This window comes from Archocentrus centrarchus, chromosome 10, assembly GCF_007364275.1.
Source record: "Archocentrus centrarchus isolate MPI-CPG fArcCen1 chromosome 10, fArcCen1, whole genome shotgun sequence".
In the NCBI taxonomy this organism is placed as follows: Eukaryota; Metazoa; Chordata; class Actinopteri; order Cichliformes; family Cichlidae; genus Archocentrus; species Archocentrus centrarchus.
The window spans coordinates 10,082,628-10,226,806 of NC_044355.1; the positions used below are offsets into that span (position 1 = coordinate 10,082,628).

The 144,179-nt window shown below is 40.2% G+C and overlaps 1 protein-coding gene across 1 annotated transcript; it reads right to left on the reverse strand.

Moving 5' to 3' along the window:
• Window positions 1-24,551: 24,551 nt before the first annotated feature.
• Window positions 24,552-76,699, reverse strand: pcdh19 (protocadherin 19). Its single transcript, XM_030739460.1, is given in 7 exon segments — window positions 24,552-27,262; window positions 46,553-46,610; window positions 46,612-46,713; window positions 46,715-46,727; window positions 48,513-48,571; window positions 70,543-70,873; window positions 73,436-76,699. Coding segments are annotated over 7 exon segments (3,270 nt in total). The 5' UTR covers window positions 75,583-76,699; the 3' UTR covers window positions 24,552-26,702.
• Between the last annotated feature and the right edge of the window lie 67,480 nt (window positions 76,700-144,179).

Sequence of the window (144,179 nt, forward strand, 5' to 3'; positions counted from 1 at the left end):
CCCTATTGGTATCTGTCTGCATCCGTTCTAGAAATGGGCCAGTCTTTTGTCTGCACACACTTCTTGGCTGCCAGATTGTGGTAGATTCAGTCCTTTTTTATTTCCATAATATAAGACTAGGCTAGGGTTTTTTTTACAGTGTTCAAATTTATTGTAGGTTAGAACTTTTATCAATTGCACGATGAATTTCAGCCTTAAATTTTAACAGGTAATCTGGATCACCAAAATATACTGAAAAGGTAAACACCAAATACTGTGCAGTATTCTGATAAATCTCAAATGTTTCTATATGGAGCAAACACCAGATAAATATTTGTCTATATCTGTTTCATAAAAAACAGAAAGCAATAAGCTTCAAATGATTAGAACATTGTAATGAAATGCTGGAAAAGTTGCACAATGGTGAAATAAACATCTAGTGGAAATAATCATCGCTAATTAGGATAATCAGCAACAGGTCAGTAATATGACTGGGTATAAAAGGAGCATCCCAGAGCTTTCATGAGGTCGGAATTAATAACTGTGTGGGAAAGTAGATCAACAAACTCACAATGTAAAATTGAAAACATAGTTATAACAATGTGTAAGGAACAAAGATCATTGGAGTGTTCCATCCATCAACTATCCATCCATCCATCCATCCATCCATCCATCAGTCATCCATGGATGGATGGATTATGGAGACAGCAATCTAAGCAGAAAGGGCCTCATCCCTGTAGGACATACTTGAATACCTCACCCAGGACATGGCCAGGAGACATCCTAGTCAGATGGCCAAATCACATGAACTGGCTCCTGGTGATGTGGAGGAGTAGCAAGCTCATTTCCATCATGTGTGTCTGTGATCTCATTCTTTCTATCACTACCCACTTGTGGCCAGAATACAGTAGGAATGTAGATCAACTGCTTTCACACTCAGATCTCTCTTCACAACAACAGATCCATACAGCATCTGCACTGCTGCCAACGTCACACTTGTCAGTGTCCCACCCTACTGTCTCCTCACCTGTGGAACAAAGACCCTGAGATACTTAAATTTGAGGCAGCAACTTGTCCCCAACCCAGAGTGGCCAAGCCACTCTTTTCTGGCTGTGAACTGTGGCCTTAGAGGTAGTAGTTCTCATTCTCACTGCTTCGCATCTTACTGCAAACCACCCCAGTGTGAACTGGATGTCACCATCTGATGAAGCCAAAAGAACCACATCATCTGCAAAAAGCAAAGAGGTGATCCTGAGGTCACCAAAGAGGAGACCCTTCACCACATGGTTAGAAATAGAAGTCCTCCATAAAAGTTAGGAACAGAATTGCAATCACATTACTGCCCTTCTTCCTTTGGGCTTCGCTCTCTAAATTGTCAAAAGTTAGACTGATTTGAGTGATTAAAATTCAGTTTCGAGAGCATAGTTGCCTGTGAGAATGTGAATCCGCTGCAGCACTTGCTAAACAGACACTCTCATGTGTGTGATGGCTTCTTTGTGCGCTTGGCTGCTAAATTCTATGCTGAATTCTATTCTGGGACGCTTTACCGCAAATGTTAGCAGACACTCTGGTGAAGACAGGAGGCTTGGGCAAAACCCTAAATAGTGGAGTGATGAATGAGAACTGCAGGTGTGCAGGGCCTCCATGAGTCAGCCTCCAGCTCTGCCCTACAGAGGAGGAGAAACCAGCCTGCCAGCCCCCTGAAGCAAAGCAGAGAAACAGAAAACACAACTACAACACACCGATCTATGGCACAGATCTATTAAGGCACCAATATTCCTGTGTAATATTTACAGGTTTTGGAACAATATATATGGTGCCATCAACACAGTGCCCTCATTTCCAAATTTTTGAGTGTTAAAACAATAGGTAATGCAACATACTGTTAAACATGCCCCAGTTCCAACTTTTGTAAAACAAGTTGCTGGCATTAAAATGGACCAACATTTTGAAAAACAATTAATTAGCTCTGTTGTCTTGTCCATCCATTTTCTTAACCATTTGTGCAATTCAGGGTTGAGGGCTAGAGACTGTCACTGAGCAGAAGGCAGGATACACCCTGGACAGGTTGCCAGTCCATCAGAGAGCCAACACATAAAGACAGACACCGATCATTGTGGGTGGCTGTGGCTCAGGAAGTAGAGCAGGCTATCTACTAATCGGAAAGTTGGTTTTATCTCTGGCTGCTTCAGTCTGCATGCCAAAGTATCCTTGGGCAAGGTACTGAACCCCAAGTTGCTCTCGATGCATCCATTGGTGAATGTTAGATAGAAAGAAAAGCACCATATAAGAACCAATTCATTTACCATCCATGCTCACATCCACATATACAGCCAGTTTAGAATCACCATTTAACCTCCACACAGAAAGGTCCCAGCCAGCTGGTAGGTTTTAACTCAGGGGCTCCTGGATGTGAGGCAGCAGTGCTAAACAGTCCACAGCTATGCTTTACATGTAGTCTTTGTATTTTTCTATTTTGGTTTTCAGTGTTATTTTTACACACACACACACACACATATTATATATATATATATATATATATATATATATATATATATATATATATATATATATATATATATATATATATATATATATATATATATATATATATATATGTGTGTGTGTGTGTGTGTGTGTGTGTGTGTGTGTGTATGTATATGTGTACATGTCCCACAGTCTGGAAACAGTGTTGTATTTGTTCCACATCATATCACATGAGAATTTGTCTTGCAAAAGTGGTCTTGATTTTAAAGCAACTCTACATTAAGTCAGTTTACAGGCAAACATGCAGTACATTTCCTTTGGTCGTTAAGCCTTTTTCTGAGGATCTTGAGCAGTAATCATCGTTCTGAATTTCAACTCAACGTTTAGTAGGCAAACAGCAGCTGCTGTTTACTGCCATTGTGCTGAATATAGCTATACCACTGAGCGTGCTTGTTCAAAGGGCTATGTAGTGGTGCTATCCAGTATAAAGGATTCCAAGCAGGTGTCCTTATTCCCAGTGCCTCTGCATTGTAATGCACAATTAATGAGCCAAATCACAAATCACATATCAGACAAGGCATTTTAAATTCTGAGGCACATTTAAGAGTACATTTATGTAGTAGCTCAAAGTCTGCAGGTTGCAAGTTACTCAAATTAGAGATTGTAAAAATATACGTGTGCTGTATATTCTGACCGTGTAATGTACTGATAACCTCTTCAACCCCCACCACACTGCCTCATTCCCAGTGTGTGCCGGAATAGGCTCCATTCATCCATGATCCAGAAGTTTTTCAAAAAACAGAAGGATTCATAACTGACAAGTGCAAAAAAAAAAATGCACATTTTAAACAAGTGACATCAAGCGTCCCATCGGTTAACAGGACATTTTATAATTTATTTCTATTTATTGGTTTGCATTTGTTTCTTTATTTGGAACTTATGCCTGACCTTTTTATTATATTGTTGGTGGTTCTTTTGTCTGCAAAAATGTTGTGTATTTCCTGAATGGATTTTTGTCAGAGAGAAATGATATATGTATGTTCATGTAAAGGAATGGTGACTGGGGGGGGTGAGGGTTGAGTCTACAGTGGGAGGTTGTCTTAGACCAAAGGCATCTGTCTGGGAGTGGCTGTAATTGGCTGCAGTGTGGCATTGTCTCATTAATATGGAGCCCAGGGGAAGGAGACAGCCAACTTCCTCCCTCTGTGTTTGGTTGTTTGACTGTATTTCCATTGATGCTAAACGCAGTCTTCCCGAGGCACCCCATGCTTGTTGCCTGCTTCGTTAAAACCAAGAAAATGAATATTAATGTTATACAGACTGGAAGCTTCAGTAGTAGAAAGGGGTCGTCAGTCTAAAAGGCAGATACTACTGATTTCTAGGTGTACTTAATGGGGTCTATTCAAGAGGGTACGATCCTGCAGGACGGCATGCTCGATCAACAGCAGAGTGCTGCCAGCTCCTTATTTCCTTGTCTAAAGGGAATCGCCTAATAAATGCGCAGGACACTTATGGTTTGAATGGCAAACAATTAATAAATTGAAAACATATGATATGAACATGCCATGTATATTTTTAAGTTCTTATTCTCAGTGGCCTCCTATTATCTAAAAGTATTTTGTAAACTTGTATTCATGTATTCACTGGTGCAAAGTAAAGTAAATAGAACAAACTCCTAAACTGACAAAACATGGGCAGCAGGAGAAGCAAAACCTTGAACTGAGAAGGCTGTAAATAGTGTCTGCAACCACCACCCTAACATTTATGACAGCTACCACTGCCTGTTCTCAATTTACTTGACACCAGTAACACCAGCAAGCAAACGTGTCAATTAATCCACAGATATTAGTAAACAGCCACAGACAGCAGTATTATACACACTTTTTACAGCTGACAAACTTGCGAGCACACATTTCTGATCAAAAATCATAGAATCGCTCATAAAAATCTTTCTAAATTACGTGCACATTGAGGAATAGATCATAGAATAACCACTTTGGGAAGACTCCTGTTATTCCTTAACAAGCTTGGTTCTGTATTGTATATGCAGCGCTGTGCAAAAGTCTTAAGCTCTCCCTCATTCATTTATAGCTGGCTTTCAAAGAGCCAGAGACTTTCTTGTAATTTTCTTTTGTTGTTTAGCCACTTAACACTGACCTATGAATCATTCAAGAATAAAGGCACCTAACTCAGAAATGAACCAGTGTTGTGTGTACATATAACAGACAACTTTAAATTATATCTTCAGGCTCTCTTTTTACTAGCAGCCAACACATAATTTGTTCCCATTTCTTTAGCTGAATCTATGAAAAATGCCTAAAGAAAACACAGTTTGACAGTCATAAAATATATATTTTTTTACACCAACAAGGTGATTTCTAAAGCACTATTAACCAAAAACTCAGCATGCAGTGTGTCCTTGACAAAATTGAGAAAACTGGACAAGTGCAGGACAAAAGAAGTAGCAGGACTAAAAAAACGTTTATCTGAAGGTCATATCTTTATGCCTGATGCAGGATCCCCAACAAACTGCCAATGCAGTAGAAGTATACTTGGATTGAAAAATACACAATGGAATACTATCAGTCATAGATTGGCCTCTCCAGAGTCTAGACCTCAACATTACTGAAGCAGTGTGGGATCATTTGTAAAGAATGAAAGATAAGGCAGCGAATATCCGAAGAAGAGCTTTGAATGTCCTTCAAGAAATCTGAAGAACTATTCCTGAAGAGTACTTAAAAAAAATCCAAGATAGCTCAGGAAGAGTTTAGGCTGTGTTGAAGAATAAAAGGTGGTCAGCTATTACCTAACTACCTAATATCTAGTGACATTTAAACTAATTAGAATTGCATAAACTGTGGCTCAAGACTTTTGCACAGCCAATCGCAAGACTGATCAGATTTACAATAATTAATATTAATACTTTTTCTTTCTTTCTTTCTCTCTTTCTTTCTTTCTTTCTTTTTAGGACATTATGTGTTTCTGGCCTTGCACTCAGTAATTTTTTCCTTGTTTTCTTAGTAAAAGCTTACCTTTGGGTCCTAGATATAGTTTTGAATCTAACAGAGAGATAAAAGACAGAACAAGGCTTTTCCCAAATACGTCAACTCCTTTAAAATTAAGCTGTGCAACACTACTTCTCCCCTAAAGTTCCAAACTACAGAGTGCCCAGATCAGAAATCCTTTGGTTTGGGGTAAAAGTTACCTTTAACTAACCTATTAAATCTCAAAATTACCAATTTATTCTTCAAATCTACTGATGAACTAATGTATATGGAAAGCATTTGAATAATATTGTTAAAAAGTTACATGTACTCTGAAGTTGTGAATCATTCTGACAGTGATATGACAGAAAAAATTCTGAACATACATAGTATTGTTATATAATCAACTATGAACACCTCATTAAGACTGAGTGAAGAGACTGCCCCAACCTACTAATGTGTCCTCCAGCAGACTGCTATCTGTTAGCAATGATCTAATGAATTATTAATTATAGAATACATAGAATTCTCACTAGGGAGCTACTAAGTATCCTCAGAGCAGACAACCACAGAGGGACAGTCAAGGTCAAATAAAATAGGTTTCTTTGCCAAATGTGTAAGGATAAAGACATTGGAAAATACCTGTAATTGGTTTAAAACACTGCAATGTGGATGGTTCCCTGCCAGCCCTGCGGTCATATTGTTTTTTTTTTTTTTCTCAGTTGAATTTCAGAAGCATTAATAAAACTTCAATTAACCATCAGGGGTCCGTCTTCCAGCTCACCTTCCTAATCTGGTTTGATGGAAGCAGTTAAAGCATCAATAGAGCCTATTTATGCCTCTCCCACCTTAGCAGTGAGTAATAGATACTTGTAGTTATAACAGTGCCACTCTCTAGTGTGGAAAGCTGCATCACGTAGCGTCAAACTTTCATAACCTTCATTCTCTTTAGCTTTTCTTAATAATTTGGACCTCTATAAACACAACAACAATATAGAACTGGTGTCAAATTGGTAAATAGGATCTCACCCCTGATGGTTAAATTATTTAGGTGCTTTGAAGAGAGGAACTCAGCAACCCTCCCTAACTGATACCACATACATCCACTGAAACTGCTGTGAAAGGGTGCGCAGGTCGCCAGCACTGCACATGCCTTTTGGGCCCATTTTCATTCATCTTTCAGCAAATAGGAGGTTTTTAATGAGCATTCACCCTGTTTCTCTAACACTGTCTGCAGAACAGCTACCCACAGCTGGACTTTAGATTCTGGAAAACCTTCCATTATGCTTCCTTGGTAAATGAGATGAACTGCAGTAATAGGTTTTCTTTCTGTGCCAGATCAGTTCTCAATTATAGTTTCCTTGTAAGTTCTTTTCACACACCATTTGCATCAGTAACAGCACTTTGCTACTCTGCAGTAATGTTTTGTGAAATTATCTCGAAATAAAGTTAATTATATTTGCTAAAGAGCCTATTATTGATTGCAGTACTATTTTTTACTATTATTTCTAGAATTTCTGAGCTGATACAACATTCAATGATGTAACACCAGCTTGGCCGTACCTCTAAAAGTAATCAACATCATACTGAGCACTTCTGAAAACATTTTATTGCTTATTTTTTGGCCTGAGAAACAATTACACTGCAAGTAGTCTCCTTTTCCAAATATATACTCCTCTGCAGAAACCCAAATGTGCTGAGCGAAGACTTTAGTAAGTGTACTTACTAAACAGTAAGTACACTGTTTAGATTTTGTAACTGCTTTCATTATTATTCTGATTTTAGCAAAATAAGAGTCATGCAGTTTTCTTAAAGGTAATTTTAATGGACCGGGGACTGGTGTACACAATAGCAGTTGCTGAACTGCCGTGCTCTACATATTAGCTACCTGTATACGGACAATCTAACCATTTCTGCAGTCCAGAAAATTCAAAAGGAATATCTGTTTTACCTGGTAATTATCTTTTTTTTTTTCCCTACAAAAAGCATAGCCATATTTTACTGGTAATCCCAATTAGCTTTCCAGACACACCTAAGAGTTAGTTTCTTTATCATTTTAATACTCACTTTTAAACAGAGAGAAGCAAATTGCTACTTCAGAATTCCAATTACACAATGTCACAGATTAAACTTAGTTTTTAAACTTATATCAGTACTCACAACACAACTGAATACATATACTGTGGTTAAAATTAAACCAATTTATGATCACAAGAAAACAATTATATGGCAGTTTCTGTGGTTTTATTTCTGTGGTTTGTATAATGGTAAAAGCTATATACATTTGCTAATCCTAAGTCAGTCCAGCATTTCACAGCAATAAAAGCTGCTGGTCAACACAGAACTCAGAATCCTGAGACTCACTAAAAGAAGCTGGTAATTGCTTGCTATCATTGATAATTGTCATGTTTTTATGTTAGACAATTAATTAATTTTTTTTAATGGAAACACTCCCTGTCAGTATGTGCATGGAAATGGGAAGTCGGTCTTGCAGACGCCAGTTTGTCAAGTGAGGTAGGGCTGATTTAATGCTCCTTCCATATGCTTAATCATGTAAAACACACAAACACGGTGGTGATTTGTTGGCTGCCAGTCTTCCCCACGTTTAGGGTGAGCCAGTGGATAGATCTAGCCAGCTGGATGTTCCAGCTCTGCTTTCTCTTTAAAGCTATTAATCCAGGGCAGTCTTCATGCCTTTGCTTTACAGTTGTTTGATGGTAGTAATAATAAAATAACCCGTTTTAAAAAATCAGTGTCAAAACGCTACATTTTTGGGACATTTCTACTTAGATAAAATCAAGGTACACTAAGTAATGTGTATGAATCATATTTTTGAATTTACAAATTTAGATCCCTACCAAGTGTAAATATGTTTGAGTTATGCACTCAAACTCCATTCTTGTTCACTTTTATATAGTGCTGTGAAGAGCTGGGTTCAAGAGCCAGGTATATTCAAAACCTATTTAGAGACAGAGTCCGATGGATGAGCCTTTCTTTTTCTTCTTCTTCTATCTATCCTAGTTTTTTATATATATATATATATATATATATATATATATATATATATATATATATATATATATATATATATATATATATATATATATATATAAAGAGAGACAGCGAGAGAGAGAGAGAGAGAGAGAGAGAGAGAGAGAGAGAGTATTTAAGGCCATTTATTCCAATATTTGAAAAGGTTAAACTTATCTGGGGTGTGGGTCTAACAAATATCAAACACAGGAAATGTCAAAGTTGGTACCCCTGATCAAATCAAATGTCAGAGACAACACCTTACCTGAAGCCCTTACTCACCTGCTTCATCATTTCTACAACATCATATTTTTATTCAGGTATAAGAGGACCATCCAAATAGGCTTTATTTCATTGAGCGGCCTTATTAACAACCTATTATTTGAACTGCTGAATGAAAAGGTCTAGGTTCCTTTAGCCCACAGCATGAAAGTTAAGGTCATAAAGTAAAATTCTCTTGTACTCTTCTCTGTCCTTTGGCTCCTGGCTCAGCTTTCTCCTGTTTCCTCTGCCTGGCACAGAGCCTCGATTCATCCCAGTGTGGACATTCTCCCATGCAGCAACTCTGACTATCAAAACAACAGTCATTAGGCAAATTTGCTTTGGTGCAGGATTACGTTAATTATCATGGAATTATCACTTCATTAAAGCAGGCAGAGATAAATTATCTCTGATGAAACGAATGCAAAATGAGGAAATAATGATCAGGCCCACCAAAAAAAGAGAAAAAATTAAGAGACTACTTGTCGAAAGAAATCAAGTCATTGTGTTGCAGAGCGCTGATCCCTAAGAGGCATTGCAGCACAGCACAGCATCACAGAGCAAGTGGGGTTTCACAGAGAGGAGTAAGGACCACCCATCCCTTTACCCACTGCAGTTGCATTTCTCTGTTCAGACCTCAACAGAGTCTGCACTTTTTCCTGCAAACCCTACAAAGTATCATTAATCATGCCAAATAGCAATTTTAATGAATGCCTGCATAAACTTAGTAACATTCTTCTTTCTTTCTGAGAAAAGCCTTTGTTGCTGGAGCAGGACCAAAATGTGATTTTTTTTTTTCCTTCTTCTTTTTTTTTTTTTAAATAAATTGTAATGATTTTTTTTTTCCACTCAATAGCATTTTCAACTTTTGCTTCATTCACCTCATTGCATTCATGGTAAAATGATTCATATCCAGATGACACTGGCCAACCATGTTTACATCATTTATTTCCTCACAAAGAAAATTATTAAATTGAAAACATGTCTGTAATCTTAATACACTTGTTAAAGCATTGGTAAAAATGCATCTGGCCATTTTTATACTAATATGTATTTTTTAGCCAGTGTCCCAAATATTTTTTTTAAAGCAATCACTAAGCACCCTGTTTTCCACTTTGCAAGACCAGACTGGTGAATAAATAAATAAAGTAATAAATTGTATTGTATTCAATTGCATTTGTAATATAATCAATTACTGGTTGTTACTGACTGGTTTTAATTAATTATTATTTCCACCATGATCTTTGTATATGCATGACGATATAGATGGAGGCAGAGAAACAGAAGCCCCCATTTAATTTTTACTCTACAAAACGGGCACATACGATTGGTACAACTATCATATCAGTCTATTTAGCCAATTTTCTGAATTTCGCAAATACTCAGAAGGTGCGTTTTGGGTTTGATACACACGTCCGCCAGCAGGGGGCGCTCGGTGCTTAACGCAAGAAGGCTAGTCACTAGTAATGACAGACTCTACACACCGAGTGTGCACCGACAATAAAATTATTTCTTTATTTCCACAGGTAAGATGTTTGAAAACAACACTTAAATAATAGACAACAGTAGCAGTAGACAAAAAAAATGCCCTAGGGTGTCAAGCATATTGAGCTAATGTGGAAATTGATAGGTTTGTGTTTAGGGATATGTGCAACTAGTCGACTAATCATTGCTATTGTCACTAGTCGGTACCAGACTTACTAGTGGTTAGCCTAATTATTGTTTTAATTGATACCCAGTGCCGGTAAATGTTTGTCCCAGATGTTACACAGCATCTGCTACCAGATGGAACTGCAGCCCTGAAATCGTTATAGAAAAATGCCATGACTCTGTATTTAATTAGGTCTAACAATATCGTTGGTTATTCTAAAGTTTTACAGCATAACCTGAAGCACACCTCTGGAGAAACACCCTTCCGGCTATTTCCCCCAAGTTTGTACAAAGAAACGAAAAAAATAGAGGGAGAAATACAGCAAAAAGTAGGACCCAGGAGCGGGAAAAGTCCCAGCATTTTATGTTTCTGTCGGCCGCCACTGCATGTAAAACACCGGGACACAACCGAAAGGCAATTAACACGCGCAATGCACCTGCACAAGCATAAACACCGGCAACAACTTTGGCCACTTACGTAGGTTCTGTCGTAGCTCTAGGAAGACCCAGTGCTCAAGTCTGGCTCAGGGGGTAAGCTGGAGACGGAGGTCTGGGCTCCACTGCTCAAGATGCCGCCCCCGCGATCCAGCCCCGGATAAGCGGAAGAAAATGGATGGTTGTTTGTATTGTTTTGATGCGTGTCATGAGTGGTAGGGCAACGAGTATCGTTCAAAATGTGCGGCGCAATTTTTCCACATATTAAGTCTCAATTTATTCGTTTTTCAGATGTTATTTTCTCATATTCAATGATGCGTGAAACTCGTTTGCAGTAACGAGTTGTCATATATTTAACATCAATTGATTTTAAGTTTTCTTCGTTCTCTGGAGTTTAACTATTCATAATGTGCGGTGCCGCACAAATACGCAGCATTTAAGTGCGATTAATAGTTTCAAATGCCTTTGTTTAGACCAGGGGTCTCAAACTCGCGGTCTGCGGGCCGCATCCGGCCCCGCCCCCTACTTCCGGTCCGCGATTTGATGTCAAAAATATAAGACAATTTGACCCTTTAAGTTACTTTTTTGACATTTCGCTTTCCCCTCCAATTAAGAGGAGTTGGCGAAATAAATAAATTAGTCATCAGGAACATCCCTGTATTGTCTGTATTGTGTGTTTGTAAGAGCCAATCGCCATATCATGCTCTTAAAATGGCAGACACGAGCACTAGCGGAACAAATCAGAGCCGGGCCGGGGGCGGGGCAAATGACCGGGCCCTTTATACCCAAATAATAAACATCATTTTACAACATACACATGCCCAGAACAGTGGGAATGTGTATGTTATGAAATACCACTCATCTTAGCTTAGTCCGTAAAAATGCTCCACTTAAGGCCTTTAAGGCCGTTTCACACCGGGTGCGTTGCGTAAAAATGACATGAAATTCCGAATCTTTCGGATGTGAACTTGTCGTGTAACCTACATACACACCGGACGCGCTGTTTTTGCGAATAAATCGCCCTCATAAAACGCACTGTGAAAGAAAGGAAGTCGACATCAAGCGATGATGTAATGAGGCCCTGATGTTTCTAAACAAGAGAAGGAAGAAAGAGAGTTTATGTGTTCATCCAGCTCATAAGAAAGCAGCAGCAGGGAGAGTTTCATGGCTTGATCCAGGAGTTGAAGCTGCATCACGGATGCTTTCGCGCATATTTCAGGATGTCAGTGGGACAGTTTGAGCTCTTGTTGGAAGAGTTGGGATCACATGTGAGGAGGCAGAGGATAATATCAGAGAGCCGACTGACCCGGAGCAGCATGTAGCTGTGTGTCTGAGGTAAAATATTATGATTTTATTGTTCCCACATCACTGGATATTCAGTACATTGGTGCGCGTTTTGAGCTATGACCTCACATGCTGCTAAATGCAGCGCTCTGATTGGTCAGACCTGTTTGTTCAGAAAAATCGAACTTGAACCGAAAAATAAATGCTGCAAATTCGTCCTGTGAAATGACGAGGTTGGTGTGAACGGCTGCATCAAGAACAGGCGAGTCCGAAAAATGTTTTTAACGCACGAAACATTCGCACGGAATTTATGCGTCCGGTCCTTTACACACCAGACGCACAAACAGATCTGACCAATCAGAGCGCTGCATTTAGCAACATGCGAGTTCATGGCTCAAAACGCGCACCAATGTACTGAATATACAGCTGGGAACAGTAAACTCATACTATTTTACCTCAGACACACAGCTACACGCTGTTCTGAGTCAGTCGGCTTTCTGAAATTATTCTCTGCCACCTCACATATGATCCCAACTCTGCCAATAACAACTGCCTGCTGACATCCTGAAGTATGCGCCAAAGCGGCCGCGATGCAGCTTCAACTCCTGGATCAAACCATGAAACTCTCCCTGCTGCTGCTTTCTTATGAGTTGGATGAACCCAGAATCTGTTTCTTCCTTCTCTTGTTTAGAAACATCACAACCTCATTACATCATCGTTTGACGTCGACTTCCTTTCTTTCACAGTGCGTTTTATGAGGGCGATTCGCATTCGTGTGAAACGGCATTTAGAGTGAAAATAAAGCCAGTCATGCAGTCCAACATCTTATTCAATATTTTACACCTACTACATCACTAAAGTCAGTCGGTCTTGTAAAGTTTTGAGCAACCATGACTCAGTCCTGACTGTGGCAACCTTTAAAACCCCCGTGTAAAACATGAATGATGGGTGATGTATAGTGGGTTGTATACTGTGCACTTTGAGCCATGCATATTGCGATATGCATGGCTCCTTCTCCACCTCACCTCGGACGTGACAGAGGCCTGGCTACCTGAAATCTTATTCTCCTCTCCTCTCTCCCATCCGGGTCCCCTCTAGCCCCGGGCCGGGGGCGTGCCGCCCTCCCAGCCCCTCCAGAAGCTCCGCCCCTGGACACGAGTCTGTGGCAACTAAAATAATAAAAGTAAACTGCTGAAAGAAGCATATGACCAGCGCAAAAGCATGAGTAGTTGGAAAAAAGTATCTTTGACATAGTGTGAGGGTAATATCGAAAATATCGAATATAATATCGATATCGAAGTGTAAGGCTAAGCTAAAGCGCCAAAGGGTGGCAGTGTACTAGTACAGATCGAGTTATTGAGTCATGATGAGAGTCCGTGTACTTATATATGGTATTTGAGTTAAAGCAGAACTCTCTGTTTTGGTTTTGTTCTGCTAAAGTGTAACATGCCTGAAGTTTATTTTCAAGAAGGGTAAATACAATAAAAAAAAAAATCATTGCTTTGAGTTCGTAAAAGTGTAAAATGATTTTGTGAATTCATAAAGTTATGTGTGTAAAACTATACGGGGTACCGATAACAATGTGCTTATTAGAGAAATGGTTTGTGTTTCACAGCATTAGTGTTTAATGCTCTGGTTAAAGTAGCTGACACCCAGAAGAAGAAGGCTAATCAGTAATAATGACAGACTTTACACCAAATTTGCTCCAACAATAAAATGATTTCTTTATTTCCACAGCTTCGGCAATATGACTTGGCCCATCATTTTCATCTGTGCATAGACATGGGTAAGCACTTTTTAAAAAATTTAAAAAAAAAATTTTATCTTTATCCCAACATTGATGTAAATTACTGCAACACAAGGATACTGGTCTCTGATTTATAATCATGACAACAATCATATTTCAATGGCAAGATTATGCAAAAGCAGGGGCCCTATCATTCCATTGCTTAGCAATATTTACTGATGTGCACTGTGTAAGAAATAAAGTGTTCCTGTTAAAGCTGGTTGAGAGAAATAATGTAGGAGAATAATAAAGGAAAATAATTGCCTCAAATTATGTTTGACCTTTTATCTCTTGTTTAATTTATTTCTTCAATCAGTCATATTTATGCAGGTAAAACAGTGTTTTCCATTTATGATGCAGCAAATTTGATGATTAATTTGTTTCTGATTCTTGAGGCTTAAGATTGCATCTGTTATCTGCATTGTGGTAGACAGACTCTTGCTATACAAATGTGGAAAAAAGCTTTTGTCTGTAATAAGGGTTTACATTTTAGTGACATGAGACAGCAAGCACAAGACTTTCTTATAACCCTACCTCAGTTACTGTCTCTGAGTGCACTCAAGTAATTTAATAGCACATTCATTTCAAAATGTTTGTGGTAATGAATGTAGACCCTTGTTTAAATACAATGACCTGTGGTTGTGTTACAATAAACATTGGGTGCATCCTAATTGCTTTTACCAATATTATTCTTGCTTCCACTACAGTGCTCTCTTTGCTGATCAAAGGTCTTGATGAACTGCTCCACTTAAGCTGCGATACAGACTTCCCTTAATCCCTTAAGGAGTTCTCAGAGTAGAAGTTCTTATAATGGTGGCACATTGTTCCATGAAAATGTTAGTTTGCGCTGGAAATTTGGGTCCAGGTTTATTAGAAGCCATTCTGCTGAATTTGAGAACAAGTTCCCAAGTGATTCATGGAGAGAGGCCAAAGGAACCAGGTATAAAGTAGTGGAATTTCTAATACTCATATTTTCTCAAAGTGAATCCTTGGATGCCTTTACCCTCACCCCACCCCCCCTCACCCATTGTTGAAGTATTTCACGGTAAAAACTCACACCGGGCTACTTATTCTTCATGAGGTCACATCCAACAAAGACACATACTCCCTTGGGTTCTCTGTGACTTCTAAAAGCATTGCATTGAGCTGCATTGGTGAGATGAGGCCAAATTGTATTTTCCAAAATGGATAGTGTGTAATGAACACTGAACAGTGAAAACTGAAGCTCAGACACTTAAATGAAGCTGTGAGCAACATTAAGCATGGTGTTTGACAACAAATATATGATCAGTACAATACTGGACAGGAACGTGTCTTACAAGCATGCTAACTCCAAAGAGGGGTCACAAGTGTTGGTAAATCTCCAGCTATTGTATGCTGCAGCAGAGAATTGTTCCAATACAATACAATCACAGCATAAGATATATACACTGCTGTGCTGACTATCTTGGTGTCGAGTAGCAAATTACATAAACCACCCACAAGAAATCTGTGAAGATGTATTTGTGATGATACAGCCACAATGGCCGGAGCACATTTTTTCAAATCTAATGTTTTATTCCAGCCTCTATTTAATGTTCTTCTTTGATGTTGAGAATTCTGCTTCAGAAAAATTTTACAACTTAGGTTAGACACACACACACACACAAAAAATGTCCAGTTTCTACCAGCAGCTGCTCTAGATGCTACACATGCCTGTTGTTGAAGCTGCAGGTGATCCATTCACTTTTGTTGAGAGATTTAAATAACACAGAGAACAATAAGTAGCATGCACTCGCCACATCGTTCCAATTTCAGCTCTGAGTAATCTCTCATTCTTCTATCCAGAATGGTGAGATCCATTCAACCATTTTTATCACTACCTAAAGACATTTATTTGCAGATGCAAATAAATGTAGATTAAAGGAACATGTAGATTAAATAATAATCTACATGTTCCTTTTTTGTTGATAAATCGTTGAAGGGTCATTATTTTCAACCTATCTAAGTGACTTACTTTCTTATGATTCTTTCAATATGAATATAATTATGTGACATGTAATGTATTGGCACTTGAGATGCTGTAATGGGATAGTATAATATAATTTGCCACTGGTTCATTTAATTTTTCAATTGTAGTGTAAAAGATCATTATCAGTCTTGCAGTGCAATATTTTCTATTTGCAGTAAAAATAATGAGTAATTCTTGCGCTTTTAAAATGTATTTAAAATCAGATTTTACTTATTTTGGTCCTTTACTGGAATTCAGAAAACAATATGTCTGCAAAAATCTTGAGCCACCTCCCATTTCTTTATATTTTACTTCCAAAAAGCCAGACTTTCTTGTAACTGCTCATATTGGTCTTCAGATAATAGTTCTCAGGGCCTTGCAAAGTCTTTCTTTGGACATTGGCTGCTTTTTCACTCATTTTCTGGCCAGTCCTTGTACCTGACTATTTTCAGACTCACTTAACACAATCTTCTAAATCAGTTAAGCAATAAAAAGACACCTAACTCAAGGGATGAACAGACAACTTAAAGAACCAATTTTAAATTGCATCTTTAGGCACACAACAGCCTGTCACATGCTCAATCATGTGGGTTGGGAAATCCCAGAAAGTGGATTCTGTTCATCTAGAACTATTAGCTGAAAATGCGACATATCTTGTCATGGTGTGCTGTGCATCCTTAAAAAAACGTGAGGAAGCAGAACAAGTGGAGGAAAAAAGAAGTAGCAGGCCAAATATATATATATATATATATATATATATATATATATATATATATATATATATATATATATATATATATATATATGTATATATATATATATATATATATGTATATATATATATGTATATATATGTATATATATGTATATATATGTATATATATATATATCTCAAATCAACAGTATTTGAAAGTTATGTGCTTAAGAAATAGATCCTGTGTCAGGATTTTTTTTTTCCTGAGAGATGGCCCTTCAGAAGATCCATCGACTCTTCACTGAAGCCTCATCAGAAATGATCTCAGTGGAAGGGTGGCTGTAAGGAAGTCATTCTTAAGGAAGGGAAACAGGGGAAAAAAAGGCTGGACTGAAAATCAATTCAATTCGGTTCAGTTCAATTTTATATATATTTCAACAAATCGCAACAACAGTTGTCTCAAGGCACTTTATATTATAAAGACCCTAGAATAATACAGAAAAAAAAACAATAAAAAAAAACAATAATCAGCAAGCACTTGGTGACAGTGAGAAGGAAAAATTTCCTTTTAACAGGAAGAAACCTCCAGCAGACCCAGCCTCAGGGAGGAGCAGCCATCTGCTGTGACCAGTTGGGAGGGAGGGGAGGGAGACAGGACAAAAGACACACTATAGAAGAGAGCCAGATTAATAATAACTAATGATTAAATGCAGAGTGGTGTATAAAAACACAGGTGAGTGAAGAAGAAACATGCAGTGTAGCAACTATGAGCTTTATCAAAATGGAAAGTTGTGAGCCTAATCTTAAAAATAGAGAGGGTGTTTGTCTCCCGAATCCCACATTGGAAGCTGATTTCAGGGGCCTGAAAGCTGAAGGCTCTGCCTTCTATTCTACTGTGTTGGGGTGATACAGTACTATGAGGTCTTTAAGATAAAATGGGGCCTGATTATTCAAGACCTCATTTGTGAGGAGAATGATTTTAAATTCAGTTCTAGATTTAACGGAACCAATGAAGAGAAGTGAAGCCAATCAGTAGCAACAGGTCTTATCAGGTGATGAATCCAAATTAGAAATTTTTGGTTCAAATTGTTGTCAGTATATCCGGAGCAGATCAGGAGAGAGAGACACAACAGTGTATGTCTTCAGCCATCTGTAAAACACAGTAGATGTTCTGTCATGGTTTGGGTTGGATTTCAGCTAGTGCTGTTGGAGCTTGAAAACATTTTTGCTTTGCTTCAGAGAAATTTCAGTTCTACCCAGCCATTCTAAAATTGTAATTCTCAGTAGCATCATTGGTACAAAAAGTAGCTAAACGTCCTTAACAGGTAAACCAGGTCACAGTAGAGAAAACTTCAACAAAAATGAATAATTGTTCTGTATTATGTTATATAATTTAACTTTATCCCTGAAAGACATCTTTATATTCTCCATTATGCAGCTGCAAAATGTCTTGAGAAAAAAACAAGAGTGCATGCCATGCTGTGTGATTTTTGTGGTACAGCTGACAGGAACCATAGATGAAATGCATGCTCTGTTCATGTCTAAACTTTCCAAAGCAAAGCTTTTTTGACAGAAGTTTTTAAACTTAGGACATTGACATATTTGACAGCTGACCTCAAAGACCTACTGCAGACAAAGGCAGATTTCCCACCACGTGCACATGTTTCACTCATGGCTGAGAAAAAAACTTAAACATCTCCCTAATGAGTAAATAACAATTAAAAACTCAGTGTCAAAGAAAAGAAATGAATGAACCACTCAGCTGCAAAATACAGTTTGTTCCATCATTTTCATGTTCTGTTCAAGACATAACTGTCCACTAAATGGTCAGAAAAGTCCCAGTTGGCTGGTTTTCTGAAAGTTTTTCTTTGCTTGTACAGAAACAAAAGAGAAGGCAGAAGGACGAACAGAGAAATTACAGTGAATAAATGTTCGAGTCATCTCTTTCTCATCAGCTGACTGTGTGGTCTAGTATGTTGTAACTGGCCCAAAGCTGTGTGATGTGGGCCAACTAGAACGGCTGGATATGCTAAAAAACCTAATGTGTGACGGCGTTAATGTTCTCAGTCATTCACCTTTAGCTCAGTGGCTGATAAAGAGTTTTTCAGGCCTGCCTGTCACAAAGATTATTTTTAATGTTCCATTCTACTTTTGCCTGCACGCAATGGCTGCATCAATTCCCCTCGTAGCCCATATAAAATGGTGCACCAAAAAAACAAGCAACAAAACCATGTAAATTGTATAGTTTGTCTAAAATGTTACATAGTCGCTGAGAAACAAAAAGTTTAAAATCAATATGCCATCAACTGTTTAGTGAATTATCAATAAAGCAGTTTGAATAGCATTACACTATGAGTCGCAACAATATAAAAAGAAAAAGGTGTTGAAGTGTTTGAAAACAGTTTATATTTTGTGTCATTTATTGTCCAAAGATCACAAGAAACAGAACAACAGCTAGTAGCACTCAAAATAACAAAGACCTCTCACTCGTGCAAAGATTTTGAAGATGTTGCACATTCTCATTCTAGAAAACTAATCTCTCGTCTTCAAGCAACCAGACAAGAGAGTAGTTTTAACCAGGAGAGCTGACATTTGAAGTGACATGCTCCTTTGGTTTTAGCTTTTCACAGCACATTTTGGTCTCACGCTGGACTGCAATCCATCTTTCTGAATTATAGCACCGGAACAATTGATCCAATCTTTTTAGTCCCCCAGTATATTCCTGTAAAAAGCATCATTCCACAGAGACAGAAAACAGATTGAGATAGTCTAAAGAAATGGATTCCTCAATTCTTCTTTAAAAATGCTTAAAGTGTTTTTACCGCTTATGATCCAGCATTCAAAAAGTGTGGTGTTTTCTGTCACTCCAAGAGGACAGAGAGGTCAGAGAATGTACCTGTGCCAGGGTAAAATAAATCATTGCCAAGCAGAGAGTTTAGGTCAAACAATAACCCCTCTGATAATGCATGTCCATGGAGAGGCTGGTGAGATTCATTGCTGCGCTCCCTCTGACAATAATAGAGGCTTTCAAAGGCCACAGTCTTTAATTTCTAGTCCCTGCTATCAGGGATTTTATCATCTAGAGAGGGGAAGGTCAACTGCCCCTGTTCCACAGCCCTAGAGCCAGCATCCTGGGCATTAAGGCCTGAGAGAGGTGACTAAGGTCAGGCTGCTATTGCTGCTGGAGATGGCATGCTGTCGGGTCCAGGGGCTCATTGGACCCTTTTTGGACAAAGAAGCTTTACAGAGCGGCTCCCAGGTCAGTTTTATCAGGGCATCACTAATGGTTATGATATGATCTGTCTAGCATCACTTCTAATTAAAGCTTGCTGGGGGAATGTGGCAGATGCTGCTTCCCATGTCAGTCAGGGCTCTGTGTTCACTGACTGTAGAGTATTGTTTGAGCCACTAATTTCAGTGGTGATCAGAGTTTTGTTGTGGCTACTACAAAAGGAAGTGGCCACTGGCTAACCCTGTTAGATGTGGTTGTGGTGGGGAGATGGAGAGGGTAATCAGTCTTCTTATTGATAGCGTGACCAGCCGACTCCTCATTGCGACAAAGACTAACTTCTCCTACACAATGTGAAGCTATAGCAAAAGGTTATTCTTTTTGTGGCGATAGCTGTACCTTTTGACCAGAAAAATACATCTCTGAGACTTCTTATAATTTCTAAAAACTTTCTCTGGCCTCACACTATATCCCCTGAGCTGATATCCCATTCTTGGAGCTTGCTACTTTCAAATGACTGTGACTGCAGCAATCCTTAACAGTGGCAAAGTCTGAACTTGAGGTCCACAGTGCAGTGCAAGCCAGAATCCATCAAGGACCTCAAATCTCCATCCAGGCCTAGGTTGGCAGTTTTGCAGATATGGTGTGATGACACATGAGGCTAGGTGAACTCAGCTTTGCGTGGATATGATTTCTCTCCAGCGGTGATTACCATCATCTTGTTCAGGTGTGTCTGAGAAACAAACCATTATCTGTTTGGCAAGTGGCCTAGAGAGGATATAAAAGTACCCAATTGAGAAAATGTCTAAATACTAATAAATTTTTAAAAAGTAGCACTTTTCTTTTAAGATAATTAATAGTTTTACATTAACAACTTTGAGAGCAGCTGTCAAAGAAAAAGCTTTTTCCTATATTAGACTGGATTTCTCTACCTTGTGACTATAAAGTCACCTGCTTTTTGGTGGTAGAAAGATGTTAACCATGTGATGTGAATTTTAGTTGCATGCCTGAATTAAAATAATCTAACACACTGCACGGGATCAAAAAGAGCAGAAATCCTAATGTGTCGATACAACATTTGTAGGTGAAGTTACTGAAATAAACATAAACAAAAATAAGGTTTTTTCACACAAATGTAGCTATTATTTACATTTTAAGACATTAACCATCAAATGACTAATGTGTCATTATATTTTTTCATCAAGCTTCTCTTATTGAAAAATTGCAACAGGTTACAATATGAGATTTGGTATGTTGTCTGAGTGTGTCAGACATGTTGTTGGCTGTCACCTACCTCAATGGTGAACCTCCACTAGAGGTTAGTGAATAGAATAGATGGTCGTAATGAGGGAAGAGCAGCTGCAAGCCCTTTTGATAGAATGAGGTCACTAGAGCGTGAGCTATCAGTGAGCCTGAATGGGGGCTGGTCAAGGGTGGGTCTCACTTAAAAGAACAGGCAACAAACTATTTTGTATTGAAGGAATGTGAGGCTGCAGGCCCTCCTCCTGCTCTTTTTCAATGTGTGTCTGTGTTGAAAATAAATCATTTTAATTGATCTCAGATTCCCCCCTCTCACCATTTTGCTAAATGATAATTGAAACATTAATAGGATGTTAATAGAAAGTGTGTCCTCATAACCTTTTATATAAATCTTGCCATAATAGGGGAATATTTTCCATGACCACCATGAATCAAGAGTAATTAAATATGCATGGAAAAACACTAGCTTGGGAATTTCCTGCACTGCAAATAAGGTTCGAATGAGGAGGATAATAGATTGATGTGGAAGACAAACTTGTTACAAATATTTTTTTCATTAAAAAAAAAAAATTACTGCTGCATTGTGGTACTAAGTCAGTTTTTCAGGTTAATGCTAATGAGACTGGTTTCTCTAATATGGAATTTAAAATGCATACTTTGCCCTTCAGTTGGAGGCAGGACTGTACCTTTGGTTCAGGCAAGTTTGTTATGGGGACCCAAGGGTCTAAACACTGCTGAAAGGGCATGAGTAATTCATATGAGTGAGGCAGAGCTAGAATAGTGGTTTTGCCCATGAGGAGAGACTTTAGCTGGAAGAAACAAGATCCTCCTTATAGACTAATGGATGTGTTAGCAAGTGTGCTTTCAGACCAGCTTTCATGTTGGCTCCACCAGGGGGTATAGAGGGAATGGCAAATTAATTATAGAAATGAAGCCAACCTCTTTTTCTTATCATAGAGGGCAGCTGTGTGGCATTTGTGTGTTTCCTCTTGCCTGTTTGCTTTGTTCAGTTGCTACACTGAAGGAAAGTGAAGAAAGTCTCCTGTTCTGTATCTAATCTCTGCTTCTCTTTATCAATCTATAACGCCTTAGTCATGAGAAAGACTGCTGTCTGAAAGGGAGGTGAAAAGTGGACCCTTTATTGAGCGAAAATTTCATAAAAAATGTTTCAGACTTGCTGAGAAAGAATCAAGCTTTGTCTTGCTTTTCAACTTATTTCATAGCTTTTACAACCTTCCACTCAAAGTCAACTAATAAATCAATATTTCAAGTGTGATCTAGTGTTTCAATGACATCATACTGTTGGCTGTGAAAGCATATTACCCACCAGTGGAATCCGAGTTTCAATGACAGGTTACATGGTCCTGATCAGTGTCTACATTGAATTTTTTTTTGAGAGGCATTTGGTGGTACTAAATCTCCTAAAAATGTCATGTATGACCCACTGTTGCAAATGAAAGTGAGCTATCTGAAACAGACACTAGCGCACACACTCACCTCACTTGCTGAAAGATTCCCAAAGGTCTGCTTTGGAAATAATGGGAAAGAACAACAGTGAATGCATGGAATATTAATGAAGGGTTGGAGCCAGCCTCAGCCAAAACTGTTAACATCAAATTTATCAAATAGATATCAAATATCAGGCAGAAGTGACATTTGGTCACATGTTATCGTGCTGTTTTCAAGAACAGTTTGCAGAAATTCACATCATAATAGAGAATGGAAATGGAAAATGGAAAGACTGAATTGTCTTGTAATAAAGAACTTGTTACATACTGCATTCACCAGCCAATGAAGGCTTACAAATTATGGTATTATTCAGAGATTACTACATATTAAACATCAGTGTTAACGAACTGAAATGACAAAAATCCCTGGCTAAGAAATCAGTTCATATGTCTCAGTTTTTTTGTTCCAATTTGAATGTACAGTACTGTGCAAAAGTCTTGCCCCCCCCTCCCAAGGGGGGAAAAAAAAAGTAAAATTGTCTTGAGTAATAGTTCTCTAGGCGCGGCTGTACTTCTTCAATAAGTGGACTGAAAATGAGTGAACATGAGTCTCCTTGTACCTGACATTTGACCAATGAATCATTTAAGCATAAAAAAGGCGCCTAACTCAAGGGACGAGCCACTGTTGTGTCTGCACGTACCAGAGAAATTAGCAAGGAGCCATTTTTAAATTGTATATTTAGACACTTTGTTTCTAGTAAAAACTGTTGCAAAATGTTGGATCTATGAAAAATGCCAAGTTTGACAGGCATAAAATAGTAGTTTTGCACAAACAATGTAATTCCCAAAGAGCTATTCACTGAAAACTTGGCACATCTAGGGATAGTGTCCTGTGTGACCTTAAAATAAACTGAGAAAACTAGACAAGTGGAGGACAAAAGAAGAAATGACAGGTTTAAAAATCATCTACAATGGATCAACAGTATCTGAAAGTCTTGTCCTGAAGAAATAGAAAAAAAAATCCAACAAAGACCTGATGCAGGACCTCGGAGATACATCTGTCTTTTAAGTCAATCTGTCTGTTCACTGCAGCCTCGTCAGAAATGGTCTCAGTGGAGAGGGCGGCTGTCATGGAGCCATTCTTAAGGAAGGGAAACAAGGAGAAAAGGCTGAGCTACTGTATATGGACAGTGCAAGCTCTGGCATAGTTTGGGGCTACATTTCAGCCAGTGGTGTTTGGGAGCTTGTCAAAATTGTTAGAAATCTGAACATAGAAAAATACTGTTGAATTTTAATCCACCATGCAATACCATCTGGAAAGCACCAGATTGAAACTAGCTTCATTTTTCAGCATGACAATGATCTCAAACACACTGCCAATGCAGTAAAAGCATACCTGGATAGAAAAACACAACACACAATGGAGCACTATCAGTCATGGACTGTCCTCCGCAGAACCTGGACCTCAGCGTGGGATCATCTTGACAAAGAATGAAAGAAAAGGCAACAAATATCCAAAGAACTTTGAATGTCCTTCAAGAAACCTGGAGAATGATTCCTGAAGACTGCTTAAAGAAATGACAAAAGCTTGCCGATGAGAGTTCAGACTGTGTTAAAGAACAAAAATGCTTGTACCATACATCGAATACTGACCTTCAAGCATGTTAGAATTGTACAGACTCTGATTTTGCCTTATGCTCTGTATTTCCATTCATGTTTGCACATTTCAATAAGTTGCTGCACCAATTTCCCATTTTCCTTGCAAAATATAAAGAAATGAGGGGTGGTTTGAGACTTTTGCACAGTACTGTGCGTATTTGGTCAGCACTGTGTTTAATACATTTACGCTGTGTTACTGCCCCTACACTAATGTTAATCCTACTGGTGATCTGAGAACTCCTTAGGGTACTCCAAGACACAATGGTTGTTAAGAAGCAGAGGATTCAAATTTCAATTCAACCTCAAACTTCACTGGTGTCAAGTAAAAACAAGGAAACAAAGCAAAGAACATTTAATAGTTTAATTATAAGCTGCTGTATACATTCAGTGATTATTCCGATTTTCATGTTGCCAGAAGCCATGGGTGAGACCAGCAAAACATTCAGCTACAAGATCTAGTTGTATGCAATTTGTCCATTTTCATTCATGTTTTTCCACATTGTACATTGTTTACTGCAAAGCAACATAAAACCACATTGCTGATGTGCAACACGGTTCTTCCCAGACCTTAGTTCTTTCTCGCATGATTCCACCCAGTCTGTTGTGTGGAGCTCATAGTAAGGGAGAGCCCTGTTTTTACCACTGTGGTCTCAACCTTAGCTTTGAGACCAGGAGAACACAGATAGTACGGGGTGACAGCAGTGCTGAGTAAAGCTAATCTGCACATCACAATGCCTTCATCTGAGGCTGAAAAAGTTTTGTTTTTTTTTTTTTCCCACATGATTGGGCCCTATAGGAAAGCCAACCTATTGCACAGATAAAATAGGTGGAACCTCATTACAGCCTGGAGAACACTGGAAGCTGTTCTTTCTCCTTAGATACTAAGATGAAGCAACATCCTGCAATCATTAAGGTTTTGTTTGCATCTTTTTTGGTTTCTTTTGCTATCTCACTCTAAGCTCATTGAACTGACACACTAATGTTGGTGCTGAAATCGCTTTTTTTTTTTGTTGTTGTTGTTGTTTTATTAAATTTTTTTTGTCTTTTTTACATTTTCTGGTAGCCCACACAGAAACTGGATGGCACAAGAACTGACCAATAAGAAACTCTTTACAACAAGGTAGACTGCAAGTCAACAGTTGCCAGGGATCACACAGTAAACAAAAAAAATAATCCAAGTTTTGAACATAAAAAAAACAAAAAAAAAAACTAATCCGGTTCAATATAAAAGCAAAAGACAAATGAACAAAAGCAAGTTAATTTCAAGTATAACTTACTCATAAAATAACTACACAGCATTAAATATTCTCATTATACATTTTAAATTATTTATAAAATATATTTTGGCATATATGTTTTTTTTTATTTTTGTGTTTGTGTAACAAACGCTACTGTAGCTTCAGTTGAACACCAATGTTTATTCATTTTTTTCTCTTGAAACAAAACATTAAAGGGATTGTCACATAACAACAGGTTATTAAAAATGATAATAGTAAACCCTATACAGAGTTTCACATAGCAAGACATGAGTGACGATCCCTTCTATCCTAGCCCCATAGTCAAAAGTCAAAAAAAGTACAAGACCAAAGCACAAAGTCCTAATTTGTGCTCCACTGGCTACAATCAAGGTTGGGCACAGGAGATTTCAAAAGCAGTAATTCTTTTTTTTTTTTTTTTTTTTTTCTTTTTTTCATACAACGCAATTTGATCACAAGAATCTGTCTGTCCCACTTCCTGTATTCAGAGCGGCTTGGCAGACGAGAGTTTAATCAGCTCCATCCGTGATAAAATATAAATACTGTAAGGACCTCACAGTCTGATGACACAAGGATGTCCTCAGGGATATGCAGAGAAAGTTTCTCTTATTAGTCAGGGAGAAGGAGAGATGAGACCGAGAGGCTTCACCTTCCTTCTCCTGAATGCACTGAAAACTTCTGAAGGAGTAAATTGATGATATTTTTGGATGAATCCTGTGTGTATCTGTTGTTTATTACAGTGACGGAACTCTATACAAAGGAACAAAGAGCGATTTTGGCAGCTAAAACAGACTGCAAAACCAAAGAAGGCAAATATCAGTTTGTGATACAAAAGTAGTTCAAAAGGCATAACTGTACGTATGAACTGGCACCTCAGGTGTCCAAACATGTAGCGTCCTGCTTTGGGTCAAGGGCTGGAGAGCTCCACTGGCCGTGTCCATGCAGTCAACAGTAACCTGCCTGTCCACTCACTGCAGGCTGAAAGGAAAAAAAAAAAAAAACTGAACAAAAAGCAAACAAGGAAAAAGTACTGCGACTACAACGAAGCCACATCCACTACTGGGCCTGAGCACACAACTAGCTGAAGCATACTTCAGTTCATCATCAGCCCAAGCTGGGTTTTCAATTTTGTATACTGCAAATGGGTGTGTCTCTCTCTACTGCCACAGCCAGATTTTCTTCTGTGTATACACAGCTATTGCGGGGTATATATATGTGAGTTTACACTGGATGTGTGTATACATGTTGGTGTGTGTCATAGAGTAGCTTGCTAAAGCACAATGTCCTTCAGGCGCTTGCTGCTGGGGGATTCCTTGTCTCGGCCATCGTGGAGAAGTGTGTTGATCTCCCTTACAGCCGGCTCACTGTCCTTCCCCTCCGGCTGCCGCAGCAGGCTGTGGTTGGCAATTCGCTCTGCGTCACGGCATTTAAGTGTGTTGTAGGCAGATGATGGCTTGGACACTGGGCTCTTCAGGTGCACAGGGGAAGTGATGGGACTGGCTGCTTCACGCCCATTGCCAGCTTCACGAATAGCCCCTCCATTCGCCTTGGGGCTACACACCTGAGACTCCTGAGTCCGCTTTCCCTTTATTTCTCCTCGTTCCACATCTTCAGGCCCATCCTTGCCAAAGGTGGCAAAAGTCCTCTTTGTTGTGCCATCCTCATAGTGTGGCACATCCACTGTGGTTGCCTCAATAGACAAGGCAATGACGTTACGAGCGTGCTCAGGTGACTTGGCACGTGCCGGGACTGAAACACGAGGCATCCAACAGCGGTCAGAGTGGCCTAGGATGCGACACTCGTCTTGGCAGTGAAAGCCTTCACTGGGATCTGTGAGGGAACAAAGAGAAACCCAGATTGTTATATTTGTTCTTAAAAACAGTTAATTTCCATCTTTATATTGCATCTCATCCAGATGAAAATTATGATGCATTTTATCTTAACTTATACATAATGAGTTAAGGATTTCAAAATGTTTTTGCAGTGATGCATCCTATCTACATCAGCTCAAGACTCCAGTCCCTTTAACACTACTCCGTGATAACTATGGCTGGATGTTTGGGGCATGTCTAATATACCAATTAAAAGATGTATTGTTAAATCAAAAGTCCATTTGCATCTGTTGTATAATTGTGTTTCCTGTATCAACATTAGATGAAAGGCAGGTTTGAACATTGCAATCAGATATCTCGCAAAGAAAGACACCAGACGAGTTGCGGTGTTGCTGCACGGTTCATATCTCTCTCCCTCTTTGTCTCTGTCATCTGGCGCCGGGTTATAAATATGTAATGATGTTTAACGCTGAAGTGAAAAAAAGATTTGTCTGAGTCTGTATAACTGCGTCTTCTGCATTTTGTTGTTCTGAGGGAAGAACGTTTAAGAACATTTCTGCATCATTATAACAACAAAAGAAGCTGAAGTCTCTTACTCAAACTCAAATACTGTAATTCTTGTTTGTTCTTTAACAGTCAAAAGATCAGTACTCCAAAATCTCATGTAAACACAAGTTTGTTTGTCCTCTGTAGATTTCATTTAGAAAATGGTGGTGGTGTCAGATTTCTAGCATTAGCAGCATATCTTTGAAAAAAAAGAAAATAGAACTTATTTCACAAAATCTCTATACAAAACCGTACTCTTTTCCGTACTCTTTTCCCTGTGTTTTCCCTGTGCTCTGATCTCAAGAAGAAACCTGTAACACACATGCACAATGACATATTTCTTTGCTCCCCTACTGCTTGTTTTACTCCAAGCGAGAGCCATCCTCCTTTCCGGAGGCCCAAGGTGACAAGAAGGGATTGTGAGAGGGATTGCGATCGACCCAAATGCATACACTTACATCTGGCAATCGCAGCTTGACAGATCACCTAATTAAAATCACTAATGATCTGTTTTTCTCCCTCCTTTTCTGCACTCATGAGAGGCACCTCCGCTAAGGCCCTGGGGATCGATATTTAAAGACTGGAGACAGGATTTTTAGGGGCAGATATGCGAGAGTTGTCTCTCATAAAGTATAATCTCATGAGACTGACAGATATGACCAGTTACCACAATATGGTAACTGAATAACTGAATGAGTAAGTTAAGGATATCATGAGCTGTCTGCCAGTAAAGGGAATAAAATTCTGAAGGAGTCATCGCCTGTGGGCAAAAAACATGAATGCCAGCACCAAGATCGCAAGCCGTGAGTAACCAATGTCCATGTGACAGACGAAAATTCCTTTCATTAAATCTGTCTAATTGCGCACAGGCTGGCTCACACAGACATGGTATTCTCTCAAAGGGGGTAAGGATATCCTGTTGCTTACAAGGGTGGCTTTGTAAGAACCATCTTAAATGTAGTTCAAGTACACGTAATTTAATAATATGTATTATTTTTTGAAATATTATTACACAGTATTATCCGCATTATACATAACACAGAAAAATGAGGCTGCTTTATTTAACTATTATACATCTAAACTCGTTTGATGAGGCCGAGAAGAAATAATATGTGAAAAACGAACATTTCCCACTAGTTACAGTCTTGTGATGTATATATGGAAATTTCAATGAATGCTGATTGGTCCAAGGAACTGCAATGGCCGCAATCAAGGAGACAAAAGGCATTGAGTTGGGGGTTTTGTTTAAACATAGCCAATCAAAATGTAATAATGCAATCACAACAGAAAGTTTTTTTTTTTCCAGGTACCAAGAACATAATAGAGGATGATGAATAGAAAATAAATAAAAATTTTAAAAAGCATGATTAGCTTGTCTTTTGCCACGGTACTTTTAAATCCATTTCAAAGCCTTTTTAACCCCGAATAACTGCTTTGTCTGGAACGGCACTTTAAAACGCATGATTTTTTTTTTTTATGTCTTTATTTTGATCGATAGCAATGAAGTGAACATTAAAGATGCATTAAGCATTTTTTTTTTTTTTTTTAGTCACAGAAGCAAAAACATATTTACAAAGATTATGGATTAGTATGAGTATTTACTACTCTTACGGAAAACCTTTGTTTCATATCTATTCAAAAGTTGAGCTCTATATTTAGTAATCTGAAATTTCTCCCAAATTCTTGTTTGACATATTTGACAAAGTAGATCTTTTTCTCCACTGTTTAAAAAATTTGCAAGTATCTTGGTAATGAATGCAATTTCCTCTAAACACTTTGGCTTATTTCTATAGCCTAAAGCACTTTCTAAGGCATGAAAAGACTTGAGGCACAAAGAAACATACACAAGTTGTATGCTCTCTACTGAGCTGTGCGTGCAAATGTGGTGAATGCCATTTCTCTCCTTTCCTTTAGGGGTCTATGAGCGAGCAACTGGGTTATAAATGACATTGTTATGAAAGCCAAGTGCTATTAACACTCACACATCCTGCCTCTCCTCACAGCTTCATAAAACGCAGATGTTGCTCTAAAAGGCCCCCAAAAACTGGAGGAGACTGAATTTAAATGAAAAAAGTGACAGGCCATCGACCTTTAACAAAATGTAATCTCCTCCCATTAAAAGAAAAAAAAAAAACAAGCTTAGTGTAATGGTAAGAGATGAATTAAAGGCTTTTACAGCACTACTTAGATTTGGAAGTCAACAAGTACAGAATAGAAGACAGTGAAGGCCCTCCTGCTGTGAATGTGCATTCAAAGTTATCAGGAAAATAAGCTTGCCAATCAGCTTCAGGAACAGATTTAGAGTAAAGTACAGAGCAGGATGTCACTGGGAACATTTCCGATCCATGATTTAATTCCTATTAATTAAGGAGGTAGCTCCACCAGGAGTTACAAGCAGCATATATATATATATATATATATATATATATATATATATATATATATATATATATATATATATATATATATATATATATATATATATATAATATTGCATATTTCATATGGAAAAGCCAGAGTCTCCTGATAGTGGTGTCCATGTTTTTCTTGTTTGTAGTTACCTGGAATAGCATCACTTTGCATCAACACAGAGAGAAAACCCATGCCATTTCATCTTGCATCTGTTACCTGCTGGCAGCCGATTCAATCCTGTCTATTTGCCTCAATCAGATGAAGGCGTCTGAACTTCGACTTACAGCAGACAGATCTTTAGTTTCAGCGTGGGAATCCCACATCCTGACAAGCTCATTGCTCAGTTTACCCTTGTGCACTGCATATAATGATCCCTTCATGTTATACAGCTGCAGGTGCTATTTGTTTGCTGCTAATGTAGCAAAAAAAAAAAGATTCAGCAAAAGACTAAAATCCACTGACACAAAAGGGAAGGGATGCGTTCAGTGAAGGGCTGCCTCCCTGTATAATTCCCTGAGCTTTCGCCACCTATTCTGCGTCCTGTTTGGCTAAAGCACGGAGTCTGACTTGGAAAACGGAAACGCTTATCCCCCCCAAAAGTAGCGCATACAGCCTCAAGGTAGAAAATGATGATGTAATCCTTTAAAATCAGCATAAGCAGCAGCAAGAAAGAGAATGGCAGTATGAAGGGCCAGAGACAGGGCTGAGTGGATATGAACCAGATTCAGCTGACAAAATCGTCATTCTGTATTTCTTAGTTTAACTACCACAAGGCAACAGGGAATTGCAGTATGACACAATTCAGTCAGTCTGGTTTTACATGATGATGAACCCTAAAAAGAATCATGCACAGCAGCGCAGGAACAGCAGTATGGTATGATAAATCGTTTTACAAAGAATGCCACTTTTGTCTTAAACTACTTTTTTTGTACTTCCTCTATATGCTGACATTTTTGATGTAGCAGAAACAATGGATTTCAACTGATTTATAAAAACAGATGCTACTAAACAGACAGCCAGACAGTATCACAGCTTCCTGTGATGTAGCTGTTATGAAAGGAAATAATGTGGACTAATTTAAACCTCGCTATGCTTTACTTATAGCCTCCACAGACTTTACCAATTCCCTTTGATTTTTTTTTTTTTTTTGCTTGTTTTTCTGTTGTTACCTCATTGTCTTTGATATTAATAACCATTAAATATTCAGTAGCAACACTATCAAATAGTCGAAAAAGGCAATTATTATTCTGCTGTGTTGACTCAAACAGCAACACTGTCATTAAGCTATGTTCCCCTTTTCATTTCACTGTGAGAGTGCAGGTGTAAAATCCAAAAATCTGCACATAATTTATAAATGTGACCGAAGTCCCGAGGACACTTTCTGAGGACAGCCAACAGTTCTTCTGTGTGGCGTACAGAGGGTTTTCATTTGCTGCTAAAATGTTCACTTTTCTGAGCTCATCTTGGTATTCCACAGTATCTTTAACAATGAGAGGGCTGTTTTCTAATTCCTCTCCATATTAATTTTCCATCCTGGCAGTCACATGGCAAAGCATGATTAAATCTAAATTGTTACTACAGAGTCTTGATGGAGCCTGTAATGCAAAAGCTGATGAAAGCGTCACAAGGGAGGGAAAAAAAAATATTGCACCAACCGAACAGAGGGTGACTGACTGTGGTTGGTTAGTGCTCAGAGATCAAAGTATGCTCAAGACCTAACAGGTTTGGTCTTATCCGATCCTAACACGACAAATAAAGCTTAACATCTAGTCAGTCCTAACTACAGCAAAGGACAGTTCTACGGCCAGCTGAGGCTGAGGCTTGGCCAAGCAGCCTCCTACACTACTCACAAGGGAGAGTCCAAGCACTGCTGTCATCCCAGCCAGCCAATTCAGTCTGTGGGCCATAAATCAGCCTTGAGGCTTGGCTCCTGCGGGAGCAGCAAGATGGAGTGTGATGGTCTTGTTTTTACAAACAGTAGAGGGGCACCCTTACTGCGCCACGTAAGCCATCATTCTCTGCACAGCATCGAGTCCTCTCCTTCTCCCTACAGCATCTGGTTCAGTCACATCAAGCTATCCCCCCTGAAACCCTCTAATTCATCCCTCACAGTTCCCTGCACAGGGCCATCCTTTATGCGTCCTCTCCTTTTGTCTTCCTCTTTCATCTAATCAGTTCTACTGTCTCACATACATTGATGTAATTAAATGAATCCTTCACCCAAAAACCTTTCTCTAATTTCTGCCTATCTGTTCAGAATTCCTTCAGTTCTCCCGGTCAATTATTAATTGTCAAGAAAATTAGACACACTGTGTGGCCTTGTTAGTACTGTCTTTTACTGACTGCTGAAGCCTGGGGTTCATAGGGCCTTGGTTATATTTCTGAGCATTAGTAGCAGTCAATTTATCAAGAACAAATTCACTGTCTAATATGTCCAGCACTGCAGAGTGGCTGACAGCTTGTCACTTCTACCAGGCCTGATCTAAGATGGCAAGTTAACTTCATTTTGAGCCACTCTTACAGTTTATTTTCTTTCTAAATGCTTGTCAATAATTGTTCTAAGTGCTAGCAACAGTTCTTGCCAAATTCTGCAAATTTTTACTTCCACTGCATGTTCCTTCCCTTGCTGCTGGCCTATCCAGCAAAGCTAGAGCTTTCTATAATGGGCCTGGGTATAAAGAATGAATTTCCAAAGTGGTGTTGACAAACAATGCACTAGCCTCTAAATTGGTACAAACGGCATCTGTTTAACAGCTGTGTAACAGCAGCGGGATGAAAAAAGTGATCGCTATGCTGTTTTATAAATCACTATGTCATTGCAGAGCACTGTTTTGTTCAAAAGCAGGACCACTAGCCAATGGACTGCTTGATGTAGTGGAAACGATGTGAACTGGCTGTCATTATGACATACGTGGGTGGGCTGGTTTCCATGCCCTGGCAACAAATACTATTTTGCTGAGAGAATTCTCTCACCTTATTGTGCCCTACTCCTACCATAACTGGCTCCTAGAGGTTGCAGTGTCTCAGTAACAGTTTTAAAGGCTCTGAAAGTATTACCCTTGGCTCTGGTCATGAAATAAAGAACACTTGAAGGGGCATGATTTACAGTGGTCAGGTCTTGTTTGAGCAGATATCAGAATTTATGCCCTGGTTTTCATATATTACACGAGCCAGTGACCATTTAACTCTCTCAGCAGGCACTCTGGACTGGATTTAACCCAGACAGAAGGGCATAAAGAACTAAGCCTGGCTGTACACAGCTGTCCTGTGTTAAAGAGGCAGCAGAAAGGTTCTTAACATAGGCTCCATCACCAGAACAATAGACTTACATGTCCACAAAACACCAGAAAACCTCTGGGAAGACTAGTATCACGTCTGCCAGAAAATTAGCCAAATCATACAATATACAGAGATGTGGTAGAGAAAATTACACTCTCACAGTGTACATCCCTCAGTTGACACTAAAATACTTATTATTATCCCACATCCCAATGAGATTTTATTCATGATTCGCTGTTTCAGTCAAACCACTGTCCTTAGGGCTAATTGTCATTGTTAGGCAACTAAGCAAAAATAAAACACTTGGACTTAAATATTTCACATACATATCAGATACTGAAAGGTTATTAAAAGTAGTTTGATTGGAGTTTTATTATATATTTCCTTAATTCTGTAAAGCTAATAACTACAGACGATAAAATAATTTGTACTATGCATGTCGTTTCTTCCGCTGCAAGATAATGATGCCAACCATAACACTTTCATAGGAACAAAGAAATCACTTTACTGTAGTAAATTAGATAATTTTGTGCCATATATAACTTTCCAAGAAAAAAAAACTAATCAAGGATGTAATGCAGTGATGAATTTCATCAGATAAATTTCATTTTTGGATTAGAAGTGTTTTAATATATTAAAAAGGCAATTAAAGTCCAAATCATCTTGTTCACGTAATTTGATGTATTTCCAATTGAAACTGCATTTTATGGCGGGGTGGGGAAAGCTCATGCATGAAGGAATCTTTCAAAGGTTCCAGGGACAAAACTGCAATTTTCTTTGATTGGAAAGCATTGTAAAGCATATAAAAAGCTTTGCTTTATTTCCATATTTTTGTATTACCAACAGAAATTGTAAGAATGGTTATAATGTAGTTAGTGCTACGCTTGGTTCTCTCGGTTCCTGAGAAAACAGATGGTATAATTCACAGTTACAATCTTTGCGATTTTAGTTTAGAAGCAACACGATACCAGTGAAAGATTAAAAGAGTCTTTTTCTAAACTGACTGCATCTGCCGCTGTATGCTTTCAAGTAGTGTGTTTCATGTACATTGTGCTACAATGGCATGGCAAATTTGCCCTTGTAAATTCTAAGCAGCCAAATTGCCCTTCTAATGATGATCTTCAAATTAACCTGTACCCAGGCACTGAAGGCCCCCAGCAACAATACAATACAACCCCTCAAACTCAGCACAGCAGGCTGCCGGCGTCCCTGTTGCAAAACTGGCCCCGCTCCACAATGCCAGCCTTCCAGACCGCCTGCCTGCCTGCCTCTGTCTGCTTGGCTCGTTTCTCCTACATTGCATCTGCAGAGGACATCTTTAAATACACTGGAACAAATGCAGCATTTCTGTGTTTAAGCTTGACCGAGCTAGCGAGCTAATTTGCTCCTAAACCTTGAGTCTGAGAGAAGCAAAGGGGCACACTCTTAAATTACATCAATGAATGGGGTTTGGCGGATAGATGAAAGCTACTGTACATAGTGAGTGGGGATGGAAAGGAGAAGGAGAGTTGGCTTAAAGATAGAAGCACTAAGGACTATTATTATACTGTGTGAAAAACTTTGAGGTAAAAACAGGCGTAAATGTGATCTAAGACTGACAATTAATATTCTTTAATGAAACTGGAAACTCTAATAAAGTATAAAGATTCCAGGAGAGAAAACAGAAAGTGCTAATGTCAAGGCAAGAGCACAGTGGAAGATAGAAAACACTGCTTTGTGTGGTATAGGGCTTTTACTGAACAGGAAGTCCATTTCATTTTTTTTCACAACTACCAAAATTCGAATTGTATTTTTTTTATTATTATTATTACTATTTTTTTTTTTTTGGTGCAAACATTTCTCATAGTGAAAAATGATTACTTTTTCATCTCTTGAGTGTTATTTCTTTTAGCCATCTGAAATGCACACCGGGCAGAAAACCAATATCTCGGATTTCTTCTCCCTCTGTGAACTTCTGCTTTGCCTCAAAAGAGTGGCCTTACATAATTAATACAAAGTGAACATGACTGAATGTGAAGCCACATTACGCTAGCCAGGACTGTTTTATATTCCATTTTATCTTGTCATAGGAGCACCAGCATGGTTCCTACTCTCTTATGTCCTTATGTTTTCCATTTTTTCTTTCCTTTTTGAAAAAAAAAAAAACAAATTTCTCAAAGTACGACACTAAGATTGCGATTGTGATAGTATGCGGTATGATGGGCAAGTTATCAATACAGGAAGAGGAGGTGGGCCACCTTGGAAAAGCAGGTCGTGGCTTGAAAAAGCAAACAAAAAAACAATTCCACTATTTTCTACTGAACCAGAGAGACAGCATCACTTAGCAGCAGATAAAAGAAATAAGAAAAAACACAGCAAGGTCTCCATTGCGTAGAGATGCATTAGATTTCCACCTACTGGGTAGAGGAAAAGCAAGAAGGAGGCCTTCTAACACTTTCTAATGCACTTCCATTTCTCTGTCACAAGGCCAATCTGTTTGGCATCTGGGAGGCATTCTGATTCTCCCCAGGTTCTCCATTATCCACCACAGTGAGCTTTGCACCATGATACCACTTAATATAAGACAGTCACAACCAATGTGTGTAGCATTAGCCGCCCACCTGCCAGCGCTACACTATATAGAGGAGTGTCACTGGTGAGGCAGTCCATGAGAGAGCTACAGCAGTATCTAAGACACAGATTGAAATGGAGGTGGAAGACTGGCCTGAAGAAAAGAGAAAGAACTAATAAGCACATCTTTTCTGATTTAAGGAACATGACTATAGCATACATAAGGATGATAGCAGGGGTCTGACACAGTGGTAGGAATTGGATTTCTCAGCCCTGTGCCACTCATGATAACATGCTGAGCTGTGACATGAAAAGTCCTTATGTGTGGCAAGAGAGCAAGGTGCAGCAGAGTGGAAGTGACAGGTGTCAAAGATCCAATTCCCCTGCTCCTCTCGATCCTTGAGTTCCTTTTCTCTAGAGACAGCTGAGGAACAACTTGCCTGTGGTAAAGCCAAACACCAAGCCTTGACATTCAGTTGCAAAATCCAAGCTAGTTAACCTATGTAAGTGCAACAGAGGAGAAGGAGGGGGAGGAAGGGTGGTATTAGTGGGGGGTCTCTAAGTACTGTGGGTATAAGAGGTCATGGCCTGATTGCTTGCTTTATTTATTTTCTGATGCTGATGTGATCTGAATACAGACGAGCACTGAACTTCTAAGATGAGCTGGAGAATACACAAAGGAGCCTGAGACCCCCTCGCTGCAGATCTTGAGGGGTGGGGGTGGGGTGGGGGTGAGGGGGGGTATGCAGTATATGGCCATGGTCCCTCACCTGTCCTCTCATGCATTCTGATCTCATCCCCCTTAACGAGGACTGCACGAGAAGAGGCACATCATTAAAAGAGCCATTCTGGGACATTTCGGTCTGCTATTAAACGTACAACAACGACCTCTCTCATTACCTTTTATCCTCCCCTTTAAAGAGGGGGGTACAGAGTGGTATAAAAAAAGTCAGATTTGGCTGGCAAGACATGCTTCCACTTGGAAGTGGATTCTCTCTCCCATTCAATTATACATAAAATGAATAACATTAAAACCTCCTGGAATTTATCAAAAGCATTTTTATATATATATTATCAACCCTATCTCTGCAACTAAGCAGATTAATGTAACAGTTACTGCAGTATTTACAAATGTTTCACACTAACCTGATTTTACATAATATACTAATGTGATATGATAATTAGGTTAATGCCCAGAAAGATATGTGGCAGCCTTAAGGAAATATCTTATTAGCAGCACATGCAGAAATAGAGGGCCTTTGTGAATGTTTTTTAATGCTGATAAATTTACTTAATTTGATTATCCACCACCGCCAGCTACACCACAGTGTAGAAATATCACTCTGAGTCAGTTCAGTTCTTGACCTTTTGCACCAGTGAACTAAGTCCAAACAGACTGAATACACTCTGTGTATGCCAGAGTAGTTCAGATTGAACTTGATGTGGTGTGCAGGTTATTTGCATTATAATTTAATCTTAATCAACATAGAAGACCCCCTTTAAGAGAGCAGTATGCGCTCCTTTAATCTGAATCACTAGGGTGCATGTTAATTCACTGAGTCATAAATAAACAGAGCACAGAGGATTATGAAGACACGTCGAAAGACAAAATGCCTGCAAGGACTAGTGGAACCTGATGGCCAAGAAAAGGCTGGGGGGGATGCTATCTGCATCCACGCACAACTCAGCAGCTTCCCCCTCTCCGTTACTGTGATCTCCCTCTTTCATCAATAGTTTATAATCTGGGTTACTAGCAACCACACGGTGCCTACCACTGTTGAGGCTGACTCAAAATGCTCAATTACAACACACTGAGCTCATCTCTGCAAGGTCATCTAGGGGTCAAAGAGGGGAACACTGACGCTAATTGGTAAATGGAAGATAGTAATGATAGTGGTGGTTTTCCATGACTTCCCTTTAACCTCTGTTTAACTTCTGTTAAGTCCAAATCCAATGAACACAATCTTCCATGCTGTTTTATAGCATATGCAAAGTTTCAAGAAGAGATATCTGCATTTCAAAAGTACAATGCTACAGAAAAAAAAAATCACTCTCACTGAATATACATGAGGAGAGGAAAATATGGAAATATTATAGCACTCTGCCTGAGGTAGTAACCTTTTGTTGCCACAACTGAGAAGGACGACATAACTTTACATATTACTGTTACATATTCCATCTGAGCTATAATATTGTCACGAGAAAGAAGGTGATGAGAACTAAGATAAAAATCAGGATGGAGAAGACAAAGGCAACTGGGGGTAGGAAGTAAAATTAAAGAAAAATAAAACAGATGAAATCGCAAATGGATTGAGGAGGATGGAGGTGTAGTGTTTTTCCCACAGAAAGGAAGTAATAGGGGTTAAAAAAAAAAGGAGAAATGCACATTGCTGCAGCGCAGGAGACCCCCCTCCTCCCCTTCCTCCCTTACCCCAGCTGCAGTGATAAATGTCTCTTTGTATTCTGGACAGAAAACTGTGGGCTACAATGTACTTGTCAAAAGACAGCTGATTTTCCCCTTAAACAGAGCAGAATATATTCTTAATCTTTCCTTTCACAGAGGGTGAAGATAAAAGAAAGGCCTTGTGCCAAGACACTTAAAGCCCAGAAAATCTCTCTCCATTCATTCACTACACGTTAGTGTGGCATGCAGTTATGAATGTGTTCCTGTGTGTACATATATAAATATATGTGTGTGTCTGTGTGTGTTTGCAGCAGGTGTAGATATAGCATGTGCAACTGCATGCTTTGTACTTTTCCTAAATTCTCAGTATCCTTAATCCCCGCAGTGAAGCCATAGTTCCACTATGAGGGCTCCTAAATGGAAGTCGGTGCTACAGGTAATGGAGCTGATTATAGCTATCTGGGCTATGGGCCAGCTGCCAGACTCTGCCCTGCCTGGAGGGAGCACAGGCCGCCTGGTGTCTGATATCCTGGGATCCCTGTAATACAAGCCTTGCTTTGGCAGTCACTCTGTGACTATCCTGCCCACTTCCAGCCACACACCAAGGGTCCTTTGAGTTTGTCTATGTGTATAGTATGTCCTCATCAGGCTGTTTACTCAACAAAGTATCAGTCTAGATTTGTACAATTTCAGCAACAAAGCTGTGGTAAGTCATGCTTTTAAAGGAGTTTTGTGGGGTCATGATAGGACCTCATCAGGATCTGCTTCAGAGTTATACTATCTACTGTTTTCTAAACAAGGCGTGGAATGTTTTGGGTGGCCAACTTACTCAAACAAATACATTCCTGACACCAACAGACAACAATGGCTATTTAGCTGGGAATGCAACCCCCCCTTTCAGCTGACCAGCAGCCAGCAGAGTTAATATAGTAAAGTCTCACAATTAGGATATTTAGAATAGTGCTTCCAAGGCAACACAGAAAAAGTCTTAAAGTCCATAGAATAAAGCATAGTCTATCATGCTATGAGTGGCTCAAATGCCAGTTCACTTGTATTTTATGGCATGACCGTGCTGTGATTAAGACTTGGTTAATCAAAAATGTGACTTGGGGAGGTTTACTCACCGAGTCACTTGGGGGAACTTTGTCATCATATCATTATGTCTACCATAAAAATCACTTGCAAAAAGTTAAAAAATAAAATAAAATAAAGACCTCTCAGTTAAATATTTGATGGTTCTACCCTCCTCAAATTTTGTTGCTCTAAAATAAAATCACATAAATTCCTCTTTCTTTCCTGCCAGTTTCTACGACTTCTCGAGAACTTTGTCAGGGGTAACTGCTGAAATGTCACTGCTGCCCTTGTGAGGAAGCGTCTATAACTTTCCCTTCACAGAAAACATTTGATGAAACATGGGAATGGGAAATTGAGTACATTTAAAAAGTACATTTAACGGAGATGTAAATGAATACATTTAAAGATAAATTACATCGCTTAATGTGTGTTTACTCCAGTTTTTGCAATTGCTGCATCATACTGTGGAGAGTGGCTGTGAGTGAAAACTTAAATGACAAACCCCATTGCAAAGAGGGTTCTTTGGTAACCCCAAAGTGGGTGTTATTATTATTATTATTGTTATATTATTACATATTTTTTATAAAATGAAGTAATGAGTAGAGTGTTGATGTCACTGTCCCAGAAAGATGTGTAAAATGCTTTTATTCTAGTTATGTAATTATATAATTATTGTGAATAGATTTTTTTTTTTCCATTACGTTTGATTTCAGTACTAATGAGGCCGCAGTCCTCGAGTCACACAGCCCTCTGTTTTAATGCAAAGTGTTTAGAAATGCTTGCTTTGTATTTCAGTGGAGAAGGGGTCATGACATGTGGTGATCTCAGAGAATTAAAAAGACAATACCGCTGTTATGAAAATGGCTGCTACCTCTACAAGGACTCGAATCAATCAGAGCCACAAAAAGCAGGTAGACTGCAGACACACACTAGCTCTGCTCCTTGCAATTCACTCGATTTCCCCCAACTCCTAGTATTTCACTCTTGTGCCATCTCTTTATCGTCCCCCCCCCCCCCCCCTCTCTCTTTCCCATTCTTTCCCTGATTAACCTTTAAAGACACACACACTTGCAGCCTCACACACACACTCAATACACTGTGTACACACTCTCAAACAGGTTTAAAATTCAGGTACGCTCTCCTCTCTCTTTATTACACACTCGGCCCCCATCAACTTCTGCACATTCCTGTTCTTATCTCCTGTTCTCTAATCTCCTCCCTCTGTCGGATCATCCTGATCCCCCTGTTTTCCCATCTGCTGTCGATTGGGGCCCAGCTTTGCTAGGTGTTCAACAAACAACGGTGATTCACTTGGTTTCTGCGAGATTATTAACACACCTAGCATGCCACAGCATCATGAATAAGCAATGGAGATCCGGAGCCCTATTTTCTCTCTGCCTCTGTGTTTCCTCCCTCTCTCTCCCCCCTCTCTCTCTCTCTCACTCTCTCTCTCTGCCCTGCCGCGTTGTGAACTGAATGCCAGGATTGTCTAGAAAATGAGCTGTCAGTGGAGGGCCTGCAATGAGATACATCAGGCTCATTGTGAGCCCTAGAAAATAATGAACTATTCCATTTCTCTCTCTGATATGTTCAATACGCTATCCATGACAAGTGCAAAGAGATAAGCAGTCCCCTCTTGAGCTGATTAAATACACTGGGTATATTCAGGAGAGCTTTGGCAGAGTGTAGGTTCGGGGGATGCCATTATAGTATCATCACATTTACTATATGTTTGCAGTTGATGGTGGAAATTAAGATTTGTTGCTTGCACATTTTGTTTGTATCTGTGGTAGCTGAGAAGGAGCAGCTAGAGGTACTCCCTGTAAAAGTTAGCAAAAAGCATCCCATTTTGCTCTGCTCTTCTTTGGGTGTCTTAATATTTTTGATATAAATTATTGGTTGTCTTCTTCACAGTGTGATACGTAAAGAAAAAAATCACATCCTTAATTTGAACTTCTTTACCACGTGCAAAGATCAACATTAGTCAGCTCTGTTTCATATTACTAGATATAATTACAATATGACAGAGCCAAGACTTCACAGTCACACACAATTTTATGCAGCGATGTAAACAAGATAAAAAAAAAAAGAAAAGAATAAAGATGAGCACAGATGGACACAGCATGAATGACATTTTATTTCCATCTTTTTCCTTAAGTCTCCACACCTCAGAGGCAAATCTGCATCCAGGTTGTTCATTACAGAGTTCACTACACCTGCTCGCGAGCGTTCTCTGGTGTGCTTGAGCATGCGAGGTGTTTGCACTCTATCTTCCTTATGCTTGTAATGCACTGAGCTCTTTGTCACTGTCAGCCATTTTACCTCCACTGGTTCCACATTAGATTAGACAAATCCAAATCAAATGGATGGTCCAGTATAGAGTTTATATGTTAATCTAATCATGAAGTATCATAGCGCAACACGTGTCGTTGCCAGTCTAATCACACAAGAATTTTGATGCGTAATTCAATCAAATGTTGTTTGAGAATCAGTCAAATCCTCTAGCACATACACAGTTACCTTGGAGTGAGAGAAAGGGAGAAAAAAATCCTTCCCACCGTCAGAGAGATTGTTTCTTTTGCCTCCTTTTATTTTCTCTCACTAAGACTGCTTACTAGACTCTCAGCTCATCTCTCAATCTCTGTCTCCCTCACACACACAGACTCTCTCTCTCCCCTCTCCCCTTCTCGTGTTGTCAGCACAGCCCTGTTCCCGTTGCCTTCCTGATTCTGACACCTGTCAGCATTTCGTTAGTAGATCAGAGAACTGCAAACTAGAAATGTTCCCGGCGTGTGAATTTAGGGCAAGTTTGCAGCAGGACATGTGAGATGCCTTTACTCTTTCTTTAATTCAACAGGGAAAGGGAACTGCTTGACTGGCACAAAGTTGGAAGATGTGGTTGGAGATGTTTGCAGTCAGTAGATGGAAAGAGAAAAAAAAAAAAAGGATGGAGAGACATATGGAGGAGAGAGAAAAAGTGAGGGGGGGGAGCTGAAATCAATTAGGAACAGTGAAACCCTGTGGATCTGGTGATGGAAGAAGGGAATATGGAGAATTTTGCAGCCCACAGGAGGGGCTTCCATTCCTGGGTTCCAGCTTCAGGCACACACCATAGGGAGCTAACAGATAGATGAGAGATATTCTCTGGAGGTGGAGGCCAAGGAATATGTCAAAATAAAAGAGGCGCTTTCCCTGCTCTGGCTAATTGAGCAGTCTTGGATCCTTTGTGTCTAATAAGCCAAGAGGAAGGGATTTATCTGAAGAACACTTGCACACTGACCTGGATACAACTCCAAATCTGAACCTCACAAAATCTAAACCCACAAAACTGGACACTGTAAAATGACATCACCCATCACCCGCACCCCCCACACATCACCCACCCCCCCCCCCCCCCCCCCCCCTCCTCCCCCATTCCCTCCTGCAGAGATATTTTCAGCAATTTAACAATACATGAATCTTAATCCTTGAAATCCATGGCTCATCCATATCCATATGAATTAAAGTCTGAGCTATGACAATCAAAGGATGTCAAGAAAAAAATAGATTAAGCTCCCTTTGTCACAGCCCCTTTAGAGTCCGCTCTCTCGCTTCTCCCTTGATACTAATAGTTATACAGAGCCAAAGCTAGCATGTCGCACTTTTCAACCAAATCCCCCTAACTTCACAGACATGCCTCTAAAGATAAAGAAGAATTCATTTTATATAGCTGTTCTTCTCAATTTATAGTTGCAGTGATATCATTCATTTTTATTCTATTGGCAGATATGAGGGGAGCCATTACACGTTAAAGATATCTTTTCCTTTATAGATTTTAAGAGATTTAATGCAATTTGTACTTCAGATACTTCCTTAATCTAATCCGCTGGGTGAGGATAGTTAAGGTCAGGTTTTCAAAAAAGAGTACACACACCTCTTTAGATTCTTGGCAGGGATTCAACAAATTCACTCAGATTTAAGTGTAAAATCTCTTCACAAGCACTTCGTTGAAAGTTACCTTGGTGTTGGGTGGTGCAGGAATAATGAAGAACGTTGCTGAAAAGTCATTACTGACAAAAAAAAAAAAAATACAACAGATGGACGAAAGCCAAATATCAAACTTGTTGCTTTAGAAGGGAAAAATGCCCACACTGATATAGTGCTGGTTTAGTTAGCAGCTGAATTTTGTCACATGAATGGATTCCCACATGAAAGTCAACAAGATGACATGGATGCAGGGTCACTGTGTGAAGGTAACAGATTGTCTCCTGGGCAAACTACATCTTTACATGACACTGGGAATAGTAAACATTTGCACTGTAAAAGCCCGAGTTTAACCCTACCTCCCTTCCCTTTTCAGCTTCCTTTTGTTCTCAGTGCTTATCAACACAAGAAAACAGAACAATAAAAAACACACAAAAAACAAGCCTCTTCTATCCTCAGCTTGTGCGTGTTGTTGTCCTTTGGCAATTGTAGTCTCTCAACTTGTTTTCTGCTTTCGCTGGCAGGAGAGGTGCACTATACAACACAGTTACTCCCAGAAGACATCTAAACAGCAGGGTGTTTAGTGAACATGCCTATTTGTTTTCTGAAAATTCCCTCCACTCACTCAATAGAACTGGCAGATAGTGTCCATTTTTGTCAATTAAAACAGATGAGCTCAAAATAAAATCTTATCTCTGCTAGACTGCAACCGCTTCACTTCTCGTATTATATAAACCTGAACTGCTCTATTTCTGCCTTTGTACTCAAAACGGTTTGAACAGAGGAAAAAGAAGCATGGAAATGACAAAGCTGGTGTTCTCCCGAGAAACGACAAAAGAAAAATGATATTGTCAAATCCTAATACAACAGGAGAGACACAACTGTTGAACTACGCATCATGCCGAACCATCTGAACTACCGAACTACCCATCATGTCATCCTACCATGCCCCTTACTCGTGTAATTAGACCGTTGAGATTGCAATAGAAATATGATTTCATTTGGAATGTCATTACATTTCCACATGTGCTCTTTGCCCAATTTATTTAATAGCTATAACCAGCCTCTCATTACTTTGTGGTGTGACCACTGCTGTAGAATGACTACCAAAAGCAATGGGGAAAATAGATGCCACTAAGGTATTTTTTTGAGTTGTTACTAAAGAAAATTTGAGGCCAAACGTGAGTCTGCAGTTAAAAGTTATAATAAATAAATAACAACCCATCAAACTGTAATTCCAAACAGATACCTCATTATTATCTATTTGTTCTGGTCAAAGGAAAGGACAGACACTGTGAAATAGCCTGTTGTTCCGTTTACCGGCAATGTGGTGCTACATTACAAATTCAGGAGGCATGCATCCATTTTGCTGAAACAGATGCAATCATTGGTGGTGTTAATGAAAAAAGATCTGCCTCAGAGAGTTCTCCCCACTTGTAATATTCTTTATGTACATTACTTCTAATTGTCTCCAATAATGAAATCCCACTACTAGAAGACCCGTCAGCAGGCTTTTTTTTTTTTTTTTTTTTTTTAAAGACGCAAGAATTTTTTGCAGGTTTTGAAGTAATTATAGCCGAGAACCAGCAGTCAGCAAATTCACTTTTCACTGTTCATTACTGTGTGGTGCCACCTGGGTAACACCCAGCACAAGTTGATTCTAATGGTCTCATACTCTCTGACCCTATAACGTTTCTCAGCTAAGTCATTACAAGGTGTGAAATACCAGCCAAGAAGGCATATCAATGTTTATGACTCAGTGGCGTGAACAATATAAAATGTAGGCTGAATAATGTTATTATTACGCAGTCAAGCAATATCCACAGTGAGACTTCTCCAAGTAAAGAATGTGGTTAGTTAGATATGCCAGGGAACCAGAGAAGAAAGAGCCTACAGATATCCATTACCGCTGTTTCAAACCACACCCACACACTTCACAGTCCACTGACAAAAATAGACAGAATAGATAAATAATAAAAATTTTAAAAATCACATAATCTTCATTTCTTTATGCTTTTTTATAAAGTTGCATTCCTTTTCGTTATCTCTTGCTCATTAAAATTTTTTCACTGTATGAGCTCCGGAAGAAGAAAGTAGAGTAGTGAGAAAGTAAGACAGCCATACTAGGACAGTGTTAGAAAAAAGGAACCAAAATTATGTCAACGTTAAATGAGGAAGGAAAACCTAAATTTGGCACCAGTTTCCAAATTGGGGCAACGGCGCAAATGTAAAGTCCCGATACAAGGGGATATCTGTAGGACTGTCCTCAAATGTCCATTGTTTCCCCACCGCTATGCTAATGGGGGTTATCCTAAAAATATCTGCAGTGTTTCACACACTGACTCTTGCGCTCCTCCTGAGCCATTGCACCTGTGTCTGTAGTGCTTCCTTTGAGCACAGTAATACCCCTCAGGTGCATATAGTAACATCCTGGCCTGCTCTAGACAGCTTTATCCTGCTTTTTTCGCCTCTCTCCCTCTAACTGACCCACCCTCCTACCTCAGTCTGACTGCAGTAGTTAAGAATGAACATGACCCTTACACTGACTTCTGCCAACCAAGTGGATGTCTTTTTAAATGGTGAGTCAGAATGAAACATCAACATTAATTCCCTGCTAAATGATCCAATTGAATAATGGATGAGGGCACATGGAGATATGTAGATTTCCACCTTCTACCTTTATGAGCCTAATTGCTTGCCATTCAAGCACATCTGAAGTCCGCTCATCCTCAACAGAAGACATGGCTGCTATCAGTCAATAATGTTGGCTAAGCCTATATCAAAGGTAGCCTTTGCCGTCAGAGATCCCTCACATTAACTGCACCAACATCAAAGACAAAAGACCTGTGGTGTTATTCATATACTTGCACATCTGAGACCTCCAGTGGGTAAATGCATCTTAAGAGATGCTCTGGTAGCATGAAAACAGTCTCAGTGGCGCAAAAAAAGACACACTGGTCTTATCTTGAAACTTGAAACATATCCCAAACGATGCAGCAATTCTCTAAACACGCACAGTACACAAACACACATAAACACAACTGACACAGATTTTCTTACCTTGGTCTGGCAGCTGGCAAACATTAGGCGGAACAGTCATGTTCAGCACGTCATTGATCAGCCGTGTCAACATAGTGTCCCCTCTGGACATCGTGTTCGCTGTCGGTCTGGTCGCTCTCCTCGTGGCCACTGTCCTTCAGACTGTTCCCCTCCAGGTCCTTTGAATGTCGATGTGCTACATGGGGGCCATGAGGGAGAAAAGGGAAATGTTGATTAACTGTCATCTCACCTTATTACATGCTCTTCTTCATCCTGGTGTCTCTAATGGTTGGCGATGACATGTCTATCTTTCACTTCATGTCTCTTTTTATGTTTCATTGGACTTCTTTATTTTCTTATAACACCGGTGCATTCCCATGAATTTGAAACAGATGGATACTAATATACTTTGGCTGCAAGTCTAAGTTAGCACCACACCTTCGCAAGAACAAAACCTCTTTCCAGCTTCTGTTTGCATTTCCATGTAATATGAAGGGAGTTTAAATCTGCTGAGAGCCTTCTTGGATTAAGTGGACATTTTTCAACTTCATAGATAGTAACCAGCCACAGGATGTTTCAGCCAGAGACATTTTGGATGGATGCACTGACTTCAAGGACATCACACTGAACAAACAGGAGGCACTCACTCACTACAATCAAACAAATACTGCAGTAATCAGGAATTCCTGAAGGAAGATGGATGTAGAAAATGCTGGAAGCATACAAACTGAGCATCTGTCTTGTTTGGGGCTCACAGTCAATAAAGAGGGTGGGGTGTGGGGCACAATCAACAGCTGCACAGTAACAGCGTGATTTCCCTTCATTTGATTTCCATCCCACTGGAACAATTCTGCTTTACAAACAACACTAAATAGGGGTGAATATATGAACATGTGTTCATGCAAGACAGAAAAAAAAACATGAATGTGTTTCTGTAAGGACAGACAAGAGGTTAGAGAGGAGAAAGAAAACAGACTGAGAAGAAAATGAAGGTAAACAAAAGTGCACAATAAATATAGCGGAAGCAAAGGACAGTACAAAGTAGCTGCATTCCATGGTGCAAGCCTCACATTCTCCGGTCTGGGAGAGAGGACTGCAGTGGAGGTAATGCTGGCTCTCTGATGTTATCACTGTAATTGCACCTGTCCCAGACCAGAGGCTCCCTGGCTCCTGAGGGGATTTCTTTGTAGTATGCTGCAGAGGCCCACACTTGAATGCTCTTTGTTTACATTAATGCAGGGATTCTTTTGGGGAGAAATTGCCATAATGGGTTTTCAAAAGGCTGGGATGGCCTCAAACAAAAGGAAGCCTGGAATGTTCTATAGCTGCGGGCAAAAAGGGAGAACTATAGTTTACAAAGTGAGACTGGTTACAAAAACCTCTTTGGCTTGAGGGAATTATTAAATGAAACCCATCCCAGTCTCCAGTTCTGAATTCCTGCAACCCTATCCAAGATCTGGGTTTAGGTGGGCTGAATAACGATACACAGTGAAAACATTTATCTGACTTTTCCTCACAAAGGAAAAAAATTGATGCAATTATTGTCTATTAATGACTGTTTTCTTACATATCACAGAAAAAAAAAATGTTTTAAGCATAATATAATGATTGGGTAGTTGATTTTCTTTTCTTTTACTGGATGAAATTCCAAGTTTATGTGTCATTAATGAACCAAAGTACATGAGTGTATTACACTTCTCTGCAAATACGAAAATCATTACTTGCAGATTCTGCTGCCCTGCGTAATTTAATAATCTGAAAGTATGACTTTGTGGCTCACTTCAACAAGTGTCTACTAAACGCATTTTAGAGTAATACTATTTATCCTAAAATCTTATCCTCCCCTTGCAATTATGCCAAATGAAGAGCATGCAGGAAGACATGAAAACTACTGCAACAGTAGCTGTGCACTCATTAGATAAAACAATTACAGATAACAATGGTAATGAGGTGCTGGTAACAATTCCTAATCAAGACATACCTTTTAATGAGGTGGGCTCTGCTGTTCACGTAACTGGAGTCAATGGAATAATTCTCCGTCTGTAAGAGAGTGATGGCGAAGCAGGTGGGGTGGGGGTTGTGGTGGAGGGATGATGGGGGCAACAGAGAGAGGTACTTTTAATAATGGAAGCAACCAAAATAATGTTACCAGTAATTGGCTTTCAGTAGAGATGTTATTTTACACAAAGGCCCTGGTGAGCAGCCTCGGCTTTCAAAGGGCTGAATCCTATTCTCTTTCAAAGCACACACACAGAGAGGCTGACTGGGAGTTGAGAGCTGAGGAGAGTGCTGCAGTGAGCACAGCCTCTTTTCTCCTGTTCACCCGCCCCGCTCTCGATCCCATGCTCCCTCCCTCCGCTGCCGGTCAGCCCACTGTCTTTAAAATTGAGTCATTAGGGAGGACAGACTATCATGCAGACAGAGGGAGAAGAAAAGTTTCCCTTTTTTCTTCTCTGAACTTTTACCATGTTTGAGAAGACATTAATGTGGAAATATTAAATAAATAACTGCAAGAGAAGTAGATGAAATTAAGAATGTACCAGGGGAATCTTAACTTTGCAATTGCAGATGAAAAGGCTTTCAGAATATGCATGCGATAGATCTCTGACCCACATTAGAGAACGCAGTTCAAAGAGATCTTACATTAATTTTTTTTCCAACATTTATTTAGCAAGGATAATGTCTGACGAGAAGAGCACATGGGCAGAGAAAGTAGTGTAAACTAAGCAGGTAGCCCCTCCCTACATCTGCCAAGCATCTACTTAGACTAGGTAAGATGTCAGAAGGCCATAGGATATCAAACCCTCTTAAAGGACTTGCCCAGTCATGCAAAAAACTTTTGACAAAGTTTGATAAGATGCAGGTATTGTCTCCTAAAAGAAAGCAAGGGCCTTCACTTAAAATTCCACAGCACAGATACTGTATCCTGATAACAGTTGAGTCAATGGCTGACTTCCGATGAAAGCCTACAGTGAACTGACATCAAAGCCCTGCTGAAAAAAAGTCACGTCGATGGTAAGAGAGGTTAATGCTGGTACCGGAGCGCAGTTGCTTATTATCAAGTGAGCTGCACATTTGACAGAGGCCTGCTGTTGAGGTAGCAGTGGCCCTGCAGCTGTCATACATGGTGACCAGACAGATTTGGATTAAAACTCAGTGTGCAACTGTGCGAACACTCTCCTTATTAGATGTTAATGGGGTTGAACATTCTGAACTTTTTCAGCGTCTGAGTAGAAGTGAAACCACAATGCAGATGAGTCAGAGCCGTGGGGATGGGGGGGCAGAGGATATATATATATATATATATATATATATATATATATATATATATATATATATATATATATATATATATATATATATATATATATATATATATATATATATATATATATATATCTCAACGGGTGACTGATAGGTATATATATATATAATATGAGAGAGAGAGCTCACAGAGGATTACAGCATTAAATGTGCAGTGTTTACCTCTAGCAAGTACCTTCCATGACCTATGTGCAGACTACGAAAAATGTAGGAGAATGTTAATGCTAACAAATGCATGTCCTTGTTTGTTCAGATTTTTGATTGATGGCATTTTCACCTCTGTGGCATTGTTATTTGACAGATTCTGATACAGGTCTTGTCCCTACAGTTGCTGTAAACTTTAAGGATTATTTTTTTTTTTTTGCATAGCAGAAGCGTGTTTATCTTCCAATATTCTGACACACACATAAATCTATCTTAAATAAGCAAATGAGCTCTTACTTGCCTTCTCACCTCCTTTATACCTCATTATTTTTTGCAGGAAAAATGTATGATAATAAGCAACATGGGCTTCTGATTGGGGTTTGTTAAATTATGATGCAATATATTTATGCACTGAAGGTTAACATCATTCCTTTTCCCTTTTACCATTTACCCCTAATTAAACTTTAACTCATTACAATACAGAAGATAATTCGTTAAAAAAGAAATTTAATTAACATTTTATTATTATCCCATAATTTGGAGCACACAGTGTTTGTTCTTTTGTATTACCCCTCACTCCTTTTGTTCCCATTCAGCCTGAGTCTTTTATAGATCAAAGGTAACAACAGTGGCAACATACTGGAAACCAGATAAATCATTAATTAAATATTTAAACTTTTATCTCTAAAGTATGACATATTTCAGGAAAATATATATATAGTGTTCTATCATACTGTTTCCCTTAGCAGCTGTGTTGCTATTCCAATTTAAATGCCAATAATAGATCTATTACCATATATTAATTTATATATACTGGTTTCATTATTACCTCCAGTTTGAACACAGTGTACACAAATTAAACTGCTGCATCTGCTACAGTGGCTGTGCATCCAGAAAAATGAAAACGCAAGGCGTGAGTAACAAGGAGAAAACTTAATTTAAATGACAAGATAGAAAATTTCTTGTAAATGTCACTCTAGCTGCGGTCTGTAATTGGTGTGGTTAACATGTTCTGTGTGAGCATGCCTTGGAGAGGAAAGCAGTATACCCCTGCTCTCAAGCTGTCCCTGTACTGAAATGGAACTATATTTTTCATAATGCATTTCCTTCACAGGGATTTTACATTGAACCCTCTTGAGTGTGTGTATACCCTAAAAAGAATCCTCACACTATTCCGGTCGATAATCACCATCTCTTCCACACCGGCTTTTCATCCACTCCATGGCTCCCCATTAATCAAGAATTTGGTTTATTTTCTCCATTACCAAATTGTTTGTAGAATTATGCAAACACCTATCATGTGAAGGCATATCCTTCAACATTGATGAGTCAGTCAGTAGCGCCTATTTTGAGGAATAATAGCTTGAACTTCCTGTAAAGAAATGTAATGTCTTCCCCCACATTTCGAATCGACCTCAAATTGGAGGACATGTCAGTATAGCTTGCTGGGAGGTCAGGTTTCAGGCAAGAGGATGAGGACTGCTTAACTACAGCGAGGATGCCACAAATGGCTACTTAATCAGGTTGGACAATGTGTTGTTGTGATTTGAGCAGCCCCAGTTTGGCGGCCAGAGCCACTTTATCCCCATAATTATTGTTCCGTTTCATCTGGAGGGCTGGAGGCAGGAATGTAGTCCCTGGTGTCAACGGGTGACTGATAGGTAGTGTCAGCATGAGTGGGGAGCGGAGTGAAAAAAGAGTGGAGAGTGAGAGACGGTGAAGATGGGAGGAAATGGGTGAGACTTGACCTCTGGGAGACTTGCTGTCCAGTTGCTGCAGCCCAATAGCTTTCCCCTTTTCACCCCTTGCTTCTTTCTCTCCGGCAAAACCCGAAGCACGGGGACGATGGACTTGCTTCTCTGCAGCTGAGAGGAAAAGCAATCTCCTCGCCTAGTTGCTGCCGTAAGATTTGATTTGCCTTCCTCCCAGCGTGACAATTGGTTCTGCAGTCTGGATGCAAGTGTATTCATTGTGTAGGGGCATGGGAAGCACCAGAGAGAAGAGGAGGGGTGGGGGAGTGAAGACACCAGTTGTTACACCAGTAAACACCCGACAAGTTCAGCAGATGTCACACAGATAGGAGAGAAAAAGAGAGAAAAAAAATGTCACACAGCTGCCCTACTGTATGTATTATTGTAGCTGATATGGCACAGAGTAACATTTAAACAAGGAAAAAGGATCATGCACTAATGACATGCTATTTAAAAAATATGCTGCTGATAGCAATTTGCTTTATACTCAAGAATTAAATTTCTTTTTTATTACAATAAAAAAGACAAGTTAAATCAAACATGAATACCAGCACTAAACAACAAAATTATAAAGAGTGTCATTTAAGAAACACAGAAGACTAAGTTTCCCTTTAATACCTATGCAACCAATCAACCCTTTCTGAAATACGAGTACGACACTCGTCCTTGGAGGCGGCTGGCTAAAGCTGAGCATCTAAAAGTAAAACAGTTACAGATATGAGTGTTTCACATCTGTCATGGATGCAACTCTAAAATGTCATCAATTTAGCTGACAAAAAACATCCCGGCGTACTCCATGTGGACACAAAATGCTCTTAGTGCCACACTGAAAAGCACAGTTTAAAAATAAAGAAAACCAGACTAGAAAGAATCTATTACAACTGTCAGATTAAATTTTGCATTTGCGCAGACCTCCATTTTGTGTTTGAGCAGTCTGTGGTCGTGCCTTAGTCTTTGTTTATTAAGGACTCCCTTTGGCCCCACAAGAAAATGTGAAACATAATGTCCCCTGTTATTGATATTCCATTGTTAAAGGAAGGGATGAGAGGGAAGCAATCCGGGCAGGTTAAAGGAAAAACCAGCTGCAATTAGGGAATAAAGAATGACTTCATTATCCTTCGAAGTTTGGTTGTGGTACGACTAAAGAGTCAATATTGATAAAAAAACAAAAAGCAAAAAAATAAGTAAAAATGTGAGGGAATTAGAATGACTGAACAGTCTGTGAAAGTGCCTGTTTATAGATAAATAAGTCTTAAAAGGTTTACATATAAAAGCTATACATTTAATGTTGGCACTGACAATTTGCTATTTCTGTTTGGGTTTTTTTTTTTTCTTAATTTCATTTTTAAATGAACACTATGAATATGAGCTTTTAGCCTCTTTCACGTACACATCCTCGCACACACCCTCTATTTGCACTTCCTTACAAAAGCACTGCTCCAGCAATCCCTGCCTTGCAGGTCTGTGCTGGCGCCTGATGTCCTCGTCTTCAGGTCTGCACCCAGGAACGTCTCTAAGCAGCTCAGATTCAGTCTGCTTCTTATATTGTTCACCATGTAATGAAAAAAAAAGAAAGTTTTTCAGCCTCTGAGATGCAGTAACCCTCTATAGCTACCAAACCTTTGCCCTCTAACCCAGTGACCACCATCACCACCTTCTTCCTGATTATAAAATTTCCCATAGACCCTCTGCCATCTGCTAGATTATAGATTTCCCTCTTCCTTTAGAGAGGCCCCAGCCCCTGAGGGAGGATCAGCGGTAAAAAGGGTGAAAGAGTGCCTGAGGCACAGCCATGGTTGTGGATGAGATTACATTTTCTATTTCTGACTGCTAAAAGGGGGCAGCTGTGATGAATACAGAGAGTTGTTACTATTTAATATCAACTGACTCCCCTGTAAACTCAAATTATACACAATCAATTGTGATAGAAGGGTGCATGTGTGACAAATAACCTGCCACATTGTCTGCATCATTTCACTTCATCAGCCATCAATTCACCCCAAACCCAGAAGCCCATTTGAAAATCAATCATGTCATGAAAGTGAGTGATTCTGTGGGGGAAAGGTTTTTAAGACTTCCTTGCCCTGCTGGAGTTTATGCATTTTGGCACTCTCTGTAACTGAAAAAAATGGGGTGAATTAAGTGCTATTATGAGGTCACTCGTGTCCATCACCACATTGGTTAAGTGTTCATTATTGTCTCAGCAAACTAAATAACAGCTTTTCTGAAAAACAATGAAACAGACACATAAATACAACAGTCCTTCCTGTCTGTATTTCCTCCTCTTGCCTTCCCGTGTGAAATTGCGCAAATATTTGCTGATTCAAAGCAAAACAATCCTCCCTCACCCTGTTCTCGGAAAGAACAAGGAAAACAGCCAACGTCCAGTTCTGTTGCTTGCTCCACCTGTGTGTAACATCTAAAGAAAACTGCAGACCATGCGGCTGTCTTTTATTCTGAAACAGAGACAATAGCCCAGACCAGTCTCCATGTCACTCAGGACTACAGGCTCCACAGAAGTCCAGTTAGTAGAGATGTGATTAATTATACATACATTGATAGAAACAGCATTCATTATTCATGAGCTGCTCAACGTCAAAGATATTTCCCTCCCTTTGAGCATGATGAAAAGATTTTAAATAATAGCCCCCATTTGCAGATGTCTGCATTCCAGTGGAGTCGGCTGACGCTAAAGAGGCTTAAGTCGGAGCTGTTGTCTTACAGGGAATCACTGCTTGGGCCCAACATGTTTCAAACTGTTGGTGGCTGTTTGGTTTCCTGGGTTGGTGTTTTTGTTTTGCTTTTGTCTGCTGCTTTTAAGGCTTTCCCATGGAATTATAGCTCCCAATTAGAGCAAATAGGTGTCTCCTGCCTCAACCAAGCACATGAAAGTGGATAAGGTTTCATTCAACACCTGTTGGGTGTACAGGGCTGCATGTGTTTGCAGGTCACAAAGCAAACCTGTGGTTCTCCGTGACATTGGGATTCATGGTTTTACATAGTAAATAAGGGGGAGGGAAGAAAAAGGCTTGACTATCAACGCTGTTTCCTCAAAGAAATCGGCTTACTTTTCTTAAAGCCTGTGGAGCCCAATCAAACTCAAATGGCAGGAACTTCCCCTTTAGGCAAGTCTCGAGGGATTTTCTTTAATTTGGATGTCAGACTGAAAAGTTTTCTCACTCCTCTCATCCCAAAATCCGTTAATGTGTGTATGGCGCCGCATGAGAAAGGTAGGTGGTGATTTTATTTTTGAATAGGCTCCAGAAACATCAATGGGATCATCTAATCCAGGTAGACTTTGTGGTTTCCGGCCCTCTAGGAATAAGCATTACAAACACATGTTTTAAGCAGCCATTTAATTTTTCTGAGAGAATTACTAGATAGCAATTTCTCTGCTCAGTTGTGGCCTACATTAGCCAGTGCTGAGGTGAGGGGGGGTTGAATTAGAGCACACGATATTCCCAAAGGTTTCCCCCCATCTCCCGTGGGCTGGGCCTTAAAAATAAACATTCAGAAACACCGCAGTTTATGTAAACACATTCTGCTTAAATGCTTACACGAGAGCAGTGACTGAATAAACAGCATAACTTTCAGTCATTTTTGAAATTGGTAAACTTAGAATTAATTTTTGATTAACTCGGTGCACATGAGGAGAGCAGAAATTAGAAATGTATGACTGTGCGAACAAAGTGGATCTTGCACTCTGCAACACGGTGGAGCATTCCTTAGTACAATTTCTCTTAGCGGCATAAAGGTGGCTGCCAGTCACATCGGTACGGCTGTAGTCTCTCACCCGTGCTCTCTTCTTTTTTCCTTTTTTTTTCCCTCTTGCTCACTGTGACAAGGCATCTTTCCAGACATTTTAGTTGGATGGAGATTTGCAGCAGCTCATTACAGACTGGGAGGCTCTGTGAGCGGATGCAGTCACTCGGAGATGGATTGAGTGGGTCTGTTTATTGACATGCCTTAATCTGACACTGGGTAAAGGGAATGAGTCACTGCCTCCAGACACACTACCACATCACAGCCACTCCAGCAAATAGGGAGGCAGCACCTAGGATACAAGTGGAACTTCATCAGCGCTCATTAATCCAACAACCCCAGGCCACTCGCTCAAACAAACCATGTTTACACTGCATGTTGGCTGGATGGAGGGGTGATGGAGCTTTTCAAAGGGCATGTGTGCAGGTGCTGAGATCTGCACACACAAATGCACATATTGTTGCTACACATACACACAAACAAACACGCACCAACACACACTTACAAACATGTAGTCCACGCTCCAGCTCATGAAAAACCCACCCGCCTTCATAACCCAGAACCCCCTAAACACAGTATCTGTGCAGACCAGCTGCTAAAACTCAGCTGATGCACTTTGTCTCACAAATCAGAGCTGGCGCTTAGATCAGGGGTTACTGATTGGGCTTGATGCCAAAGTATGTAGAGCAGAAAGGGGCTTTTATTTAACAGATCTTTTTAGCTTTTGTCAGAGATGGGCCACTCCTATCAGTGATCCGGCCACGGAGGCCTAGTTAGTATTTTGATCCTATTTGCTGGTGCTCCAATGTGACTCACATCTGGTGATAATATTTGGGATGAATCCTTCTAGACAGCAATCGGTGCCGGGATTGACAGGAGAGCATTAGCCGCTTGCACATCTCCACTGCATCTGTAAATCCAGCTTGTTAACAGGACTGTGACAGACTGCTACCAGGACATAGAACAAAAACATCTAATGCTTTGTGACGACACTACTGCTTGTTTTCCATTTTGGTACTACTGTTCAGTACAATGTCTGTGATGCATAAACGTGAATTCTTTGTATTTTATATTTGAATATAAATTCATGAAAAAAAAATTTAAAACAATAAAAAAAAAAGTGTGTGTGTGAAATTCATAAGCCAGTCACAAAAATAAACCTTTTTTGAAAAAACACACCGGCACACAGGCGAAGCAGGCAAAGGGGAATAAACACTATGTGAGTCAGAAGGAGAATTACGCAACACACACAACATTGATTTACATTAAAACACTTTTTTTTCTTCATGCAGAAACACACACACACACACACACACACGCATGTAGTCGCAGTGGGGCAGAAAGTCTGAGCAGGGCCTGATGCCTCCTCCGTTGGGGACTGGGAGCCTGGCAGCTTGAGACCAGGGCCAGTGGATAGGGGTCCAGATGTAGTAGCCTTGACCTACTCATTTGTAAGGGAGGGGTGGAGTTAGGGCGGGGGGGGTATTTCAGCAGCTGAAACACACAGGGATTAGCCACACTGACTTCATTTAATTTAATTTGTATTAGGGCCGTCTTTGGGGGCAAACATCGTTTTTAACTGCGAGGGGACATACGGGGTCATGGAAAACAGCAGCAGACGGTGGATCTCTGCCTCCTACCCCCGCAGTGCATCCATGGGGGAATGCGAGGCACTGTATTCTCAGATGTACACACACACACACGCACACACACTTCTACACATAGGCACAAACAAACAAATACACCTGAGCAAATGGCTTGTTTCCCCTAAATTATAACTATATTATCAAGTCAAATCTCTCAAATTGGCATGCATCTTAAACCCTGCACCAACCTATCCATAGCTTGATTTCTTGAAATGAAGGCCTTTAATCCTTTTGTTCTGCCACCATGAACAACATGTAGTAATTTTCGGTGCTTATTAAAGCTCCGCTCTGTGCAGTTCCATGCCTGTGTTTGTGTGCGTTGCAAACGCTAAGCTGTTATCTACCAAGAACATATCTTAGGGGTGGATGTTTATCTGTGCTGATGCAGATTGGAGGAGTTCTCTTTGTCTCAGTGCAGTGGTACATAATATTATTTGTCTTTTGTTTTTCCATCATTTATTTCTCCTAGGCTGATATAGTTTGATGTCCTATAGTGGAGAAATCCTTTTAGTTACCCCCCGGGTATCTAATGTGCTTTTACTTGTAATCTGGGAAAGGCTGAGGGGAAAAAAAAAACTGTACACAATCAAATAATTTAACTCCCTTTTGTATTCAGTGCAACATGACTTACAATGCTAAGTAGAAGAGGAAAACAAATGCAGCGAGTGAGTGAGTACCCAACATTCCTCCTTACAATTTACAATAGCTCTGTGGAAAAATATGGCACCGATCAGCCGTCAAGTCTGCTGTAGCCAAAGCCTGCGGTCATACAAAAGCTTCCCCTCAGTCTTGCGCAGGTGATGTAGTCTGAGAAAAAGCTAATGTACCATGCACTGGGAGAGGAAGTTTTATTACAAACACATCCAAAAAAATAAAGAAAGTATTGCCTTGTCTCTGTGAGACAGAAAGGACTGTACTGCTGGAGCCTGTTCAAGACTATCAGGCACTCGTTCTTCCTCTCTCCCCCAGCCCCTATCAAAAGATGTTACTGTGTAAAATGTCAAAGAAAAAAGAAGCAAGAGAAGTAATCTCCTTCTCCTTTTTGATCGCAAGTGGAATAATTGGAACCCTCTTAGGCTCATTACAAGAGTTGCCCGCCAGCCAAAAGACGGCTCCAACTGCCCCTCTTCATTCATGTTAGAGCTTTGAAAAATATTGCTTCCTCTAGTAACAACTCTTTATGAGATGCAATGACTAGAGGTCCTGGTACCTACATTAACGAATAATCCCACAATGCCTTTGAAAATATATCTTTCAACTTCTACTGTCAAACATCAATTCTGAGCAATGGGAGGGGAAACAGCAACAATCTGGTTCTCTAATAATGTCATAATGCATATTGCGCAGCACTTCTTACCCTCACCCTTTTCCTTTTTTTTTTTGGCAGCGCTGTTCTTCTCAATTATAATTACAATTCTCAATTAAGGCATTGCATATGTATAGCGCATACGTTTGGATCCATATAACTGATAGGCTGCTCTTCATTGTTATTACAACTATGCTTGTAATTAGCGTGACTCTAATTACTATTACTGTATTACCCAAATTAACCTTATTCTGGGTTTAGATCACCCGCACTGACGGTAGCCAAGACATGCCTATGAAGAATGGCACCAATGTCCCTTCAGATAAATCCAGTATAATTAGCTGTGTGCCTTACAGGGCCTGTGTGATGGTAATAATTAGAGCTACTGTAGCAAAGGTCATGCAAAACAATTTAGAGAGGATGCTGGCTGCATGGGTAATGGGAGGAGAGGAAGGCAGAGCTCAGATGAACATGGCGACTCCTCTCCTATACAAAAACGTATAGCTGTTACTTTACCTCTGCATTTGCTTCGTTTTGAACCAATGCTCTCAAAATAATAAAAATTGAAAACCCATTTTAATGGCAAGTAGACTTCCAGCTAACACAGTTTAAATGGATCCATGATTAGATTCGAGGAAAGTGCTACAGGGTGTATCTGTTAACTGGTATCAGCGGAAATCGATTCGCTGCCTTAGAGGTGTGATAGCTGCCCCATCGCACTGTTGTTGCATCTGTTCATTAGCTTGAGTTTAATGTGTTTATGCTTACCCTTAGTTATCGCTATTAATTGTGGAAGAGAGGGAGACAGCAAAAGATGTTCTGATCTACCCAAGTGCACAGGTTAATGAGCTGAGTCAAAAATGTTGACACAGAGGTAAACAAGTACTCACACCGAGGTTCTTCTATTTCTGTGCTCCCCCCATGTGGCTTGGCTCTCTCTGCAATTCCCAGATTGCTCCTAAGCTGAGAGCTCAGGGTTCAGTCTTGATCCATCAGGAATTCACTCTACTCCCTCACCTTGCCACCATCACACCCCGATGAGATAAGTAACAGCCTCATACTCAAAAATAGCATCTCAAACAACACATATGCTTATGTGTGCTAGATTGGTCTCCATTCCCTGCTGCAAAACAGACACCCACCCCACACACATACACACAAAACTCTCAACAACACTTCTTTAGCAAAGAGTGATGCAAACAGCCCTGAAGTGGTAGTATAAGACTTTTTTTACAGCTTCTGTCTGTCATCTGAACTATCACTGATTTGCATGTTTTAGTTGATTTATTACAGCAAAGTGCTTCACATTACTGTCAACAAAACCGTGATGTTTTTAAATTTTGGCATGCTGTACCTGGCTTTTAAAGAGCTCATGATTTGCATTCATGTTCACACAGCACTTAGCTAATAGTTCAGAATTTTGAAAATTACCCTAATTTGCTTTCTTGATAAATTAGATGGTTTGAAAACTACACTCACTTGATAAGCATGAAGCTCAACCTGAAGACAGTTAGCTAAGCTTACCATTAAGACTGCAAACAATGGGCTCTATCTAAAGGGAATCCAGGCACATGTACTAATCAGCATCTTATATCTCAGTTATGCAATGCTGGCAAAGTGGTTGATTTTATAGGAAGTTATGAGCTCAGCTTTTTTTTCTTGGCTTATTAGGGTCTCTGAGCATGGCAACCTCATGTAATGTCAAAACTCCAAAACTGCTCCATTAAATTATTAATGAATGGGGAAAAATATGCAAATCCATCACAGAATATTATTACAGTAGCAAATAGGTTGCACCAGTACCAGAAACCGGGTCGGAGAATAAAAGCTTTCTGCAATCAAATACTATTTTAATTTAATAGTGAACGTGGATATTACAGGCAAATTTAAACAGACCTTTTATTTGCAGCTTTGATCAGTTCATCCTGATGTATGCTCAGATGATTTTTGACATCCCAGCAGCCTTGAATCCCCATTTTTAATCAATAACAGCTGAAGCTACTGTGTCATATAGTTTTGTTTTTAAGTTAGTCAACATACTGATGAAATTCATGCAGTGGAAGAAACAGAGGCATACACTAAGATCCATATGTCTTTGGGACAGTGGGGGATTTACAAACTGTAAATTGTGATTATCATTGATCTCGTTCGTCAGATGCCTAATCTCTGTGCCTCACATCCACACTGGCCCCACTGGGTGACGATGAACTGTCCACCCCCACATCTGAAGTCCCCCCGAAAAAAGTGTTGAGGAAAGCAGCGATAAGCGGGGCCTTATCCTTTTAAAGACACTCCCGTAATCCATCAGCAGTGGGAGGAGGGGGGGAGGCTTCAGCTTTAAGGGACTTAGTCTGGATTATAGCTAGTCCTCCAAATTAAACCAAAAGTCAGCTTTCTGCAGTTGCTCATGCAAGCTGGCAACTGGCTTGTTACCAGCTCTACAAACATGGCAAATGATGAAGGTCTATAATTAGAACATTTTCGCACTTAGTCACCAGATAAACTAACAAAAGTAGCACAGCAACAAAGCCTGACCCATCCCCCTCTAAAGTGACTATTCTACCTTTCTGTCCTGACCTCCTCTGATTCAACTCAGAGTGTCTTCTATTTCACGTACCTGACTCTGGTTGCCAACCAGCTTAGCTACAGACAAGCTTCTCAACCAGGGTAGGGCTGTTCTGTCCCCACTGATGCTGCTTCCCACAGCAAAACAAGGCCAAATCTGGGGCTTAGAGGCTAAAATAATCATTACTGGGTTGCAAACAAATGAAAAGTCAGAACACTACTCCCTTGTCTGTCTTTCTCCAACACTCTTGGAATATCACCTATAAACAAAAGGGGAGACACACATTAATATTTAAGATGCAACAATGTTTTGGCTTGATATGATAACTGAGGGAAAAAAAAATGCTTGGGATTATTTTTTCTCAGATACACAAATTTATGCCGCAATAATTTATAGGAATATTTTAACATTTTGGAAAATCTGTTCATTTACTTTTTGCAAGAAGTTAGAGATTATTGATACCATTCTCGTGTCAAAGCTTTCCAGATGAAGCTACGCAATTGGTTATCTCAGTTTTGTACAATGACTGAACACTAGTGGGAAAATGTAGCCTGGTTCTGTCCAAAGATAGCAAAATATGTATGTCAGCGATGACAAACCTAACAAAGCAATATGTTATATCTTTCAGCTTAATTCACCATCATCTAAAAAAAAAAAAAATGTAGCTGTAGAAAACTGACCAACAAGAAACCTTAACAGTAAGGAAGTATATGTTAGAGTGCTAATTCTTTACATTTAAAGACACAGTAGGCAAATATTGAGTATATATCAAATATATACTTAATATTTGCCTATTTTGTGAACTGATTCTTTTAAGGAGACTATTTAACCATTTTGGGAGGCCAAAGGCAGCCTCCTGTTTGCAATGTTGTGTTCATCTGTGTACGTGCATCTACTGTGTTAATGCATTAGAGTCTGCTTTGATGCAATAGTCCCCAAAGTAGATAAGAGCACTTGAGTTTACCTCCACAGTGACCTTCCGGCTGTATTCCCCCTAAGAGGAGTCAGTCTGTTATTAAAGCACAGAAATTAGAAGCAATATTTAATTTAACGAGTATATACATGCTGCCTTCCCCATTCACTAGCTCCCCATAAAACTGAACTAGGAACCGCTAATCTTGAACTAAGGAGGTTACTGGGGAACGTACTGCTCTCAGAGCAGTCTGACAGAGGCCAAGTGCTTTTCATTCATCTACTTGGCTGCCTGTGCTGTGGTATGTCAAATCATGGACGTGAGGGGAAAGTCAAAACTGTTGTCCTATTGTACTCCGCAGCCAGACGACTGAACCCTGAACATTGTTTTATAAGAGAGAGCGACCCAAGATGTGGGTAAAGTTGTTACCAATTCCCATGCAAGACAACGATAAATATCATTAGTACAGTCTTCATCTTCCACACTCAGTCTGGGGTTAGATATCTAATTTATTCCCAAGCATTTTTGTCTTTCCAACTTGACCTGATATCACTCAAGCAAAGAAATGGTGTGCCGCCTTCCTAGAAACTGGGTATGGGTGTAAATAATATGCCTGGACATTTTCTGAAAGGCCTTAATCCCAAGAAAACAAACCTGATTGAAACAGGCCTACCTGATTTGCTTTCAGGAAAACTAGATAATCAAAATGCAAAACAGCCTTTGATAGAAAAATTAGCCAAGTTCTAACATCAAATCCCCTACAAACAACATCAGCAAATTCGCCTCCTGAACTTTTATTTGTATTCAGTGTTTGGGTTTTTAATGTAATCACGCTGCATTCGGGGCTCTATCAATGAGCTATTCTGATTTATGTCAGGCTGAATCAGACTAACTGCTTAGAGGTCTGCAGGCATCATGAATGAGAAAAGGACCCACACACTGAACGCATTAGGGGTCCCACCATCGCCTTAGACAAGGGGACAATGGGTAAGGGAGCAGAGATAAAGGACGGGGATAACAGGGGTGAATGAATTGCTGACGTTGATCAGGCAGAGAAGAAGGGGAGAGTGGGAGAAAAGAAAAGAGGAGGCCCGAGACACAGGCCACACAGGGCATGAGGGAATGGGGGGCTTTGAGAGGCCTACACTCGGTCATAGCCCATTAGCCTGGTTAGGTGAAAATGCTACAGCTCATTACATGCTCTGCCTCTGTTGTGTGGATGAACAATGCACAATTACGCTACCCTGCTGCTTCTCTAGCCATACTGCTGCATGCCTCTGAGGCGGCTGATATTGCTGCTATAGTGGCTTGCTTGCCAACAGCCTCTGTGCTCATCAAACATCCCATACATGGAGTCCCTAATGCAAATCCAGGTTTATGTGTGGAAACAAAAGTGTTGTATGAATTTTCTGAAGAAAAAAAAAAGGGGGGGGGGGGGCAGGAAGGGCTACTCACCACCACTGTGCACAAAACAATGGTGTAACGCAGCATTTGTGTGAGTAATATAATGACTAATCCACCTTCCTTAAATTCTATTAAATGCTAGACGTGGCTAATGGATAATTCTTTTGTCTTCTTTTGCTGAATTAAGTTTTATTAAATGTAAGAATTATTGTAAATCCAGGTGCAGCCCAAAAATATAGATCCAAGTGTGAGAAAACCAGAGTCACTGAAACTGCTGTGACAATATCTGCAATGCAGTGAATGAGTAAGCCAAAGATTCATCTATCCACCAGCAAATTGGTTCACTTCAAATCTTGCTCCTTTCCACTCTACAATTATGCATGCAGAAGTTGACATTTAATCTGATGGGGGAAATGCTAACTAACATCCTCCTGCTCCCTCTTTGTTTTAGGCAAAAAACAGGACACTTGGAAAGGTCATTCTTCCCTGGTGTCAGAGCTGGCTGCTTGGAAAAGTTTCTGTTCACAGCAAGTATTGTTGTCGCGCAGAATCCCTCCCCCATTTCCCAGTCATTCAAAAGGCACAACATCATCACTCACGAGAAAGCCCTGGGAACACTCTTAACAATGTGGTAACAAGTCTGACAACCTACCGCTCAACTAAAACAGGACAGTGGGAAAATTAGAAGCCCGATATACATGAATTTTAATTAATACCTTTTCTCTGCACATTTGGATAAAATTAGTTTTTGGCACACGTAACGGTCATTACAGGAGAATCGTAATTACTTTTTTCTCACTTCGTTTACTTTCAGAAAAACACTGAGGTTTTGTTGTTCAATAACAAATCAGAAAAGAAAACAATTATTTTTCTGAATATGGATTGCAAGTCCTTTGCTATTCTTATCTGCAAGAGGAAACAAATATATTGAAGCAGTGTCTGTGTTTTCTTACAGTGCATGCCAGTAGACATTGTAAATATACTTCTGTTTTAATATTTCTAAGCCAGAGGGATGGAGCTAGGCACATTCCTCTCGACACACACTGAATGCAACAAAGAAAATAATATTGTGAGCAAATAGATTTCGCTTCTGGTCATAACAAGTCTTAGGGTTTGTGTTTTTAAATGTGGGAGCTGACCTTTTCTCTCCTACATTAATGTAAATACAGACATTTCCACCATAGGCAGCAAAATCTGAATTAATGAGAGATGGGGCATTTTTTCAAAAAATAATATTTTTATAATTATTGTCTTCCTGGGGTAGTGCCAAAAGTTTCATCAGACTTGCGTTATGGGTTTATTTTCCTGAAAACTTCACCATAGTTTTGCTTCACACTCAAGGACAGCAGTTTGACACATAAACTTTGATTTTTTTTTTTTTTTTTTTAAAGTGTGATACGCTGGAATGACCACTTTAAACATCTTAATAAATCAGTGTTGATGGAACATTTGCACGCCTCTATTTGTCCTCCACGTCTGGACTCGAGTGTTACGGGATTTCCATTTGTGAAAACAAAATGTGGCATATTTGTGTCACAGAGCTTAATTTGAAAAATACCAAAAAAAAAAAAAAACCAACGCTGCGGGAAACTCATTTAAATGGGTAATTATGTCCACGCAGTATTGCTTGCAGGACTTAACAAGGTGCGTAATGAGGGTCCCCTTCCCCGTGATAAACATCATCGCTATGTCCATTTTCTTCATTTTATTTTGGCATTTCTCATTTAAGGGCGGCCCAATCAACCTACAGAGCAAATGCTATCATACCTCTTTTGGCTGTACTGTAAACATTTTGAAAATGATATATGACTACAGCCATTACATAACTATTTATGTTTCACAAATAATCCCCTTGCTTTGACGTTTCAAGGACTTAAAAAAAAAAAGAAAAAGAAATCTACATTAAAGTGTATGTTCTTCAAATTAAATAAAATTATCTCAAAAGACTGAGGAATGATTAAGTTGACATGATCTTACTTTTTTTTTTTTAGCTGAGAGTAACTGTGTGCATGCAGTCTTCTGACATATACTGATGTCTGTTACAGTATACACTCACTCAAGAAGATGTACTCAAGATTTTTAACTATTCAGTCAATTTAACTGAGACTGTTGAGCTTTAAAGGAAAGAAAGCAGCGCAAAACTCAAAGCATATGCTCAAAACACTATCCTCAATTGGTACCACCTATTACTTTTGCAAGTGCACAAAATTAATCATAATATTTATGTTTTCTAGGGAGAAGAGCATCTTGTACATGCAATAAAGAAGTGACATGATTGCTGCCTGTATCGGGTTAATGCAATTTGTGCAATAAAATCACTTCCTCGCCCAAATGATGTATTTTACACAGACAAATAGCATGTTTCAGGCTGCAGCAGCACAGGTTGAAGAAAATCATTGACATTCTATAAATAGATCTCACCCCCATTTTCCCTCCCACTCTGTCTCGCCTCAATTTTTCAGGCCTTGCCATTTTTCTGCAGTATAACTCCATCTGTATAATCTGTACAAGTCACATGTGGTTAAGGATACATGCAGTGACATGTGTACATCAGATGCTGTCACTCGCGTGTTTTGACTCTTAAATTCTTTTGGCTGGATGCTCTGATCGCGACGATAGGGTGGCAACCCGGCAGGGCTGGATGCTTCTGACTGGCTGCCTGGGGTTGTTATGTCATTTCATTGTAGCTTTGCAACATCAAAAATGACATGAAGTGATGGGGGTGTTGAGGGTTAGGGTCAAGGCTATAAAAACCTAACCAAGCATAAAACTAGCACTGGTTGTACATGAAGTGAAAACCATCTTGCTGAGTAATATTGCTCAATCACCCACAGCTTCACCAGTCTGGTGTATTAATCACGATCAGATATAAGAGGGCACTAAACACATCACGTCATACTTTTAATTTTTTTTGACAGACGCTGCTTTATTTCACCTTATAAACACTGACACTTGAAAAGCGGAACATTTCTGAAGTCTCTACCTTACAAATAACCTCTCTAAATAATTAACAGGTTCAACTCCCACTCAATCAGTGAGCATCTGAGGCTTTTGTAGATGAAACGATTCTTTTTCAAATGGTTTGAAAATAGGAGACGTTAAAGAATGTAACATACACCCTCCAGCCTTCGAGCACATCAAAAATGAAAAAAAAAAAAAGCAAGATCAAGCAGTTGTGTATCCCTCCCCTTATTGCACAACAATTGTATAACTGTCATTGTCTCTTTCTTACCATGATTAGTCTTTGACAAACTGTTCAGAGTTGCAGAGGTATATCTGTGACCAGAACTGGATGCCAGTAAATTTGTTCCACCAGAACTGTCCTGTGAGATCTAACGCTTAAATGACAGAAATATGTAAGAACATTTTAGCAATCTTACTAACTGAAACTGTGCACTGACAGCACACAACACTAAGAGAGTACTTTAAATGAAGGATTCACAATATTGTTTGATTATTGGCGATGTTAGAATATTCTTCTCACTCCTTCTCTGAGATTTCAGAGTCAGTCATAATGATGTAAATGATAATGTCACAGCCCATATTTCAAATAAATGTGACAGTCCATAAGAAATATTGTGTGTGCTTGTGTATTCATGAGTACATGTGTGGGGGGAGATTGGCAGTTTTAACAGATGTGTAGTATGCAATGACAGCATGACATCTATTTTGCATGCTCAATATGACACGTCTGAATGCTCCCATGCATATTGTCCTGATGTAAAGTGATAGCAAGGGATGCGCAGCCTCGCTGGAACCACTCCCTGTTGTCTTTCCTACATCAATATCAAACTGTCTCCCTTACTAACGGGGAAAACAGCAAGACTGGTAGTGAGATCTCTTTCTGTTTCATTTTTTATTTGCTCATTTAGCATACTTTGATTGTGAGAGCAAACACGAAATGTGTGTGTATATGTATATATATATATATATATATATATATATATATATAATTTTTTTTTCTTGTTATATAACTAAAACCTGGACAGTATGTGATGGGCATATGGATTGCTGAATTGCTGGATGATTGCTTCAGTTATCATTTAACTTATCTTGCCAAACATGCTTTTTGACTGAATATGTTTTACACTGTGTAATAAAATGTCCAACCACATTTTTTTTCTAATTTTAACACATCATCTTCTTCTGATAAATCCAACAACCCCCCCCCCCCCCCCCCCCCCCCCCCCCCCCATCATTCTCTTACCTGAATAAGGCTAATCGATGAAGTAAGATAACTCATTTCAGTGCTATGCTCGTTATCTGGAATCACAGGTGTGAGAAGCCTCAGTATGCATTACAAATTCAAAAACACATTCTAGCCAAAGGCTATTTCTTTACTGTATAATTGTCTCCCCCACCAAGTGATTCACTATAATTAAGCCATGGAAGACAGCTCTATTCTCCTGTGAGCATTCATATTAGTGCTACTACAGGCAGGTCTAACAAACATCTCACAGCTGATGCTTTTCAAAACAATAGACAGTAATGTTTAGGGATGTATATAGTGATATACTGGTACACATTCTCACAAGGGAGAATACAATATACACAATGCAACTACAGGTATGAGTCCTTTGGGGAGACCTGTCACTGTTATCTTGGCAAGGTCTGCTGTGTGCGTGTGTGTGTGTGTGTTTGTGTATGTGTGTGGTGTGCGTGTGTGTGCCAGCATGCTTTGTCTAAAGCAGGAAAAGCTCGACTCCAGCTGCTCTGACATAAGCAGGATGCCCGCTGCCCCACACGAACTAACAATAGAAGCGAACTTTGTATTGATCAAAAGCATAAATTACAAATAGATACAAAACCATATCCCGTTTCCCTCCATTAACAAACCAAATCTGACGATGTTCTGATGGCTACGAAAATTTTAAACTACACGTTTGGAAAATAAACAAATGCAGCGACATCACTGTGCCGTGGTGTAAAAACAAAAAGCTCTTCTGCCAAGGATAAATGAATCATGGATAATTATGAGGTTGCCCTCAGGATGAAAACAATTTTTGGGGACAAAGCAGCCTTAGTAATCACAACAGTGCAGCCACTCGTGTGTCCTACCCAGTCAATGGGATATGGGTTGAGGACTTGTGGAGTCAAGTGGTTTCAAGCCCAAGCTTGCTCATTGTAACAAAGCAATTAACAGTCATTCCACTGCTGTTTGTTTGCGCTATAAATGGCATTGTAATTACACCAAAGCATTTTTTTATTTAAGCGCAACATTTGTACGTACTGTATAGCTTCTGTCTCTTGAAATTGTCACCACGAGGAGCAAACAAAACAATGACAACTGTGCAGGGTTATCTGTTGAGAGACAAGGCATGCTCTTGATGCTGTTTCTCCTTACTTATTGAATCTCACACACACACACACACACACACACACACACACACACACACACACACACACACACACACTCTTTTCTCAGTCCAGAAAATGTGCAAATGCCGGGTCAAAGAGATGTTTGTCAACATCTAGTGGAAGAAGGAGAGAGAGGGAAGCTGCATGCTACACAGCCCCAGCCTCTATTAGGCCAATCAACTGCCTCTAAGAAAATGAGAAAACGTGGTCGGGGCTCAGACACCTGGCACTAAGACTCAATATTCACCCTGGCTCACTCCTTATCTCTCTATCTGCCCTCGCAGAGCTCTATCAAGACAACTCCAAGCTTTGCATATGGAATAATCAAAATCAATCTTTCTCCCTACTTGCTTCCTCTCCTCTCCTTTTTCATTAGGTGAAACAAATAAAGGGCGTCCTGATCCTGCAGCAAATGTGCTTTTATTAGATGCTTCAGCCAAAGCGACGGAATGATGCTCAACGTTAGCAGAAAAAAAGAAAATCTTTCTTTTTTTTTTCCTTTTTTGAACTGAGAAAGGGTTGTGGTGACCTGCATAGCGCTACCTACCAGCTAACACAATCACAGCATACTGGTCACTTCATGTACCTGCTGAATCCCACATTTGCCTCCACTGACACAACCACATTTTTCATTCTTTCCACCTGTGTTATTCGCACACATTGTCACTCAGACAGGCCCAGTAAATCAGCATGCCTGTAAGTAGGTCTCATTGACCTCTCAGAATCCATTGGTGCCGGGATTTTTCAGTATCATCCAGTCAATATATCAATATCCACCTTGTGTTCCGTGTTTTAACGCCCAATCGCACTTTCTCCTGGCTGAATATCAAATGGAGATTGGACTCATTATTTACAAGTGCATGTGCATGCATGTGGAACTTGCCACTAATATGAGCGGGCATGGTAAATATTCTCGTACAAATACGTAGCAGTGCACTTTATCTCTTTCTCACACACAAATATAAGTGTCCCTCTCTCCCGTGGGGCCAAGGAGAAGTGGGTCTTGAAAAGAAACAAAGAGGTTGACAAAAGAATCCAATAGACGAGTTCATACATACAAAAAAATCTATAAAAACTAAGGATCAGCTGGTCGGCATACACCTGTCAGCTTGAATAGCCTTTCAAGTCAGACCTTCACTGCTCTGCTGGAGCCATGCATGGTGTGTCAGGGTAATTCAATGGCTGGCTGTGCAGAGCAGCCATGCGGTAATGCTGCAGCCAAATGGACGACATATAGATTTAAGCAATGATTATTCTTTCTGTTAGAACCTGAAATGATGTGAGGTAGAGGTGATTAGCCAGGTCAATACATTTGGCAGGTGGACAAACTCCTGTTCTTTTTTGCAATTGCTCAGCACATAGAAAAAAAAAAAAAAAGAAAACAAGTGGCGTACGAGATGCCAAATAATCCACTTTGTTAGGCCTCCAACTTCTGCTTGGCAAAGCACTCTTATCAAAGGACAGCTTCAGTGCCTCAGCACCTTAAAATGCCTTGAAGGATTCCACTCAGATCGACTGACATATTGCCATTTCAGTGGCTCAGCTTTTCCATCAATAATAGACCAACATTTCACTGGCACTGTATTCTTTGGTACAATGGAATGCTAAATATCCCTAGACCTTTTTTTTTTTTAGATATGTTTGATCATGTAGACCTGTTAATTATGATTAGCCAAATGAAATAGAAAATCTACAAAGGTGACCATTTCATCGCTTCTACTAGACCACTACATTTAATCATAGGAATCAGTTTCAAATTGAAAATATATTCTAGCCCCTGATAACCAGAGAAGCCCAGCCAAGGATCAAGGACAGAGCACAGTGGATTGTATCTCACCTCTGGCAGTGGCATGCCGTTGATGATGAGGTCTGGCTGCTGCTGGTGACCCTGCCCTGTGAACGGGTGCTGATAGCCATGGTTGGGAGCTGCATTGCGCGAGTTCTGGTTCTCCACGTTGAGGAAGGTGCTCTCAGAGCGCCTGCAGCCCAGTGGGAGGGTCTGCTGGTGGTAGTCGAAGTAGTTGAGCGAGGAGGTGAGAGATGAGCAACTCACCACATTCATCTTGTCTGTCTCTTCAACGTCTCGCGGCACCAGGCGGATGTCGTTCTTGCTCAGCTTCTTCTTTTTGCTGGACTTCTTCTGGTTGCCATATGAGTACTCCGCCACCCTGCGCAAGTAGAAGAAACTGAACAGACTCAATAAAGCAGTGTTCTGCCTTCCCCTCCCCTGTCCACATGGTCAAAAAGCTCCCCCACCATGCCAGCTAAGGCGCTGTTCAACCATGGGATAAATTGCCCCTTTCCACAGGTAGACCAGCGCACGCAAGTGACCTTCCACTCCAAGCTTGCAATGGAGCTGTCATCCCTTGTTTGTTTGCATTTGCATGCTCAACAATTGACATGTCACAAACAGGCAGACAATATGCAAACATGCCAAAACCACAGAAGCACAACGAAAAGAGCACACTGATACTGAACAGAATCACCAGTATATGCAATCATATTCAAAGCACACATCCCACACTAATTCCATTTTTTTTTTCTTTCATTATCAAGGGAACCCACTAGCAACACAGAGTGCAGGAGAACTGCAGATTCAAATTCATTTAGCCGGTCTCAGTGGCTGCTGCAAACTTGAACTGAGTATTTTGACTTTAACGAGAGCAAATGAGCAACACAGCCATGTTTTATCAAAGGATCCTCAGACTGGGGGAAATATCCATTCTTCACACAGCCTTGCAGTTTTCCACAGGAGAACAGATGCTAAGTACTCTGCAGTGATCAGTGCAACCCTCACTAGACATATTCAATAAAATACGATGCATTTTACCACCTCCATTACCTCAAAGTCTGGAAAGGATCATTTTTAACCTTATGGCATGGAAGATATGGTTTGTTTCCCACATTAACCTGACAACAAAGCTATAGGTGCCAATCAAATTACATTATCTCAATGTATCTGATCCTTTCTGCTGTCAAACATGTCTCTGCTTTACTAGGCCTCACTGACCTCTGTTCTTCTCTAAAAGGCAGCACTAATCCCCTATCACTCCTAAAATCACATTGGCTAAGAAGGTGCACCACTGTAGTTTGTCTTTTTCATTTTTCTTTCAGATTGCATCTTGAAACAATCCCTATTCTACTCCTCCTTGATTCACAGGAAAGAAAATGGGCAGCTGCAAGGGTAGAAAATGCTTCATCATTATTTCATTTATCATTTTAACATGTTTTCTTTCTACTTTGTGCCCACATTGAAATCTGGGAGGGAAAATCTTCAGAGTCAGAAAGACTGACAGAGGACAAGCAATAAATTGGAGACAACTGCTCCTCATATTCGAGGTGGCGACTGAGAAGCAGAGCACATCAGTGCTGATTAAAGCACTCAGCAGGGAGAATGTTGCACGCTCGGAGAGTAAAGTACTGGGAACAGTTTTGAATTTTGAATTTGTTGTTGTGAATCAGGTTTTTTTTTTTTTTCCTAAGAAGAAAATGTATAACTGACATTAAACATATGAGAAACTGTTCTGTCAAGATTTTTCCCAATATTTCCAATTAGGAAAATGTGCCAGGAGATATAAGCGTCTCTTGTTAACGATATAAAAGGTAGGGTCATCCTTGATAGTGAAACAGTCAGGGCTTGTGATGAGATTTTCCTCTTAACTACCAGAAAAAGAGACAGAATTTCCCAGTCCAATCACTGCAGTTAACAATGTTGAAACACACCTGTGATTGTTTCAATCAATACACCAAGGGAACAAAAAACAAAACATCATTTGCAATTAATAGTGACAAAAAAAAAACCAAAAAAAAAAACCAATTAATATTAAGTCAGTTTTTATGACCACTACTGCTTAAAATGAAGTAATGTTAAATCAATAAAATAATGTTTGGAGCAAAATATGATTATAGCTTCAGGTTAAATTCTCAAATCCAATCTATATGTAAATTTAGTGGTAATGTGGCACAGGGAAATCAAAGCCAGAACTGATGTTCAGACTGATGAACACAACAGAATATCCCCTATGCAAGTTTTGGAACATAATAACCTGCTCTTTTCCATGAAACAGTCTTCATAGTTAACGTCGGGATATGGCTTACATACTTCCATAGAATCTAAACTATGAGTTTGTTCCTTTTTTTCCTATTGTTATTTTATTTTATTATACTCTGTGTAGAGGAAGGCTGAGGGGAATCTGAATGATCCTTGAGGGCTATCCATAATCACACTAGATTAAAGCTGATAACAGCCAATCAGCCACGGTGGAGGTTAAATAATAAATGCTTGGGTTTGCTATTGAGCCAGTGGGGCGTTAATTGTCCGGCAACACATCCGCAAATTGAACATGACAGCTGAACCGTCATATTTATGAGTCAATTGGTTACAATGGAAGGATTAAATCCATCAATCATGTTCCACTAACACGGAACAGTGGGCCTTAGCGAATGTTTCTGATTTAAAGCAGTAGAGATTATTTAGATATAACTCAGTTTCAGCTGTGGAAAGAAATCTGCTGCCCTCAGATCATAAGTCTTTTCGTGCTGCATAACAAAAGCAATGCACTGACATCTTGCAGGTACAAGCGCAATTGCGGACACACGAAATCGCTCTCCCTCTGTGTGTCTCTCTCTCTCTCTCTCGCTCTCACACACACACACACACACACACACACACAAATTTACACAAATCTATACATTTAACCGTACGTACATGCACGGGATTTAGTCAGTACCTGCAGTTGTACGTCCGGATCTCCTTGTTATCCCTCTTGCACTTGACCGCCACAAAAATCATGGTGATAAACAGGATGGCTGCGATAGAGCCCAAGGCGATGATGAAGATGAGAGATAAGTTGACAGGTCCTATAGACTCCTGCGCGTTGAGGTCTGGAGATAGGTATACCACTATGTAGGCCGAGGAGGAGAGGGAGGGCTTCCCGTGATCCCTCGCCACAACTGTGATCTCGTAGGTAGATTTGGCGTTTTCTCCAAACATTCTGGTGGAGCGTATCTCTCCGTTTACCTGGTCGATTTCAAAGAAAGCCCTGTCTCCCTCTGAGATAGTGTAGGTCAGACGCCCGTTCTCCCCCTCATCATAGTCGTCAGCTTTAACTTGGGTCACCATGTAACCCACCCCAGCGTTTCTTGGGATAGAAACTTCCGCCGTGCCATTAACCAGCGGAGGGTTTGTCATAACAGGTGTGTTGTCGTTGACATCCAACACGACAATACGCACTGTTGCATTACTTGATAAAGACGGATTGCCGTTGTCTCTGGCCAGTACTTTGAAATCAAAAGTCCTAGTGTATTCGTGATCAAATGATCTCATTGAATAAATGCGGCCTGAGGGGTTTATGCTGACATATGTGTTTACATCCATGTGCTTGATCTCACCAGGGACTATGGAGTATGAAACTGTGCCATTCATCCCCAGGTCAGGATCTTCTGCTGATACTGTTAGCAGGCATGAACCAGGGAGGTTGTTTTCCATCACCATCTCTTGATAGTGTGGCTTAAGAAAGTGGGGAGGGTTGTCGTTTTCATCTGTGACTTTTACTACCAACGATTTTGTGGCGCGTAAAGGGGGGATGCCACTGTCCTCTGCTTGGATAGTCAGGTTGTATGTGTCCTTTTGCTCTCTGTCCAGCCTGCCATCAACAAGTATAGTGGAAAAGCTCTCATATTCTTGTAATCTGAACGGAACATTGCCCTGCAGCCTGCACTGCACTTTGCCGTTTGCCCCAGAATCCTTATCTGACACCCTTACCAGCGCAATGACATATCCACGCTGTGCGTTTTCACTAACTTCCACCATCTCTGTGTTCAGTGAGAGTAAACTGATGACAGGTGGGTTATCGTTCGTATCCATCACGTTCACGGTGACTTTGCAGTGCGCTGGGATAGAGTTTGGACCTAAATCTTTGGCTTGGACGTCGATTTCGTATATTTGCGCTGTTTCATAATCCAAATCACCAGTGACGGTGATGATCCCGGTTCTGGGGTCAATTTTGAAAGCGTCCCTTGTTTTCTCGGTGACGTAACTGTTGAACGAGTACACGACCTCTCCATTAGTGCCTTCGTCGGGATCCGTTGCATTCAAGTCTATAACTAATGAATTAAGCGGAGAATTCTCCATCACATTAACTGTATACACTGGCTCGTCAAAAACTGGGTTGTTATCATTAGAATCGATTACTTTGATATTTAACTGGACCGCACCTATCTTTGGTGGGTCTCCTCCATCCTCTGCGCTGATTTCATATGTATAATGGGACTGAGTCTCCCTGTCTAACGATTTTTGCACAACAAGCTCAGCAATTTTGGAGCCATCTCCTCTGGTCTTTATTTCTAGTCCGAAAAGCTCATTTGGGGTGATGGAATATGATTGCACTCCAAAGATCCCCGAGTCCGGATCGCTTGCCCCCTCTAGGGGAAACCTGGTACCAGGGGAAGCATTCTCTGAAATTTCTATGTCAATGTGGCTCGTAGGGAATCTGGGTGCGTTATCGTTCAAATCCTCAATTTCAACTTTGATGACACAGATCTCCATAGAGTTTGACATCACTTCTAGGGATATAATGCACTTTGGGTTTTGTCGACAAAATACATCCCGATCTATTTTCTGTTGGGCGGTAAGGATTCCTGCTGGACTGAGTTCCACATATCCAGGATGTGAATTGGATATGACCCTCAAGTACGGGGGCTGCGGTGCAATCTGAAATCCTTGCTTTAGTGCGTCGTTTGTCACGTTTCCTATCACTGACCCGGCCCTCATCTCCTCGTTTATTCCATACTTTAAATTGATAACAGCTTCAGTCCCGACCCAAAAAAGGAGGAACACAGCAGTTAATTGTATTAATTCCATTTCCTTGGTTTGCATTGTACCTGTTGACTTTTTCTGTGCCTAACAAAGACCTCGATAATTACGCACAGAGACACACGTCAGAGAAAATTGGAAAAATTATGCAAATGAATCATCTCATTAAAATGTCCAAAAAGTGTCTGAGTGATGAAAATATCTTGTGTATGCAAATGATATATAGGAGTGAAAGCTAAAATTCTAACAAGTGCCTTAGCCTATTTCACTCTCCTCAGGCACGGCACATCCTCTGGTCTACTGCAGGGGACGAAACACTGGGGACGACAGATCTGTGAAAACATGCTGAAGCTTCTCACAGTACTAATTTAGTCGAATAAATCCGTGCTGCTCTTATCAAGCGGCAAAGTGGTCTTACACAGGACTCATGCGATGAACCGTCCATTTTCAAGTGAGCTGGAAGGGGAAAAATGTTCGGACTGCATAGACAGAGAATTCCTTTGAGCAAGTCCACAAAAATTTTTAATCTTCTGTGTAGACAAAGTAAAGGAGCTCAAAAGTCCGTGTTAAATTTTCCGCCTTTATCCCAGTCAATATTTAAGTCGCATTTTGGATAAACATCTTGTTCTGAGCAATATATTACAGGCAGTGATCAAATTTCCTCTTCGGTTGACAGCTATAGGTTTTAAACTGCACATTTGATGAAAAAATAAATAAATTAAGGGATCAGCAGTCACAAAATTATTGAGCAGCCTAAGTCCGGATATCTTTGCTTAAAGAAAAAGAGGGTGCAATTGCAGGAATGCCTCATCACATCACTCATGTCCCGATTACCTTTTTATTTCCAGCAGATTTAGTCTTTCATCCCCTCCGCAACTCTTGAAGCTTTTACTTACTAATTAATTTCCTTGTGTCTCAGCTGGAAAAGGCTTCACATATCCCGATTATTAGTCCATGCAACACAAAAAAAAAAAAAAAATCCGTTGAAAATATAGCCAAAAGCCTGTGGGAGGAAACCTTGCCAGAACCTACTGTATGTTCAAAACGCATTTCATGTTTAGCTGCAGCAAACTGAAGCACAGTAGCCTATATCCAGCCCGGCTGAGGGAGAGAAAAAAAAAAGAAATCACTACTCGTTGCCAGAAGGTTGTCTAGTTGACTCCAACAAGCGCTCCTCTCGCTTCACTGGTGCACACTGGCGAACTCTCAGCTCCGAGGCGAGCGCTCGGTCTGAGGACCCGCAATCCCCTCAGCCAATCAGGGGTTACACAGGAGGGCTGGAGCTGCTGGTGGGTGGGGCAAAGTACAGCAATGAAACGCGGCCAACTACCTGTTCTCCTGCAGATGGACGACTCAACGGGCAATTACATCGTACACGCCGAAACACGAAGCTGAGTATTAGATGATCGTTAGAATGCGGTTCCAAATGTAGGGTCTGGGGACCCATGGGGGTCTTTAAAAGGCTCCCATGAGTGCCACAGACAAGAGTAACAGAGTAATTTCCTCCAGCATAAGCAGAGAAGAGAAGCTAAGGATAACTTTTCACAGATTTGTCCTTGCGTTCCCCTCTGCTGTCGCAGTCAATTAAATGTAACAAGTCGTATTTTACTACGCAGATATTCAACAAGAGAATCCTCGCTATTATTTGTGAGATTTGTTGGAGACAGGTGGTGGCATGTCAAGGTGTGGCCACCTCCGCGCCAGAGCAGACACCGTCACTACAAGACAGCATTTACTGCTGGCTTACACGGCATATTTTAAAGTCAACCGCGAGCCCGCTGATCTATAGCCCACAACCATTGCAAGTACACGCATCATATTGCATCATTTAGACCCTAACGTGGCTGTCTTGCATTTAACGTTCTGAACTTCAGCAACACCAGGCACCGTGGTGAGGCAATTTCCAATAATGAATAAATATTATAGGCCTATGGCTTCCATGTAACAACGTGCTGGGAGGAAATTTTGCTAAGGGCCAAATCAATAGTAACTCATATATATATATATATATATATATATATATATATATATATATATATATATAATATATATATATATATATATATATATATATATATATATATATATATATATAACAAGCTTTTACAGGTAGATTTTATAGATATGGGGCCCCACTACTCCTCCCAGCTACTGGTCAAAACCAGTAGTCTGTTTCATACTTCCTTGATGCTCACATTACTTTTTAAAAATACTTTGGAATGAGTGTATTTCATTATAGAGATAATGACTGTCATATGTGGAAACAACCATTTCATGGCTGTAAATATGAAAACCTTGCTAATACGGTCAGTAATGAGTTGGTTTCACGATTACCTTCATCCTGCAGCTAATCATCATAATAAAAGTAACAACACATCGATTATTCAAAGCCCCTTAACTTATCTCCATGACGGCTGATTGACGTGGCTCCTTCTAAAAGTGACCAGTTTACCACCATTAACTGCCAGCCTACAGAACTAGGAAAAACACTCTGTCAAGAAAAAAGGATTGAATAAGAAGTTCCTTTAGGAGATCTGCCCATATTGCTGACTGTCATCACCCTCCTTGAAATCTCACTCTTCTCATTCAGATAGGAGCGACACTCGCTTACAGCCGGCCCACACACACACACACACATACACACACATACGCATCCTCCTCCCATGCAGCCAGACTGCTTGCCTGACTCTAACTGGCGCGCTCTGCCGCCATCACATCCTGTCTAGGGCTGGCAGATTTCAAAGTCACAAGGGTGACACCTAGCGTCCGCAGCCTCCGCTCGATTCTGTTATTCCAGCTTGTCCATTTTACCCCCAGACTGTTTCACCCCAATGAAAAACAAATAGCGTGCCACAAGAATAACAATGAAGCACATCGACAAATCAATTCCCTGTCTTTATTGGAAAAGAAGTCTTGAGTTTGACCACAATTAATATTCCGACCAGGAGGAGAATTAGTTCTGAGCCATATCCAATCATTGTTAATCAATAAAGGGTGGTTGAACTCTATATGGAAAGGAGAATATGTCATTGTTTTGCAATGTGAAGATGTAATTTACCTAATTTATATATGTTTCTAGTCATATCAAAAGCTTCAGCTGTGTCCATTTAATAAACACTTGAGCAACAGCAGCTTGATTGTGCCTAATTTTGTGTACTATCTTGACCAATAATCATTCAGAATACATGAACGTGAACGTGTACGTTACTGTATCTTACATACCGAAGCAGACCAAATTTGTTGTCCTCAAAAGTTTAGAAATACCATCAGCTCCAAATCTGCTGAACGTGGAGATTAGAAACAATTAAGTTACATTATGTCCTTAAAGTACCACTCAATGCTTAAATGCTTCAGATGTACTAATGTCTTGATGGAAATTTACAATCTTCTTCCATAAAGCAAAGATTATTGTCAAATAATCAAATATGGCCCGAGCAACTTGTTTGCTTTGCCATAGCACCTTTGAGAGTTGTTGCAGTTGTATGAAGACACCACCAGAAGAATCTTTAAGCTCATAAATTCTTAATGTTGAGTTAAACAACCTTAGGCAATGGCAAGGGACTTTTTCTCCTCAGGGCTTTCTGATGACTATGTACAAAACGGTGCATAGTGCGCTTTGTATTTCTGTCAGTCTGCGATTATGATGCAGAGGCTTGCATTGTTTGCTTGATTGTAAGTAAAAAGGAAGAACAATTCTTCACAATAACTGTCAATTAAAGTAATGAGCAACTTAAAACTGGTGCTTTGATTGTTCACATATGTGCAGGGAACTGGGTGATGTGTTAACAACCATTTGCAGTAAATGAACATATGGATTTCTCTTATTGCATTTTGTGTTCGTTTAGGTGTTGAGACAGTGAGTTGCTAATTGTGAAAGGGGATGAGTTGTACCATCAACCCAACACTGTAAGGTTTTCAAAAAAAAAAAAGACTTAAGTATGAAAATTTTGTAATTTCAAGAGCCACACAAATGCTGGAAATGGTTTCCCCCTTTCAATTGAGTGCTGTGTGAATAAACACAACAGCGCTGCCTCGAGCAGCAGGGTTGATCATAAACTACAGCAGTAATTTAGCCACAATGTATTTCTTTCTTTCAGAAAGCGATGTTTCATTTATGAGCTACAATCTACCTCAATATACTTCCTGCTGTTGACGTACCTTTGTGTCTTTTATTGATTTTACAGCTACATTAAAAACCTTAAATTTTCTGTTGTAAATGATGCTGCTTTGTCTGTTTAACATCTGTGGGGGTTTCTTTGTTTAGTTTTTTTTTTTTTTTTTTAACCACAATTTTTTTTTTTTTGTTAAAAAAAAAAGAAGAGGAATGCGTTTACTTGTCCACTGATTCATTACAATGTCTGTCAGTAAGGCTCTGCATCACACTTTATGTTCTAGCCTCAGTTCTCTTTTGCACCATCCTACAGTATATCTAGCAGTGCAGGAACTCAAAAAGAATAGTATACATTTACCAAAAAAAAAATACATTGTACATCAAGCAACGTGAGAAAGTGATGATCAGTACATTTTAACGCTTAACTCAAAAGATGAAAAGCTCTGCCCTTACTTGAGTTTTGATGAGTTTGTGTCACAGTTTATATTCTAACTCAAACAGCATTCATTTTTGATAGAAAACGGGCACATTTATGAAACCATTCGCCAGGAACTGCACTGAAATTTTGTGAATGATTTTAAAATGGCTATTGACTTAGGCTTACATCTTGGAAGAAAATCTAATCTTATCTTATCAACCAAAATATGGCTTTCTTTTTAATTTAATATAAATTTATTTCCTGTGAAGGCTGAACAGTCTTAGGTCCAAGGGAATTTCACAACCTCACATCAGTTTTGAGTTTATTTGAAGCATTTGTGGTGGGAAGCTTGAACCAGTGCACTTGAAAGTACACAGAGAATGACTGATTTTATTTCATAACTTTTTTTTTTCTTTGCTGCCAAGGAATGGCACAGATCTATAGTCTGTCCCTGCTGCTTGCTGGGGAAGGAATATCTAAGCTTCTCTGACAGATGTTGGCATTATCACCTCAATGTCCTGCCCGGTACTGGATCTTGGCCCATGCACAGCAATGGACTTACAGGCGCTACCGTAGGACACCAGAGACAGTGGTACATCGATTCAGACTGGGCAAGATGGCCATGCTTATTTTGGCTGGAGCTGAGGATGATGTTATTATTATGGTCCTCACCCATAGAGCTCCTCAAAAAAATTGATTCCTCCTGAGCACCCCTTGCCAGAGGCATAAAAAGGAAGGGGAACTGACAAGCTTAATCTATGGACCTCTCGTCAATGACGATACGCCCTCCACTCCATTCCACACTGTGCCTGTCCATGATACATCAATTAGTATCAACTCTCACCATCCGTCTGAGTGTTCACACAGTCCCTTGGGCACACCAACATGGCTGCATGTACAATAAAACAGCAAAATGGGCTTGTTTTCTGCTTTTCAGCAACTTTTATTTTCTGAAAAGCTGGTGGCTTATGTGAGACTTTTAATTGAATCGCATTTTGAATCCAGAGTTTACCAAAGCATTGGTATGGGACCCCAAAGTGGTGAATTACAGTGGTTGCAGCTTTGTTTTATGCCATTCATTCTGTCACCACTCAATACCATTCCTCTCCCTCCCAATCACAAGTGCAAGAATTTTGAGTCTTTTTAGTGTACTTTTATTTCCTCTTTTTCAAACTGGAGTGTCACCATATATGTGATAAAACTTGTCTTGGCCTTCGTGGCTTTTGCTGACAAATATTTTGGGCACAAATGTTTCCTCGTTTTTTTAAGACCTGATGTTAATGTTCATATAACTGATCTGATTTGTCCCTGTGAAATGTCCAAGGCTTTCTTGAATAGCCTCCCTCAGGTTAAATAAAAATACAGGTGTTTCCTTGCTTTGCCCAGTAGAAGCAGAAAATGGATTCAATTGGCCTTGCATTAGAATGGATGTGGTCCTTGTTATATACGGATGCAAATGAATGAAAGAATTGTTGGATATGGCTGTTTGAAGTTGTAGGGTTGGTTGGTGGGGCTCCGAATCATCAAAAGCTGCATCGATTTAATATGCAGTTTGTTGATGTTTAAACAATTAATAATTTGTAACCCAATGACCCATTTGCTTCTGAATGAAACATATTTAAGAGAAGCTTGTTCTATTTATGCATAATTGGTTTAGCTATTTATGCTGTTAGATGGCAATTAACAGACTTTGTGTACAGTCCTCTCATGTTTAGAGCCAAATGTGCTTTCATGGTTTCTGTTTGAATGTCTGTATGATAAATAGTAGTTTAAATGCTTTTTGTTCAAGTGGAATTACAGTTTTAGAAAATTAGCAATTCACTGTATTGTGTGATGTTTTAAAATTGTGTTTGTATATTAACACTCTGAAATTACTGTATAACACAATTAATTTTACACAGTCGAGTGAATGTAATCTAAACAGTTTGTTGTCATTCTAGTTTGCCTGATAGTCATTTTCTCTTTTAAATTTTGAATATAGACGTGTGTGTGTGTGTGTGTGTGTGTGTGTGTGTGTGTGTGTGTGTGTGTGTGTGTGTGTGTGTGTGTGTGTGTGTGTGTGTGTGTGTGTGTGTGTGTGGACCAACATGCTGGCTAATAAAGGCATATCCTTGTGTAGCATGTTTAAGGGGCTGTGGCATTTGAAATAGACAAACATTACAACAATTAATGAGGTGAATGCTGTACTCTGAAAAAAAAAAAAATAAAGTACAGGACATACAGTGAAAACTTTAGTTCACCTATTGATTTTCTCATCTCTGCCTGCAGGAGATCCATTTAGAAAAAGCATGACATGCTTTACGGACTGTTTTTAGCCTACATCAGTCTTGATGTTTGCCATTATAGTAGTATTTCACCCAAATCAACAAAGTGCTTCTTTTAACATTTTTCTTTTTCCCTTGACAAGGACTGACCTCTGAGCAGCATTCTTTTAAACATTTCTGTATTGGGAAATCAGGTATTTTACAGCTATGAATGCTTTAGGCAACCTGAGCCGGTAAAAAAAAAAAAGAAAATTCTTTGAGTCAGTGCGCTTTGGACCAGATCTGCCTTATTGATTACAAATTCTGGAGCTTCATGTTTTTGAATCCTTGATCATTTAAATCATGATATTTAGCTTCCCTTCCCTGTTTCCATAGCATGAAGCACAATAGGTGCAATCACAGGCACAATACCAAAAAATTTCTTTTTCATCTGATTACCCCAGTGTGCAAAATCAGTTGTCTTTGTTAGGAGGTCTAGACCTATTCAAAAAACAAAAAACAATGTATATATAGACACACACAAACCTAAGACTCTGAAAGGACAATAATAGACAGGATCTGTGAACACGTGTTCATGTGGTGTATGGTCAATTAGCTTTGTGCTGCTGTGTTTATTCAGTGTCAGCTCTGATTAATAGGCACAACATGGTGGATTGAACACCTGAAAATAGTGTGTGGTGCCTGGGTGGGACACTGTCGCCATCTGATACCATCTCAACAACATGGCACTTATCTCGTGTCCCCCCCACCCCCACCCCCCACCCCCCACGGGTGTGGTTACAGCTGTTTTCTCGTCAAGACAAATTAGTTTGGATGCGTACCTTTTTCACCCCCTCAGAGTGAAGCAGTGAACAGAGACGTCATGGTCACCAGGGTCTGGCTGTGCTTCTGAATTGGTGCATGTGTGGCCATGATTAGCTGCATTTAATAGGTGGTGACATATGCCAGTGTCAAGCAAATGTGTTGATTGATCTTTGTATTCACAGCCTGGGGAGCCAAGAAGAGAAAAACATATTGTTAGGCTTTTTATTCCCCTCTAATCTGTCCATCTAATCTAATATCCAAAAATGTTTTGAGCTGCTGTGCCTGACTTAGCCGTGGTAATTCTCTAAATCCTGACTAGCCTTACTGGACTGTGTGCTGTAAAATGCAACGATAAGGTTATATTCACAGATGAGCACTTCCCCTCACAACACAACCACACACACAAATCATCCTCTCCGCCTGCCATTGCCTCATTCTATCTCCCAAACACACCTAGAAAAAGAGCTACACCAGTTTTTACTTAAGACAGAAACTTCAGTGAGAGCCTCACTTCAACAAATGTTGACTTCCTTTTGGTGGAAAAAGTTTCTTTTTTTTTTTTAATCAAATGAAATTTCCTTTTATAGTGACCGTGACAGTGCTGTTAGCAAAACCCCCGGTGGGTAAGCACCATCACCCCTGCAGGCACCCATATGTTGTCTGTGTGATAGATGCGGTAGCATGAGGGAGGGTCATGTTTATTGCTTCTTATAATGTGTCACCAGAGGACTTTGCCCTATGATTGTGACAGTTTAACATGTTACACTTCATCACCCTAATACTGGGCTTGAGGAACATTTGATGGCACCGGGTACAGAAGGCTATCCGCAAATTAGTAGTTTTGTTGTTTCAACATTAGCTTCTCAACACCTCATCTTAATTTCACAGCTGAACCATATCTGAACCATATAAATGGAGACCTTGAACACTTTGGCTGCTTGTGTTGAGGGGAGATAGGAGGTGAGAGTGTGAGTGGGTGTAACCACACAGGCACGTTTGTGTCTATGCCACTGTGTAGGGATGTGAGTGTGTGTGCGTGTCAGCATGTGTCGAAAAGGCATTCTCCTCCTCAGAGACATGTGAATTCAAAATAACAGACACAGAGATAGAAATAGAGGAAGAGAGACAGTGAGAGTGAACGAGAGAGAGGAAAAAAATAATCTCATGCTATGTTATCCCTGCAAAACCTGACAAACCACCCCGAGACTGATCTGGCTTAGCATTCAGTGTGGTTAGGAGCTTGTTTGTGCTCCTATGATTGGAGCAGGCTGGCTAAGTTGGCCTCATAACAGTCCAGTCACAGTGGAGCCCCAGTGGAGTCATGCTGCCTGGGGATGGCAGGCCTGTCTCTATCTGACCACAGATATCAATAAAGGCAGCAGTGCAGTCCTCTGGGAGGCTGGACAGTCCAAAATTTCTTCCCTGAAGGAGGGTTATTAATTGTCTCAATGCTGTATGTGGTCTGCTTGCACAACATGCTTTTCTGCTGAACATTTTGAATTCCAGGCATGTATCCCAGAATGCAATTAGTCCCCACCATTAGATCAAGCGACACATGTCTTCTTGCCTCATGCCTGGTCTGGAATTATAGGGGGGTGGGAAGAAAGAAATTAGTATGGAAATTAGCTGTCTTCAAAGCCTTTGGCGTTAAAGGTGGTGTAAGGTGCTACAGGAAGGTGGCAGTTCCTTTTGCAGATATCTGGGTAACAGAAAATGTAGGGCTATAGAAGGACTGGCTTCCTTGGGAGAACTCATATCCCCCTGTGCAAAGTGTGATTGCAGAGATGCCACATGAAAGGCAGTTCATGCTGTTTAGTATACTCTAATTGTACATTCAGCACAGAGTGGTCTGGGGGTAGCAGATTGTATTTTAGCATCACACACTGACTTTTGATCCATAGAGGGTTGGAGATCCTGAATGTTTGTAATGTTTACCTAATGGAGCCAAGCCCAGCCCTGAGAGATGAGTCCGGTTTGCATTTGCTCACTTTTTTTCTTGGTATTATCGCTGGTGATAACCTGGCACATGTTCAAAATGCACAGCCGTAAACTGTGGGCTTTTCAGAGTTTCAGAAGCTTTATTAGATTCTTTTTTTAAACAATACATTTTAACCATACATGCAGCACAGCAATTTACAATTATAGAAACAAGTGACAGCACATTTGGCATTTTAATTTGGTGTATTAAATTTGAGGTTGAGAGTTACAGTACATGCACATGAGAATAAATGAACACTGACAATGAAAAAAGTACAACATTAAGCCAGTAAGCTTGACAATCTTACAGGGAGTGGAACAGGGGAGAAATTACAAATACAAACAAAAACAAAACTATTACAAAAGTGGACCCCCACTAGTTTCAAGGGGCAGATAAAATTGTAATTTCTAAGTAAAGAAAAATATCATAATAGTTTTTGATAATTAATCAATAAAGTCATTGTAATTTAGAGTTTTGTATTACTGAAATGGGTTTGGTGCCAGCTGTTGAGATCAGTGTGTTTTTGAGATCTGATATAATCTATGTGAACATTTTACTGCAGTGAGGTAATGTGTTAAAAAATGTAATAGTGGCCTATCATTTGGAGCATGGGACATTATGGTTCAGATATACGATAATTGTATGCTGTGCTTCAGCAATATTTTATAGTTTTATGGAGTAATGCTCGGTTGTTGACTTGTTTTCACAACCTCTTAGTAGCTTATAATGGAGATAATGTTTGGGGTCATATGCTTATTTACACAAATTGAACTGAAGTGGATACAAATTTTTACTTTTATGTAGACAGTCAGTTCATTTAAGCAATAAAAGGTTGATCCTGCGTGTTGCTTTTTAACAGCAACCAGCTTCACATTTGTACAAATACACACACGCATGCACTATTAAATTATAGGGTCATAGGTATTCTTTATATTTTACTAAGAAAATTGGAAATAGGTGCAGAGATTTATTGAAACGCTTGCACACAAACATAGAAATACAGCATCTAAGGCAAAAACGGAGGCTGTCCACTTCTAACGAGCTTGAAAGTAAATATTTGGTATGACCGCCTTTATTCTTCAACACAGCCTGAACCTAATTCACGGCCATGAAAATCGCATCGCTTTCCTCGTGTAATACACACCACACAGTGAAATAGCTGTAGAAAACTTTAGTTGAGATGGCAGAGTCACACCCTTCTGCTGATTACGTCACACATTCTTGGTTCCAGACCAGCTAGCTTGCGCTGCTGGACCTGAACCAGTTTTTCACCGAGTGAGTTTGCAGGGGAAAATACGCTGAACGGTTCGAGCACTTGGCACCGGCCATTGGAAAAAGGGCCTCAGATATTTTCCAGATTGTATTCCATGAGTGATCAAAATCTGATGGTACTTTTCTGCCTTCATTTTTCCATCAATTTTGGCAAGATCCCAACACCACTGGCTGAAATGCAATGACAGTGCCTCCACCGTGTTTACAGGTGACTGTAGAAGCTCACTATGTTACCTTTCTCCTGATCTCCACAGGTATCAACAACAATTTGAACCAAAGTTCTCAAATTTGGATTCATCACTGCATGAGACCCGTTGCCACTGATTTTCATTCCACCTCTTGTGTCATTTGGCATATGTCAGCCTTTTCTACCTGCTTTTCTTTTCAGATACTGTTTGTCTGCTGTAGTTTTTTTTTTTTTTTTTAAGGCCTTCTACTTCTTCTTTTGTTCTCCACTTGTTCAGTTTCCTCGACTTTTTTTTTTTTTAAGGAAGCACTGCACAGCATGCTGAGATAAGTCATGCTTTCAGCTAATGGCTCTTTGGGAATCAACATTTTGGTGCAGAAATACTACACTGATGAAATAAAAATACAAAAATCAAAGGGACATTTTTAAATCAGAGTATAGCATCAAGTCAATTAAACTACTGGGATACTGATCTGGTCAGTAAGTAGCAGAGGGGGTTGTTAATCAGTTTCAGCTGCTTTGGTTTAAATGAAATTAACAAAAGGTGCACCAGAGGGCCAACAATGAGACAACCCCCAAAACAGGAATAGTTTTACAGGTGGAGACCACTGAAAATTTTTTCCCCTCCTCATCTTTTCTCACTGTTTTTTTCACTAGTTTTGCATTTAGCTAGGCTCAGTGTCACTGCTGGTAGCGTGAGGTGATACCTAGACCCTACAGAGGTTGCACATTTACTCCAACTTGTGAACGTTTAACATATTACACTTCCTCACCCTAGATCGGGGCTTGAGGAACATTTGATGGCACAAAGGCTAGATGCAAATGAGTAATTTTCTTAGTTCAACATTAGCATCTCATCTGGTAATACCTGGACCATGCAGAGGTTGCACAGGTAGTCCAACTCCTAAATCCTAAATCCAATAGGACAACTCTGGGACATCATGTTTTGGTCCATCCAACACCACTAGGTTGCACCTCATATTTTCCAGGAGCTCAGTGATCCCCTTGGACATCAGCATGCCCAAATGTTTTCAAAGTATTCCTTTAATTTTTTGAGTAGTATATTTTTATTCTGTGAAACGGTGTTATTTTTTTTAATAGATTCAGCTAAAAAAAAAATCTAACAAATTTCTGCACTCTAAACATTGTATGTGCAGAAAGTTAAAGTCACTGAAAACAATTCACATTTCTGCTTTTTTTTTTTATTATTTCTGCCACAGCTAAAGTAACAAAGTACCAAAAGATAGAATTTAAAATGAGTTCTTTGCTAAGTTGTCTATGTGTAGATACAACACTAGTTCATCCCTTGAGTAAGGTGTCATTTTTTATTTACAGACAAACAAAAACGGAAGAACTGGTCAGGTGCAAGAACCGGATTGAAAATGGGTGACAGAGCTGCCAATGTCCAAAGAAAAACTTTGAAAGATCTTCAGAAAACCTGGAGCTCTACTGCTCAGGAACACATTGAAGAATTCCAAGAAAGTCTGGCTCCTTGAAAGCAAAATAAAAAAGAAACTGGGGTTGCTCAAGATTTTTGCTCAATTTTGTATATACTGAAAATAGCTGTTATGCTATATCAAACATACATCCAGTGTGTTTTAAATACCTATTTACTAGTTGTGATGTATTCATCTTGATGCCTTGTTGTTGTTTCTCTTTTGTTTTTAATTCGAAACAATCTACAACTACGATAAGGCCATTAATACCCAAATAGGTAAGATAATTGCTCTTTAGAACCTTATGACTTCATTATCTCTCCTTACTATGTAGTTGGATGGTGATGCTTATTTTGGGAAAAGGCAATCCTGCCTTGAGGCTATGGGGATTCCTTTCCCCCATGTGTCAGCTAATGTTTACTGAGGCCCGAGGACTGAGGTTGGATCACAGGATTTCATAATCCACTGCCCGTACAGTGGAGCAAGGGCAAAAAAATAATTCTCTTTGTGTCAACAGTTGTTTCATTCATGGGTAATTTCCCCATAGCCAGAGACAGAGATAGAAAGGAGGAGAAAAATGGAGAGAGAGAGAGAGGGAGGAGATACTAAGAGAGATGTCCACACTCAAGTGCTCTGCTTCCCTAGAAACTGCTTCATGATTTGGTTATAAAGCCTCACTATTTGTATTCCACCTGAGTTGTTTCTTCTCATTCATGTGTTTTAACCAACCATGTATTTGAATTTATGAGAGCTATATAAGTCATGAGATGCAGATGATGTCAGCAGTTCTTAAAGGAAGAAGGGACATCTCTGGAATTGCTACTCAACAGTTTTCTTCTTGCTCTCTGGGCTCTGGCTATGCTCCAAGAGGATCAATGCGCTGTGGAAGTGAACGCTGAACGGCAGCACTGGAGATAAAACTCACTGAGACTTGGGCTTTGACTGTGCAACTGAAATGTTGTAAATAAAACATTGTATATGTTATAGAGCAGCAGCACACCATCTTTAAGACTCTTTTATTTTCTAATTGCAGCAGTACCATTCAGGTGTTTTGCTTAGGTTAAAGTATTTTCACTAAAGAAGATTTTACAGTAATTTTAGAGCTTTTCTGATTTCAGAAGGAAAATATTGTGGAATTTTCAGAACTGAAAGGCATTCTTATCTGACAACATAGCCACCTGCCTTAGTGTGCCTGACTTGTCACTGGCATAGCCGACTGTGGTTGCTTAGATAAATGATTTGATTTGCAAACAAGAGGCAGTGCAAATTCAAACAGAGAGGAAAAAAACAACTCTCAAAATTTAACCTCATGCTACCAAATGAATGGAGACAGCTCCTCATAAGCCCTCCTACCATCAAAAGTTTGAAGCAAAAGGAGGCAAAGCAACTAAATGACTGGTAAATTTTGCATATAAGTTTTGTAACTGATTACATTGAAATTTATTTTGCAGTTTGAATACATATTTTAACTTGTAACTACTTATTCTCAAACACCGCCTGTAAATATTGTTTGTTATATGCTTTTCCTGTTTTTTGACTTTTAAAAATAGGACACGGTCTACATCTTGAATCATTTGATTGCACGTTTCTGCTTCCTTGCCTTCACTTCATTGCTAAGATACTGTGCAATACCACAGGATACTTTTAAATTATGCACAGTGCTACTGTCACACATGAACCATTTTTCTTACCACTGCCCACCTTATTAAGTCTCACTAGACAACAGCTAAAGCTAAAACAGTTTCTTCTAACATATCCTGCAGCCAAACTGTTAAACTTCCCCATCGGTATACTGCTGTCACAGCTACAACCTGCTCCTCATCTGCTGTGTTCTTCAGTGAACACAAGAGTAGGAAAAACCCCACACCGTTTGTGGGTGAGCCATCACGGCCTTTTGCAGACCTTAGGATGTACATCCAGCGCACACCCTTGTACTTTTTCTCTCCTCAGCTTTTCACTGTTATCTGGGCTGCACAGGACTGCAAAAGCAGGATCATCTTAAGGTGGATAAAGAAGAACTTTCACTATCATAACCCTCTGGATTAACTGGTCCCTTCTCTATGCTGATATGAAAGTGCACTGCATTGCGGGCATACTACATGAGTATTGCAGGCAGACTATATACACTGTAAGTCAAAGGTGAATTGTTTGGTATTGTATCACTATGAATAGGTAACTGATAGTGTTTTGTTGGTCGACTGCCACGGTGGCAGACGTATGTATTCAATAGTTTCTTGTTAAACCAGTGCAAATATGCATAATGAGGAAAGAACAAGTGACGGCAGGAGAAATGAAAACAGTGGAATTACCATCCCTGTTCCATAAATAGCAACTTTACAGAAATAATAAAGGTGGAAATGAAATATTAACGCAATAACAAGAAAGCAGAAAAACAATAAGAAAACATTACAAACATGCTGTACTATTTGTGAACATCACTCAGCTCTACTAGCTTCATTCTTTTGGCACTGCATGCGTTTATTTTATATTGTACTGATTATAAAACGGAGTATTTGATAGGGAGAAAAGGAGCAACATCAGCCTCCCAGTGGTTATTGCAAGAATGAGAATTTTTCTGACAGCTGCAATATCTTCGGTTTGCCAGAAAGTAAGTATCAACAAACACCATCACTTTTGTAAACCCACTGTGCTGGCAGTCGAGCTAGAAATCAGTATTAAGATTTCAGCTAATTTTCTTGATTTAAAAAGCAGCAGTGTGTTAGGTCTATATACTGTTTAACTTGCCAAATAAAAGTAAACAGTTTAAGTACGACTGCTAATATAAGATTTTGGGATATGTTGCAACTATAACATTGATATTGTGAGTTACTGTTTTTGAGTAGTGCAGGGATGCTTACAAGGTAGCAAATGGATATTTTGGCTAAAAGTGCACCTTATAACCTTTAGTGCTCCTGACAAGGTGAAATACTTCACTGCACAAGCTGAACTGCTGGCCACTGAACCCAAACCTAACTGACTAATTAACTTAGTCTGCGGTTAATCATGCCAGAAAGATATACTGTTGTGAAACATGAATCTCTGAAAAACCCTTCCACAAGAGCACATTCATTGATTTAACTCTTGTGTTTTCATATGTTTCATTAACTTTTGCAAGAAAGTGATTGATTTCAACTGTATGAGATCTAGTTCAGCTGGGGGCAGTGTTAAAATGGAATTCAGGTCTCAGGTTGATAGACTATTTGTTTACAGTATTTGCACTAGGTGTGCATTATTGCACAGGCTTGTGTGTGCGCATCTGCGTGTGCACAGTACATGTCAGAGTAAATTCACAGGACATTTTTCTCGCAGTGCGCCGCAGACGCAAAGAGCAAGATGTGGCTCGACCTGCACCACCTGCTTCAGCCAAGCTTTATTGCATTTCCTGCCACCACCTTTGTGATGTTGCGCCTTAAACAAAACAAATGGCAAGAATAACAGAATGCTTGAGGAAATCAGACAATGATAGACAAATCAACCACTTTAGATCACATCGACACTAAAACTTTAATTTAGCATTTTCTTAACAAAGAGCAGTGAGGCCACATTGAGTCCCCAGCCTCATTGGAAGCTCACTACTCCTCAGTGATAGATAAGGTTGTAATAAGATATAGTCAAAGCCGGGCAACTAATCTGATATTTCACCTCAGTGAAAGATAGGAAAGATATAAAAACGTATTAGGAGTGGGCACTAAGAGGATTAGTGTATGGAAAGGGATGTGTGCCGCCATTTTAATCCACTCATGCTTAACCCTTTGAAGCTGCCCAATCTGCTTCACGCAAACAATGATTATTTAGTCTTGCTTTTTGCTTTTTATGGAACCATTGCTCATTTCAGGACAGTTGCTGTCCAGACACACTCACTCACAAATCCCTCCCACTCATTTCATTTGATTTTGTATGAAAAAAAAAAAAAAAGAAAGGTGAGCCATGGACTGACAGAACTCAGGTTTGATTAAGATTCTCTGTCCTGTGACAGCGTCGCACGGGTTTGTCTCCGGTGAATTACTCTGGATTGATGATTGGCATTTAATGGCTGGTTTTGCAGCTCTGCAGTGTGTGCGTGTGTGTGTGTTTCTTTTTCTTTTTTTCTTTTTTTTACATACGTGTGTGTATCTACACATGTCTCTGTCTGTACACCAAATGCTTATTGGCTTAGTGCAACCTAATCTAACACAGCCACACTTTAAGGACACCAGATTAAGTACAACCTGACTGTGGAGGGCAATTAATCTTCCTTCCACATACAGGCGGCAGCTTAAATTTGATGTGGGTATATAAGGTAAAAACACACAAGCTTGACCTTTTTGCATATGTTAAAGCTGATATTACTTTAAGGGGGCAATAACACTGAGAAGCCTTTCAGGGAGATCATCTCTGTCAAAACGAAGGCCTCACTCTAGGAGAGACAGATGTTATACAGGATATGAGTAGTCGAGCCCAAAAGTGGTCCTGTTCTGTCATAAAGGTCTGCCCTTAAGGGTGGCTCCCAGCAGCCCAGCCATCATCACTCTATCTGTTGGGACATGACCCCGGTGACAGTGAGCTCTGAGGAAGTGCATGTATGTTACAAAAGGGCACGGCCATTATTAAATCATAGTCAGTGGTGGGTGGCAGAGACAGGGAGAAATAACAGGTGTCAGTCTTCATTAAATGTGATCTGCCACCTCTCCAAATTCCAAATTATTCCCCTATTAAGAAGAAAAATGAAGGCAAAGATGCTCCCTGAATTTGACATCCTAATTAATTACTTCCTTCACATGAGGAATTGACTCATACTTCATGTCACCTTGGAGCCCTTGGGTGTTTTGGATTGCAAAATTAGTCAAGAGAGTTCACTATAAAATAAAACTTTTAAAATACGAGAAGGCTTTAGAATGTTTTGACATCTTATATTACAAAAAAGGTAGTTATTTAATTACCATATGCAGTCTAATTATGTGTTCTAGCCCTGTAAATGTACATGTGTTAAATGACAAACATACCGGTTTGGAGCTTACCACAGAGTTGATTGTGAGACATAAAACTCCAAAACCCATGATGGCAGAACTCACTGACAATGTAATTGGCTATACTGTGAAATAGGCTCGAGTTTTATTATCAAATCAGTTTTGGTGAATTAAAGCAGTGTCTTTCATCCTGTCCTCTCACTTGTTATTTAGTCCCACCACCACCACCGTTCCTCCGGCAATTCTATCCTCAATTGTAACAGGCAATTTCATTCTTACAATCAATTACAGGTTGATTGTGAATGCTCTACTGTGAGAGGAAAAATGTGAAAAGATTGGAAATCTGATTTGACTTCCATGGCTAACTGAAAAAAATGGGGTGAGAGGAGGTTTTATGACTGTCTCTTGCTGTCCCTCTTTTCCTGTCAGACACACAAATCACCACAATATAAAGTTCTTTACAGGCAGAACAGATTTTTGCATAAATTTCACTTTCCAGAGAAACCAGTGTCCTTGTGAATGGCATACTAATAGTTTTGCAGCATTACAGATGGCTTGATATGATGCGCTCAAAAAAACAAACAAAACAAAAAAAACGAAACAAAACAAAACCTATCCTTCATAATCATGTGTGCAACATGACATGCATCATGTTGGACCTGGCTCCCTCCACATACAGTTGTACATCAGTTGAAGCGTCTCACGGGTGCTGAATGTGTGTCATTCTAGCTTACAGCCAACATGCTGCTTTGGTGCAAATTTTACACTTGGCAGGGTGATTAACGCTCGTGATGCACTGAATCTGGGTTTCCCAGAAGTTGTCCCATAGAGTGGGACTCAAAATCCTTTTCTTCTTCTGCCTTTTGGATTTTCTTTTTCTTTTGATGATCATCACTAAACAAATATTTCCTCTGTGAGTTAACAGTGATGTTTTTTTGTTTTTAGTTTTTTTGTTATTTGGAAATATTGGACTCTCATTGAAAGCATTACAACCCCACAGGAAATTTATACATTTATTTTCCCTGCAATATATGGAATTTTGAAGTTAAAGGGTCCATATAATCTCCCAGAATTGTCTGTAGAACCTCTTGGTAAGCTACAGCACTTCTCAGTCTTCTTGTGTCCCTGACTCAACTGCTTAGCAAATTGTCAGACAACCTACAAAGAGAATTATGGGCCCTGAGGGGTCTTGGGGAAATTGCACCACTGGCAGTTTTATCTGGGGGAGCTGCAGGGCCTAGACAATGCTCCACTTAAGTATGATGACAGACTAGAGGGGATGTACCCAGGCCCTTTCTATAAACTTCACAAAACCCTCACAGCTGAAAACTAAAACTCCTGGCATCCCCTGCTGAAGCTGTCGCTGTAGGGCAAAAGTCAACTGCAATAAATTTAGCTTATCAGCTAACTTGAAAACAGGAAACATATATTATTTCTGGATGTGTTCTATTAACAAAGTAAATTTAATTTTTTTGTCAATCTGTAGTTTCATAGCATTAAACAAATAGCTTTTACCATTCATTTGCATGGTGTCGAGCTTTGATGAATTCTGCATGTGAAAATCATCCATTATGTGTGTGGGCTCATGTAGAAAAACAAATCAAGCTAAAAACCTAAACTGCTGACTTACTTATGACAGACTACAGCCCCAGATCAGCGTGCAGTGTTTGATGTGTTTACATGAAGTGTGCTGTGGGGATTCGTAACAGAGGACCGTAGACCTCTAAATGCATGCAAGGCACATTTTATATTTGCTTAGAAGTAGTTATTAATACACAGCCTAAAGTTTTCTGCAGGTATCAAGCAGGGACACTGTACTGCTGCATCCATGGAAGTTTATTTTGCTTCCTTTGGTAAGTCAGCATACTGGTTTGATGTTTTTGATGCTTCAGTGTCATTTTGAATTAAACACTTGACATGATAGCAAAAGAAATGCCACTGATTCAAATGACTTTCCACTGAAGTGCTTCTATGATGGCCTGTTTATGAAGGCGTTTCTTACATGTCGTATCTCCTTTGAGATTTGTGATCAAACTCCACCTACAGCTCCTCCTAAATACATTTTTCTCTTATCTGTGAAATGGGCACTCCCTGTGTTCTCTGTGCTGTGTATGCAGAGGTTTCTGAACAAGTGTATCAGAAACAGGTTAGGTGTTTTATCAAAACCAGGGGTGGAGAAGTAAACCAAACTAAATAAGAGAAGAATGGACTTTCCCCTTATTGCAATAGAGTGAGAGATAAATAGTGGAACGAGGCTGACTGTGTATGTGGTACTGGTGCAGCCTCTAGCTGCCTGACCCGTCCGTGGTGATGAATAATAAATGAGCAGGACAGAAGCAGTTACCATTTGGAGACAGTTTCCTGATGAATGATTACTGGCTCCATTGGGTCTGTATTTGCATAGGAGATGAAAATGTCGAGGGGAAGACACATGGCTGCTACAGTAGTGGAGCTATAGTACTTTTGACTGCTGAGAAGGCAACTCTTCTAATGTTATAATCAGCTAGCATGACTGGTCATAAGAGACCACACATAAAACAGAATAAGTGAAGATGGGCGAGGGGTGCATGAGGTGACATTTCAAATGAGATGTATTTATCTGTTATGCTATTAAATTGGTTGTCTGCTCCAGCAGAAATTCCGATTTATGTTTATACCATTCTGTACAGCTGTTCCTTTAATAACCCCATTCATTACCAGGCGACAGTTATTAACAGTTAAAAAAAAAAAAGAAGCTCTGCAACTGAGGTGAGGAAATTTCTCAGGAAACATATATAGAGACCAACAAGAATAATGAGGTTAAAGATAATGATCATTTTTGCAGAAAATGAAACAAAACCAGTTGATTAATCCTTTTGCAGACAGATAAAACCTGGCTGCCACTTATTTTACTGCAGCAGCCACGCCACTGTACACCAATATCTACTAGTGCCGAAGTGAGGGAGATAAGGATTTCATGGTCAACGCGTCAGCTCACAAGGCAGTGGTGATGCTGCAAGGGAGGGTATGGCTTCTGTCTGTTCCTGCAGGGTAAGATGAGAAGTGTCCCTGTCAATGTCAGAACTCTGTTTACACCTCAGAGCAGCCACCTATGCCACCACTTCTCGCCTCACCACGCAGAATCTTGCTTGGTTTGATCAGCTTTTTGAGTCAGCTTAATCTTGTCAGGCTTGACAATGAAGGCTGATCTCCTCTGTTCTTCTTAGCAGTGGAATCAGCCTACAGCTCGCCCTATTCAAACAGGGCCCAAGATTCCCCCAGAATCCATAATCATTTCTTCGAGGGATTTTTGGATGTATCAAACATTCTCAAGTAAAAGCACTGATCTGTATTCATTCCTACCATAAGCCGGCCTGGCTGAATACTAAACGGCCCTGCTAAATTCTGAAGGCCCCCTTTTAACAGTGTCTAAGATATGCATAAGGGGGGGGGAGAATAAGAGAGAGAAGTCATCTTCTTTTCTTTGTCGTTGAAAAGAGATGAAGAGACAAGTGTCTTTTAGTGCTCTCAGGGTCGGTTGGTGCTAAGAAAAAGATAGAGAGGAGAGGAAAAGCGCTAGAGAGTAAGAGAGAAAGCAGAGAGAGAAGGTGGGAGCCATCATTACCACAAGGCTACTTAAAAATCCTCCACTGAGGGCACTTAATAGAACCATTTGTAATAGAGGCTTCCTTTCACGATACACCATGTCTGCAAAGTACGGAGATGCTCTACATGTGGGTGGATGAGTGTAGAGAGCAGAGTGGATGTTCTGCCCCCCAGATGTTTGCCTTCTTTGATAGAAAAGAAAGTCAAATGTATTCGGAATGGTATGTACTTTTGTCTCTAAGGAATGTAATTAGCATTAGTTGTCTAGGCCACAGTCTGGACTATTCTCCTGCTCTAGCATTTAGCTGCACCTGTAAAGCTGTTTTCACACTTGCACTGCAGCCATTAAATTTTGTGGACCTTACCTGGGGAAACTATATGCTGTATGATTTACCCTGCCAGCAGTGTTGTGTGTAAACTGATTGAGGGCAAGAATAGAACCAGCAATTGTTCAGAAAAATTCACAGTCTGCATGTGGCTAATAATGTGGGGAAGCGGTCACATTTAAGACCATCTCTAAAATAAAGCCCTGACATTAAACTAAACAAGTAATTACAGGTAAAATCAATTTTTCATATATTAGATTAGATTAGATTAGATTAGATTAGATTAGATTAGATTAGATTATAAAAATGTGTCTAATAATGAATTTTAAGCTTTGTTTAAAGGGAAATTTGCAATAAAAATAAGAAAAAGTTAATCAGAAATCATTAAAAACTAACAAACAAATGAAGAAAATAAGCAGTCAAAGCCTGCCATAGTTACATGAGTCACTATTTCACAAGAGGAAATTTATTGTATGCATTGTATCCCAACTGTATCTTACCTAACACAAAAGCGGTGCCCCTTTTTATTGCTTTTACACCTAACAAATTTATAGCTTCTATTGAACCAAAGACCTTATCAAAGTGGTAGCGTGTTACTTGGAAGCACATGATTTCAAGCTTAATCTGATTCATGGATTCATGGTGGACATTTGCCAACAGTTAGTGGAAACAAGTACAATATTTGCTGTGGCTGGTCTCTTAAAGACCATATCAAATGTAAAGAATGAACACCTGTGGTGCAAACACTCTGAGCCAAGAAACTCTCAGGAATTATGGGGAGTGTACACCGCTGCTGAAACAAGCCACACTGTATCTCTCTTCCTTAAAAATGGGAGGTTTGCGGAATCATTTCAGAGCATGCATTAATCAGTTTTACTATATGCAAACTTAATTCATCAACAGCATGCACACATTTATACTGTATGAATAGTATGTTCCAGCAATTGTATTTCTATTTATAAGCTTGATTTTTTTTTTTTGCTGTGAAAACATGCAATAAGATTAAGATTTTTAAGATTAAGATTAAGATAGTGTTTATTCGTCACATGCACAGTTATACACAGTACAATGCACAGTGAAATGTATTTTGTACCTGCAACCATATATACACACACATATAAATAAGAAGAATAAAAATAAAAAATTAATTCACACTATACACTATACTCTATATACTATACACACTTTTACGTGGAATTATAGATTATAAATTATAATATTTACATTGTGCAATAATAGTCCAGTTAGGGCTCAGAGTTGAGCAGACGGATGGCTTGTGGGTAAAAACTCTTCTTCAACCTTTCAGTCTTAGTCCTCAGGCAGCGGTAACGCTGGCCTGATGGGAGCAGGGAGAAGAGAGAGTGTCCAGGGTGGCTGGGCTGTTTTAGGATCTTCATGGCCCTCAGCCTGCACTGCTTGGTGTAAATGTCCTGCAGGTTGGGGAGGGTGGTTCTGATGGTCCGTTCAGCTGAACGAACCACCCTTTTTGGGGCCATGAAGTCCTGCTTGGTGCAGTTTCCCATCCAGGTGGTGATGCTCCCACGCACGATGCTCTCGATGGTGCAGGTGTAAAAGTTCCTGAGCACCTTGAGTGGGAGCTTGAAGTCTCTCAGCCGCCTGAGGAGGTAGAGACGCTGTCTGGCCTTCTTCACAGTGATGTTTATGTGATGAGTCCAGGACAGGTCCTGTGCAGTGACGTGCAGTCAGGGGAGGCAGGTGAGGCACGGCCTCACCTGTCATCGTGGAAATATAAAATTAAAAAATAAATTAAATGGTTATATTCATTCAGTGATTTGTATTTTAAAGTTCTTTTCCATTTAACTACACCATTTTTAGATTAGTTTTTTCAAAATCGCTGAATTTTCGCATTTGCCGGTCAAATACTAAGAGACGAACGGTGAGGCACCAGCCCGGCGAGCCGCACCACGGATTGCGCAATCCGTGGTGCGGCTCAGTATAGTCATTGCCAATGACTACTAACTGTGCTGGCATGCTATGCAGTGAGACCGGATTACTTTCCCTTTGCATGTGGCTATTAAAATGTTCTAACACTTTTACTATATGAACTAAATTTCTATATTTTAGCTGGTGTATATAATGCACAGTTTTTTTTTTGTTTTTTTCATTAACAACTGTATGTGTGTGTAATGCATTCTTGTGTTGAGCGATCATGAAACTGCTGCGAAGAGACTCTAGGTGAGGCACGCAGTTCTCGTGCCTCATGGTAGGGGGCGCTGGTGATCCCAGGGACTCTACGACTCCTCGGCGGCAAGCTACCATAAACAGTTAGCAAGGCCAGTTAGTTTTTCCTGTTGCTTGGCCTTATGTTCAACATTGAAGATTACATAACTCAACTGAAAGAATTTTCTAAACTGGACTTTCAATCGAAGCAGAAGATAATTAAAGGAAGACCAACACCGGAGCTAAAAGGTTTGCTTCAGACTATGTTAATGTTAAACAAAACAACTGTTGCCAATCAAATGGTGAATAAGCTATATGTTTGTAAATCTGATGTGATGACGTCAGTGCCTCACCAGTCACGACCCTCACCGCACGTCACTGGTCCTGTGAGATGGTCACTCCCAGGTATTTGAAAGTGTCCACTCTTTCCACCTCAGCACCACTGATGACAAGTGGATGGTAGTCCCTCTGCTGCTTCCTGCTGAAGTCCACGATCAGTTCCTTCGTTTTGCTGACGTTGAGCAGGAGGTGGTTCTCCCGGCACCAGTTCTCCAGGCGGGAGACCTCTCTCCTGTAGGCTGTCTCCTCATTGTGAGAGATTAGTCAAATAAAGACAAATAGCAAAACTTTGTTCTCAATACTTTCAGGCTTGCCTGTTCTGATTGACATAAACACTGCAGGTGAAAACTGATCTGTTTCCCCCACCATTATCACTCAAATAGTAATACAAACAGAAAAAAATGACATTGTGAAAAGTTCAATAACAATTTCTCTGGACCAGATGGACCAATCTGTTAGCAGGTGGTCCCTATTTATTTTTGTAGTACTGACTTTGTGGTTATTAGATTTCCCTAGTTAGACCTTACATTTCACAATAACACCAAATAGTTGATTGAGTTAATTTATTCTATGCAACCACCACAACCCCTACGGAGCATCTTAGCCCACTAATGTTAGCAGGCTAAGCAGGGTTAACTGACGATACTTATTTCAGTGTGTTAAAACTGCTCCCTGCAATACAGACCACCAAAACCTTCTGTGCTGTTAATGGAAACAAAGAGTCAAGAACTGCACAGTTTCTCCCCAGTTGTTCCATTTACAAGAAACTAAAATTAGAAGCTTGCATTCAAACATGCACAAATTATAGGAAGTCAACTCTGCAGTAATGGCTACTACTATTTATGATATTTTCATAGATTTCTCTATGAATACACAATCTTCAATCTACTATATAAATAGTGAACTAAACAGAGCCTTCAAGTCATATAACCACTGTGTTAGACCTTTAAAAATAAGAACAACTTGACTGATGGTAGAAACGCTGAAGGAAAATGTGGGTGCAGTTAAGGTAAGGTGGTTAATTTATTTAAAATTATGTTCTTGAAATGAATTTCAGCAACCTTTAAACATAAACCCTACAATGAAATTCATTTTTATCAACAAAAAGAACACTTTCTGACTCAGAAGGTGATTTGAACTGTTGCACTGCTAAGTGGCTGTTGGAACTTTCTTTACTGTTTTTTTGCTCTGCAATCCAGTGAACAGTGGATAAAAAGCATCAACAACAAAGCTAATAGAAACAAGCAAGGGCCATGGAGGTGACTTAAACAGCTATGATTCAACTGGTAGAAATGACTGCACAATTAATCTAAGCAATCATCCATATACTTTAATGCTCCTTTTAATTCCTACTTTAGAAATAGTTTGTAACATTTCAGTGTCTGTTTGCGTGTTCAAACATCAAATGTAAGAAATAATAACTTTATTCATAGAGATCACAGTATAAAGAAATGAATAGCACCTTTTCTCCAAACCAACTTGATAAGACTTTTAAGCAAGATGACTGTATACATCAAACATGGTGAGACTGTATCCTTATAATGCTCAGAAGACATTAAAATTAAAAAGGAAAAATATATATTTATATATACTTTGTTTGTTTCCAAATGAATAACAATTTTTCAGAGTGGCTATCATTTCATGAAAAATGCGTCCTTGACAATACATATTTGTTCACACAACCATGACTCATGTGACCAATAGAAATGACCGAAACAGAATCAAAGCAACAAATCAAAAAAGAGAAGAAGGCCTGAATGTGAACGGAGCCCTAGAATCTGAAGAGATGCCTTAACTGCAAGATAAATGAATTTCCCTCAATCAGGTGGTATTTTGTTCATCTTTGGAGCAGTGTTTGACCTACCAAGGAATGGCTCGTGGTTATGGGCTGTCACCATTCTTGTTCATGCTCAGCTCCTCTAATTTGAGATCCAGCTAAAGGATATGCCACCTCCTCAATTCTTTCTGGTGGAATACAGCTGTGAAGGTAAGTATAAAAGACAAGTATGTGTGTGGAGAATAGCTTTGTTGGGTGGTGGAAGGAGAAAAATGTTAATAAGACATATTCCATATAACAGTGCAGTTAAGGTTCTATACCTAGATTATAGTTGATGGGTGAGTCAACCTGCCTACATGAGTTTGGATTTATTCACAAATGCCAAAAACCTATTTTTGCAATAGTATTACTTGATAACATTGTATTAACAAGACAGGAACAAGACATGTAGTGAAGTGTTTTCCCTACTTTCCCAAATGAAATCCAAGCATTCCAAATTTAAAGGAAAATCTCATAACATTTCAGTAGCTGCATAATTTAAAAAACAAACAGAAATGAGGCAGCTGTCAAACTGTTGCCTCACAGCAAGAAGGTCCTGGGTTTGAGTCCACCTTGTCCGGAACCTTTCTGTGTGGAGTCTGCATGTTCTGTCCATGTTTTAGTGGGTTTTCTCCTGGTACTCCGGCTTCCTCCAACAGTCCAAAGACATACACTTACTGAGATTAGGTTAATTGGTGATTCTAAATTGCCCATAGGTGTGAATGTGAGTGCAAATGGTTGTCTGTTTCTCTGCGTTAGCCCTGCAACAGACTGGCATCCTGTCCAGGGTGTACCCTGCCTCTTGTCCTATGACAGCTGGGATAGGCTCCAGCGACCCCCCCACCCCCCTGCTACCCTGAAAAGGATAAGAAAGAAAATGGATGGTATATAATAATGAAAAAAAAAATTAAAAAAAAAAATATATATATATACATATATATATATATATATATATATATATATATATATATATATATATATATATATATATATATATATATATATATATATATATATATATATATATATATATATATATATATATATATACATATATATATATATATATATACATATATATATATATATATATATATATATATATATATATATATATATATATATATATATATATATATATATATATATATATATATATATATATATATATATATATATATATATATATATATATATATATATATATAAACTGAAATGCAAAGCTGATAATAGCTTAGAAGAAACTGATGTATGCACAGGCAAACAAGCAAAGTAGTATATTAATATATTGTTGTCAGTGGTAGATGGTAGAACATTCATTAAAGTTATTATTTGAGATAATTTTTTAAAAAGTATATGTTTTTTGGGGGGGGGGGGGTTGTTTGTTTTTTTAACTTAAAAAAATAAACACAAGAGGTCTGTTGGAAAAAAGAAAAGACAGAAATTTATTTGCTTATAATATCATGCCTGAAACAAAATGTGAAATATTAGTTGGCTTTGTTTCAGTTTAAAATATAAGTACATTCCCACTTACTATTCAACACATTTTGTCAAAATGTGCTTTGCTGCACTTATGATTGTAGAACTGCTTATCTTCAGGCTAAAACTGATTCACACAGGCAGCAGAAATAAGAAGTATATGCCACAGGTGATTACTGGAGCTAAGGGGTGTGTCAGCTTCTCTCCTTCAACTTTGGCCCTTGTTCTGAAGCAGGCAGTTAAGGCAACAAGCGGGAGCTGGCTCCACAGGTTGAGCACTGAGGTTAGATGTCGGAAGCACTGGTCTCTTATGGCTTAGAGGCGTAGGTCTGTGCAAGCATGCAAAATTGGCTGAGAGTTCAAAGAGAATCAGTGAGAGCGGGGAGTTGAGGTGAAACCTGTTATTTCGCTCTCTTTTTCTCCCCCTCTCTCTGTTTGATTCCAACTCCCTCTCTCAAGCCTTTTCTAATGATGACTCTATCTGCCTCCCACTGGAAGGCAGAAGAGCAGCGGCCTCAGGCCCTGCAGTAGCTACTAACGTATCAGCATCGCAACTCAAGCTTTCCTCTATCGGTGCTTTTCATACCAGCCCTCAGTTATTTAGCCCTGAGTTATTTAGTGTTAAATATGAGCAAGAGGAATAATTTTAAGGACTTCAAGAATAAAAAATAAGAAAAATGCTGTCCTAAACTCACCCATGGTTATTTTTTTTCTTCTTTCTCCTTGTCAAATTGATATGGCTATGAAGGTTAGACATTTGGGATATAGTTGATTGACCAAATTTAAGCAGCAGAAAAAATTTTTCATTTTATACATGCGACGGTCCCAGGAATAAACTGGGAAAAGACAAAGACCATCTCTTTTTCACATCTAAGATGTCTTTCACGATAGGTATACAATATAGCCGAATTATGCTTCTTCTTTGTAAACCTGAATGCATTTAATGTTTCATGATGCCCCCCCACACACACACCTGCCACCAATTAGCTCCACTACAACAGTGTCACGTGCAGATCCCATCCTACTCAGTGCATGTGCTCCAATCAACCAGCACAACTCACAAGGGCAACAACAAAGATGAGAGCCCTTTGTGGTTTTCCACCCCTAAGTACTGCCCATTATGTCTGTTTGACCAGGCCAAAATTTACCAAACATATATTAGTGATAGCATTACAAACTGAATGACTTTATGGTCAGTCGAAGAATGAGAGCATTTAAAATCTATGGGTATTTTTTTTCTTTCAAGAGCATGGCATTTTTGCAATCAAGGAAATTATGCACTGCAGGTGGCATAGAGCAGCTCTCCTGTTCAAATAGAGTTTTGCCAGGTTAATCATATCTATATCCAACTGGAGGAAGCTATGATATGATTACTGATGTCACTTCATGATGTAGCCTGTTTACTTCATGTCCAATTAACTGTTCTAGCTGATTTCAGGCCTATCCAATTGGTTCCAGAGGCATTTTTAGTGTGCTTTTGCTGATAACTTGCCTTCAAAATCAAAACTGAACTGTAACCAATTTGTATTTTCGCATTTGTGTGGTGATACTATCCATCTCAAGCCTCCAAGACAATTCTGAACTGTTGAGGCATGCACTGTAATGTGATAGAGAGCATCAAAACATTAGCAGGAGATCCTACAAGGTAAGGCATCCATGGACTGGACTTGTTTTTCTCACATATCCCACAGATGCTTAACTGAACTGCAGAATTTTAATTCCTTAAACACTTTGCCATGTTACTCAAACCATTCTTTATCATTCTCTACCACAGCCAACAGGGAATACAGTTGCCTTGAAGGGGAACAAGCTTCACAATAATATTTAAGTAGATGTAATAAAAAAAGCAACACTCACATGAATACTAGGACCCCATTCTTCCCATAGGATATAGTGCTGCCTTTACTTCCCAAGGTAAATGACACGCAGGGCTATCCAAATGACATGAAGGAAAAAGTGATTCATCAGACCGCCTACCTCTTTCCTTGTTCCCCTGTGCTGCTCATGTGACCATTGTAGGTGCTTTAATGTAGGTGCTACGTCACCCTACAGGCAGCATGCTGTGATGTGCTGTGTGTTATGAGATCTTATACAAAATATTAAATATATTATACCTACTATTATTATTTTCAACGATTTATGCTTCAACAACCTTTCAATGATAGGCAACATTAAGGTTTTGTTCCCCAGTGACCCATGGTTAACCAGGACACTGTCACTTGTCATCCTTTGGACAACCCAGTTGAGGACAACCACTGTAAGCTAAACTAAACTAAAAAGAACTCATTTTAGAATTTCACCTTGTTGCTCAAATCCTCATGCTCACCCATTTTCCTGCTTCCAACACATTAATTCAAGAGCTGACTATTCAGTTGCTGCCTAAGACAGCTACACTATATTGCCAAATGTTTTCACTCACCCATCCAAATCACAGAATTCAAGTGTTCCAATCACTTCCATGGCCACAGGTGTATAAAACCGAGCACCTAGGCTTGCAGACTGCTTCTATAAACATTTGTGAAAGAATGGGTCGCTCTCAGGAGCTCAGTGATTTCCAGCGTGGTACTGTGATAGGATGCCACCTGTGCAACAAATCCAGTTGTGAAATTTCCTCAATACTAAATATTCAACTGTTAGTGGTACTATAACAAAGTGGAAGCAATTGGGAATGACAGTAACTGAGCCACAAAGTGGTAGGCCATGTAAAATCACAGAGCAGGGTCAGCGGATGCTGTGGTGCAGAGTGCGCAGAGGTTGCCAACTTTCTGCAGAGCCAATCACTACAGACCTCCAAATTTCATATGACCTTCAGATTAGCTCAAGAACAGTGTGTAGAAAGCTTCATGGAATGGGTTTCCACAGCCAAGCAGCTGCATCCAAACCTTATATCACCAAGCAAAGGGTCAGATATGGTGGTGTAAGGTTTGGTGGAGGGGGGGGATTATGATGTGGGGTTGTTTTTCAGATGCTGGGCTTGGCCCCTTAGCTCCAGTGAAAGGAACAATTAATGCCTCAGCATACCAAGTCATTTAGGACAATTTCATGCTCCCAAATTTGTGGGAACAGTTTGGGGATGGCCCTTCCTGTTCCAACATGATTGCGCACCAGTGCACAAAACAAGGTCCATAAAGTCATGGATGAGCGAGTTTGCTGTGGAAGAACTTGACTGGCCTGCACAGAGTCCTGACCTCAACCCCATAGAACATCTTTGGGATGAATTAGAGTGTAGACTGCGAGCCAGACCTTCTCGTCCAACATCAGTGTCTGACCTCACAAATGAGCTTCTGGAAGAATGGTCAAAAATCCTCATGAACACACTTGAAGCTGTTATAGCTGCAAATGGTGGGATGACATTATAGTAAACTCTATGGATTAAGAATGGGATGTTAATCAGGTAATAGGTAAAATAATTTACGCTATTCTCTTCACTAGGTATTAGTTTTAATGTTGTGGCTAATCAGTGTCCGAAGTTATCAGGATAAAAGCACAAGTAGAATAGAGCAAATACAAAACTGTGAAAACAGTGGTGGATAAAATAAAATAAATCATATTGATGACCTAATCCTAGTTATAGAGAATGTTTTGCAAAGAATCATTCCTATTAGGTTACAGTGGACTTTGTACCGGACACAAATTGTAGAATTAGTACAGAACAATTTTAAGCGGTAATTATAATATTAAACAAGTAAATCAAGATATTTCGTTGACATAAAGTAAAATGGCCTAACACAATAATTTAGTATTTGTTTAAATGTATTTTAGCAATTAGATCACTAAACACAGTTACTACTATAGCTTGGCCCACTGAGACATAAGTCAATGAAAACAAGCATTTAGATCTAAAACCAGCTGCTTGTGCCAAAAACAGTCTTACTTGTTTCTTTAAGGAAAAACTTACATTAACTTGTGACTAATAACGATCACATCTTGAAGTTCTAAAAAATATAATGAAAGTAATTTTATCTTTTATGCTTAGGCAAAAAAAGTCTGCAACAAAAAGCTATTTAAAATAGTTTTTTATAAATTAAATCTGTGGTGCAGTTAATATATGCTTTGCAGTAGTTGAGAAATGTTTAGAAATGTGATAAAGACAAGGCAGCTGGATCCTACGTTCTGTCTGACTGTCACCCATTAACATTCTTCTTTAAAAAAATGCAAAGAGGTCCTAAACTCAATTAATTGTTCTGTTTGTAAGTACTGCATTACTGTGAAGAGTGCAAAAAATATATATTTTCATGAAGACGTGGGAATGTGTTTGTATGTGTGTTCTTGCAACATTCTTAACCAAGAAGTGCTATAGTCTATTACTTACTTTGTTTGGAAAATGCTCGTGGGTCTGAATTTAATTGAAACCCAATTAAAATCACAGCATGAAAACTCTAATAATAGTCAAGGGCTTGTCGTTAAGAATTGAAGTTCATAGAAAATGCCTCATTTCCTTCACACTTTCAATTTAGTCTAAGTTTTGAACAGGGGCTAGGTGCATAAAAGCCAGAAGAGGATGCAACGCTCTCACAATGGCAAAAAGACAAGCAAAACAAATACCTTGCTGCTTAGAACAACTTGAACTGCAAAACCTTGATTCATCCAGAAGCCTTTGTCAAATGACCTTGCCAGACTCAAAGGGAATATGAGTAGCAGGTTCTTGGCTGTGATATCTGAGTGCTTACAAGAAAAAGTACTTGTGCTCTCATTTCCACAGTGACCATAGCTTTTCTGGTCCAGCAAACAACGGTTCTTTTAAAGGTTGGACTCAATTAAGGACTCCCAGTTGGGCAGTGACCTGACAGCTGGGCACATTTTACTTTACACTTCTGACCTGCCCACTCTTTCAATGAAAAAAACACCAACAATAAAAACAGAAACCTAGAAAGGAAAATCTGCAAGTGCAAGCACTTTGTGATTCAGTAGTAAATGTAGGAAAACTGCATGGGCAAACATTCAAATTACAGATACTGATGTTTGATTGATTATTTATTCCTTAAATCTTGTATGTCCACTTTTTGTAGCATTAATGAATAAGTGCATACTCTTCAAGTCTGTCACAATCACTCCTCTCCGAAAGTACAGTTTTTGGTTCTTGTAACCTTTCCTCCTTGACATTATATATGCTAATGCAATACTCCAAATGCTCCAAAGAAGAGCTGAAAAACAAAATCCCCAATACTTTTTTTAAGGAAATGCATTCAAACCTTGAGTGAAACCTGAGGTTTCTGGGCAATTTAAATTCAGTGGAAGTCTTTTAAAGCCATTGTGTTTTCATCATAAAATGAGTTTCCCAGGACAGTCCTGGCTAAGTGACAAACAGTGACAGTGTTAGTATAATAATTATATGTATGTATATATATATATATATATATATATATATATATATATATATATATATATATATATATATATATATATATATATATATGTGATGCGGCTCTCATCGTAGCCGGGGACTTTAACAGTGCAAACTTGAAAAAGCTGATACCGGAGTTGATTCAACACATCGACTGCCCCACCAGAGGAGAGAGGACCCTAGACCACTGCTATTCTCCATTCAAAGAAGGCTACAAAGCAAAGCCTCTTCCGCCTTTTGGGAAGTCTGACCACACCTCTGTACTTCTCATGCCGAAATACAAACAACGGCTCAGGCAGGAACCCCCTGCTGTGAGAGAAGTGACACGGTGGTCTGATCAAACAGAGGCCGCTCTGCAGGGTGCGTTGGATTCAACCGACTGGGACATGTTTCGCAGCAGCGCGGGCGGAGACATCGAGGAGTTTACGGAAACTGTTGTGGGATTTATTGGGAAAGTTGTTGAAGACACTTCACTTAGGAGGACCATCAGGACTTTTCCCAACCAGAAGCCGTGGGTGGATAAATCTGTCCGCGACGCCCTGAGGTCCCGCACCGTTGCCTACAACTCCGGCCTCGCCTCTGGGAACATGGAGGACTACAAGGTTGCATCATACAACGTCCGCAGAGCAGTGAAAGAGGCTAAACATCGCTACGGCCGCAGACTGGAACAGCAACTACAACAGTCTGACCCCAGGGGACTGTGGCAGGGACTACGCACCATCACGGACTACAAAGCACCACACACACACCCGGTGAGTGCCGACGCTTCTCTGGCTGATGAACTCAACATCTTCTTTGCGCGCTTTGAGTCGGGAAGCCGACAGCCCGCTGCGCTCCCGGCCGGAGGGGCGGAGACACTCACTGTGACGGAGCGCGACGTGAGGAGGGCGTTTAGACGTGTAAACACCAGGAAAGCGGCTGGACCAGACGGTATTAGTGGACGTGTCCTTAAGACCTGCGCTGACCAGCTGGCACCTGTGTTTACACTGATATTCAACCTCTCACTGAAACTGTGTGTGATTCCCACCTGCTTTAAAAAGTCCATCATAGTCCCTGTCCCAAAGAAACCACACCCCAGCAGCCCCAATGACTTCAGGCCCATAGCGCTCACCTCTGTGGTGATGAAGTGTTTTGAGAGACTCATCAAGACATTCATCACCTCCTCACTGCCCACCACCCTCGACCCACTACAGTTTGCATACCGGCCAGACAGATCCACAGACGACGCCATATCCTTCCTCCTCCACAAGACCCTTTCACACATAGACACTGGTAAGGGGAACTATGTGAGAGTGCTGTTTGTAGATTACAGCTCAGCATTCAACACCATAGTTCCCTCCAGGCTGGTCTCTAAGCTGCTGGACCTGGGCCTGGGCCCATCCCTGTGCAGGTGGGTTCACAGCTTCCTGACCAGCAGACCACAGGTGGTACGAGTGGGTCACCTCACCTCATCCTCCCTCACCCTCAACACTGGATCCCCCCAAGGCTGTGTGCTCAGCCCTCTGCTGTACTCACTGTACACCCATGACTGCGAGGCCACGTCAGAGTCCAACGTCATCATCAAGTTTGCTGACGACACTGCTGTTGTGGGACTAATCTCTCACAATGAGGAGACAGCCTACAGGAGAGAGGTCTCCCGCCTGGAGAACTGGTGCCAGGAGAACCACCTCCTGCTCAACGTCAGCAAAACAAAGGAACTGATCGTGGACTTCAGCAGGAAGCAGCAGAGGGACTACCATCCACTTGTCATCAGTGGTGCTGAGGTGGAAAGAGTGGACACCTTCAAATACCTGGGAGTGACCATCTCACAGGACCTGTCCTGGACTCATCACATAAACATCACTGTGAAGAAGGCCAGACAGCGTCTCTACCTCCTCAGGCGGCTGAGAGACTTCAAGCTCCCACTCAAGGTGCTCAGGAACTTTTACACCTGCACCATCGAGAGCATCATGCGTGGGAGCATCACCACCTGGATGGGAAACTGCACCAAGCAGGACTTCATGGCCCTAAAAAGGGTGGTTCGTTCAGCTGAACGGACCATCAGAACCACCCTCCCCAACCTGCAGGACATTTACACCAAGCAGTGCAGGCTGAGGGCCATGAAGATCCTAAAACAGCCCAGCCACCCTGGACACTCTCTCTTCTCCCTGCTCCCATCAGGCCGGCGTTACCGCTGCCTGAGGACTAAGACTGAAAGGTTGAAGAAGAGTTTTTACCCACAAGCCATCCGTCTGCTCAACTCTGAGCCCTAACTGGACCATTATTGCACAATGTAAATATTATAATTTAAAAAGTGTGTATAGTGTGTAGTATATAGAGTATAGTGTATAGTGTGAATTACTTTTTTTTTATTTTTATTCTTCTTATTTATATGTGTGTGTTTATTAGGTTGCAGGTACAAAATACATTTCACTGTGCATTGTACTGTGTATAACTGTGCATGTGACAAATAAACACTATCTTATCTTATCTTATATATATATATATATATATATATATATATATATATATATATATATATATATATATATAATGTCACAAAACAGCCTATTTTCTTACAAATGTAATTGCCATTGGTCTAGTGGAATAATTATACTAACCCTTTTTCTGAGACAAGGTCAATTTATGTACACATTTGGAAAAGGAACACACATTTTTTTAGCATTTCATTACAAGGCATTACTATGATCAGCAAAAATCAGTTTTCGTTATGGAGATAACATTGGAATTATATTCTGATGTTTCAGTTCAGTTTTATTTATATAGTGCCACTTCACATCAACACTGATAATACCCTAGATATGAGAGAAAAACTACTGAAAAACTACATGAAAAATGTTTTTAGTCTTTGTCATAAAGGGCCATCAACTTTACAAATGGGGTAACCCCAGAGGTGCTACTTGCCACCAGGCAAGGCAGACAACAGCTTGGGGCCCCAGGCCAGTCAGGGGGTTGACAGGCTTTAAACTAAAGCAGTGGCAATGTGCAAAGTTTGCAATGACAGTAGGAGAGACCTGACCTCCCTGAGGGTGCCCCACCTGACCCCACTCACTCCTGTTGCTAGTGCCATGATTCTGTTTAAAAAAACCTAATAGCAACAACAAAAAACACTCAGTGAAAACAAAGAGGAGTTATTCTTCAGGGTGTCAAAGAAAAAAAAAGAAAAAAGAAAAAATAGAGAAAGAGAAGGGGAAAATGCAAGACAGCGGTGTCCGTGTACGTTCTCAGTCATCCAGGTCATAGTTGACTCTGCAGCTTGAAAAAGCTCCAGTTTCATGAAACTTAGAGAAGTCCAGGCGCCTTTTTTCATGCTCCAGAGATAAGACAGTGGTGAGTGGAACAGATAATGATTAAATTTAATGCTGAATAACTAATTCCTGTCATTCTCACCTTAACTGTGGGGGACAGAGACATTTGAATAACGTAACTTCCACAAGCACCACATTATTTCTTTGGTTTACTTTGGCATTTAACATTAGTTAACCTAATGAGCAGAACAGTATAGTGTGTCCAACTCTGCTGGCCATGATGTGACTGAGACAAGAAGTGCCCATAATGTGAGTCACAACACTGGCAATGGACTTGTTAAGATAGCTAGCAGGCTGAAAGAATGTAGAAGCTAGTACTTCACATCATAACCAGTCAGCTTGGTCTTGGGCATTGCTACTGATATAAACATGATGTCTTCCATTTATATTAAAAACAAAACAAAACAGTGCATCATGTGAACTCCCCAGCAGCCTAGGGCTATAACAGCATAACTAAGGGGTGTCACCTGATTCAGCCCTGACTATGAGCTTGATCATAAAGGAAAATTTTAAGCCTAATCTTAAAAATAGAGAGGGTGGCTGTCTCCCAAATCCAAGCTGGGAGCTGGTTCCACAGAAGAGGCGCCTGAAAGCTGAAGGCTCTGCCTCCCATTCTACTCTCAAGTATCCTAGGAACCACAAGTAAGCCAGCAGTCTGAGAGCAAAGTGCTCTATTGGGGTGATATGGTACTATGAGGTCTTTGAGGTAAGATGGGACTTGATTATTCAAGACCTTGTAGGTGAGGAGAAGGATTTTAAATTCTATTCTAAATTTAACAGGGAGCCAATGAAGAGAAGCCAATATGGGAGAAATCTGCTCTCTCTTTCTAGTCCCTGTCAGTACTCTAGCTGCAGTATTTTGAATCAACTGAAGGCTTTTCAGGGAGCTTTTAGGACACCCTGATAATAATGAATTACAACATTTCAGCCTAGAAGTAATAAATGCATGAATTAGCTTTTCAGCATCAGTCTGAGAAAGGATGTTTCTAATTTTAGAAATATTGCGCAAATGCAAAAAAGCAGTCCTACATATTTAATGTGTGCACTGAAGGACATATCATGGTCAAAAATGACTCCAAGGTTTCTTACAGTGTTACTGGAGGCCAAGATAATGCCATCCAGAATAAGTATCTGGTTCGACACCATGTTTCTAAGATTTGTGGGGCCGAGTACAAGAACTTCAGTTTTATCTGAATTTAGAAGCAGGAAATTAGAGGTCATCCAAGCCTTTATGTCTTTAAGACATTCCTGCAGTTTAATTAATTGATGTGCGTCATCTGGCTTCATGGATAGATAAAGCTGAGTATCATCTGCAAAACAATGAAAATTTATGCAATACTTTCTAATAATACTCCCTAAGGAAAACATGTATAATGTAAATAAAATTGGTCCTAGCACAGAACCCTGTGGAACTCCATAATTAACCTTAGTGTGTGAAGAAGACTCCCCATTTACATGAACAAATTGGAGTCTATTAGATAAATATGATTCAAACCACTGGAGTGCAGTACCTTTAATACCCATACCTATATATTCAAATAAACCACTAATCTCCAGATGATCAGTTAGCTGTTTTACAACTACTCTTTTGAGATTTTTTAAGAGAAAAGGAAGGTGGGAGATTGGCCTATAATTAACTAAGACAGCAGGGTCAAGTGATGGCTTTTTAAGTAGCGGTTTAATAAAAGGCAGATTGATCATTTTCAAGATTGAAGCATCAATAATTGGAAAGACTTCTTTGAACAGTTTAGTAGGAATGGGATCTAACAAACATGTTGCTGGTTTGGAGGAAGTAACTATTGAAGTTAACTCTGAAAGATCAACTGGAGTGAAAGAGTCTGAACAAATACCAGCAGTGCTGAAAGCAGCCGAACATGAAGATAAATCTTTGAGATGTTATGAATAATTTTTTATCTAATGTCTAAAATTTTATTTGTAAAGAAATTCATGAAATCACTACTAGTTAAAGTGAAAGGAATACTCGGCTCTACAGAGCTCTGACTCTTTGTCAGCCTGGCTACAGTGCTGAAAAGAAACCTGGGGTTGTTCTTATTATCTTATCTTATTATCTTATTATCCAAACTCATACACAGTGAGGATGTAAAACTATTGACGAGATAATCTACCTCACTGGGAGCAGCATGGTGGTTCAGTGGTCAGCACTATTATCTCATAGCAAGAAGGTCCTAGGTTCAAATCTGCTGGCTGCCATTAATAATAACCATTTCATATGGCTATTATTAATGGCCTGCCGGTAAATAGTGCTCCCACCACTTATATTACATTGCATTACTATGCACTGCAACACCTGCCGCGCAGGTCAAGACCTGTGCACTAATCATACCTGTCGAGTTTTGAATTTAAAAATAAGGGAAATTTTCCACCACCCGCTGCGAGCCCCCACCAGCCCAACCGAGGTCCAGTTGTTGTTTCGGGTTTGTTACCGCTGTCGGCACTAACCTCGCGAGAACTGCCACCCAGGCTACTACAGGTGTCAGAATTCAGTTTGGAGAGGCACAGGAATGTTGTGTTTTTTTGTTTGTTTGTTTGTTTGTTTTAATTATTATATTATAATACGGGAAATTTACAGGAAAATACTAATACGGGAAGACGGCGTGACAGAAGGGTAAAATGCCGTAGTTTCCCGGCTAAAACGGTAGACTTGACAAGTATGGCACTAACCCGTTTTCCCGCATTGCCAATGAAACATTGATTAGTGGCCGGCGGATAAAAACATCGGTTATCATTTTTACAGCGACATTTCACCTAAAAATGGCCAAACGAAAACAGGGATTTTTAAAGACATCAGAGGTAATGTGTGTCTCTTTTCTCTGCCTGAGATGTGCAGGGAAAAGAATAGATTGGTGGGACAGCTGCGAGAGAAAATGCAGAGGGAGACCTGCACAGGTGAGTTGACAGTGCATCACTGCGTCACACAGCAGGAAACGCTGCGTAGCAAAGTCCCGAAGACAGAATGTGTCACAATCACCATAACAGACAGTGAACTTTATAAAAGGCAAAGGTTTAAATCAGTCTTTTCTGGAGGAAATACCTTCTGAATTTGGTGGCGTGCCTTATCACACAGAAGTGCGATGAGCTGCCTGAGGAAATTTGTCAGTTCATGGAAAGTAAGAAATGGAAAAAGAGAAAAAAAGTAAACTGTGTTGTTGTTTCTGGGCTTTTTCCTGATATCACATGGCAGTTTTTATCTGAAAAATTTGCAAATTTTCATCAGCTTGAAATATTCTAATTTTCCCTGATGTTATTTTTGAATCAAAATAAAACATTATATTATATGTAGTAGCCAGGAAGCTGGAGTACCCAGAGAGAGCCCACACAAGCATAAAGAGAACATACAAACTGCACAGAAAGCCCTCAGCCAGCAGATTTTAACCAAGGACCTTCTTGCTATGCGATAATAGTGCTAACCACTGAACCACCATGCTGCTCCTTTGTTTCTCCCCCCCCCTTAATAATAAATTAAGATTTTGTGCAACAAATGAATGTCCAGTAACTCCACAGAAGTAATGATGATTATGCCAGGGTTTTACACATGATGAAGGAAAGACAGGTCACAGCCTTCTAGTGTAAAATGAATATATGACTAATTATTGTGCCCATTCTAACTTTAAATTACATCAGTCCTTTATAGAGTGTGGCATCCCAAACTTTAAGTCTTTGCACACCACCATAACAGTGTAGACAGTAATAAATGTACCAGTAGCAATGCATGTATCTTCTTTACAGTAAATATTTCTAAAGCAGTGCAACCCCTTTAGCAATATATAGCACATGGTGATGTACTGTATATGCTGCTGTGTGATGGAGAAAGCCAGCCACTAGCATATCTCACTTGTACCAGCGCCCTGAGAATCTAACAGTATTTCAGGCTCCGCTACAAGGTGCTTCTAGCAATGCACCAAGCAGGGAATGTGTGGTTTATGAACAATGTGTCTGTGTACTTGATTTCCTATACCACACTGGCCTCTCACTTCTTACCATCTCACTGCCCTGTCACACATCCACAAAAAACAACACAAAAAAAAAAGCCAGTAAGATTTTTCCACATCATGGAAGTGCAATGTTGCATTCACTTCGAATTTAACTCCCAGTTTTAACAAACAACAGTATTACTTCAGTCTGAAGTTTATCGTGGACTGAATAAAGTGAAGTTGCACTGGCTGCCATCCATGTCTTTTCCTGAAGGAGTTGATGAATATAAGGGCTAGTACTAGAGTGAAGAGAAGATGTTGCTTTGAAGCAGAGCACCATAGCTGCCAGAATTACTCATGGAAGGAATTTTCCTATCCACAGACTATTAGAGACCTGTTTATCAGTGCACTTGCCAATCAGGCCAGGTCCTGGTTTACTCATTTTAATTTGACTTCATAACTGTTACATAGTGTATAGTGTATTATGTAATTCATTACGCGTGGCATGTTCTCCCTGATCCCACTCTTACTGGAATTCTAAAGAAGCAGTGGATGAACTGCTACAAGATTTCAACATTCTTGTCTGTGCAAATGGTTTCAAGTGTGTTTATCTGTGTGTGTGTGTGTGTGTGTGTGTGTGTGTGTGTGTGTGTGTGTGTGTGTGTGTGTGTGTGTGTGTGTGTGTGTGTGCGTGCGTGTGTGTGTGCGTGCGTGTGTGTGTGTGTGGGAGGAAGATGGAGTGACAAAAAGAATAAAGCCCATCGGAGGTGCAGTAGAAATATACTATAGACTCAATCATCACATTAACACATTTTTTCACTGGGTATATTAATAAACTGTTTGCTAAACAATTGTCCTGTCACAACTTGCTATATATTGGAAGTGCTTGTATTGTTTTACCCTTTAGAAAAAAAAAAAAAAAAAAAAGAGTAAGGAATACAGTTAATGCTTTCTGTCTTCTTCTAGCAAATAAGGTTACCACCTGCAATTGCATTACGCAAATGGAAGTAGTCACCATGCTGTCCCCCATTGGTTAGAAGTCCCATTGGAGCATTTTGGATGTGATAAGGTACGGGTGGATCAGACCGTCCACGTGAACGAGCCAAATGCCTTCTGGTGAAAAGTTTTATGGTCAGATGAGAAAAAAATGACAACCCCAGCATGGTGGTGGTAACATCATGCCCTGCGATTGTTTTGCTGACCGCGATACTGGTACATTGCACAAAGTAGATGGAATAATGAAGAAGAAGGACTACCTCCAAATTCTTCACCTTTACCTTCACCTCATATCAAGAGCTAGGTGGTTAATTTTGACAGCAAATTTTGATGTAGTTTTAGTCATAGTCTTTTGACAAAAATGTAATTTAGCTTTAGTCATAATTTAGTCTTCTGAATAGTTTTAGTTTTAGTCTAATTTTAGCATAAGAATATAGTCAACTAAATCTACAGTTGATTCAGTTAACTAAAATATAAAGGGTGTAAAATGCTTTTTCCTCAGTTCCCTTGAATTAGTCATAATACACATTTACACAAAATTAAACATTAATTAAAAGTTATGGAATATTATTAATGCTTGAAAACATATTGAACAAACAACATCTTTATTTACCTGACCCTGTTTATTGACGTAACAATAAAATATTGAGGAGTAGGCCTGGTTTGCCTGAAAATTTCACAGGCTAGTGTGGCCTTCCCAGGTTTGGATAAAATTTGTGCAACTGTGTTTGATTGGATGTTTTCCTAAGTTGTCCCTGCCTTTCACAAAATTAAGTAAGTTCTGATTGGTTGTCATTCCCCCCAAACATTTTTGCCTCGTTTTCATTTGTTGACGAAAGTGTCAATTAATTTCATTATCGCTTTTATCCTTTTAGGTAGTTTTTATTTCGTTATCATCTCATTTTTGTCATGAAAAAAAGGGTCATTGATGAAAACAGGACAATGGTACCAAACACACATCAAAATGAATTTTGGAATGAACAAAGCAGGCTAACATTAAGCTTCTGGAATGGCCTTCCCAAAGCCCCAATCTCAGCCCTATTGAAAATTTGTGGACTATCCTTAAAATTTAAATGAACACCACCAATTCTGCCAAAAAAACTGACTAAATATTCAGCCAGAATTATGCCAGAAACTTGTTGATGGCTACCAAAAGTGTCTGGCCAAGGTGTAACTTGCTAAGGGACATTTAACCAGATATAAGTGGGCTGCATGAATATATTTGAATCTCTATGTATAATTTTGACCGTGTGTGGAATAAAGAAAATCTCAAATAAATTCAAACTTGTGCACCTAATTCTTATTTAAGTCATTAAAGGTGTATGCTATACAATCATTCCACCCTGGAAAAAAGAACACTAAAAAGAAATCATTAAAAGCCCCAAATTACTATGACATTCATTCCTATGAATAACATATATAAACTTCTGACAACAATATATGATATATGACAGTAACTTGAGTCTTATTAGGAACACAGCATCATATTCATTTACAAAATGAATGTGATGCTACATTTAAAATTCAAAATTAGCATTTGTGAAGATAAGCAGGAAAATGTTTAAGCAGGAAAATGTTTACTGAGGTCATAGAACAACTTAGCAGTAGAATCATCTTCCCATAGACTTCTACAAAATTATTTTGAGTAGAGTTATTATCTACTGAACATCAGAATGAATGCCTCTTTAAGGCAGTTCCACTTTGGCTTAATTTTTCAGACACATAATTATTTTTAAAAAGTTTAGCCTACTTACAATTGTGAAGGGAAAAACCACACACTGAGGCCACAATCAGGCTACCAGGCTGCAGAATATTATAAAAATAGATATCCATCCACCTATCCATTTTCTTCTGCTTATATGGGGCCAGGTTACAGGAGCAGCCGCCTAAGCAGAGAAACCCAGACTTCTTTCTCCCCAGCCACCTCCACCAGCTCATCAGGAGGGACCCCAAGACATTCCCAGGCCAGAGAGATATAATCTGTCCAGCGGGTCCTGGGTCTGACCCGAGGTCTCCTCCCGGTAGGACATGCCTGGAACACCTCACCCAAGAGACGCCCATCCTAGTCAGGTGCCCGAGACACCTCAACTGCCTCCTTTCCATGTGGAGGAGCAGCGGCTCTACTCTGAGCCTCTCCTGAATGGCCACATTCCTCACCCTATCTCTAAGAGAGAGACCAGCCACCCTTAGAAGGAAGCTCACTTCTTCTGCTTGTATTTGTGATCTTATTCTTTTGGTCACTACCCAAAACTCATGACCATAGGTGAGGGTAGGGACGTAGATCGTCCAGTAAATCAACAGCTTCACTTTTACACTCAGCTCCCTCTTCACCACAACAGACCGGTGCAGCGTCCGCATCACTGCAGACACAGCCCTGATCCGTGTGTCTCCCATTGTCTTCTCCCATCACAACGTAAAAACTGTTCTGCTTTGCATTGCCACCTTAAATCACGTGCTAGTGATCCAGTCATGCAGATGTATACAACTAAATAAAATAATAATGATGCAATGACAAATAATAAATAAATTAAAACCGCAAGCGGTGATATCGGGCCCTCGCACTCCGCGCGCGTCGACCTGTGGCGCTCGTCGACCCGTGCCGCACTCGGAGGTTTTGTGATCGTGATGGGTCTCTAGAAAGTTGAATTCTTTTATAGGAAAAGGTATCTTTTGCTCTCGGCATAGACGCAATGGAATATTTGGGGGTGTGGTCACGGCTCCAGCATGCAAAATAGGGCATGGGTCTGATTGACTTTTTGATGGGCTGTTTGTCTAGATGATGTGGAGCCAATTTGGTCTCACTGGGTGAAATGCCCTAGGAGGAGTTCATTCAAATAGCAGGCCTGAAAATGGCAAAAATTGACACTTTCAATTGAAGATGCTGGACTTCCTGTAGGGTTTGGAGTATGGCTCCAAGAGACTTTTTTGTATGTCTTAGGATGTTACATGAGTGTGCAAAATTTCAGAGCTGTAGATAAAATGTAACTCAGGGGCTAGCTAAAAAACATGGTATATTATGATATTTAAAGCTGCCAGTAGGGGGCGCTCTAACGTTTATGGACTTTATGCATATCAATGTGTTCAGGGCAGGAGGCTTATCAAATAGATGAGGATTTTGTAAGGAATGGTGAAAGATATTTCATGTATTTCAGAGCAAAACTAATTCTGTGGACGGTCATACAAATTTTCATTTGCTTCTGTAGGGGGCGCTATTGCGCCTACAGTCTTGAATCTGTAGTTATGGATTCAGCCTGGGTGTGTACATGAGTGATTAAATTTTCAGCCTGATCAGACAAAGCATGTGCGAACAAGTGCACAAAAAATTTTGGTGGTGAGGGAGAAAAACGAAGGCCAAATTTAATGGGCTGGTGTGACAAGGCCGTTTAATATTTTTTAAAGATTTCCACAATAATTGATGGGCTACTTGTGTAGATGATCTGGAGCCAATTTGGTGTCAGTGGGTGAAATGCCCTAGGACGAGTTCGTTCAAATAGCAGGCGTGGAAATCGCAAAAATTGACACCTTCAATTGAAGATGGCCGACTTCCTGTAGGGTTTGGGGTAGGGGTCCAAGAGACTTTTTTGTACGTCTTAGGATGTTACATGAGCCTGTACATTTTCATACATGTAGATAAAACGTAGCTCCGGGGCTACTCAAAAAACATGCTATTTTAAGATATTCCGAGCTGCCACTAGGCGGCGCTCTAACGTTTATGGACTTTATGCATATGAATGTGTTCAGGGCAGCATGCTTATCACACCACTGAAGTTTGAGCCAGATTGAGCAAGTTGGCTTTGAGTTACAGCCATTTTTGTGTTCATGGCGAATCATCGAACTTTGCCGTCCCATAAGGGTCACGCCCTTTTGTCAAAAAGTCACAGTTTTAAAAACACAGTAAGTCCAAGTTCTTAAGGCTTTCCAGGTGAAATTTGAGATGGTTCTGCTAAACCACCTTGGAGCTGGACCTCCAAGTGTAAAATATGACATTTCCTGTTCCCACTAGGTGGCGCTGCGACTGATATTAAATATTGTCATATGTATGTGTTCAGGGGGGCACCCTCATCCTACTGGAGAAGTTTGATGCACATTGGATCATGTAGGTATGAATGAGAGGCAATCAAATTTTCATGGCGAATGATCAAAGTTCAAAGGGGCATAAGGACCCCTCCCCCTTGGCAAAAACTCACCATTTTCGAGATTTAGATTCCCCTGGGGGTGTAGGTTAGACAAACCAAATATGAAGATGATAACGTCTAAAACCTCTGAGTTATTAGAAAAAGTGTGAGGGCTGCAAATCGCCAAATTTGCATAATTAATTCAAAATGGCGGACTTCCTGTTGGGTTTAGGGCATGGCTCCAAGAGGATTTTTTGTGCGCCTGGACATGATATACATGTGTATGAAGTTTCATTCATGTACGTGAAACACAGCGGTGGGGCTCCAGTTTAGGGGGCGCTAGCGAGCCATTTGGGCGCGCCCTTGCCCGAGCCCATTAAAATACTTAAATTTTCACCAGGTGTGACGCATGTGCAAAGTTTCATGAGTTTTTGAATATGATAAAGCCCCCAAAAAGCCAATTCATTTGCCTGAATAATAATAATAATTAAAACCGCAAGCGGTGATATCGGGCCCTCGCACTCCGCGCGCGTCGACCTGTGGCGCTCGTCGACCCGTGCCGCACTCGGAGGTTTTGTGATCGTGATGGGTCTCTAGAAAGTTGAATTCTTTTATAGGAAAAGGTATCTTTTGCTCTCGGCATAGACGCAATGGAATATTTGGGGGTGGGGTCACGGCTCCAGCATGCAAAATAGGGCATGGGTCTGATTGACTTTTTTGATGGGCTGTTTGTCTAGATGATGTGGAGCCAATTTGGTCTCACTGGGTGAAATGCCCTAGGAGGAGTTCATTCAAATAGCAGGCCTGAAAATGGCAAAAATTGACACTTTCAATTGAAGATGCTGGACTTCCTGTAGGGTTTGGAGTATGGCTCCAAGAGACTTTTTTGTATGTCTTAGGATGTTACATGAGTGTGCAAAATTTCAGAGCTGTAGATAAAATGTAACTCAGGGGCTAGCTAAAAAACATGGTATATTATGATATTTAAAGCTGCCAGTAGGGGGCGCTCTAACGTTTATGGACTTTATGCATATCAATGTGTTCAGGGCAGGAGGCTTATCAAATAGATGAGGATTTTGTAAGGAATGGTGAAAGATATTTCATGTATTTCAGAGCAAAACTAATTCTGTGGACGGTCATACAAATTTTCATTTGCTTCTGTAGGGGGCGCTATTGCGCCTACAGTCTTGAATCTGTAGTTATGGATTCAGCCTGGGTGTGTACATGAGTGATTACATTTTCAGCCTGATCAGACAAAGCATGTGCGAACAAGTGCACAAACAATTTTGGTGGTGAGGGAGAAAAACAAAGGCCAAATTTAATGGCCTGGTGTGACAAGGCCGTTTAATATTTTGTAAAGATTTCCACAATATTTGATGGGCTACTTGTGTAGATGATCTGGAGCCAATTTGGTGTCAGTGGGTGAAATGCCCTAGGACGAGTTCGTTCAAATAGCAGGCGTGGAAATCGCAAAAATTGACACCTTCAATTGAAGATGGCCGACGTCCTGTAGGGTTTGGGGTATGGGTCCAAGAGACTTTTTTGTACGTCTTAGTATGCTACATGAGCCTGTACATTTTCATACATGTAGATAAAACGTAGCTCCGGGGCTACTCAAAAAACATGCTATTTTAAGATATTCCGAGCTGCCACTAGGCGGCGCTCTAACGTTTATGGACTTTATGCATATGAGTGTGTTCAGGGCAGCATGCTTATCACACCACTGAAGTTTGAGCCAGATTGGGCAAGTTGGCTTTGAGTTACAGCCATTTTTGTGTTCATGGCGAATCATCGAACTTTGCCGTCCCATAAGGGTCACGCCCTTTTGTCAAAAAGTCACAGTTTTGAAAACACAGTAAGTCCAACTTCTTAAGGCTTTCCAGGTGAAATTTGAGATGGTTCTGCTAAACCACCTTGGAGCTGGACCTCCAAGTGTAAAATATGACATTTCCTGTTCCCACTAGGTGGCGCTGCGACTGATATTAAATATTGTCATATGTATGTGTTCAGGGGGGCACCCTTATCCTACTGGAGAAGTTTGATGCACATTGGATCATGTAGGTATGAATGAGAGGCAATCAAAATTTCATGGCGAATGATCAAAGTTCAAAGGGGCATAAGGACCCCTCCCCCTTGGCAAAAACTCACCATTTTCGAGATTTAGATTCCCCTGGGGGTGTAGGTTAGACAAACCAAATATGAAGATGATAACGTCTAAAACCTCTGAGTTATTAGAAAAAGTGTGAGGGCTGCAAATCGCCAAATTTGTATAATTCATTCAAAATGGCGGACTTCCTGTTGGGTTTAGGGCATGGCTCCAAGAGGATTTTTGTGCGCCTGGACATGATATACATGTGTATGAAGTTTCATTCATGTACGTGAAACACAGCGGTGGGGCTCCAGTTTAGGGGGCGCTAGCGAGCCATTTGGGCGCGCCCTTGCCCGAGCCCATTAAAATACTTAAATTTTCACCAGGTGTGACGCATGTGCAAAGTTTCATGAGTTTTTGAATATGATAAAGCCCCCAAAAAGCCAATTCATTTGCCTGAATAATAATAATAATAATAAAAAAAAAAAAAAAAAAAATAATAATAATAAACGAAGCAATTACAATAGGGCCTTCGCACAGTTCGTGCTCGGGCCCTAATAATTAAAACCGCAAGCGGTGATATCGGGCCCTCGCACTCCCTGCGCGTCGACCCGTGGCGCTCGTCGACCCGTGCCGCACTCGGAGGTCTTGTGATCGTGATGGTGTACAGAAGGTCTGTAGAAAGTTGAATTCTTTTATAGGAAAAGATATCTTTTGCTCTCGGCATAGACGCAATGGAATATTTGGGGGTGGGGTCACGGCTCCAGCATGCAAAATAGGGCATGGGTCTGATAGACTGTTTTGATCAGGATGATGTCAAGAATGTTGAAACACATTTTCATACATTTCCGAGAAACTAAGTTTGTGGATGCTATACAAAATTTCATTTGCTTCTGTAGGGGGCGCTCTTGCAGCTACGTATAGCCTTGAATCCATAGTTATGGGTTCAGAGTGGCTGTGTACATGAGTGATTACATTTTCAGGCAGATCGGGCAAAGCATGTACGAACACGTGCCCAAACAATTTTGGTCGCCATTGAGAAAAATAAAAGCCAAATTCAATGGCCTGGTGTGACAACACCATTTAATATTTTGTCAAGATTTCCACAATATTTGATGGGCTGTTTGTCTAGATGATCTGGAGCCAATTTGGTCTCACTGGCTGAAATGCCCTAGGAGGAGTTCATTCAAATAGCAGGCCTGAAAATGGCAAAAATTGACAAAAATTGACACATTCAATTGAAGATGCTGGACTTCCTGTAGGGTTTCCAGTATGGCTCCAAGAGACTTTTTTGTACGTCTTAGGATGTTACATGAGTGTGCAGAATTTCAGAGCTGTAGATATAATGTAGCTCTGGGGCTAGCTAAAAAACATGCTATTTTATGATATTTCAAGCTGCCAGTAGGTGGCGCTGTAACATTTATGGACTTTATGCATATCAATGTGTTCAGGGCAGGAGGCTTATCAAATTGATGAGGATTTCGTAAGGAATGGTGAAAGATAGTTTCATGCATTTCAGAGCAAAACTAATTATGTGGACGTCATACAAATTTTCATTTGCTTCTGTAGGGGGCGCTATTGCGCCTACAGTCTTGACTCTGTAGTTATGGATTCAGCCTGGGTGTGTACATGAGTGATTAAATTTTCAGCCTGATCAGACAAAGCCTGTGCGAACAAGTGCACAAACAATTTTGGTGGTGAGGGAGAAAAACGAAGGCCAACTTCAATGGCCTGGTGTGATAAGGCCATTTAATATTTTGTAAAGATTTCCACAATATTTGATGGGCTCCTTGTCTAGATGATGTGGAGCAAATTTGGTCTCACTGGGTCAAATGCCCTAGGACAAGTTCGTTCAAATAGCAGGCGTGGAAATGGCAAAAATTGACACCTTCAATTGAAGATGGCCGACTTCCTGTAGGGTTTGGGGTATGGGTCCAAGAGACTTTTTTGTACGTCTTAGGATGGTACATGAGCCTGTACATTTTCATACATGTAGATAAAACGTAGCTCCGGGGCTACTCAAAAAACTTGCTATTTTAAGATATTCCGAGCTGCCACTAGGCGGCGCTCTACCGTTTATGGACTTTATGCATATGAGTGTGTTCAGGGCAGCATGCTTATCACACCACTGAAGTTTGAGCCAGATTGGGCAAGTTGGCTTTGAGTTACAGCCATTTTTGTGTTCATGGCGAATCATCGAACTTTGCCGTCCCATAAGGGTCACGCCCTTTTGTCAAAAACTCACAGTTTTGAAAACACAGTAAGTCCAAGTTCTTAAGGCTTTCCAGGTGAAATTTGAGATGGTTCTGCTAAACCACCTTGGAGCTGGACCTCCAAGTGTAAAATATGACATTTCCTGTTCCCAGTAGGTGGCGCTGCGACTGATATTAAATATTGTCATATGTATGTATTCAGGGGAGCACCCTTATCCTACTGGAGAAGTTTGATGCACATTGGATCATGTAGGTATGAATGAGAGGCAATCAAAATGTCATGGCGAATGATCAAAGTTCAAAGGGGCATAAGGACCCCTCCCCCTTGGCAAAAACTCACCATTTTCGAGATTTAGATTCCCCTGGGGGTGTAGGTTAGACAAAGCAAATATGAAGATGATAACGTCTAAAACCTCTGAGTTATTAGAAAAAGTGTGAGGGCTGCAAATCGCCAAATTTGCATAATTAATTCAAAATGGCGGACTTCCTGTTGGGTTTAGGGCATGGCTCCAAGAGGATTTTTTGTGCGCCTGGACATGATATACATGTGTATGAAGTTTCATTCATGTACGTGAAACACAGCGGTGGGGCTCCAGTTTAGGGGGCGCTAGCGAGCCATTTGGGCGCGCCCTTGCCCAAGCCCATTAAAATACTTAAATTTTCACCAGGTGTGACGCATGTGCAAAGTTTCATGAGTTTTTGAATATGATAAAGCCCCCAAAAAGCCAATTCATTTGCCGGAATAATAATAAAAAAAAAAAAAAAAAAAAATAATAATAATAATAAAAAACGAAGCAATTACAATAGGGCCTTCGCACAGTTCGTGCTCGGGCCCTAATTAAAGCCGCAAGCGGCGATGAGCGGGCCCTCGCACCCGGCGCGCGTCGACCCCTGGCGCGCTCCAGCCAAGCCGCGCGTCGACCCGTGGCACGCTCCAGCCGAACCGCGCTCGGAGGTTCTCGCAGACGAGAGAGTAGCTGGCTCACCCGGCTGCTGACGGCTCAGCAGGCTAGCCGTACTTCGCGTCGATCGTCTCCCGCTTCCACTAGGTGGCGTCGGTGAGTGCCCACTAATTAATATGTCACAATGCTCTATGTAATGCCTGCAGCCATCAATGAAACTGTAATGACCATAGGATGATGAGTATCAGTGTCCTACTGATTTCCTGTTGCCACTAGGTGGCGTTATGAGTGTGAAACAAAGCTGATAGAGGGGTGTGTCCGGTCTCCCTTACCCTCCCATTAAGCCTGTGAAGTTTGAGGCAGATCGGACAATGTATGTCAGAGATGTAACAATTTGGTGCACTGTGGTATATGAGTAAAATCCCACATTTAGAGGGTTGCTACGGCAACACCGTTCAATATTCTACAAAACCATGAATATCTTTTGATGGGCTACTTGTGTAGATGATCTGGAGCCATTTTGGTGTGACTGGATGAAAAGCTGTAGTAGAAGATGATTCAAATAGCAGGCCTGAAAAATGTGAAAAATGCTGCAAAAATGACACCTTAATTAGAACATGTCAGGCTTCCTGTTGGATTTCGGCTATCGGTCCAAGAGACTTTTTTGTACGTCTTAGGATGTTACTTCAGCATGCACGATTTCAGGTACACAGACCAAGCACTGCCCTGGGGCTGATGTTTAGAACCTATCTGGGCCTGAAATGGAAAAAAAGTCCAAATTCAGAGGGTTGCTACGGCAACACCGTTCAATATTCTACAAAACCATGAATATCTTTTGATGGGCTACTTGTGTGGATGATCTGGAGCCATTTTGGTCTCACTGGGTCAAATGCCCTAGGAGGAGTTGAGGCAAAAAGGCCTGAAAAAGGCGAAAAATGCTGCAAAAATGACACTTTAAAGTAAACGTGGCTGACTTCCTGTTGGGTTTGGGCTATCGGTCCAAGAGAGTTTTTTGTAGATGTTAGCATCTTACATCAGCAGGCACATTTTCAGGTACATAGAGAAAGCACAGCCCAGGGGCTGATGTTTAGAATCTCTGTGAATTTGAAATTGAAAAAAGTCCAAATTCAGAGGGTTGCCATGGCAACACCGTTCAATATTCTACAAAACCCTGAATAACTTTTGATGGGCTACTTGTGTAGATGATCTGGAGCCAATTTGGTGTCACTGGGTGAAATGCCCTAGGACAAGTTCGTTCAAATAGCAGGCGTGGAAATCGCAAAAAGTGACACCTTCAATTGAAGATGGCCGACTTCCTGTAGGGTTTAGGGTATGGGTCCAAGAGACTTTTTTGTACGTCTTAGTATGTTACATGAGCATGTACATTTTCATACATGTAGATAAAACGTAGCTCCGGGGCTACTCAAAAAACTTGCTATTTAAGATATTCCGAGCTGCCACTAGGCGGCGCTCTACCGTTTATGGACTTTATGCATATGAGTGTGTTCAGGGCAGCATGCGTATCACACCACTGAAGTTTGAGCCAGATTGGGCAAGTTGGCTTTGAGTTACAGCCATTTTTGTGTTCATGGCGAATCATCGAACTTTGCCGTCCCATAAGGGTCACGCCCTTTTGTCAAAAACTCACAGTTTTGAAAACACAGTAAGTCCAACTTCTTAAGGCTTTCCAGGTGAAATTTGAGATGGTTCTGCTAAACCACCTTGGAGCTGGACCTCCAAGTGTAAAATATGACATTTCCTGTTCCCACTAGGTGGCGCTGCGACTGATATTAAATATTGTCATATGTATGTGTTCAGGGGGGCACCCTCATCGTACTGGAGAAGTTTGATGCACATTGGATCATGTAGGTATGAATGAGAGGCAATCCAAATTTCATGGCGAATGATCAAAGTTCAAAGGGGCATAAGGACCCCTCCCCCTTGGCAAAAACTCACCATTTTCGAGATTTAGATTCCCCTGGGGGTGTAGGTTAGACAAACCAAATATGAAGATGATAACGTCTAAAACCTCTGAGTTATTAGAAAAAGTGTGAGGGCTGCAAATAGCCAAATTTGCATAATTAATTCAAAATGGCGGACTTCCTGTTGGGTTTAGGGCATGGCTCCAAGAGGATTTTTTGTGCGCCTGGACATGATATACATGTGTATGAAGTTTCATTCATGTACGTGAAACACAGCGGTGGGGCTCCAGTTTAGGGGGCGCTAGCGAGCCATTTGGGCGCGCCCTTGCCCGAGCCCATTAAAATACTTAAATTTTCACCAGGTGTGACGCATGTGCAAAGTTTCATGAGTTTTTGAATATGATAAAGCCCCCAAAAAGCCAATTCATTTGCCTGAATAATAATAATAATAAAAAAAATAATAAACGAAGCAATTACAATAGGGCCTTCGCACAGTTCGTGCTCGGGCCCTAATTAAAACCGCAAGCGGTGATATCGGGCCCTCGCACTCCGCGCGCGTCGACCTGTGGCGCACTCTGAGGTTTTGTGATCGTGATGGGTCTCTAGAAAGTTGAATTCTTTTATAGGAAAAGGTATCTTTTGCTGTCGGCATAGACGCAATGGAATATTTGGGGGTGTGGTCACGGCTCCAGCATGCAAAATAGGGCATGGGTCTGATTGACTTTTTTGATGGGCTGTTTGTCTAGATGATGTGGAGCCAATTTGGTCTCACTGGGTGAAATGCCCTAGGAGGAGTTCATTCAAATAGCAGGCCTGAAAATGGCAAAAATTGACACTTTCAATTGAAGATGCTGGACTTCCTGTAGGGTTTGGAGTATGGCTCCAAGAGACTTTTTTGTATGTCTTAGGATGTTGCATGAGTGTGCAAAATTTCAGAGCTGTAGATAAAATGTAACTCAGGGGCTAGCTAAAAAACATGGTATATTATGATATTTAAAGCTGCCAGTAGGGGGCGCTCTAACGTTTATGGACTTTATGCATATCAATGTGTTCAGGGCAGGAGGCTTATCAAATAGATGAGGATTTTGTAAGGAATGGTGAAAGATATTTCATGTATTTCAGAGCAAAACTAATTCTGTGGACGGTCATACAAATTTTCATTTGCTTCTGTAGGGGGCGCTATTGCGCCTACAGTCTTGAATCTGTAGTTATGGATTCAGCCTGGGTGTGTACTTGAGTGATTAAATTTTCAGCCTGATCAGACAAAGCATGTGCGAACAAGTGCACAAACAATTTTGGTGGTGAGGGAGAAAAACAAAGGCCAAATTTAATGGCCTGGTGTGATAAGGCCGTTTAATATTTTGTAAAGATTTCCACAATATTTGATGGGCTACTTGTGTAGATGATCTGGAGCCAATTTGGTGTCAGTGGGTGAAATGCCCTAGGACGAGTTCGTTCAAATAGCAGGCGTGGAAATCGCAAAAATTGACACCTTCAATTGAAGATGGCCGACTTCCTGTAGGGTTTGGGGTATGGGTCCAAGAGACTTTCTTGTACGTCTTAGGATGCTACACGAGCCTGTACATTTTCATACATGTAGATAAAACGTAGCTCCGGGGCTACTCAAAAAACTTGCTATTTTAAGATATTCCGAGCTGCCACTAGGCGGCGCTCTAACGTTTATGGACTTTATGCATATCAGTGTGTTCAGGACAGGGTGCTTATCACACCACTGAAGTTTGAGCCAGATTGGGCAAGTTGGCTTTGAGTTACAGCCATTTTTGTGTTCATGGCGAATCATCGAACTTTGCCGTCCCATGAGGGTCACGCCCTTTTGTCAAAAACTCACAGTTTTGAAAACACAGTAAGTCCAACTTCTTAAGGCTTTCCAGGTGAAATTTGAGATGGTTCTGCTAAACCACCTTGGAGCTGGACCTCCAAGTGTAAAATATGACATTTCCTGTTCCCACTAGGTGGCGCTGCGACTGATATTAAATATTGTCATATGTATGTGTTCAGGGGAGCACCCTCATCCTACTGGAGAAGTTTGATGCACATTGGATCATGTAGGTATGAATGAGAGGCAATCAAAATTTCATGGTGAATGATCAAAGTTCAAAGGGGCATAAGGACCCCTCCCCCTTGGCAAAAACTCACCATTTTCGAGATTTAGATTCCCCTGGGGGTGTAGGTTAGACAAACCAAATATGAAGATGATAACATCTAAAACCTCTGAGTTATTAGAAAAAGTGTGAGGGCTGCAAATCGCCAAATTTGCATAATTAATTCAAAATGGCTGACTTCCTGTTGGGTTTAGGGCATGGCTCCAAGAGGATTTTTTGTGCGCCTGGACATGATATACATGTGTATGAAGTTTCATTCATGTACGTGAAACACAGCGGTGGGGCTCCAGTTTAGGGGGCGCTAGCGAGCCATTTGGGCGCGCCCTTGCCCGAGCCCATTAAAATACTTAAATTTTCACCAGGTGTGACGCATGTGCCAAGTTTCATGAGTTTTTGAATATGATAAAGCCCCCAAAAAGCCAATTCATTTGCCTGAATAATAATAATAATAAAAAAAAAAAAAAAAAAATAATAATAATAAACGAAGCAATTACAATAGGGCCTTCGCACAGTTCGTGCTCGGGCCCTAATTAAAACCGCAAGCGGTGATATCGGGCCCTCGCACTCCCTGCGCGTCGACCCGTGGCGCTCGTCGACCCGTGCCGGACTCGGAGGTCTTGTGATCGTGATGGTGTACAGAAGGTCTGTAGAAAGTTGAATTCTTTTATAGGAAAAGATATCTTTTGCTCTCGGCATAGACGCAATGGAATATTTGGGGGTGGGGTCACGGCTCCAGCATGCAAAATAGGGCATGGGTCTGATAGACTGTTTTGATCAGGATGATGTCAAGAATGTTGAAACACATTTTCATACATTTCCGAGAAACTAAGTTTGTGGATGCTATACAAAATTTCATTTGCTTCTGTAGGGGGCGCTCTTGCAGCTACGTATAGCCTTGAATCCATAGTTATGGGTTCAGAGTGGCTGTGTACATGAGTGATTACATTTTCAGGCAGATCGGGCAAAGCGTGTACGAACACGTGCCCAAACAATTTTGGTCGCCATTGAGAAAAATGAAAGCCAAATTCAATGGCCTGGTGTGACAACACCGTTTAATATTTTGTCAAGATTTCCACAATATTTGATGGGCTGTTTGTCTAGATGATGTGGAGCCAATTTGGTCTCACTGGCTGAAATGCCCTAGGAGGAGTTCATTCAAATAGCAGGCCTGAAAATGGCAAAAATTGACACTTTCAATTGAAGATGCTGGACTTCCTGTAGGGTTTCCAGTATGGCTCCAAGAGACTTTTTTGTATGTCTTAGGATGTTACATGAGTGTGCAAAATTTCAGAGCTGTAGATAAAATGTAACTCAGGGGCTAGCTAAAAAACATGGTATATTATGATATTTAAAGCTGCCAGTAGGGGGCGCTCTAACGTTTATGGACTTTATGCATATCAATGTGTTCAGGGCAGGAGGCTTATCAAATAGATGAGGATTTTGTAAGGAATGGTGAAAGATATTTCATGTATTTCAGAGCAAAACTAATTCTGTGGACGGTCATAAAAATTTTCATTTGCTTCTGTAGGGGGCGCTATTGCGCCTACAGTCTTGAATCTGTAGTTATGGATTCAGCCTGGGTGTGTACATGAGTGATTAAATTTTCAGCCTGATCAGACAAAGCATGTGCGAACAAGTGCACAAACAATTTTGGTGGTGAGGGAGAAAAACAAAGGCCAAATTTAATGGCCTGGTGTGACAAGGCCGTTTAATATTTTTTAAAGATTTCCACAATATTTGATGGGCTACTTGTGTAGATGATCTGGAGCCAATTTGGTGTCAGTGGGTGAAATGCCCTAGGACGAGTTCGTTCAAATAGCAGGCGTGGAAATCGCAAAAATTGACACCTTCAATTGAAGATGGCCGACTTCCTGTAGGGTTTGGGGTATGGGTCCAAGAGACTTTTTTGTACGTCTTAGTATGTTACATGAGCCTGTACATTTTCATACATGTAGATAAAACGTAGCTCCGGGGCTACTCAAAAAACATGCTATTTTAAGATATTCCGAGCTGCCACTAGGCGGCGCTCTAACGTTTATGGACTTTATGCATATGAATGTGTTCAGGGCAGCATGCTTATCACACCACTGAAGTTTGAGCCAGATTGGGCAAGTTGGCTTTGAGTTACAGCCATTTTTGTGTTCATGGCGAATCATCGAACTTTGCCGTCCCATAAGGGTCACGCCCTTTTGTCAAAAAGTCACAGTTTTGAAAACACAGTAAGTCCAACTTCTTAAGGCTTTCCAGGTGAAATTTGAGATGGTTCTGCTAAACCACCTTGGAGCTGGACCTCCAAGTGTAAAATATGACATTTCCTGTTCCCACTAGGTGGCGCTGCGACTGATATTAAATATTGTCATATGTATGTGTTCAGGGGGGCACCCGCATCCTACTGGAGAAGTTTGATGCACATTGGATCATGTAGGTATGAATGAGAGGCAATCAAAATTTCATGGCGAATGATCAAAGTTCAAAGGGGCATAAGGACCCCTCCCCCTTGGCAAAAACTCACCATTTTCGAGATTTAGATTCCCCTGGGGGTGTAGGTTAGACAAACCAAATATGAAGATGATAACGTCTAAAACCTCTGAGTTATTAGAAAAAGCGTGAGGGCTGCAAATCGCCAAATTTGCATAATTAATTCAAAATGGCGGACTTCCTGTTGGGTTTAGGGCATGGCTCCAAGAGGATTTTTTGTGCGCCTGGACATGATATACATGTGTATGAAGTTTCATTCATGTACGTGAAACACAGCGGTGGGGCTCCAGTTTAGGGGGCGCTAGCGAGCCATTTGGGCGCGCCCTTGCCCGAGCCCATTAAAATACTTAAATTTTCACCAGGTGTGACGCATGTGCAAAGTTTCATGAGTTTTTGAATATGATAAAGCCCCCAAAAAGCCAATTCATTTGCCTGAATAATAATAATAAAAATAAAAAAAATAATAATAATAATAATAAAAAAAAAAAAAAAAAAAAAAAAAAAAATAATAAACGAAGCAATTACAATAGGGCCTTCGCACAGTTCGTGCTCGGGCCCTAATTAAAACCGCAAGCGGTGATATCGGGCCCTCGCACTCCCTGCGCGTCAACCCGTGGCGCTCGTCGACCCGTGCCGCACTCGGAGGTCTTGTGATCGTGATGGTGTACAGAAGGTCTGTAGAAAGTTGAATTGTTTTATAGGAAAAGATATCTTTTGCTCTCGGCATAGACGCAATGGAATATTTGGGGGTGGGGTCACGGCTCCAGCATGCAAAATAGGGCATGGGTCTGATAGACTGTTTTGATCAGGATGATGTCAAGAATGTTGAAACACATTTTCATACATTTCCGAGAAACTAAGTTTGTGGATGCTATACAAAATTTCATTTGCTTCTGTAGGGGGCGCTCTTGCAGCTACGTATAGCCTTGAATCCATAGTTATGGGTTCAGAGTGGCTGTGTACATGAGTGATTACATTTTCAGGCAGATCGGGCAAAGCATGTACGAACACGTGCCCAAACAATTTTGGTCGCCATTGAGAAAAATGAAAGCCAAATTCAATGGCCTGGTGTGACAACACCGTTTAATATTTTGTCAAGATTTCCACAATATTTGATGGGCTGTTTGTCTAGATGATCTGGAGCCAATTTGGTCTCACTGGCTGAAATGCCCTAGGAGGAGTTCATTCAAATAGCAGGCCTGAAAATGGCAAAAATTGACAAAAATTGACACTTTCAATTGAAGATGCTGGACTTCCTGTAGGGTTTCCAGTATGGCTCCAAGAGACTTTTTTGTACGTCTTAGGATGTTACATGAGTGTGCAGAATTTCAGAGCTGTAGATATAATGTAGCTCTGGGGCTAGCTAAAAAACATGCTATTTTATATTTCAAGCTGCCAGTAGGTGGCGCTGTAACATTTATGGACTTTATGCATATCAATGTGTTCAGGGCAGGAGGCTTATCAAATTGATGAGGATTTCGTAAGGAATGGTGAAAGATATTTTCATGCATTTCAGAGCAAAACTAATTATGTGGACGTCATACAAATTTTCATTTTCTTCTGTAGGGGGCGCTATTGCGCCTACAGTCTTGAATCTGTAGTTATGGATTCAGCCTGGGTGTGTACATGAGTGATTAAATTTTCAGCCTGATCAGACAAAGCATGTGCGAACAAGTGCACAAACAATTTTGGTGGTGAGGGAGAAAAACGAAGGCCAACTTCAATGGCCTGGTGTGATAAGGCCATTTAATATTTTGTAAAGATTTCCACAATATTTGATGGGCTCCTTGTCTAGATGATGTGGAGCAAATTTGGTCTCACTGGGTCAAATGCCCTAGGACAAGTTCGTTCAAATAGCAGGCGTGGAAATGGCAAAAATTGACACTTTCAATTGAAGATGGCCGACTTCCTGTAGGGTTTGGGGTATGGGTCCAAGAGACTTTTTTGTACGTCTTAGGATGTTACATGAGCCTGTACATTTTCATACATGTAGATAAAACGTAGCTCCGGGGCTACTCAAAAAACTTGCTATTTTAAGATATTCCGAGCTGCCACTAGGCGGCGCTCTACCGTTTATGGACTTTATGCATATGCGTGTGTTCAGGGCAGCATGCTTATCACACCACAGAAGTTTGAGCCAGATTGGGCAAGTTGGCTTGGAGTTACAGCCATTTTTGTGTTCATGGCGAATCATCGAAATTTGCCGTCCCATAAGGGTCACGCCCTTTTGTCAAAAACTCACAGTTTTGAAAACACAGTAAGTCCAACTTCTTAAGGCTTTCCAGGTGAAATTTGAGATGGTTCTGCTAAACCACCTTGGAGCTGGACCTCCAAGTGTAAAATATGACATTTCCTGTTCCCACTAGGTGGCGCTGCGACTGATATTAAATATTGTCATATGTATGTGTTCAGGGGGGCACCCTCATCCTACTGGACAAGCTTGATGCACATTGGATCATGTAGGTATGAATGAGAGGCAATCAAAATTTCATGGCGAATGATCAAAGTTCAAAGGGGCATAAGGACCCCTCCCCCTTGGCAAAAACTCACCATTTTCGAGATTTAGATTCCCCTGGGGGTGTAGGTTAGACAAACCAAATATGAAGATGATAACGTCTAAAACCTCTGAGTTATTAGAAAAAGTGTGAGGGCTGCAAATCGCCAAATTTGCATAATTAATTCAAAATGGCGGACTTCCTGTTTGGTTTAGGGCATGGCTCCAAGAGGATTTTTTGTGCGCCTGGACATGATATACATGTGTATGAAGTTTCATTCATGTACGTGAAACACAGCGGTGGGGCTCCAGTTTAGGGGGCGCTAGCGAGCCATTTGGGCGCGCCCTTGCCCGAGCCCATTAAAATACTTAAATTTTCACCAGGTGTGATGCATGTGCAAAGCTTCATGAGTTTTTGAATATGATAAAGCCCCCAAAAAGCCAATTCATTTGCCTGAATAATAATAATAATAATAAAAAAAAAAAAAAAAAATAATAATAATAAACGAAGCAATTACAATAGGGCCTTCGCACAGTTCGTGCTCGGGCCCTAATAAAAAAAAAAAAAAAATAATAATAATAAACGAAGCAATTACAATAGGGCCTTCGCACAGTTCGTGCTCGGGCCCTAATAATGACACTCATCTAAGGATACATGCTGAAAATGCTGTGCATCCTATCATAACAGCAGCGTGTATCTGCACAGAGGTTGATTTACTTATATTATTACTGTGCCTTACAATGATCACCCTTCATGTCTGAACAATTAAAATAAGAATAAAACTAAAAGTACATAAAGAAGCTCTCTACCAGTGGTTTTGACCCCAGATACCACTTTATTCATTTATTCTGTTCAGTGACATTTTTGTTGATATCCTGTTTTGTTTTTAATGAATAACCAGGCAGAGGCACATACTCTCTTATTCTTCAGTAAGGATAACCAATAAATAGAAAAGTTCAGTAGAAACTTTATAGAGGAATAGTACAAAGTTAGCACAACTACCCTCAAAATAAGTAAAGTTGATTTTGCTACTATTCATTTGCATAAAGTTAAACAAAATTGCTTGTTGAGGAGTGAGAGATTTCACTGTCCACTGTCTGCCATGGTGCTCAAACTGTTGTTCCTGTTGTTCTTCTGGCTCTTGCATAAAATGAAAACTCTCTTGTTGTCACTCTGTAAGGTTTGCAAATATAAAACAGGACACGCTTGTATCTTAAATATGAAATGTTATTTTTATCTCATTCTTATAATAAATTACTTAACCATTTAAATTGTGTGTGTGTGTGTGTGTGTGTGTGTGTGTGTGTGTGTGTGTGTGTGTGTGTGTGTGTGTGTGTGTGTGTGTGTGTGTGTGTGTGTGTGGACTGCCACATTTGTAGTTAGCGCGTTCTGTTCCTTGCAAATATAACTCTTACCAGTGTCACTTGCTGGTATAATTACATTAGGGATTTCTCATATTTCAAATTCAGTTGTTTCTCAACACTCTGAACGTAGCCCTATAATGTAATCTCAGTAGGAGTTTGGACCAGGCTCGCAGTGGTTAATAATTCAGCTCAGAGCTGGAGGCTTGCATTGAGGTGAACCATGCAGCAGTCTTGTTAAACATTCATGTTCTCAGCTGTGTCTCAGTCCTACAAGGCGTTTGACCGCTAGAGTGATAACTCAAAAAGTAAAGGCTTTTCATAGATATTAATATCAATTTGATGTCTGTGGTATCTGCCCCTACTCAACAATAGAGCTGTGCTACTCTGTATCGCCATGCTTTCCTTTTCTGACAGTTGCGAACAAAAGAATCTTGATGTTCTTGCAGGTTTTATGTACATTTACACGTTTTGTTATATTATTAGTATATAGCAATGCCCAAGTTCTGTCAGTTTTCTTGGAATGTAGTAGCAGCTGTAGTAGCAGCAAGAATCACAGGACATCTGCCAAATGACTACAAAGAATTCACTATATACATGCATATATAGATAGATAGATAGATAGAATTACATGGTGTGACAACAAGCAAGGCTAATGCACTCCATGCTTATTATCATTAGGACATGTTATCAGTTGGAGAGGCTTTTTGTTTCTGGCAGGTATTTAAAACAGGAACTGGAGAAGTTTTTTCATTCATTATAGTCAACAACAATAAAGATTGAGCAAGGCTACAATAAAAATGTGACTGGAATAAATTTAGATTCTACAGTCCTAAGTGACAGCTGCTACACATGCACACATTTCAAGGTGCAGCATTTGCCAAATATTTGAGTTATTTATTTATTTATAGCACTGAACAAAGACAATGAACGCAATAATTGTTTTGGCTTTTGCTGGGGAGCAATTTTGTTTATATGTAAAAGTATGAGTGTATCAATATCAATAATGGATGCTGGTTAGAGAGATTAAAGACTGGATTTTTTTTCCCTCAGACTTTTAAAGATATAGTGCAGCATTGTTGAACTGTGTATCCTTTACTGCAAGCCAGTGCGTGCTCATCAATCATGCTCACAGTACAACAACACAAATTAGTTCTTTTTGGGTGGCAGTGATTTATTAGAACGGCAGCTGGATATGCAAGACTAAATTGTTTTTCTTCACTTTCATAATTCATTTAATTCTCCAAACAACAATTTTCTGGCAGGTCAGTGTTGTGCCCAGGGTTTGAATTTTTCAAAGTGGTAGCTGATGTAATTGTTTTTTGTTTTTTTTTTTCCCACTCCCATACAAAGTGAACTGAGCCCGTGGCTACTAGTAACAACTTGTATGTGATGCAGGCAATTTGACAGAGTCCTTTTTATCAACTTTTCTTTATATGTACTTTTACAGGCATCTTGCAGTATGTTTACCTCCAGTGTACAGACAACTAATTATAACCCAAGCCACATAGACTTGGCTGCATAACAGCAGGTAGTGACCCAGTTCTGGTCTTTTGTCAGATGTAGATCAAATATATACATGACACATACACATTAATATTGTATAAACAAAATTTTTAAAGCATTTGCTTGTCATGTGCAAAAATAAGTAGGCTGTCAGGATGGGGAAAGGGGGGGGGGGCTTGATTTCAGAAATAATGGTTTGCAATGTGTGAAGGGTTAATCACATTTAAATAAATATTAGCAAATCAAAGATAAACTCTCCTATTGTTTGAAGTCACTTTTAATCTTGCAACCAACATCTTTCTTTCCCTTAAGTTCTAAACATTATCTTTTACAAATGTGACTATACTTTCATTTTTTTTTTTATGGACAAAATGTTGTATTGCAAGAGTCAGGGAAAGCAGATCAAATACATTTTAAGTAATCATTTAGCAGATATTTGCAAACTTAAATATTTAGGCTGTTGCAGAGTAATTATTTTTTTTCAGAGATATAGAGTCCTGCTATTCTTCCAGATGATCCTCCAAACTCAGACCACATCTCCAAGTCCTTACTGTTGATTACTGCTGACCCTTAAATTAAGGGTCAGCTGGTGATCATTTCTATTTTGCCTGCAGACACTACAGATAGCAGTTTGTCTATGTTCATATACTAAGGGTTTTTCTGAAATGTATTTAGGTGTCATTTAGAGTTGAGATATCAGGTATGACTCAAATTTGATGCTGTAAATGTTCTGTATATTTCTTTGTGGTTCAAAAGAATGAATGAATCAACAATGAACTTATGCTACTAACATATATTACTGCTGCAGCCAAGCTCTGTATTGCTTTTTTTTGTCCTGTACTTACTGAAACTGTAACTGAAGGTTTCTGTCATACAATAAAGGTGAGCACTGTACTATATTTGACTAAGCCTGCCCTCATCTCAGGGTATTAAATGCTGTCAATATTTCTTAAAGATGAACTGAAACCACGATCCATTGTTAACCAAGTCATTTCAGTGCTTACATCTAATCAAACAGCAAGTAAAAGTAAACAGTGAGGGAAGAAATAAGCAGTGCAGAACATAAAGATCCCAAACAGGACTTTGAACAAACCTTTGTTTACCAGTTGACAGTTTTATGAATTGCACCATTGCCTTTCTCCTTATTTGGACTTTGTCACTCTTTCATAAGACCTTTGCTGTCAGCATCCGATATTGCCATGGCTAAGGCATCAAGGCAACAGTATCATCTCTGAGACCCGAGCAGCTTCTGCCAAAATGGCATTGATTTGAGTGGATTCCAAATAAAATGTAAGGCTGTTGTACACACTTGCAAGTACTCCAATTTCATGACTGTAACCACTACTATGTTCTCTTGCTTTTACCATTTTTTCAGTAGGAGTGAATAGAACTGAGAGCCACGTGGAGTGCAGAAAATATTTAGAGACAAACAGATGCAACAGTCTTCAAACAAGGGCGTTGCATTTATTAGCATATTATTACTGAAAAATGTATGCATGACTGTCTAAGCCACTGGGCTGGCTACAGTTATGTTAAGTAAGGTTGCCTTTAATATATAATTTACATATCCAGCCCTCATATCTGTATGTATATTTTTAACTTGCTGGTTCAGATTAGGCTTATAGCAGAACAAGAGCCAATGTACTTCATTAATTTTATCTTCTGTTGATTTCCCAGAAATAGATCCCCATTACTGAATATTCTAAACAATGAAGATATGAATATGCTGCATGCCTCAAAATGCATGCATGGTTATGAGTTTAACTCGTATATTTTATGGTGTCACATACATACATACGTTAGCCACCAGTAGCATAATTTTACACAGAATATTCAAAGATATATATACATATGTTCTTCAGTGCTTTGAGCTTTTGGGTGGAATCATTGCATAAAAATGCCCAGCAGCCTGCATTTTCACTTCAAGCCTGTCAAATCTAGATATAAACACACGAGACTTTACACAGCAACAAGGGCACAGGGAGAGATATCTATCACATAGATGACACCCTAGGATTGTCTTTAAGCTTTCTTGGCGTTGCACACATAAATTAGCCTGTGCCAAACTCGGATCAGTCAATTATGCTGGAGGTGGTGATTAGTGTTTGAACACAACCGTTTTGGAGGTAGGGATTATCCCTGTCAGGCAAGAGAGGACCCCAACCTTCACCTTTACAAGGTGAAAATCTTGACTTTAGCAAAACCGAGAAGTGAAACACTGTTTTTGTCCAATAAGACCAATAAATAAAATACTGAACTATAACATTTATACATTTACTTTTTTGTTAGGTACAATCATCTACAGTCATGGTTCAAGGAGAGTCAACATAACTAGAATGTTTTGTACCAATAAAATTTAGTGAAAGAAGTACAGTTTGACTTGTCAGGCAAGTGACCTCAATAGGCCACAGGAAACAATGGAGCGGAGTCCTAAATTGGTTTCAACTGAAACCACTGATTAAATATGACCCACGCCCCCTTCACACCTGGGCACATGTGTTCACGCACATGATCAATAGAGGGTCATAACCACCTCCAGGGGACTACGCCCACAGGGGTTTAAATACCTGGGTCTCTCCACCTTTTGGTTGAGAACTGAAGAAGCCTTTCGGATGAGAGGTGAAACGTCTTCTAAAAAAACAAAAAGAAGTCCAGTCGCCTTTTTCAAGCTCCAGAGACTACAGTTTGACTTAGAATACATGAATGATGATACATAAATGATTATATCTATAAGCTGGTAGTTGTCCAACATAAAAACAATTTGATTCCGCTTCTCAAATGAGAGGATTTTGTGATATTTTTCTTAAAGGCAGTTTTGTTTGGGCTGAAAATGAAAAGTTATGGCTGTAACTTCTGTTCCCTGAAGGAGAGGAATGAGGCACAACACATATAATATGGGATCTCACGCCCTCGTGTATCCTGGCTGAAGACATTCTATTCATGCCTTTAAGGCAGGTCGACTGCTCCCCTGGGTTGCCGCTGGCTCTGCGCTGATACCTGCTCGTCCACACTTCGTGTCCATGTAAGGTCTGTGTATGTGTGCACGAGTGTGCGACTAGTATATATGTGTGTGCATGTGTACAGTTGGGCCTGGGTCTGTAGCTTACTGAGCCTTGGCCCCTGTGGGCTGTGTCACCCGGGAGTTACCCCCTCCCTACTGATCATTGCTATCTCTTCTGGGATGTGGGTGTCTGTTGGTCCCGGGGTGTGTGGCCAGATGTCTTGGCATGGCTGTTGGCCCGCTCCCTTGGGGGTTGTGGCCTGGGGGTGGCTAGCGCATCTCCGGTGTGTGTGTGTGTGTGTGTGTGGGGGGGGGGGGGTACAAAACACACACACACACACACACACACTGCTGTTTACCTCTAGATCCCGGGGGCGTGGCTGCGGCTTCTCTCCCTTATTATTCGTACATTTGATGACAGACACACACACATACATTAAAACATAACACAGCAAGATTGTGTGTGTGTGTATATGTGCGTGTATTTATGTGTATATGCATGTGTATATATATATATATATATATATATATATATATATATATGTATATATGTGTGTGTGTGTGTGTGTGTGTGTGTGTGTGTGTGTGTGTATGTGTATGTGTGTATGTATACCTACGTCTGTCCCCTTATTTGTTTTGTTTTCTTCCTTTTTTTCTCTCTCTCTCGCTCTTCTACTTCTCACTCTTTCCTTCCTACCTGTCAGACCTGGCAGTCATATTTTGTGGACAATAAACAAAATGAATAAATAATAAATAATGCATTCGGATCATTATTCCATTTGCAAAAACTGCCAGACATGACAGGCTTAAAAAAACTAAATAAATAAGGCAGATGACCTGTGATGACATATATGTGACCCCCACCCACACATAAATACCCCTGTCATTACAGTCATCCCTCAGTTCCAGTCCATCTGCATGGCAGGGCAACCTGGTATTGTACCTCCTTTCTTTCCTTCAGGGAACACAAGTTATAGACTGTTCGTTCCCTTTCAGTCCATTGACTTGGTGCAGCACATAAAGTATGGGACATATATACATGCCCCATAGAACATCCAACGAACTGGAATCAGAACACCAGTAACCTAGTGCAATGCAGACCCAGCAGAAAGGACAGAATGAGCCACCGTGGGAGCTGACATGTCCAAACAATAGACCTAAACAAAAGTGTGCAGTGATAACCAACTAGCTGCAGCACAATTATCACTCACAGGAACCCCTTTAAAAAGGGTCCATGAGATTGCCATTCCCCTGGTGGAATGTGCTCTCACACCCTGAGACAAAGCAAGATCTTTGCAATTCAGTTCTATTCAATTCAGTTCAATTTATATTGCACCAAATCACAACAAAACAGTTGCCTCAGACCGCATTATATTGTAAGACCTTTCAATAATTACAGAGGAAACCCAACAGTCAAAATGACCCCCTATGAGCAAGCACTTAGCAAAAGTGAGAAGGAAAAACTCCCTTTTAACAGGAAGAAACCTCTGGCAGAACCAGGCTCAGAGATGGGCAGTCTACTGCCTCGACCAGTTGGGGGGAGAGGAGGGAGACAGGACAAAAGACATGCTGTGGAAGAGAACCAGAGATTAATAATAATTAATGATTAAATGCAGAGTGGAATATAAACAAAGTAAGAGGTGGATGAAAAAGAAATACTCAGTGCATCATGGGAACCCCCCAGCAGGGGGGAAGAGGCTTTGCTTTTTAGCCTTCTTTGAAAAGAGAGTAGTAGTCATCTAGAGTCCTCTCTGGTGTATTCCGGTGTATTTTTCATGTTTGCACTGTTAAAGTCCCCGACTACGATGAGAGCCACATCACAATGGTTAGCCAGATAGGTGGAAATAGCCTCATATATCTGGGATAGTGCAGTGTCCGTGTCCATCTGGGGTGGGATATAGACGGCGCTGAAGATGACTGAAGGGAACTTGCGGGGCAGGTAGTGGGGACGGCATTTCAGGATTAGAAGCTCCAGATTAGGCAAACAGAACTGTTTCAGGGGGACATTCCTACTGTCACACCAGTTGTTATTGATCATTGATCTTGATTTCCCAGACTCGCTCGTTCTGTCCATGCGATGAACTCTGAAGAACTCCACCGGCTGTACAGCGTGGTCTGGTACGTGGGGGTTCAGCCATGTCTCTGTGAGACAGACGATGTTACAGTCCTGTTTGTAGAATAGAATAGAATAGAATAGAATAGAATGCCTTTATTGTCATTATACAGGATGTACAATGAGATTGGAGGGCCACTCCTGTTCAGTGCCATGTAACAGAAAATCAAACTCTCTAAAATGAAAATAAAAATATTATAAAAATATTATAATCTAGTATAATCAATATGATCAAGAGATATACAGAAAAAAACAATGTGTAAAATATCCAAAAAATAGAATGTATAAAAATATATACATACATACCTACATTGGTGCATCTGTACATTGTAAGAAAGTAAATGGGTGTATACATATAATAATGAAGATGATGAATATTGCACTTGGTGAATGAATATTGCACTAGTGAATGAATACTGGATATTACACAATATAGGAGTGATAGATATTGTTCAGTATGAATAATATAATATTGCACAGAGATGTGGATGTTTCACACCCACCGTAACTGTGCAACACCCACATCTCTGTGCAATATTATGGGTGAGTGTGTGAGTTCAGGGTGGTGATTGCTCTGGCGAAGAAACTGTTCTTGAGTCTGTTTGTTCTGGCTTTGATGCACCTGTAGCACCTGCCAGAGGGCAGCAGGTCAAACAGGTCAAAGCCAGGGTGTGAGCTGTCCTTGATGATGTTCCTGGCTCTGCTGATGCAGCGGGAGGTGTAGATGTCCATCAGGGTGGGGAGAGGGCAGCCAACAATTCTTTGTGCTGTCTTGACTACCCTCTGAAGCCTGACCCTGTCTGCCTCAGTGCAGCTGCCGTACCATACTGTGATACAGTACGTCAGCAGGCTCTCAATGGATGAGCGGTAGAAGGTCAGCAGCAGGTTTGAGTCCAAGTTGTTCTTCCTGAGGACCCTCAGGAAGTGAAGTCGCTGCTGAGCCTTCTTGATAACAGCTGTGATGTTATCTGACCAAGAGAGATCAGCAGAGACGAGGACACCGAGAAACCTGAAGGTGTGGACCCTCTCCACACGCTCGCCGTTGATGTAGAGGGGAGCTGGGTCAGTCCTGTGCTTCCTGAAGTCGATGATGATCTCTTTGGTTTTCATGGTGTTCAGTACCAGGTTGTTCTCTGAACACCAGGCTGTCAACTTCAGGACCTCCTCTCTGTAAGCTGCCTCATCTCCCTTTGAGATGAGTCCAACCACTGTGGTGTCATCAGCAAATTTGACGATGAGGTTGTTATTGTGGGCCGGACTGCAGTCATGGGTGTAGAGGCAGTACAGGAGGGGGCTCAGCACACAGCCCTGTGGGGAGCCAGTGCTCAGTGTGCGGGTGGAGGAGAGATGGGGGCCAAGTCTCACAGTCTGGGGCCGGTTGGTTAAGAAGTCCTTGATCCAGGAACATGTGAGAGGGGGAGGCCCAGGGTGTGCAGTTTGGTGGTGAGAATGTCCGGGATGATTGTGTTGAACGCTGAGCTGTAATCCACAAAGAGCATGCGAGCATAGCTCTGCTGCTGCTCCAAGTGGCTCAACACAGAGTGGAGAGCTACAGCGATGGCGTCCTCTGTGGATCTGTTTGCACGATATGCAAACTGATGGGTGTCGAAAGTGGGGGGC